The following is a 102088-nucleotide window of genomic DNA, read 5'->3' on the forward strand; positions in this document are numbered from 1 at the left end:
AAGAAATTTGCACATTTACAGCACCACTTGCATGCAAAACCTGAATCTCAAACTCACCGTGTTCACATATTTACTTACAAAGTGACTCACAAACACAATACGTACCAATTTAAGTGATTCAGGAAACCACTCACACAGCGCAGCATACAGGCATTTACTGTGCATTCACTTATGCATGAAATATTGCACATAAAGGCGTACTCATGCATGAACTTTTCACATGTCGGTGACATATTCCTGGTCTAGACAGCTCAGGAACAAACAGCTTTTACCGAAGCAAAAGCGCTCCAGTGTAAGTCAGCTGTTACATCTGGCGGACATGATTTGTTATTCATATAGAAAGTACACTCCATGCATATTAAAGTCTGTGAGCGTTACTGCACAGCGCTGATTTACACTTTGGAAAATAGTGCTGAGAATTGCAGAGTAACAACACAAATGTAATTTAAAGTCTCTGAAGTATTGTTAAAGTTGGATTGATGTTTCAGGTCTTTATTCTGTAAAAACCTACAGTTACCTTCATCACAACCACAAAATGTGGTTTTTATTAGATCCTTCTACCACATTTAGCCCAGTGTCCACCAGTGATGAGCGGAACGGAGAACCGGCCAACCTTCAGTGCAGGTATCAGCCTTTTACGTCTAGCCATTATTTTTCCATCACAACACGAGTTTCTTATTTCCTGTCAAGTCTGCCTTCTAATAGAAGCACACTGTGAGACGCCATTACACCTGGTGATGGCCTCACATCATCTATCCTCCATTCAGCCTCCGGGTCGGAGAGTGCTCGTACATTCTGACAGAACACAACCAAAACATCTCAGAGAGTCAATACTTTTCATTTGCATGGAGAGAGCAGAGGCTTTTTCATCATTTTCTTTAGAGCTGTCTCCCTTGAATAACAAACAAGACGTGTTCTCACAGACAGAAGTGTTTCTCAGGCACAAAAATGTCTGCCAGCGTGCGAAGCAGTGGCAAGTCGAGCAAAGTCAAAACGACTTCACTCGAAATTTCAAAATTTAGGATTAATCTATGCCAGTCAACCTGGCTCTGTCTTTGTCCTGACAGGAGACAGAAGACAAAGACAGATGTCTGCACAACAACAACAACAACGACAATTCAGTTTTAAGCCACAAATAATGAAACTCTGCCAAATCATCTGCCAAAGTTAACTCTTGCGATTGAAAAAAAATCTTCTCTTTTGTCCATCACTTCTGAAAGAACTAAACCTGAGTGTGTGGCTAGACAGATAACAAAAATCTAGTCCAAGAATAAACTTGGACTTTATTACACATTGTTTTTAAGTGTGTAAAAAGGGACAATCAATGTCAGTGCTTGAAATGCCAGTAAGAGACAGAGCAGGAGGTCTAACGTCAAAAAAAAAAAAGGTCAGTTGAGTTATAATCGCCACTTTGTTTCTCTGAGTTTCTATTTTGAAAATTTTCATTTTTTGCAGTCTATGTTACGGTGCCACCAGTGAAACTTTTTTCACATGAAATACCAGTAAAGGTTGAGATTACCCAATCTTGCCCTCACTTTTTACATTGGAAATTTACCCGCTTGTAATAGTATTACGTTCACATCCACAGTTTCCTGGAATAACAGTAGGGCCGACAGAGTGTCCATGTATGCTGACAATGTATTATTAGTCATGTCAGATTTAAACAAAGCAATTCCAGCCTTGTTACAGTTAATTAAATAATGTGGTCATATTTCAGGATATAAGCTGAATAACACTAAATCCTTAATTAATGCAAATAAAAGAAGGAATTGGTAAATAATTATGTATTTTATGTATTTCTTTTAAAGAGAAACTGAGAGCAGCAAAACCAAAAGTATGAAGCTAAACACATTCCTATGCACACGCATAGTGTCATAGTGCCTAAAAATGATGTTATTACGTATTTTGTGTAATGTACAAAGGCTCCCCAAGTTGTCAGTTATTGTCAAAAAATGCGCCATATCAGATCAACAGTTGTGACGGCCGGACCCGTGCCAGGCCGGCCCAGAATCTGTCTAAATGGGAGGGAGACCAGATGTATCTGCTAGAGCAAATAAAACATGAGTCGCTCCTAGGCAGCGTTTTCTTCTCTTCACTTAAAGGCAAATAGCAGTTTTTCTTGTTGCTGATCATCGATATCCCTAAGTGTTCCCGTCCTCTGTCTCAAGTCCTTCTCCTCACCTCTCTCTCCGTGCAGCGCAGCAGCTTTGCTAATTGACTGCCATTTTAGAAAGTCAATCTAATTGCCTTTTAGTTATTGTGTTAATAGTGTCTGTGCCATTAAAGGGCACCTGCGCTGTGAACATCCAACTCAATGACACAGACCATTTGTTCTCTGCAGCTCGGAGCCGCCCACTGCCCAACCGCTGTTTAGCAATGATGACTAATGAGGAAGGTTAAAGGGGTCAAATTATTAACAACCTACATTAGGTAACTCCTCTGTAGCAAAACCTCTAAAGCACAATTAGATGGTGAGTACAGGAAGCATGTGAGAACATTTGACTTGGGGAAATTTTGGACAAAATAGGAAAATCTGGGTGGGAAAAGTTAATGGGGGGCAATCGGCCCTCTCAAAAAGTCCTGTCAAGGTGCCCTCAGTGCTGGGAAAATGAAAGCATTGTGTACTAAAAGCTTATGAAAAAAAGAGCCGTCTGTGCTCAGCCAGCCTTCCCTGGTGAAATAAAGGTTAAAATACTTGTAGAATGGAAACGGAGTGAAGAGTATGATTCTCCTTATCTCCGCAGTGAGAGCAAACACTGTGCGGATATAAAACGCAATGTGAAAAAGCACGCCATACATCACCACGGCAGAATAAAATGTAACTCTGCAGCCAGAAAACATCCAGCCGTGACATTTACAGGTGTATAACGGCTGAATTTCTCGCCCACTTAAAAGGCAACACGAAGCCATAGTAACAAATGAGCAAGTCTCGCCATCCTGTCTGCCACGGATCGCTGCCCAAGCATACATCGAGGTAACAGCGTCGGCTGTGATTCAACCACCGCCAGTTTAACACACTGACTCGGCTGCCAGTTTGACAGAAAATACAATGAAATTGCACTCGTGAGTCCAAAAATGTTGGTGGGAAAAATGAATAATGTAGTAGAGACTGACATGACTGGCACACTGTGTTTTATCGGCACAACTGTGATAAACAAATGACACTGCAGCGCTGAAATCTCTTCATTATCTGATTAGCAGATCAACAGAAAATAAATCAATGAACATATTCATTTTCAGTGTAGATACTTTTGGTGTGAGTTTTAGAGCACTGGAGATACCAGCCATAAAGATGTCTGTCTTCTCTCCAATATAATGGAATATAATGGCACTCCCAAAAAAATACATTTGAAAAACTCAACAGCAGAAATCACTTACTTAAGATAATCCACACATCTTGTTGTGAGCAGTTTCATGAAAGGAACTGTTTTCTTTTACCAAACTACACCCTCAAATTGTAAAACTGTGCAGAGGGAATTGTGTGGATTAAGTTGACCTTTGACCTCTTGGATATAAAATGTCATAACTTTGGAATTTTATACTATTAGACATTTGTGTGAAATTTGTGCATATGAACTTTTAAGTCAAAACCATGTTTTATTAGGTCACCATGACCTTGACCTCGACCTTAAATGTTTGACTACTAGATTCTGATTGGTTCATTCTTGATTCCAAGTGGAGGTTTGTCGATCTTCACATATTTCATTTACGACAATGAGGCAGATGCAATGCCACAGTAACCTTGACCTTTAATCACCAAAATCAAATCAGCTAAGCTGAAATTAATGAGGTCAAATCTATAGAAATTCACTCCATCACTTTCACAGTTACCACTTTCTGGGAACTGGGAATTTCTGCACTAAATTTAATCACAACTTAGTTGCTGAGATATTTCAGTTTTTACCAAAGTGGCAGAGCTAACAACCAACCCACCATCATTCACACATCCATGCAAAAAGAGCCATTTAAGCCATTTCCTGTTTACCACTTCTTAAAACTGTGATTAAAGTTAAAGTTTGTTTTCTGTCATGAAACTGAGTCAACTGAATATTTAATTTTGTATTTTTTTTTCCCCAAGACTTTCTGACATGCTTCAGAAAAAGAACTAATTTCTCTGTCACTTCTTTGACTTTCTGCCATTTTAAGCAACTCAGACTTTTAAATCTAGTTGCACTTGACAAATTCATTTTCACTTTTGTGTCAAAAAGATGTTTTCTCTCAACCCAATACAATGAAGCTCCAACCAAATCCAACCCAGCAGCACGAAATGAAAGGATCTACTGTAGAGGCCAAAGGATGCTGCCAATCTCCTCCGTGATTGTCTCGTTCGTTGAGAGCAGCTATTGTTATGCCGTAACATTAATATGTTAATGATCTGTTGATGTGTGTGCACCGCATGACGCACTTTTAATGAAGATTTGGTTCAGGTGTCTCGGGAGTGCTTCATAAAAAGAGAGGACTACATGTTGTAGGTGTTTCAGAGAAGCAAAGCGAGACACGGAGTGTTCAAGATGGTGTCCTGTACTCCGGGTCTGTACGCCCGGGGGGGGGACGGTACCAGCATGGCAGAACGAGCATTAAGAATTGATGTTCCCATCTGGAGGGGAGGAGAGAGGGGAGAGGAGAGGAGAGGAGAGGAGAAATGTCTACCCTCTTTTTCTAGAGTTGATAATAACAATTGCTTTTATTTAGTATGAAATGAAATGTGTTCTGTCCCCAACACTAAATTAAAAAAGAAGACAGAGAGAGGGAGAGAGGGCAAACAGTGCTGCAGCAACCTATTAGCAAGTGTAATTTAGACATTTCCCATTTTAGAGCTGAGGGACAGCCAGAGGGACGGGGACACAGGGAGGCTATAGACTGACAGAGAGGGAGATATGAAAGACAGAGAATCAGACCAAAAGAGAGAGATGATGCAAAGGGAGAGCGACAGGACGGGGCTCGCTACCAAAATCATCCAGGAGGTCTTTGATTCTGATGCTATAAGTGGGCTATCATGAGTGTTCAGTGTAAAAGAAGTGTGTCATGAAACTGTCACACAGACACACACACTAATGAGGAAAAGTCAGCGCGACTAAAGAGGGGCAGAAAAAACACTGAATTCAGACTTAGAAGGAAACTTTGCCATTTTTCACCCAGCTCTGTGTCACTGCAGTATTTGCAGTCAGATGTTATTTGGCTGTCAGCTGTTCTTACCCCGCATGCAAAATCTGTCCGGGAACACGTCATCAATGCGCGCCATCAATTTGGGTCACTTGGCTGACTTCCACTGGCAAACAAACAGAAAACTGATGTTTTGGTTAATCCCGCCCCTCGAATGCAGACTGGCCAATCATAGCGCAGCATCAGCCAGCTCCAACAAAGGTCCGACAACTACAAAGGTGTGCTCCATGGACTCTCATGCACTCAGATTTTCTTCATTTTCAGGCTGGTTTTGTGGATTTAGCACCAAATGCAGTGCTAGGGGCATGTGTAATAATGACACTCGTTACCCAGAGAAATGACTGAAATCACTTTTTTGTTTTCCAAAAAAATTGATATTTCTTCATTTCTACTGTCAGTGTGGGCTCCTTGCTTGCTCTGACAAGCTTGACGGTCCTTATCAAAGGTGTGGGGCTTAGCAAAGGGTCAATTGCAAGCATTTACGACTCTGGAAGGAATGCCAAGCCAGTTCTTCTGCACATGCTGCCATGACAAAGAGCTGGTTGAAAATCTGCAAAGTTTCCCTTTAAAATTAAAGAGCCACTTACAAAAAGATGCACGCACATCTCTGACTTGTTTTGTAAAATTATCATATAGAAAGGTTGCCAAACAAAAGACTTGTGTGCTTTAACAGGATAAATAGACATACAGTCGCATATACCAGCGCTTTTCACAGTAAGTGACACAAGATTTATTTTGTTTTTCTTTGCAAAACAGTCCGTCCATGTATTTCTTTTGTGCTTACTTTCTAATATCAACTTAACTTTATTTAAATGTTAAAATGCTAATATACGCTGACAGGCGTTTTATCTTCTAGATACTCAATGTCATTGTTATCATTACAGTCATCCAGTCACAGAAAAGAAATCAAGTCTATCAAAGCTTCTACAGGATACGAGTCATCTCAGTATTCAAACAGCCCAATCGCTGCTCTTCTTCCTCGTCTCGGTGCTGATCCATAATGGATGAGCAGAATGACACAGACCACTGGCTCCATGCGAGCCCCCGGAACAAAAGGCAGCCTTAATTGAGGGATCCAAGTAAAAGGACAAAAGAGGAGGTAGCGGAGGAAAAAGGTGGCAAATTCACAGCAGACGGGGTGAGAGCATGTGTCGATGGCGCTCGTTAATGTACCACCCCTCTGCCGCCGTGACCTTATCAACAGGTCCGGATCACTTCATCCCACGTCTCGACAGAAGCGCGGGGATAAAAAAAGAAAAGACACACTGCTTGTTTTTGTCTTTCGTCCTCTCTTCCCACTTCTTCTCCAGCATCATTACTCAAAGCTTTTGTCAGATCGATGATCTGGTCTGGTGTTTCGGCTGCTCGGAGAGCGAGGTCAGCCCACGGCAGAACGCAGCAAGATGTCTTTCCAAACTATTTAACAGTGTACATCTCATTTCCTTGCAGGCCATTACTGTAAATCTGCATTACGGAGGCCTGTCAGTGGCCGTCTGCCTCTCTTCACACCATTACAGAGGAGCAGACACACAGACGCCATGCTGGAGACTCATGGACACACTGCCATCTACGGGTAAGAGACGTAAGCCTGCAGAGAGCTGCTGCGTCCACTCTCCTGCATTTTCACTACACTGCAGGTCACACTGGAATTAAGCGTGTGTGTGTACATGCAGACATACAGCAGATCTTATCAGAAAAGAGTTTGCTTTGTCATTAGCGTTAGTGAAAACACAGTGGATTAGAGATTCTGTGCTTTTCTTTTCTGTTGGGGATTTTTCTCTTCGTGCAGTATCTTATCTGCTGTTGCAACGAAACAACTAAATCTGCTGTGACAGCTTGCCATTAAAGTCAAAATCTCCAGCCAAATCACAACTCCAGGAATAATCCATCCAATAATCCCAAACAATGTTAAATAGAGGCTTTTTAAAATAACTAGCTGACAAGACATCGAGAGAGATATTTCCTGTCACGACGGCGGTTTGTGGTGCTGATTCTGGAGCTGAGCAAGGACTAATCTTCCTCTGCATCTGCCTCCCCCGATAAGGTCATTATAGAGCATACACTTTGTGGTTTAATGCAGCAAAAAAACGCAGTATGTTTTGTTCCATGTATTCTCCTTCCTTGTCAAAACCTACTTTATCCACAATGCAATTCAACCACCATCAGTTCGGCTGAGGAGTTTGGATGTGTCTGGTCGTTACTAATGTAGCGTTGAGCGTTAGACTGAAGTAGGGGTGAGAAGTAAGGTTGTCAAAAGTATTGAGATTTTGTGCAGGTGGTCAGTAAAATACATTTTTGAAAGTCTGTTTCTGTGTCTTCTGTGACATATTTTTGCTTCTTTTTTGCATGTATTCAACAGACATATTCAGCAGAGGTGGAACCAACTCAGAGTTATCCCTCAAATTCATTTTTTTTTTTTGGTGTCCTGCCATGACTAAAAAATCTGCCGTCGCATGTTGATTTCATTTTTTGGAGTGGACCGTTCATTAGGAGTGCTGTTAAAATAGATTTACCTTTAAATTATTCATTGCAACACATTCTCTGAGTGCAGAGCATACTGTTGTCACAGATGGAGCAGTGGAACATCAAGCGTGGTAAAAATAAAACTTGATTTTTCATTCTGTTTGGTCTAAAAGTTTGCTTTCACACATCCCTGCAGCAGCTGTTTCTCTCATCCACTGATCTGATCTGATCAATTCTGATTGGATCAACAGATCAATTATCAATAATCCTTACTTTACATTTACTTATGTTCAACAATACTGTGTTTAACAAATGGTTATATTTAGGCAAAAAAACTGCTTGGATCTCGTTTTGGCTTAAAATATCCACTTTTGGTGACAAAGTTACAACAAAAAATGCATCCGATGTCTCGCTAAAAAACATCCGTTTTGTCATTTGTTTGTCTTGAAAGTTAGTCTGCAGCTGGTAGCCGTCTTGCCTAAGTGCATGCACATACATAGTCCTGTGTGCAAATTTTTCGCAGCACCCGGAAGTGAAAATAGGTTCCTGCGTGCATGATCATAATAGGAGTTACAGGTCTTTGGTGGTGCAACATTTAATTTACTCTGAAGAGTCTCAGCCTCCTGCTAATCCCTTCAAGTTCCTCACTGCCACTCACAGTGAACCTCGGCGTCAAGAGGATGTTCAACACTTTAACCACAAAAGTTCAACAACTTTCTGAGCTCATAAATAAACACCCCTGACTGCATATGTTATTTAATCAATACGAAAGCCAATTACTCAGGAGATGAGGGTGCTATTACAAAGTGAAGTTGAGACGCGGCTAATCACTGGAGCTGACAGCAAGTTTCAATCAGCACCACCTGCTCGTCACTCATTGTCACTCATCTTGGAAACAAACTGTGCTACATTTTGTTTTTGTAAACTCATAAGCCTGGCTCGTTCATTAGCAGCAACAGACTCTGTACCTAATAAGTTCTGACACCAAAACTTGTCAAAGTTTATCAGGTGGCCTTTAATCACACCAACTGCAGCTTTCTTCTGGTCGAGCCTAATCAGCAGAACAGTCCTGCACACAGCAGGAGGAAGCAGTGAAACTGTGAAATGACCCCCGCTGCTGTTGTCGGAGAGATCTGCATTAAGCTCCTGATTTCACCAAATGGAAAACAGATCACCTGTCTTGTCCCTGGCATATGCAAAATACACACAATCATTAAGCAGTGATCTTCCAGGAAGTAGTCTGAAACTCCTCTGATGTCAACAGCTTCTCCTCGAAAACATCCCGACACTTCTCTCCATATTCATATTTACACGGAAGAAAAAAACAAACCAGCACTTCAGAAGCTTTTCACACATGCTGGAGGATGAAAGGAAAGATGCAGCAAAGATGCTCTAAAGTGTACTTTTGTGGGGGGTTTTCCCCATGAACACCTCTATTATTTTTCCAGCAGCAGCTCCAAACACAGGCCAATATTAGCTGCTTTCTGTGTGCGGTCAAAGGTCCAGAAGATAATCAAATATACATACAGCTTCTTATGTATATCTGCACATCCACTCTGCATTAGTTTGAATTATTAATACAACACGGTAGGCAGTGAGGGAGAGAATAAACCTGAGAGTGAAGATGAGAGACAACAGAGGAGGAACGAAACGTAAAGGAAATCTGTGTGAAGAGAGAGGCAGCGTGAGAGAGAGCGATTGCACGAGGCTCGGTGCCAGTGTTAAATATTTCAATCACAGATTGAGTTGCTATGAAAAACGCTTTTGATGCACACTCCAAAGGACTTTTACAAAACAAGCATTTCTTTGAGTTGGCTGCAGCACAGTGGGATTCACCGAGGGAAAAACTCCAAGAGAAAAAAAAAAACTTTCCTCACTAAGTGGATTCTCCAAAGTGAGTTATCTTCATTATGTTGTAGAAAGTTTTTTTTTTTCTTCATCTTTCAGCAGTTCTGTTCTCGTTCCAGGATAAAAAAGTTGCCATGGGTTTTGCATGTATATGAAGTGCTGGAACATGCTAATTTTTGAGGACTCAATTTAATCAGAGATAGAGTTTTCCAATTTAAGAGGAGACGGGCAGAAGCAGGGGAGGTACGGGGAGGATAGCACCATAATGAAGCTTTTGGTTTTGAATTCAGCCGACGTTTCACATTAATGAATCCAAAGTGTCTACAGCTGATGTATTATTAAATTGTTAAAGCTTGTAAAACTTACATTGAGGAACTAAAACAAGTGAAAGAAAAGAGTCGGAGGATTTCTTTACTTATGTTGTACAACAGAGCACTTGATGGAGTTTGTTTGAACAGAAGACCTCCTGTATGGGGGACTTTGGAGTCCTCGTAGGATTCAATATGAGCCAATACCTGCTAATGAGAGGCAGTAAGCACCTTAATGATACGCAAGTTTATTTTCTTGTTGAGAGTCAGATGAGGAGTTTGATACCAATCTAATTATTGTAAATTAAATATGAAGCTATGAGATGCCTTTTTGCTTGCCTGGTACATAGAGCGGGCGCCCCATGTATAAAGGCTACAGGTTCAATTCCAACCTCAGCTATTTGCTGCATATCATCCCTTCTCTGTTCCCCTTTCACGCTAAAACTGTCCTGTCCATTAAAGGCAAACGCCCCAAAAGAATAATTTTTTAAAAAAAGATGCTACAGCCATCAATGTTGCTAACTAAATGCTAACCAGCACCTCACTTCTTTCAAAGACTTCATTAAGTCACTGTCCCAGCCAAGAAAGAGTTACAGCCTGTAACTGCGGTCAAAAAAGTTTTTGTTTACGTTTGTTGACATTTAACACAACAGCGTATGCTGTATGTCACGTAGGAGGCTATCCTGTGTGACACACAGCATAAGCACTGGCCGCATTTTCTAAACAATAAAAGTGACATAACATGTCAATACCAATCATTTCGCATCCCTGTTATACGGCAGCTGATCTCATCCTCTGCTCAGAGGCTAAGGAGCCCCTGGAGCTCATTATTTCCATAATTTGTCACCGCTGTTCTTCTTCCTCCAGTTAGCTGCTAGCTGCTTTAAGAATCTCCCTCAATGGCTTGCACGCATCGAAATATTACACATGTCCTACTCATGATCCCTTCCTGCCAGATGTCCATTTCACATAGACCTTAATTTGGCACGGTTTCTAACTTTGTCCCACAATTCTGTGATCGTACCTTTTATACAGAATGGTGAGGCAGCATAACAGCGGCATTTCTGCCCTGAAAAGGCGGAGTGAAAGGGGCTAATGACTGATTAAACAATACCCTAACCAGCACCTGTAAAGCTTCCTAACTTCCTACAAACACTATTAGGTCACTGACCCAGCCAAGAAGTAGTTACAGCATGTAACTCCTATTAAATAAAACAAACACTTTTTTTAAGGGTTACATAAAATAAGATATACTGTGGCACGTAACATCTGGTATTAACATTTGGGTGATCTAATCACAACTGGATAGAGCTAACTTCAAGTGAAAATAATGCAAAAGATGCATTGTGATCTGATAACTCAAACCCCTCGCCAAGATGGTCCCGGCAAGCTAAGCTAAGCTGCTGCTGGCTGTAGTTTGATAATAAATGGACAGATATGAGCGTGGTATCAATTTTTGGCAGGACAGCTAATAAGGGTATTTCCCAAAACATCAAAATCTTTCCTCCTTTGAAACTGGCAGCTTTTGAGACCAATGGCAATTGTCATCAGTGGTCATGAAGCTTTACAGGAAAGAGATAATCCACTGTGACCTTATGTGGTTACACTGTGAGGAGCCCCAGAGGTTTCCCATACTTTTACGCTTTAGAGAGTACACAATTTGAATATCTCTGCTTATTTTGAGGTTGTTGTTTTTCCATCAATCTCAGAACCATATCTGTAATGCAATTATGAAGCTTAAAAAGGGATTGTTTGCATTTGTATGCATGTCGATGTGAACACAGATGATGTAAGATGAGAGCAAGATGTGAAAGCAAAAGATTGGAATTTGGAATACTAGAACGGGAGAATATACGGACTTAATTGTCATGCTAAAAACAAACCGCGGATAAAGTTAAACCCCCCTCCATCTCTAAACCCATTGGTTTAAACTAATAATGGAATCAAAACGGAGCCAAAATGAATATTACATTTATCTCAATCACAGTCACAGTATGCTCAATGCAGAATCTATTCAGATTCACGATTTGAGCAGCTCAGATGAATCATGTATCAGTGTCCAAAACAAAAATGTTGCTCGTTTCAGGATCCTTTTTATCAGACATTTTAACATTTTCTGCTGCAGGTGAGCAGATACACTGATCTTTAACACATCCTGGCTGCATTTACACCCTGGATTTTATTCATTCTTGAGCTCGCAAATTAAAATCTGATTACCCTTGACGCATGTTAGAGTCAAAGGAGGACATAAATTACTTTTAAATGACTCATCCCTCCCGTGTGCTGCTGCAGAATATCTTGAACCATTTCACCTCTTCATCAGTATTCTAGGTCTGTGGTGGTACAGCTGGTTGGAAAGGAAGGTAAAGCCTGCGTCCCATCCCAGAGGAGGAAAAAGAAATGAGAAGAAGCGAAGCAAAGGCCTTAAGAGCTCTCCTGATCCCTCTTCATGCCTCCTTTGCATTTTTACACAGAACCAAACAACAGGGACAACTTGTCGTTCTAGTGTATGATTTTAGACAGCATGCCGGCACAGCAACAGTGTCCACATGTCATGCAACGGTGGGCTGCGGGTCCATTCTGAATGGACTGCATGTGACTCGTGAACGTTTGTTGAAAACACACTTTGTTTTAAAGTACAGTGAATTTCCAGCAAAGAGCTTTTATTTTGAAGTGCCGTTCCTGTTTAATCTTGCAATATGTTTTATTTAATGTTTTTCTAAATCAATGTGTTGTTTACATTATGTCAAATAAAATTTAATATGTGGTGATTTATGGTATGTGTGGACCTTGAACTAATGACTAAGGAGAAAGATCCCACGGCTGGACCAGTTGGGAACTACTGCTCTCGTGTGACATATATGCGACAATCTCATCCTCTGCCCGAAGGGTAAGGAGCTCCTGGACCTCATTATTTTCACTATATGTGGACATTTACGGCTGCTGTTCTTCTTCGAGTTAGCTGCTAACTACTACTAGCTGCTTTTTAAATTTCCCACAGTGGGTCAGAGGTCAATTCAGTGCTGTTACTACCTACGCTGCTGGATTAAAGGCAAGATAACTCTGTCCCCCATTCCACCATCGTACCTCTTGTATAGAACATCGAGACAACATAACAGTGTGATATTTTGGACTTGAACAGGCAGTGTAAAAGAGACATCAGGGTCATTTTTAGCCTCCTGATTTCTTGGTGAAAAATGTTTTTCAATTTCAGTTGAACATATGATTTTCAAGGTGCTACGAGGACTTGCATCTCCATCTGTGCAAACCCCACCTACTTACTTTTTACCTTCATTTTTCCCTTTACTTTAGCCTCCTTTACAACCTTTAACACACACACACACACACACACACACACACACACACACACACACACACGCACCTACCTCCCCTACTCACCTACACCTCTTAAGCTTGCAGGTCTTTGAAGGAGCAGAGAGCGGTGCTCCCGTCTCATAAGATGCGGGATTAAGTTGTTTATAGAGCTGGGCTGTTATCACATAGCACATTAACAAGCTAAACACTCAGACATTAGTCCAACACACACACACACACACACACACACACACACACACACAAACAAACACACACAAAAACACACAAAAATAAATAAAAGGGCAGGGGGTGGGGTGATTCAGTGTGAGGGCAGGGGGTGAAACGCGCTCTGAGGCAGCGATAAAGAGATCGAGATTTGCTGGTTTGCTGGTGGCACTTATTCAGGGGAGAGTTGCGGCGGCGGTGTCTCAAAAGCTCCATGGGGTTTGAAATGAAAAGGCTCCAAACGAGCGTGGATAGTTATCTGTGTAAGACTCTAAATATTCATATCCAAATCCCAGCAGTGCTCCAAAAAAGAAGAAGAAAACTCATAATCAAGCCGAGACATATCACTCAAAACAGATTACTCCCACATGTTTGGAGAGCCAATCTGAGACGAGACGAGAAGAATGAGTCCTTTGTGTTGTGCAGCATCCTTGGGTTCCTTGAAAGGCACTCCAAACCAAATTTATTATTATTATTATCATTACAGGAATGCTGCTGAGCAGAATAAATTGGAATGTCTTATTTTATGCCATTTTCTCAGCACTTAGTGTGCTCTTAGTGCTGCTGCATGAACCCACTCCGTTCTGTGGTGGCGTTTTGAGTTTGACCTTTGCAGTCCTCTTACAGTCTGCTGGTAATCTCACTGATCAAAGAGTCTGCACTCACTGAAAATGACTCGGGATAAGACCAGCAGGATAATTAAGGTATTACTTTTCAGATTTGTGTTCCTCCTTCCTGCCATGACGTGGATCTATCCCACCATGATTTACGTCACTATATATTATTTCTCTTTGAATTAACACAGACTGCCGCTCTCTAAAGACGTCTAACAGAGCAATCAGGAAATCAAACACACTCAAAACCTTCAATTTTTAGCCACAGTAGCAGCTCTAAGCATGATAACACTCTGCATGTAGTAGTAGTGGTTAATGGTTAACCCTTTGAAACCTGGGCGAATTGGCTTGATTTCATTCAAAAACATGTGAAGAAGGTGAAGAAAAACGCAGAAGTGACCTACAAATTAGTAAAAACTACAAGAAAATGAACTGAAAATTAACACAAAAAAAAAAGACCTGGAAAAAAAACAATTGAAAGTTATAACAATTTTACAAACCTTCCACACAGGTGCGTGTATGAAGAAAGAATCTATCATGTTCTCGCCCTTGCCATACACATCTGTTATTTTTTGCTTAGACATGCTACTCCTGCTTAATGTTTAATTTTTGCAATTTGTTTTATGCGCATACTAAGATGTACTTCAGTAGTTGAGTTAAGCTAAGTAAGTTTTACCATCAAGTGACAGCAAGGTGCAGGTGTTCTTTGTTGTAGGCTGGGAATGTTGTTAATTTTGTAACTGTGAAAATCAATGATAAGAACTCTGAAAGAAAGAAAACAAAAGAAAAAAAAAACCCAATTCTAGAAAAAATACTTTTTAAAAAATTTCTTGCAATTGGTAAAACATTTCTTGCTAAGTTGCTCATTGCCTTTTCTGCGCATGTTTTTGAAATAAATCGGTGTCTAGTGTTCAAAGGTTTCAATACTGGTTTCATAGGGTTAACCACTGGTATCCCTAGATCTTGGGGGAGTTTTTAAATTGAGACTGAGCATTTGTCTCATTTACTAAATAAGCTTAATTGCGATTTGCGTTTGTTTGTGCTTTATTGTTTATTTCCTCCTAACTGTTTTCCTGAAGTGGGTTTAAGTTTATTGTCTGATGTAAAAACAGCTTCTACTGCCATCCGAAGACATTATTGCAATTTTATGAATTATAACATTAAAAGGAGATGATCAACTGCATCACAACAACAAAGGCTGTATATCCAAGAAGCGAGGCTGCTGTTTTGACAGTCGTCTTGTGATTAAACTGATCACGAGACAAGCTGCGTCACGATCTGGCAGACTGACAATGAACAATTGATCACGCTGTGGTAATTAATAAGAGTGGCACATCACGATGTCAGGAGGAATAAAAAGTGGAGGCAGCAGCACGTTTGAAGATATTTTCCACCTGGCATCGCAAAATGCGGTAATGAAACAGAGAGAAACATTTAACATAACAGGGATTCCACTGATGTCAGCTGTCTGAAGTCATAAACATCAACATTACCATCCATGTTCAAACTCATTTATGCAAACTCTACTTTTGATAAGTGGGCAACATCTGCTGCAGTTCATTTACGGTGCATTTTAGATTCCCCAGCGCTTTTTTTCTGATGTTAAACACATGAACACTTTAAAGTTTAAGCAACAAAGTGCTGCTTGTTCTGAATAAAAAGGTGAGAAATAAGCAGAAGTTTCTCGTGTAAGTGTCCAACCATAGTGTTTACAAGAAGAAAACACCAACAGGGTCGAGGGCAACAGAGACAGACGCTCTTACAATTTCATTATCAGCTCCGTGTGTGGGACGCCGCGTAGGTCGGCTGTCACAGAGCGCCGATCAGCTCTGATTAATATCCCCCTCGGTCCAACCAGGCCAATGGCATCACAGCTACACAAGTACCCTTGTAAGCCTCGTACCCAGAGTGCATTGCAACTGTGAGAGGAGGTGTGAAAATCGGTGGGACTGCCGCAGGTACCCGACACACAGCTGCTGTTGTAATTAAAAACCGCCCACTTTAAACCTTTGGACCCTGAGCAAAATTGGTTTGTTTTCTTATGAAAACATGGAAAAGGTAATGAGCAACTTAGAAGAAAATGTCGACAATTATATTATCAAAAATTAAAATTCTACAAAAAAATATATGTAAATAAATACCATATGTTAATATGTAATTATGAGGGTTTCAAANTTAAAAACCGCCCACTTTAAACCTTTGGACCCTGAGCAAAATTGGTTTGTTTTCTTATGAAAACATGGAAAAGGTAATGAGCAACTTAGAAGAAAATGTCGACAATTATATTATCAAAAATTAAAATTCTACAAAAAAATATATGTAAATAAATACCATATGTTAATATGTAATTATGAGGGTTTCAAACAAGTAATTTTTTAAATTGCGATTGATTTCTAGAAATAATCATGATTAATGACATTTTTTAATCACCTTTTCAATTCCACTATTTTGCATTTAAAGAAAATATATATATATATATATATATATATATATATATATATATATATATATATATATATATATATATATATATAATTTTTTTTTCATTTTTGTCTTTACTTTTTTGGCTTTTTTTCAGATAGTTTCCTCCTATTTTTTTCATTTGAATTTTCTTCTTTTTTTCTGTTACTTTTTCAGGTAAGTGTCTTGTACTTTTTCCTCATTTATTGCTTTTTTGAGCAATTTCTTGGCTTGTTTGCTCATTGCCTTCTACCAATTTCTGAAAGAAATCCAGCCAATTTTTCGGGTTTTAAAGTGTTCAACACGTGACTTTTCTGTTATCAATCTCAAACACTCCTTTAGTAAAACACACACCCGGCTGTCGCACCACCTTGCAGCTTCGCTAGTACCGCTGCTGCTGCAGCAAAAACATTTGTCAAAGTAAAACAACAGCCGGCCACCACGTCTCCGACATCTGGTCCGTCCAACCCGAACCGTTTAGCCCTCGTTCTGCCCAAATCCTGAAGTAAGTGTGAGTTATCATCATCAGTGCGGGCAGTCATGCAGCAAATGACTGGCTAACCGGCTCTCTACTAATACAGCACCACTTCCTGCTCTGGCTGGGAGGCAGGCGGCGAGCTGGGACCAGATGTAATCACTCCCCAGATAGAGGTGTGGGGCAGACAGTAAAAGGAGGAGGAGGACATGTTAAAAAGCGAGTGTACTCGTTTTGAAGTGGGTCTCGCACACATGTTGACCTGCAGGACGGTGGAGATGCAACTTTGTGTACCATCTCCAGTAACAGCCTGGAGGCATGTGTGTGTCTGAGTGTGTGGATTCAAAACACCCCGAGGCAACAGAGGAGGTGAATCTCCAGATGTATCACCTCAGGGCTCCTCGTCCCCCTCCTCCCCGCGTCTCTCCTCAGACTCATAGCCGCTCTCTCTTTACTTAATCCAGTCTCACAGACAGACGCCTCACTCCATTACAAAGCTTCGAGAGGATTGAGCGAGCACAAATATTAGAAACCTCCTTCTCAAATTGAGTTGCTCTCAAATTTTTGCACACAATGCCTCGGCTCGGCTGAAAGCTTGAAAATCCCCTCAGTACCTCGATAAGCTCTCCGCTGATCCCTTTCTGAAGATGATTTCATAGTTGAAACAAGTGAGAGATCTCAGCTTTCACTCAGATTTACCTGGTTGGGCTTTTGTGGGGAGCGTGGTTTATATTCAGGGGGGCTTTCAGGAAATGTATTCATAAAATGACTCAGCAGACTCCCTGACAACTCCCAGAGGAAATGACACTCATGGGTGAAGGTGCAGATCACAGGGTTGGGGAAGGAAGTCAGTCAATGTGTGATTTATGCTTGACACATCCTCCAAAAGTCCAACGTCACACATGGGTCCCATGCAGCGGGCCACGCCTGTCCATGCACATCCTACAGTTGTTCTATCACAAACTCATCAGTAGTGGTGGACAGTAAGAGTGCATTTTCTTCACTTAAGTACTGTACTTAAGTACAATACAATACAAAATTGCACTTTTTGACTTAATTTCTGTGAAAGCTCTCGTTACATTTGCTTTGAAATCAGCAAAAAAAAAAAATCTTTTTTAAAAGTCCATAAACTGTGATCATGCATTTCTGCGTGTGGTTTGTTTGTCGAGGTGGTGTTCCCATACCTCTACCTCGTGCACGCGCAACTTAAGATTGTGCAGCTCATCAGAAGAGACAGAAGCAGTAATGGCTACAGCAGCAGGTGAAGATGGAAGCTTCCCCACGAGATCACCCATGGCCATACCTCAACTCCACGTTTGAAGGTTTTGAGACGCAAATTAAGAAAGAAGGTCAGTTTGTGTTTCTATGGGCATTTCTACATACTTTGTAGCATATTCAACAAGCTTTTCACTCCGCAGTTTTTACAAGTTTTTGCAAGTCAGTGCATTCAATGGGTATTTCGGAGTTATTAGGTTCTGTAAATGTATTGTGCAAATACACAACAACGCGATGAGATGAAAAAAAGTACTCTGAGATACAGTTCTTTACGGAGATCACCGGCTTGTTTCTATAGTAACCCAGAGCAGACAAACCAAATACTGGCTCTAGTAAGCAGCCCCTCTGCAACAAGCAGTGTTAAAGATACATTGATTTGCAACATAAAACATCTTTATTCAGTATTTCTAGTGGTTTAAGACACCAAATTAGTTTGCATTAGAGTGTAAAAGACCTCTGTGGATAGTTCAGCTCCCATTAAAAACAGTGAACAATGAAGGAATTCTAATCGGAATAAGTTTCAGCTGGTTGCAATCTGCAATCTTTGCCACTAGATGCCACTAAATCTCCTACATCTGACACACTGGTCCTTTAAAATACGCAGCAGCTGATGGCAAGATATCTCACGATAGCCTGGTGTCACATTAAGGCTACATGTTCACTGGTTGTTACTTTTTTAAGGTACAAAAATTTCTGTCATTGTAAACTGAACTCAAATAAATGCTGATACATCTCTGATACAATCCAAGTCTGAAAAAAACTAAGACGCTGTTCCGCAGCTTTAAAAAAAATACCGATTTCATCACTGAGAGAATAAATAAGACGTTTCATGAAAAGCATGTTTATTAATATTTAAATTTGGAGATATGCAATGTTTGTGTTATCTAATGTTGTGACAAAAAAAGGCAGTGAAGTCAAACAAATATTAGGAACTTGTTGCCTGAGAGCCAAAAGATGCATCACATGGGAATCCGCACCCTGCTGGAGAGCTTTCCCTCCTCAGCCGCGCTTTTCCATATTTATCTGCTGGAAAAAGGCGGACGAGATGACACCCAGCAGGCTCTGGCGTTGGGCGAGATGATTAAAATGTTCATTAACACCGATCGGTCCAGGTGATGAAATGTGTCACACACCCCTGCTGTGCCCACGTGGGAACCTGCGAGATGTGACGTTGCAGAAGCCAACGCGCGGTGACCACCTGGCCCCACCTGAGACAAACAATATGCATGTCATATACAGACAGACCGCCCTGTGCTTAACAAATGAAAGTCCCTCACACCTCTGAGCTGGTAAACAGGCCCAATCTGTTGGATTAAGACCTGAGAGGCTAAACAATGTGAGCTGTTATGATCTGAAAACGTGTGGGCACAATTAAGCTCAATTCACACAGAGAGTGACTCATCGTTTGCTCTTTTACAGTCGGCCTACTGGGACGTAAATAACTTCATAACATAAACCACTTACACACCACTTACAACACTTTCATACCCACCTACAGCCGCTAATGCACACTTTAATTTAGGCCTCACACACGTTTGTACAACTCACTGTGTCTCACCAACTGGACAGGGGACTCGTCCACAAAATGACAATTAACACTAATACTGGGCATTACGCACATTTGTCCTGAAAAAACACAAAACATGTTTGTCTGATACAGGGTTCATACACGTTTTTACCAAATCGCTGCCATGACTTTTCCATGACTTTAAGACAAATTTTAAAGACCACACATTCTGTGAAACGACCACCACCACTCTTTATCAGTTCTTTTACTTTACTGTATGTGCTTTTTTAAATATATATTATTTCCAAAAAATTAATAAATTCAGAGAAGGATCAGAATCAAATATTTAAAAACAACTAAGGGACTGTTGGTTATTTATGAGATTTATTATTATTTATTATCTATTTTTATCTTTTAAAGAAAACACTTTGGTGGGGTTTTTTGTGGATTTTACAAGAAACCATTTTGGAGATATATTTTTTTCTGAAAAAAAAAATGGCAGTTTTTAAAGAAAATATTTTGCTGTTATTATTCTTTGCTTACTTAGTTTTTTTTTTGTTGTTGTTTTTGGTTTGTTTATATTTTATTAAAAAATGTTGGGGGCTTTTAAAGAAAACATGCAGGAAGGCATTTTTTTTTTTTTTCATAAAAATCACCACAGACACCATTTCTTACAGCCAGAAACTGTAAAAACTGTTTGAACATGCCTGTACGAACCCTGTTTATAACCTATTGCCACCGTGACCTGCTTTTCTAAAATAGCACACTCTGATACTCATCAGCTAACAGTTAATGAAAATCCACCTCCTCACATTCACACACACACACACACACACACACACACACACACACACACACACACACACACACACACACACACACACACACACCATATTGTCAGAACTTTTTTATTAGCATGTTAGCACAACTTTTCTGCATACGAAAGGATGGCGTGTGCATCCTCACCACAGCACACCTGACCTCCCTGAAGCCCCACAAGGACAAAGCGGCATGCACGGTGGGACAATAAATGCAGATCTATGTGTGTAATGAATAAGTTACACACTCCTATTAGAGCAGGCAGCGGTGACAAATGCCTCTCATTCACTCATTAGGCCACTGGCTGTCGGGAAGAAGCAGGAGAGACCATGGCGCAGCACAGGGAAGCTTATTGAGTTTTAAACGGCCATGTAATCTATTTCCTTATTGGAGATGAATAAGCTGGTGGTTTATTTATGGACGAATTAGACGCACTGACAGGCAAAAAGCAGAATCAAAGTGCAGGTTTGAGTCTAATCCTGGTGGGAAAACACAGCTGAATAAACAGTTAGGGTTGTGCTTGACATTAGACATATTTTAAAAGTTATTTTTTAAAAGTCTGGGTAAAGAAAAATCAGTGGTTTCTCTCTAAACACATTATAAATGATAGAAAATACTTGTTGAAAACATGTAAAAAGACTGGGAACTATGTGGCACTGCACTGCAGAGTTAGACCAAACTGTTTATTGCCTTTTCACTGACCAGGAATTTTTTGGGTGCACCTAAAAGCCTGCTCACGCACCATCCCTGACTCGATAAACACATACATAAACATTATATATAAACACAAAGTGCACTAGTCCACCGAGCTGAAGGGGCAACCTTTATTTTTTGGCATCTCTTAAATGCCAGTGTGCCCCTTTGTATCATATCTCTAAATTCTGATGTTTTTGCAGGTCCGTGAACACAGCGCAGCAGGCAGAGCTCCTCATCAGTTATTTTTTCCCCAGCAGCAGTTTGTCACTCTCGGGGTGGATAATTGATCTGTCGATCTGTTCACTGCTGATCAAATCACGTAGATGAATGAGAGGAGCAGTTTGTAAAGTGAAAGTAAACTGTCAAATCCGGTAAAATGAAGGGATTGTGGCAGTGGATGATTTATTTATGGCAGCCAGCCACAAATGCATGAATGTGTGGGAAACTGCAGTATTATGATTCCATCTGTTTGTTGATTGTTTAAATATGGGTTGCTATAACTCAACAGGTTATGCTGTAAATTAAGTTGGTGTATGGGGTTTTGAAGTTTTCTTTCATATGGCTCTTTTTAATTTTGAGCACCTGCCCCTTAGTAGTAAACGTAACGTAATTTTAGCTCTTTCAGTGAATACGTCTAAAGCGTTTCATAACCTAATATTAGAAACTTGGGGATTTATTTAATAATTTTGTTGGTTGATTACTAACAAGGGTTCCAGCAGCTTAAAGCAAGATACTTTTAAAGACTTTTTTAATGTCACTTGGTATTGTGTTTAAGACCAATTTTCTAAGAACCAAAATTTTAATTTGCCCAATTATTTATTGTAGCATAAAACATGACTTTTGAAAATAAATATTTGATGATTTATGTCAAATCTTTAAAAAACAATAACCCTAGACGTTTTAGAGTGGAACACATGGAAGCCAATGATTATATAATATTAAAATCAAAATATATATGTAGTTTACCAGCACACGTGGGAAACATCTGACATTTCTGGCCAGTTTTCTGAGCAATTTTGCGTCTCTCAATCTGCACGTGAGATTCCACTGTTTGAATTCCCATCATGACAAGTTCAAGAAAAGGAAGTCATTAAATTATTTAACAAAACAAAGGTGTTACCAATTATTTTGAGACTTTACAATATAACATCGGGAAAAAAAAAAAAACAAATCTTACTTTCCATATCTGAGCATTTTTAAGACTTCTGAAATATTAATGTAACACAATTTAATACTAATCAAGGCCTTATTTTAGATTAATGAATTCAATGCCTTTAAAGACTTTTTAAGGAATCACGGGAACCCTGATAACACGTTTTTCAGTGGCGTGACAGACTGATTACAAATGTATTATTGCTTGATGTACAAAAAACATGAATGCAATAGCTGAAACAAATAAGGCTTATCCCCTTCAGATCTTAAGGTCACTCTGTCCTGTTTTTCCTGCTTCTACAAGAAAGCGCATTGATGTAAAGGAATAATGGACTGTCTGGATCAAAATGAGAGGAAATAGAGGTATCACAGAGCTCTTGACAGGAAAATGGAAGAGAAGGAATTCCATCTCACCAGACTAAGTGCCCTCTGACCCATTATCGATCTCCTGAAGTGTCCTCAGCGTGCCCACAGCCAGCACTTAACAGGTTAATAAGTCTTGATCTTTATCCAGCCACTGGCAAGCCAATCTTTTTTATATACAGCACGGCAGGCCAATTTCAGCTGACCACGTGCAGCGATCAGCCGTCTCAGAGGGAGGCGGTGAAACCCCCCAGGTTAGATGATTATCCTCCAGGAATCAGTCCCCCGGGTGAAGCAGTCAGTCAAACCAGCCAGCCATTAAACCTCCCCTCGAGAGAACCAAACGTCTTCAAACATTACGTCCCGAGAGACAAAGAGCTTCCACTGAGGACTGAGACAGCGCAGCTTCTCAGAGAAAATGAATGTTTTCTTATCCAGGCAGTGCTCTTGTTTCCAACCCTGACCTTCCATCATTGCACCAATTGGCTTCAGACAAAAGTGCTCCATCTCAAATCCTGAACCCTGACTGCTTCTTATACGCTTAAGTCAATGGACTGCCACCACCAGAACACCTTGTTTTCAAAGTGACCTGTACATCCAAAGCCTGAGAGAAGAGCAGCAACACTCAGCTCCAGTCTCCGTTTTAGATCTTTGTAAAGTTAATTATCTTTGGATTTGGGATTGACTGACAAAACAAGACATTCAAAGACTTGTTATCTCTTCTTTAACACCTTTTCTCCCTCTGCTACTTCTCTGTTTTTGGTTCTGCTGCATTGGACGATGGCTAACGGCTTTCAGCAGAAAATGAAACTGCACTAACTGCACTGTCAAATCTTTTAATAATGCTTGTAGCCTCCGTCAATGTGTAACCTCCATCGCCGAGGCAAACAAAGCTAAAGTGTAAGTAAATATAAGCTAATGTTTATTTGAAAAAAACCTAAATTTATATTTTGTAGCAAAAATATATATATTTAAATATATATATAAAAAAATAAATAAAAAGCCAAAACATACATAGACAACATTGAAATAACTCCTTACATTCCATCCCTAACAGTGAAAGCAAATTAAAAATAAAATGGAGAGATAATACTGAAATCAATTCAATATCGTAAGTAAAATGCCTTCATTGGTAAATCCTTCCTGTGTATTCAAATGGAAAGACTGCATGTATGCTACACCTAACTCATAGCTCACTGTGTGAGTGTTTTCCATAACTTTTTTAAGTCTTCCCAAAACATTCACACATACTCCACAAGACACTCAACTCACAAACCACGGGCCAAATCTGGCTCTGGATAGGGTGCCAGTGATTCACACTTGGAATTGGTCATGTACTTTTACTATACATAAGGTGCCAGACTGCATACAACAGCATTAAAACTGAGCTTGTTTATCAAAAAAGTGCCAGTGGAAGATCCCCTGCACTCCCCAACAGAAGTCCTAGCTAAGCTCCCAATGTCCTAAAATCCAAGAAACGTCCTAAAATCCTAGAAATGTCCCGAAATCCTAGAATCATCCTAAAGTCCAAGAAATGTCCACAAGAACTAGAAGCCCTCTGAAATTCTAGAAATGTCCTATAATCCTTGAAATGCCCTGAAATGCATTTACTTATTTTTATTGTTAAACATCATGTATATTCAATATATCACCCAACCCCCTGTGGTTTATCAGTTTGTTTTTGTGGAAATAGCTGCCTGTTGTGTCTGAGAATGAGATTGATATGAGCAGAATGGTTGCAAAAATGTGCCTAAATGGTCACGATCTGCAGCCCTACAGAAGCTCTGCTGTTTGTGTGTGTTTGTGTGTGTGTGTGTGTGTGTGTGTCTATGAGAGTCAGAGACCTGTAGAAGAGAGTGAGAGAACCGAAACACAGGAGAGTCTTGTGCTGTGACAATTTCTACTTGACATTCACCATAGTCATTTATACAGTATATCACACAGGGAACAAGGCATGATACATCGAGTATATTCCATATATTACCCACCCCTAATTGCACAATGTCATGGCTATAGTACAATGACACCCTCTGCATTTAGACTGATTCCTTATGAGCCACAAACAACCTCCCGGGAAAATAAAGGCTTGAATAACAGCACAAAGTGCGTCAAACACTGCGCCCCAAAAATGGAAAAAAACAGCACTTTTGTTTTCCCCGGTAGCTATCGTAGCTAGCCCAAAGTATCAGTGTAAGTAGTTTATCGTTATTATCCCCACTGGTGGAAATGTTGGACAATGAAACAACCAAACTAACTAAGGAAACTTGAAAAAGAAAAGAAAAACTCTGAGAAAAACAGAACACCATCCCGTTGTCTCTGCAGCAGTACAAATAAGACCACTTGGGAATCCTAAGGGGGACAAAGTTGAAAAGTTGTTTCTTCAACTTTAACAGGGTCGAGTAGGATTCCACTGTGGATTGAAGCATACTCGCTCTTAGCTCTGATCCTCTACATGCCTCATCATAATCATTTTACTCCACTTTATTTGGGTTGATTGCGCTCATGTGCTTCTTATTCTAGGGTCTATTAAGATCCAGTGTGTCTGCATTCACATTGGCACTATGTTTTTGAAATGAATGCATGAGTGACTAGGGTAGATTTTCCACACGTCCATTTTGGACTGGGTCACAGACAGAGAGATTCATGAGACATGGGCAACATGATGAAACTGGGTGCAAAACCACAGCATGCGGCTGAAAGAATGATTTTTGTTTTTGTTGAGTATGACTTGCACTATTAATGTCAGATTGCACTGCCGAGAGTTTATTCAAAATTTATTGCAAGTTGTTCGGTTTGGGGGCCTCAGAATTGCATCTCTGCTCTTTGCAGATGATGTGGTTCTGCTGGCTTCCTCAATTTGTAACTTCCAGTATGCACTGGGGCGGTTTGTAGCCGAATGTGAAGTGGCTGGGATGAGAGTCGGCGCCTCCGATGAGGAGCTCAAGAGGGAGCTCGGAGTAGAACCGCTGACAGCTATTTTTGATTTAGTCTTAGCATAGACAAAAATGCTCACTAATTGTATAGTTTCTCATTTTATTTATTTTCATCCTTCATAGTTGAGGTCTAGATTTTAGTAGAGGCCAACTCAAAATGTTTCGGTTCACAAAAAATCATGACATTTTAGTCAACTTTTAGTTGAGAGTGCTTTTTGTCAATACATATATATATATTTCTATTTTAACATCAAAATTAGAGAAATATAGGTTGTAGAAAATAGAATCAAGGTGACAATTGGTATAAAAATTTCATTTAGACACTTTTTTTCTACAACTACAAATAATTTCCACACACGTTTTGACACGTTTAAGGGATAATTTACAAGCACACGCTCACAGATCATCGTTTGATAGGGTCATAATCTATTTATGGTCTAAAAACTTGACAAACACAAAACATAGCTAACCACTAACAGCCACCGCTGCAACTAAGTCACTCCCCAAATCCATTCAACAGCTCCATCATCCACAGTCAGAAAAACTCAGCTGCTTAGTTACTGCTGAGCTACAGCTTATAACTCGTACCAACAGCTGACACTGCTCTGGTGTGAGTGTTTGCAGGCTAAAAAACATTTGGTGCTGACTATTTACTGGAGATAACAGCCAGTCGGTGCTCCCATCTTACACGGCACTAGAAAATAAAACAAATGGCCGTTGTTGACCGTTCTGTTGTCCTCTTCTCACATTTTGAATGTTCAGGTTCACCACTGACATTTTCGTCTTGTCTCGTTTCATCAGTGAAAATGAAACAAAGATTTTGTCACAGTTTTTATAATTATGATTTAATTTTTTCGCTGGTAAACGTCTCGTTTTTGGGGGAAAAAAAGGTTGTTGACGATGATCAGGATCCTCCTGGGCGTCTCCTGTTAGAGGTTTTATGGGCTACTTCCAACTGGTAGGAGGCCCCGGGACAGACCCAGAACACATTGAAGAGATTATTTATCTCATCGGGCCTGGGAACGCCTCAGGATCCCCCAGGAGGAGCTGTAAAGTGTTGCTAAGGAGAGGGACATCTGGAGTACTTTGCTCAGCCTGCTGTACCTGCGACCCAGCCCCGGATAAGCAGACAAAATTGGATGGATGGTATCGCTAGGCACTGACCTCTTACTAGCAACTTGTTCAGATTTATTATACAAACCTTCGAGGATCTTCAGGAGCCATGAGAACTCATTCAAACTGGGTTAGCGTGGGTGTGATAATTCTACACAGGCTGCTCAGTGTCTCTCCCTGAGGACTTCTCTTCATCTAACTCTGCTGTACAGTAAACATGACTGTCACTGGTGCACTACAAGTCCTCTGGGGTTCAGCTAATGGCTTCTTTTAATGACACATGTATGTACATACACCTATCTGGAGCACTTAAGCATTCAACGTTACACAAATTGGAGCTCGGCTAATGTGGCATGTAAAGCAGTGATCCTCAATTTACAGCCCACAAGCCAAAGCTGGGTGCTACATGTGCTACAAATTTCAAGAAATGTCCTAAAATCGTAGAAATGTCCTAAAAACCTAGAAATGTCCTCCCAAACAAAGCAGAGTATCCCTGCTATAAGGTAAATGTAAGTCCTGTTGTCTCCTATAGGGACCTATGAATTTGAACAGTCATGCATGTTCATCTAAAAAACACACATGTGTAAGTACAGAGGGGAAATCCCCCAAACGAACAGAGAACAATAATTATCACTCTTCTAAAACAGTGGAAAGTAGAAGTGTCTTTTGTAGTATGTCAGTGGGACTGACGGCGCCGGAGGAGCGTTCGAGAGATCACGTCTGCGGCGCTATCATTAGACAGGAGGGGTTTCAAAAAGGCAGCTCACTGATCCTGGGGAGCGCTCACTGACAGCACATGAAAAAGGGGCGCTTGCGTATAAATTCATCTGTCTTTTTTACCCCGATTTCTGCTCCCCCTAAACTGCTCAAACATTATTCCTCCTCCTCTACTCCTGACACACACACACACTCACACACACACACCAACAGAGTGTGGTAGTCATCATCAAAGCGTGATGGAACGAGGCACATCATTAGCAGGAGAAGACAGAGGCGAGGGAGGATGAAATCATTTAGACGCCGCTGTGGAGAGGGAATTACTACGCCTGTCGGGATGGAAGGAAAGAGAAAGACAAGAGTGATGAGGGAGGGGTGAGAAAGGGAGAGGGTACCAATGATGGGAGAGTGAAGAGTCAACACGAGTGAGAGAGATAATGAGCGGCGGTGAAACAAGAAGGGCAAAAAACAAACAAGAGGAGAGCCACAAACACATGATGGACATCCTGATGACAAACCAAACAACTACAGGTTGCTAATGGCGATTCCCTGATAATACATGTGAGGGAATCGCTTTTTCTCCCCCCAGTCACCTCTGATCGTCAGCAATCCTCCCCGCCGTGCTCACCAGTGTCAGCGGGCCAGGCGGCCATGTTTGACACTGAACACAGTAATTGCGGGGAACCAGAGGGGTGAAATTCAAGGCTGTTGTGATGTTTTAAACATAAACTGCGCTCCGCTAGCAAGAGGGGGCTGACGACGCACCTGAAAACTTTATTTGAACTCTGAAAGAAGAAAAAAAATACTGAACAACTTCATCTTTCCTCATATCACAAATGTTTTTTAGTCAGCAGCAGATGCAGCTTTCAAATTTGTCTTAACGAAAACCAGTTTGATTTATCCAAACTGGCTGAGGCGGCATTTGTCATTATGTCACATTCTGGCAGTTTTAAAAGTGGCCTACTACAGCGCTAAATCCAACTCAAATTGCATTAGTAATATGTTATATGACAGTGTGATTAATATAATATCATCGTAAACTGATTAATGGAGCAATTAGTGTCATACAGGTTGTGTGTGTAATTTACTGCTGAGCCGAGGCGGCCAGTTTTGGCAACATGAGCAAGGTCAAATTTCTGCAGAGAGGGAAAGCAGCGCACGCCCGTGCCATGCCTGTTTTGTTTACTTTCTGGGGTGGCTAGAGGACACATGATGGCAGACTTAGTCTATTAAAAAGATTGAAACTGCACCAATATGACAACATTTGGGATTTGAAACTAACGAAAGTGTTGTACTTACTGGCTGCAAGCGCTATTAAGAGCCTAACTTTCGTCGTCTGTGTTTCTATATATATCTGCTGCTCGCTTTGAAAGCTCGCACTGGAAGGACACAGGTTGACTCATGAAGTAGAAATGAGGAATTATTCATACAAAACCTACTTTTTTCACCACAAAAACCTAAACATAGTGCCAGCTGGCCAGAGGAAGATCACCAGGAAGATGAAAGTTTCTGCTGAGGTAAATGACCATTGCTAAAAAACAAGCTTAGCCAACATTACTTGCTGTTGGCCATATTGTATAGAATTTCCAGTAAATATCACAATATAAAACGCGTGTTTTTAGATTTAAAAAATAACGTTACAAACGTAGGTAGATAGTGATTAGTTAACACACCAGTCTTTAAATGGATATGTCTCCAGTCTGATCTCCAGCACACAGCTGATAGCTACATGATTTGTTTACAAAAAGTAACAGCAGCACTTCAATGGAGTCAGTTTGGACAGAGAGCTGGATTTTTCCATCTTATAACTAAATAAATAAAAAAGTACCTGCTGGATTTATATTGCATTATTAAAAAGACTTAAATTACCAAATTGTAGTTCTTATGACTCTTTCATACAATAAAACATTATTAAAGTGATATTACAAAGCTCTACATATGCCTTTACCTCCCAAAACACATACAATGAAACTCAGATCAGCCCTCTGGGGCGTCACAGATAACTGCTCTGCCTTCTATCCCCAAAAATGCAATTAGCCATTATGTGGCCCTCCATAATCTGCCATGTTCATTTTATTTGCCTTTGATACAGCAGGAGCTTATCTCGCCAGTCTTTACACAGAGCGCCTGCTCACATCCCCCGGCAACACACAAACAAAGTCAAAGTTATAAAATCTACCCAAAAACTAAAAAGAAGGAGAAGTAAGGGAAGGGGCTGACACCAAGAAGCAAGAGGTTAGTCATGTGACCCCTGAGAAATGCATCACAACTGATCTGGGATGTGGAGGAAGTTGATGACCTTATTTTTCATCTATAAGCGTTTCTGTTTGAGAGCAAAATAGATGGACTGGGACACAGATATGAAATCTAATTTCAGGTCATAATGATGCAGAGTGTGAGTGTGTGTGTGTGTGTGTGTGTGTGTGTGTGTGTGTGTGTGTGTGTGTGTGTGTTACCGTCATTGCCCTGGCTCCCCTCTCTCTTCAGCATCTGTACCGCCCCCACATACTTCTTCAACTGGACCTTCAGGACCTCGTTCTCCCTGCACGAACAGACACACACACACGGAACATTCACATTAAAGAAACAACAACACACTGTATGCAAACATTTCAAACCTTTTCTGTCAAATATCCTCACAGTAATTCACATTTAAACTTGTGCATTTAGACACAGTAATCGTCTGCTCGCTGAGTTTGTCACAGTAAAGATGTGACCGTGCACACCGAGTGACAAAAGATACATTATCTGTCCAACAGCTCTGGGAGCCGCATCAAGCCAATAACAGGAAGTTGTTTACTGTGTTTCCTGACAGCGTGTGGTCAGAGGCGACAGTGTGAAACTTGTTGTGACATCTTGTCACCTGAGGAACAGTGAAAATAAAAACAACTGAAATCTAATCCAGGTGGTCAGACTGAGGTTTATTTACGGAGATGTGGCTGGACTCTGTTCTCAACCCGGCCACAGCACAACGCCAGTCTAGCCAAGAACACATGGACCGCATTTACACTTAATATTAAAGGGAAAGTTCACCCCAAAATCACAAATACATATTTTTCCTCATACCTGTGGCACTATTTATCAATCTTGATAGTTTGGGTGTAGGAGATAAATGGCTGTGGACAGGATTGGGGAGTCACAGAACACAAGTAACTAAGTTACATATTTAAAATACAAAATATTAAGTAATTGTATTGAGTTACAGTTTAAATTGGTGGTATTCTGAATACAGTTACTGTCTTCAAAAATGGAGTACCTGAAGCAGTTACTCTAATCCTCTGACCCTCCGCCTGTCAAGCAAGTTGACTGGTTGATTCTGAGGCCGAATAAAAGGATAAGTGGGGGCAGTTCTTCTCTTAGTTCATAGGCTTCTGAGGGATATTTTGTCCGAAAACATACAATGTTATTAGTCAGAACCACCACCTAACACTTGTGTGCCTCTGCAAACCAGCCAAGCTGCAGTTATAGTTAACCTCCATGTCTGTAAAAACATCAATGCTTGGCAGATGTCTTCCTCCCAGCAGCACAGAAGATCAATACGGTTTCAAAATTAGTGTCACAATCATAATCTGACCAGGTGTCTCCCCTTCTGTTCTTGAGATATGACACTGAGTAACTGACAGAAAAGCATTTTTGTAGAACATTATGTCAAAGTTAAGCTGACCTTTTTTAGAACATTTCACTTCATCATGCTATCGTGTTAAACATTTGGGTGAAATATTGTCATAACTGGCGCAGGACTTTATGAGTTCTGGTCAAACATATGTTTTATGAGATCACAGTAACCTTGACCTTTGACCACCAGATTCTAATCAATTCATCCTTGACTCAAAGTGAACGTTTGTGCCAAATTTGAAGACAATACCTCAAAGCGTTCTTAAGATATCATCATTATGAGACTGGGACAAATTAGGCCACAGTTACCTTGAACTTTGATTGATGACCACCTAAATCTAATCAGTTCTTTGTTAAGACAAAATGGACGTTTGTGCCAAATGGAAAGAGATTTCCTCAAGGTATTCTTGAGTCACAAGAATAGGATGGACAAACTGAAAACATGTAGAGGCATAAGGAAAGAGAAAGACAAGAGTGATGTCAATACAGAAAACAGTCAGTATATCTCATTAACAATATACATTCAGAACAGAATAAATAAAAGTGAGGAAAACACCGCACAAACATCTGGGAAGCTGTAATAGAGTGCATGAATAAAAAAATTGTTGCATTAAGCTCATATCAAAATCTGTAGGCTGTATGGAGGTTAATGTATGGATAGAATCCGAGAAAGCTTTCTATGATAAAGTCTTCTTCTATGTCTAAATATTAAAAGAGGCAGGAATGTGTGTTCTGACCTCCGTTTAGCAAGCAAGAGCAAACTGAATTTCAGTGTTCAGTATTTTAGAGCTGCATGTTTAAGAGCACTAAATGTAATCCAGCGAAAACGCAGGTTAATGGTCAGAGTTACGGCCCAGTGAGGCTTTAGTTGTACATCGCTCAGAGCAGCGTCGGTGTGTGTTGGACTGCAGATGAGGACGCAAACACAAAGACAGAGTGATAAAGAAACACAGTGAAAGACAGAGGCAGTCTCTTTACAAGCCGTAACCGTTTGAACATCATCGACTTTGGGGAGGAAATCAATCAGAGTTGGAGTGTGGCTTTACGCCCCCGGCAGTTAAATTTAACAGCCTTTGTCTTGCTCCGCCGCCGTCCCCACACCCCTCATTCTCCACGGGTGATTTTTGGTGCCCTGCTTATCAGCCCTCATTCCCCACCAACAAAAGAGGCGCCTGCCGGGAGAACTCCTGAATCCACACGCCGAGCTCTCCGAGGAGCCGTCCACGTCGTCGTTATCAGAACCACCCGCAGCCCAGACGCTGTTCCGGCCTGATTAAATTATAGCTAATACACGCCGCTCGCTCTAAGTGTGTGTTTGTGTCAGGGCTCTGGGAGATATGCAGACGTTCTGATGCGTCTCATTTTACTGAGAATGAGTTTTGTGTCTGTTGTTCCACTGGCAGGCAGATTACAGCGTTTGACAAAATGTGAGTGAAGAGGTGTTGATACGCAGCGCTCAGGTGAACAATGTACTTTTAGAGTATTTCATGTAGAGCTGTTACCTTTTTAATACTTGATTACTTTAGCTCTTTGTCTCATCAAGATTAAAAATCAGTCTTTAAGTTGACACAGCTACATTTGCCCACTTTGTATTTACACTGTCCTTGTCGGCGTTTTAATAACAATATTAAAGCTGCAATAATCAATATTTTTATATTAGGCAGCAATCAAATGAACACTTGTAACAAGAAAGGCAATTATAACCCAACTCTACTTTTGCATTCTGCTCTATGGAGCTTTATAGCCCTTTTATCTTTATTATGACAAAAGCTACTTTATTTAACTTTATTATAACAGTATTTTAACTTTACTTTAAAAAGCTTTGTTCAACTTTATCAGAACAATAACTACTTTAACATTATTATGACAACAGCTACAATACCTAGTTTTCTTACCTTTTTTATAACAGTACTTTATATAACTTTATTAAAACAGAGCTGTATTTAACTTTTTTTTTATTTTAGTAGCTACTTTATTGAACTTTATTGCAACACTAGGTTGTTTGACTTTATAACAACAGTACTTTAACTTTTACTATATGACAATAGCTGATTAATTTAAATTTTATGTAACAGTACTTTATTTACCTTTAAATTAACTTTATAATAAAGTATTTTATTTGTTAGATTTATTATAACTACTTCATTTAACTTTATTTCACAGTACTTTATTTAACTTTATTTCAACTTTTTTAAAGTATTTTAACTCTTTAATAACAGTACGTTATTTAAATTCATTCCAACAGTATTTTTGTTTAACTTTATTATGGCAGTGCTTTGTTTAACTTGACAAAATGACAGTCAATATATTTAATTTCTCTTCACTGTAACTGTAGCTCAAATTGTGTATCACAATATAGCCTAAAAATAATTATTTTTAAGCCATATCGCCCTGCCCTAATTGTATGTCATCATTTATACACTGAATCTGTTATTATTTTTGCCTTTTTTTCCACCTCCCACAATGAATGAAACGTTTTTGCAATATTTCAAGATTTTAGCATTTCTACTCAATTTTTTAATGTTAAAAACACTGAAAATGCACATAAAATGAAGTAGATGGATATGCACCTTATATGAATTCTTATAATAATATATGTTATTTTACAATTCAATCCTTTTAACAATGTTTTCCTTACTTCTAATGTGTAAAAAAAACAATGAGTGCATATAACTACAACATTAAGGTGTTGTTTAAGTACTTTTCCTTCAGTCCAAATAAAGGAATGTTTCCAGTAACAAATAGAAAAACCAGGGTTGACAGAATTATTGATCAACTTGTTAACTCTCTGTTAAAATGTATTGTGAGCCCTTTCTGACCTGTTCAGACAGCTGTTTTTTTTAAACACTCATAATCCATTAAATGCCTTCAAAAGTTCTAATGCCTCAGTGCAATCTGAGACTCTGTCGATAGAAATCGATTCCCAAAAGCTCCTCAGTTAATCAGCAACACGACTGTTTGTTCAGAGACTCATTTATTCACAGCAAACTTCTACTGCTGCGAACAAACAATACTTTAATTTCTTTTCCAGGTTACAACAGCCTGATAATGAACACAGTTTGCTGAATTATTGATCAGTCTGCTGATGTAATGCGTGCTTGCTTTTTGCATTATTTAAGATAGAAAACACTGGTCGATGTGGAAAAACAAGAGTGATGTTTAAACTGGAGAAAATGTCACCTCGTTAGCCACTAAAGGGGAAAAAAATCAGCAATCAGGCTTGATGTTAATACATCAGGCTTCTAACTACTGATTACAATTGAAGATTTGAAAAAAAAAAAAAAAAAAATCACACTGGAGTAGCCTTCGATTTAACCACATCAGGGGCACCTAGCGCAGAAACGTGCATGCTCCCACTGTGCCATCTCTGGAAAGTTGCAGTGATTCAATAACAAGACGACAAAACTCTCTGCATCATTATGCCAGATGATGGATACAAACACACTGGCACAAAACAAAATCTTGACACAGGTGTAGATCACACCCACATTACGACGTGCATCTCCCAAATAAGCGGTCTTGAGGGAAATTCGGGGAAGTGTACACAGGCTGCTGTCGGCTGATATTACCGGAGCTGTCGGGGTGTAAATAAGCAAGTGTCCTGCAGGTTATGAGGGAACATCACACTAACAACAGCCTCACCTGCTCGCTACATTTTCAAATCCAATTTTAGAGCAGAATGATAAAACACAAAAATACACCCTCTGTGTCCCGTCTTCCCTCAGGTCGCACACGTGCTAAATCAAACACAGACTTTCTTGTCCCCCCCCCCATGAGCAATTAACCAGCTCATTACAGACAGAAACTCATGCATCAACATCCCCACATTTTCATTGTTTTTCTACTCATTTCTTTTCATGTATCTTGTGTGCTTTCATTAATTGTTTTGAGAAAATGCCTTTCGCCACATCAAATATCCCATCGAGGCTCAAAGGCTGTTTCTCTATTCATCCTTTTATTGGTAATTTGACTTTCCTAAAAGGCTGCAAATAGCGATTACATTCATTATTGAGAATTCTATAGTATAATGAATATAGTATAAAAGTATAGGCCTTTTTTTATTGTTATTTTTCACTGTCACTTATTGTTTTATTATTCATTTAATAATATTGTATCTGGGTCTTCTACAGTAGTTTCGAGGAGATTTGAAAATATAGAGAAATATATTGTGTATGGCGATAAAGCCTAAAAATATTCTGACATATTTTAAAGTCACATCGCCCAGCCATAACTGTATTAAATTTTAAGAAAATCCAATAGTTAATATATTAGTCTGTAAAAAAGAGGTGGATCGACCTCTGTCTACTAGCATGGCTAAAACATAATTTTGAGGAGATGTTTTTCTTAATCTTTTACATCTTGTGATCACTTTGATTGATCCTGTGAGCTCTCTGTTGGCCCTGATCTCCAGGAAAACCACAAACAGAGCAAATCTTTCAGCACCACGCAGGTAACTGAATTTCTCTATGAAGGATGATATATACGTTGGGTAAACTACCTCTCATACACACTGCTGTGCATATGTCCATACATTTTGAATATCCGTATGCTTTTACACACCCACTAAAGTCTACATTTCTGTTTCTCTGTGCCTTCGGCAAGTCCATCCGTACAAAGACAGAGCTTGAATGATAGATACCAAACAAATCTAAACCACAAAGCCCCCTGGGCTTGACAACTCTGTACCAATTTTGCTCTCCTAAAACTGTGGCGAGAAACTGCAGCTTCGGCTCTCTATTAATGCTCTCCAATTGAGAGTGATCCATTAAGTTGCTGGATCGCCAGAAATGTGGAACGTTTGAAAGTCATCTGAAACTCCAAGTGTCTTCTCTGCCTTGAGGGGCAGTAAAGTTTTAAATGTCCAAAGTGAAGTCCTTGCTCGGCATCTCTGTTACGAAAACTGCATCCTTCGTCCGGCTGATATGAGACCGGCCACTTTCTCATTAAGGGCAATAGTCTGACCCAGAAATATTGTTAGCGCAAACGCCTGCTCTGAGGATAAGCCTATTAACTACGTTGGTTAATAAAACTGTTGAAGTCATCTTCTTCCATGTGAGAAGCGAGCAGGAAGTGTTTGTGTACAAGGAGATTTACAAAGGGGGTGTGTGCAAAAAGAAACACGGAGAGAAAGACAGTCTGCTCGCCTTAGAGATAGATTTGAAGAAATTCTGTGTGCAAAAAAAAGAGATGGTGAAAGAGCGGGAAAGAGTGTGCATTTGGGAGATAAAGACACATTTTGTGAGAAAGAGAGAAAGCTGGTGACGACTGCTCGGTTTGTGTGTTTTAAATAAAGCAAGTACAGGGAGAGACTATTGCAGGGTGCATACGCATTTTTACCAATATATTTTCATGACTTTTTTATGACTTTGAGACTGACTTTAAAGATGATTCAGTCTCTGAAACAATCATAGATATGTCTCAGTGGTTCTAGCTTTTTAAATATCTATTTAAAAAAATTATGAAATCAGAACAAGAACAGAACTGAATTTCTAAGTATAATTAAGGGACTGTTCATCATTTATGAGGGGGGAGTTGGTGGTGCAAAAAGGGGGAGGTACATCAAATGAGGGGAGGGACTTATTTTGGCCTAGAGGAGGATTATACAAATTTGAAGGGCTATATTTTGTTGTTATTTACCACCGATTTTTAAAAATGCAGGATTTCTTTTTTAAAAGATTTGACCTTTTTGATATTGGTGACTTGTGATTTTTGAAGAAAAAAACATCAATTTGTGTTTTCTTAAAAAAAAAAAAAAAAAAATAGATTTTTTTTAAAGGTGACATTTTGGCCAATTTTTAAAGAAAAGAATTTGGTGATTTTGTTTTTCTTTAAAAAGTTTTGAAATGTTTTATTTCTTTACAAGTTTTGGGGGGGGGGTTATTTATTCATAATTTTTTATTTTATTTTTTTATATTTTATCGTTGGACAATCAAATTTCTGATAGTTCTTGGACACATCATGTGTTGTTATACAGGTTTGTTAAACAAAATGCCATGATGTTCCCAAAGCTTTCAGGGTATATTTAGTGTAGTCTTTAAAAATTGCTATTTGCAAATTCCATTACTTTTTCAGCTTTCTCATGACCGAATGAACTCTGTTATTAAAAAAACAGGACAGGATCTCCTCTCGAAGCAAAACAAGCATGTCACCTTAAAGTACACCCAGTAATTACTCAAGCTAAGAGAAGCCCTATAGGGTGACTTTTTTTCTCTGGTATTCCCCTTCCTTTAACATCTCTGTGCTCTGTAGTCGTCTTAATGTGCAATAAACACGGCTAAATTGGCTGTTCTTCAGGTATGATCCGGTTTTGTTTGGAAGTAGTAGATGAGGAGTACAAAGACGCCTTCAGAGACAGACAGCTCAGTCACTGGGTAATGCTCCTGGGTGCAATTTGCTGCTCAGCCTCTCTGCAGAAGAAAAAACTTCAAGCATACACTCTTGTGTCACACTTCCAAAGGCTCAATGCTCAGAGCTGCAGAAACACACACACAAATTTATATTTATATATATCAAGGCTAAGGGGTGCAGGGCCGGGTTGTCATAACTTCAGCACTTAAGGAAGAAGCCCCCCCTGGGCCGAGTGACATAATTGACTTCCCAAAGAAAGAAAAGAGCCTAAACACTCCCAACAAGTAAACTCGCCAAACTTCACAGCCGCTCTCTCCGCTGCGTCTTAGATCAGCTGCACCAGACCGCCTGGAGAAAAGACGGACGCTCTGCCAGCTAAGAAAAAGGCATCTGCTCCCGTTTCTTTTGTGCATGTGTGTGTGCGCGTGTGTCCGCCTGTCCAACCGCCCCCTCTCCCAGTGACGAGGTACCACTTCCTGGCCTGATCCCACTCGACTGGCCGCCTTCCCGTCTTCCTGCTGCGAGAGGCCTGCTTTCGGCTATGCCAACTGACTTCTGAAAAGGGGGACAAGATGTAGTCGTGGGGGAAAGAGAGCGCTCGTGTGTGTGTGTGTGTGTCTTGACTGCTATGCTTGAGGGAATGAGTTTAAGGGTTAGACATTCAGAGCAAGGCCATTTTGGATTTGGACATCTATTTTTAAAGCAACAGCTTTTTAACAGCTCCGTGTCTGTTATCATTAGTGGTGACAGTGACTAAAGAAGAGGCGCCGCGTGATGAAGAAAGTGAGACGTGAAGAGAGATATCGGGGGCTTTTGGTTATCACGCAATGTTTAAATCTTAATCTAAACAAGTCAAAATAGAGTCAAAAGTATTGTAGCTGTTTTTGTGAAAATATTCTGTAGAAATGCATTCAGATGTGTCAATGTGTGACATTAGGAACATTGAGGATTTTTTTTTTTTTTTTTGAGACTTCAAGAAAGTCGTAATATTGTAAAAAAAATCATAATATTAAGCCATGGACGCTGCCTGTGCTCGCGCCTGTTTTATAGTTTGCTGGCAATATGGTAATTTCCATAATGTAATATGCCCTTTTCACGTAAAATTACGACTTTATTCTTGTAAAATTTTGACCTTTTTTTGTAAAATTACAACTATTTTCTTGTAATATCACAACTTTTTCCTCTTAAAAGCAATTAGATCCAATGAATTTAAGTGTTTCAATGTGTAAAAAATTCCATTCGCTATTGTATTTGTACTTGAAGGTATGATTTGTACCCCTGGATTTGGTTTGTAGATGTAAATCTGGGATTCACACTTGAAATTGAGTTCTGTGTGAACTTCTTTTAACCACAAACAGACCAATATGTAACTGTAAACCTTTGTGCAACTCTTTTTTATTCATTCAAAAATGTCATGCTCAGCTACAGAAATCCTTATGGATTCAAAATTAAATCTATTTGCTCAGATATTTTTTACATATCAAAATATTCTAATTATTTGATCAAAATGTTTTTACACATTAACACATTAGAATGTGTAACATTTTGTGTCCTGACAAGGTTTTCCACAGTTCATAGCTGCGTCTACAAATGCAAGTTCAGACTCTGCCATGGAAACACCGCTGACCTGAAATTATCTTAGATGGACTGACACAAAGTGTAAAATTGTGCTGTGGTCTGACGAGTCCACATTTCAAATTGCTGTTGGAGATCATGGACATTGTGTCCTCCATGGCTAAAGAGAATAACGACCATCCAGACTGTTACCAGCTCAAAGTTCAAAGCCAGCATCTGTGATGGTATGGGGGGAGGTTTAGTGCCCATGGCATCATGGTTAACCTCACACATCTGTGAAGGCATCATAAATGCTGAAAGGTACATAGAGGTTGTGGAGCAACATATGCTGCCATCAAGGCAGGTTCTTATCTTCCCAGCAATATATCCCCCAAGCGTAGAGTAGATCAGAAGAAAGGTTCCCGAGATACGCGAAAGACACACATACACATATACAAACATACAGAGATTTCTTGCTTTATGGTTAGATACTCAGCTTGCTTTGCTTGGGGGAGACTTTTGCAAACTGGAAGGAGGCCAGGAGCCAGTCGCAGCAGCCCTATATATGTTTCTAGGTTCCTCATATATAACTAAATTTCTAGGATTTTCGGATGTTTCTAGAATTTTAGGATATTTCTAGGATTTCAGGATGTTTCTAGGATTTCAGAACAGTTCTCGGATTCTGGGACGTTTCTAAGATTTCAGGAGGGATTTTAAGACATCAGGAGCTTAGCTTGGACCTCTTTTGGGGATGCAGAGGACTCCCCACTTACACTTTTTTAATAAATTAGCTCTATTTTGATTATGTTTTATGCACTCTAGGACTTAAACTACCAAAACAATTTCTGATTGAATCGCTTCATTTTTTATTGTGAATTAGAAAATGGCTGGGGGCCCAACACACTAACAGGGCCAAGATTTTGTGTATCAGTGCTCTACGATAAACTTGTATGTAATGAAAGCACTGGCAGAAAATTCAATAATTTGAATAGTTGGCTTTAAATACTTTGAGGAATTACATATTAGATTTGACACCATTGGTGAGTTTGGTTTAAGGCAGCGTGTGCATACAAACATACATGACTACTGTATGTTCGTTGGATTTCTACCACCTGCAATAAGTTGAGAGTGAGGATGTGGGCTGCAATGTGTCAACATGTGAGTGAAAGACTTGTTATGCATGTTATTTTTGGATGCGTGTGTGAGTAAGGGTCCTGCTGCATATCTGAGTTTTATGTATGAGTAACACACTAAGTGAGCAGCAGGCTAGTTTTAGCCCGCTCCCCTCTGTCGGAGTCGACGTCAGCCGAAATCTATCTATGGCGGCTCGCTCATCCTCTGCCACCCCCATGTACAGCCGGGCTCGAGACACACACACTCACACACATGGCACTTCCTTCAGGTTTGGGCGCTGTACTACTACGAGGAGGAGCAGAAAAATAAGCTGGCGGCAAACAGCGGGACCATCTGGTGCTGAAGATAAACATTTAACCTGAGAATTTTCTGCACTCAGCAAAGTGATTCCTGTCAAAGTTAGTGCAGATTACACAATCCGTCTCAATAACGCTGCAATTAACTGGAAGGCTTTAAAGCACTTCAGCGAGTCGTCGGTCAATGGGCGAGCCAACTGTCTTTTCAAATGTTAAGATGTTATTGTTCGCCGTCACGTTTTATGTCAGGTTTACTGACTCCCGGTTCACCCTTTGCGCGAGTGAAAAGAATTGTGGGATTCATAGCAACCGTTGCCAGTAGCCTCTTTCATTGAATGATGCTGACAGCTTCCAGCCCTCATTCAGTGGCTAGCTGCTCCTTCAGTGGTATTTATAGCCGCTATTGATCGAGACAGATTTGGCTGAGAAGGAAAAGCAGCACTTGAGATTTAGCAGCAGACTATAGAATAAGCTTTGTGTGGAAAAGCACACTGTGAGGCAGTCATGAGGCTGCTGCTTCTACACTCTTTCTCTCAGCTCTATTACCTCTTCGAAACCTGAGCAAATTGGCATGTTTTTTTTTTTTTTTCAAAAACATGCAAAGAAGGCAATGAGCAACTTGGGAGGAAACGGCCCAAAAATTAGGAGCTACAAGAAAATGACCTGAAACAAAAAAGAAAATGCAAAAAAAATATAAATGTGACACACACACATTCGTATATATTATTTGCAACATAATTATAAGTACAGTTTTCTAAATAATAAGCTAGCTTTCTAATAACAAGAAACAAAAAAGAAAAGTAAAAAACAAAAACAAATGAGAAAAATAAACTTCAGAAAATGCTAAATTAATTAATTAATTTTGTAACATAATTTTAAATTTATAAATAAAAGAGTTATAACACAGTTTTCTGGACATTTCCCATTTTTTTGATATTATTTAATAAACCCCCAATGGGCATTGGCCTAAAATTAGCAAGAAATCACTAAAAAGTTAAAACAAAATAACCTGAAAATAAGCACAAAAAAAGAAACTAAAAAACAAAATCAAACAAGAAAATAACCTTAAGAAAGTGATAAAATAACAGGGCTACAAAAATAAAAATATCTAATAATAAAATAAAATAATATAATGTAATATTCTTATAATTCTACTCTGTTAAACAATACATATGTATTCATTACAACAAAACATTAAATATATGATTATAAGAATTAAAAGCTAAAAGCTTAAAAGCTAGGACTTTTATGGCTGTACTTACTTAACTTAAGTGTATTTAAACTGTAGTTAGTTTAATAATTTCTTAAGCAGTTTACAATAGTTTTTAGATGAGATTTCTAAATACTGATATATATATATCATACATATTTCAATATAGACTAAAAATATAACAATATTATTTTAAAGCCATACTGCCAAGCCCTACCCCTAGCTAATTTTCAGGTCATAGTCTTGTCACTTTTTACTTTTTTTTGCAATTTGCAGGTGATTTCTTGTCGCTCATTACCTTTTCACCCATGTTTTAAAAAAATGAAATCAATTTTCTCAGGATTCAGCGATTTAAATACTTACAAAAAGTGTCTGAACACTGATCAAGGAAACCAGTGTTGATCCAGCTGTTAAACGGTGAAAATTTTCTGCGTGAACATCAAAAATGCAAAACATTTCAATTGCCCTGCTGTCCTCACCACCCTGCAAACCCATCAGCTCCAGCCATCCCTACACGCTTAACTTGAGTCACCGCATCGATCATCGCTGGTAGCCTGACGTACTGTAGGAGGCGACTATCTGCACACAGTCCTGCTGCGGCTTTCTGTTTAGACTGCTGGAGGATGACTAATCCTCGATTTAAGGGCTCAGGGCTCGACTGAAGACTTCTGGCACACAGGCAATCAATTGTCAATGCTGAGGTGATGCAATTCACTTTCAGGGGAGACTGTCGGTGGTCACTTGTGGGGACAGAAGTGTGTGTGAGTGTGATTTAGAGAAGCAAATGTAGCACATTACAAAGAGGACAAAACTGTTGTGACATTTGTCCTCTGCATACTCGCTAACCTTCAGCCCTCAGTAACAGGAGGTTTTTGAAATCTATATGAAGTCAGAAAAAATCTGCATTCCAAAAACTTGTGGTGACTTTTGAAGAACGCTAATAACACTGCATCGGAATTTTTATGTTAAATGGAGCAATGCCTGCAGGCAAGTTCAGGCAGTCAACTCCTGCTGCTCTGATTCCTACACACACACGTCATCTCACACTCCACATGTCACTGACAAAACAGCCTCCCAATTTGGCGGTCTATTTAAAATTTCCCAGCTCTTCTTCTGCTTGTCAATGCCACTGCTGCCTGCTGTTTCCGCCCCACCGCCACCCCAGCATCCACCTAAAGATATTCAATCATCACTCTGCAATATCTCAAGTATCTGCAGGGAGTGACAACCTAGAGTCCAGACACAACAAACTCTAAACTCTGAATGAACATTTCAAACATGGGTTGTCTGACTGAAATATGACTAATTTGGTTCGATATTTTTTTTTTAAATGTATGACATTTTTAGGATTTTGGACATTTTCTAAGATTGTAGGACATATCTTGGATTTTATGACATTTCTAAGATTTTTGGGAATTTATCAGGTTTTAGGACATTTCTCATGACGTTTCTAAGATTTCCTGAAATTTCGACGATTTGAGGACATTTCTCTGATTTTAGAATGTATCTTGGATTTTAGGTTGTTTCTTTTTTTTTTTTATTTACTGGATTTTTGTATATTTCTGTAATTTAGGACGTTTCTAGGATTTTAGGATATTTCTTAGATTTTATTACTTTTCTAGGCTTTTAGGTCATATCTTTGATTTTATGAGAAAAGAAAATGGCTGGGGGGGCACCTTGCACTCTATCAGTGGCCAGATTTGGCCCGTACGTCACTGCAGTAGACTTTCAGAGTCGTAGGGGTCACATAAAGTACCGTAAACAGGTTGTAATAATCAAAAAAGAAAAGAATGTGTGAAAAGTTATCAGAAATCTAAAGAAACATGGGAGAATTGTCAACCAGGAGCTAACTGGGAGAGACAGCGATGAAAAACCAGAGTCTCTCTCTGAAAGTAAATCCCTCTGAAACTTTTCATCGTGAGTGGACTGCGCTGGAGGTGGAGGCTTAACAGTGAGAGATGCACAAATATAGTTCCTTCCTGTGTCTGAGTAAGGCTGTTGCCATTAGGTGATGTCGTGGTAATTACTGTGATTATGTGTAAAACACTGATGCAGCGACCGCAGGTACAGAGGCACAGCTCGGCACAATCAGCAGCCACAGAGCAGCTTTAATGACAAGACACAGAGGTCCTCTGAGTTATTACAGCTTTAACACAATGTTTACTAACTAAAAACTTTGGGGAGACATACGAGATAAAAGTTCCCAAACTGGCTCGTCATCTTTAACTCAGGTGTGCCTGCTGGAATAATAACGGTAATCAGATAGCCATTGATGATGTTATTTGGGCCACCTGCGTGTGCATTTCCTGCTATAACAAGTCAAACTGCCTGATGTGAGAAAGCTCTTTTCTAAATGCTTGGATGGCCGTGCTTATAAAAAGTCCCACCGTCATGTATCTGCAGGGGGTTGATGAGTTAATGGTCAGAAGCAATGAAACAATCATTACAATGTCAAATAATTAGAGTTCTGGCTTTTCTCAAATGTTTTGCAGCACTCTGCTTTGGAAAAAAAAATCCTCCCACCAGCGACACACTCATTTTCAGCTTATAGAAACAACATACAGCTAACTTTCTCACTCAGACTAAAACTAAAAGCTGTGTTGCTGAACACCAGATATACTGCCTCTTCACTGGATTTTCTCCGACTCTTCTCTCATGGAAACTTTTAAAATGACCGTACATCGGGGCACCCAGTAGCTCGTCTGGTAGAGCAGGCACCCAATGTATAAAGGCCGCAGTGGCCGCACATTTGACTCCAGCCCATGACCCTTTGCTGCATGTCATCCCAAACTGTGATAATCCAACCAAAAAAAAATCTACTTTGCATGTAGTAGACTGGAAATAATTTAATATTTGTATTTTGTTTTTATTCTAAAAACATAGTGGCATCATGATGAAACCTAGCTAAAATACTAAAAAATTCTAAAAAACAGATTAATAATTAATTAATTAATATTTGATAGGATTGATGATGGTAAAAAAACTGATGAACTAAATGAAAGTAGGAAATCAAAACCTCAAAGTGTTAGTGTGGGTATTTGACACTGCAAAAAAATAAAAATGCATAAAAATCAATGTTGCTGATAACCACTGACATATTTAGGTTGTGATCATCAAAAAACATCTACTTAGCATGTAGCATATTAAAAAACCACAGTGGCATTATGACAAAAACCTAGCATTTAGAGGGTTTAAATTCTAAAAAAATAATATTAGATATTTATGATTAGGACTGATGGTGAAAAAAAATAAACTAAATGAAAGTAGACAATCATATACTATATACGTAGAATATTTTTATAGCCTGATTATAAAAAGCGCAATTTGTATGCAGAGCGGTGTGAGCATTTGCCATTGCACTAAACATTATAATGTATTAAAATCAATATTTCTGCCAATCACAGTTGTGATGATAAAAAAATTCAACGTATATTGAAAATTATTCATTTTTGTGTTTTTTCTTTCATCTAAAAACACAGTGACACATGACAAAAACCTGTCCTGTTTAAAGGGTTAAAATTCTGACTGAATGAATGACTGAATGACTGAATGAATACTTGATATTAATAATTAGAACTGATGTTGGTTAAAATAGTAACTCAATGAAAGTAGAACATAATATTAATGTTTTATATTTGTTAAAGCTGGATTTTGAAAAGTGCATTTTGTGCGCAGAGCGATACAAGTGTGTGTAATATCAAAGTGGGCCCTAAGGGTTAAAGCGAAAACAAAAAAAACATGTTTATTTCTACTTTAACTGTTAATAAAATGAGTAGATCTTTCTTTGCATCTTTAATCTCCCATATTCCGAGCAGAAATGATCATATTAACGTCCAAACGTCCCAGCTGCTTCTTACCTGGCTAGAGCCTGGACCTTGGCTGTGTGTCTCTCCTCCAGCTCTGCCAGCTTCCTCTTCAGCAGATCAGTTTCCTGCCTCAGGCCTGCCGAGTGCTCCATCTCCCCATCCAGCAGACTGCGGAGAGACCTGTCAAACACATCAAGCAGATCATTGGAGACCAAATGCTGTCCCATTAACATTCTTGTCTCCTCCAGATTTAGACCTATTAAATGTTAACATTCTGGTGATGTCATTTTCATAAACAGTGGACTAGATAAACAATATGAAGCTCCTTTAATTGCAGGCACACTCAGCTCTGATACAAAAAAAAAAAAAAATCATCAGCACATCTGTGATGCATCGCTCCGAGAACAAATCGCAGTTTATCTTTAAAATCTAAATACCGCCCGGCAGAGGCTTCACATTTATTTATGATTAATGGCAAATAAGCATAAACAGATTTTTATTGAACTGTGCTTTGCAGTTTGCACAGCGATCCGTTTAAGCAGCTGTTAAATGAGCGTAAATCACAAATCTCTGGTGGATTAACGTTTAAAACACAACATAACAAAACACTTTCCTGCCCCCAAGTCAGCACAAAAAAACAAAACCAATGCTCGTCTCAGGATGAAAAGAAAACAAGCTGACACAATTTATACACAGAGGTCATCTGATATCTTCCTTCAGTCTGAGCGTGAATGTGTGCGTGTAAGTGTGTTTGGGGGTTTGCGAGCAGCAGATAAGGAGAATATATCACGTAACGTACGTGTTTTGTTCCTCCAGCTCGTCCTTCCTGTTCATCATGGCCACAATGGCCTGACGCAGCTCCACTGCAGAGGAGAGACACCAGAGTGAGACTTCAAATGCACAAAACACACACAGACACTACACACGGCAATATGCCAAAACTAATAACGTACAGTGTTCAAATGTAGAAATAACAGAATCCAACTTTTAACACAGCACTTCCATTGTTAAGATGAACTGCTTTGATAAAATCTACTTTTTCCTTTTTTAAGATGACAAAAGTTATGCTGAATATCTGTCTGGCTCACTTTTATTGCTACAGTAAAAAAGAAAAGTAAAAAGCGACTAAAAAAAAAAAACCCTGGAGAAAGAAACTCATCCAAGATAAAGGGAGGAAATTACTTATAACATCCTTAAAAGTATATATCAAGAAAATATGAAACCCCAACTCACAACAACAATTACAAGTGAATTATAGTCGGCTGAAAAAGTTTCATTTGCAGCAAGCGGAGAGTATTATTCCACTGAGCTGATCATACGGTTGAGTGCAGCTAACAGAAGGACAAGAAAACCATCACCTTTTTACATCTCATTACCAATACCAGGCATATTTATTGTGCTTCCCCTCAAAAAAGTTTTAGGAGAATATATTTATTAGTTTTCACTATTACAACAAGTAGAAGATGGATGAGGAGTACAAACTTTTGCTTAAAGCATTCATTTGACAGTGCGGTCAAATTGCACAAATCATTAGCAAATAAACACAAATATAGAAATTGTTGGTATATACACACATGAAGTATAAAGATAATTAGTAATAGTATAAGTAATTAGTACTAATACAGAAACTGTTCTCCTTTAGGATTCCTTGAGTTATTGAGGATTTTCTTGAGCTTTTGAGTCATGGCCAAAAGCATGTTTTACAATGTTACCATGACTTGACCTTTGACCTTCAACCACCAGATTCTAATAGTTCATTTCTGAGTCCAAGTGGATGTATGTGCCAAATTTGAAAGAATTTCACTGGAAATGAAATGAAATAGATGCCAGGTAACACTGACCTTGCCCTTTGAACACCAAATTCTAAACAACTCATCATTGAGTCCAAGTGAATGTTTGTGTCAAATATGGAGAAATTCCCCCTTGGTTTTCTTGAGATATCACTTTCACAAGAATGAGACAAATGCAAGGTCACGGTGACCTTTGACCACCAAAATCTAATCAGCTCATCCTTGTCTACTCAAAGGTTTGTGTCAAATAAAAAAAAATCTCTCAAGTTTTTCTTAAGATCACAGTGAACTTGACCTTTGACCTATGACCCAAAAAAGTGAATGTTTGTACAAAATTTGAATTCCCTCAAGCTGTTGTTAAGATATCGCATTCAGAAGAATGTGTCAGATGGACAGACAGACAACTCGAATACATAATGCCTCCGGCCTATGCCGGCACAGAGGCATAAAAAGAAACAAAGTACCCAACCCACCCCTGCAAATACATCATGAAATCCAAAGGAGAAGGAGAGAAAAAGACTAAATCACACAAAAAAATCTGATTCATACAGTAAGCTATACCAGTGTTTTTTATGTTACATATCCACTGAGGACATGGGACAACAGGTCCATCATTTTCAGTTCCAAACACAATATTTTCTCTACTTCAGAGAGCATAACAGACCTTTGCAGCTTCACAGCATGACCAAAAACAACACGTTAGGAGTATCAATTTCCACCACTCAGAGCAGTTACCAGCTGTAGCAGCTGAAGCCCTCTTATAAATTCACTGATATATTCAGCTGATGTTTGCCCTTAATAACACATTATGGGCTGTCATCCTCACCCACCTCTGATGTAATGGAAGTTCCCTTCTGACTACAGCAAAATAAAATATTAAGCAATACCTCTAAATCGTTCATGTAACAAAGCTGTCACCCAAAACAGTTTCCATAATGGAGTAATGGATACTCATTTTTCTGCAAAGCTGTTATGATTACTGCGTTCATGTGAAGTACTTTAAGCTGATGAAGTGAGCTGACAGCGTCGATATTTTGAAAATACTAAAATGTCTGCATGTAATAAATCAAAATTGTGTCTAAAACGATGGTTTGTACAGTATGTTTTCTTGAAAATGCACATAATGAGCAGCATTTTTGCATCATGTGATGATAGTAAATGCTGTCTGCTTTCCACCCCAAGAAGAATGACGTGCTGTGTACTTAAAATCTGTGATAATTTTGTCTTTACAAGAAGTCATCAGCAGTTGCAAATATAAATTGTGACCTTCGGGAAAGCTTACAGGAAAGTTATTGCAATTGATCCTGAGGGGCACATGAATGTCGTCAGGGAAATCCCTCTAATAGTTGTCGAGATATTTTACTGAAAGACCTCATAGTAGTGCTAGATGTCAGTGCTCTAAAGTAAAATTGTTGCACTATGTCAAGTTGTCCCATGTGATCTACAAAGATATCTGCAACAGCCACAGGTGGATGTGGCGTCGGCTGCGTGCCAAATGTAAGGCAGCAGATATAACTGAAGTTGTAATAAATGTCACAATTTCTTGCGATAAAGTTGTAGCGTTCTGCCAATAGCAGCCTAATAATAGCAGTTATTTCAGTTGAATCAGTATGAGAACTGCAAGAAGAGGAAGATGGAGTTAGACTGGATGTAGTGAGAAATGTGGCCAGATAATCAGAGTTTATAAAAATGCAGCACAGTAACAATAAAGACATTTCATACACTAGACATATATAACAAGGACCTGCCGCTACGCATTTAACTGGGTTAGACCCATCTGACTCGCTTTGTCAATGTCAGAGAGCAAACTGTCATTTTTTTTTAATGCCTGTGTGTTCTTTTATATCATTACGTATCCCCTTTCTAAATTCAGATTTTTTGCTGGTCTGTGAATGCAGCGCAGGCGGAGCTCTCCATGAGCCGTTTTTTTTCCTCAGCAGCAGTTTGAGGAGTTTGACTCGTGTGGTGGATAAGTGATCTGTTGATCCCATTACCGCTGATCTGATTAGATCCGATCGATGGATGAGAGGAGCAGCTGTCTGTTAGTGAAAGCAACTTTTAAACCCAGCAGAAAGAACGGTTCAGTTTCACTTTCAATGCGCCCAACGTTTTGCTGCTCTGTCTGTGCCCAGAGTACGCTCTGACAGTGTGATGGTATAGATCACCGCATGGTATGGTATATTCCAGTAGCGCTCCTAATCAAAGGTAAAGCTCCAAAAATAAAAAAAAAATCTATGTGTGGCAGCCTCTGGCCTTGTCAATCTTTAGAGAGGGGACACAGAATGACACAAGAGGACACATCTTCATCAGCCACGCATACTGGACTCCTGATAAGAGTAAGCACAATATGTTAATTCCACGACAGGAAAGACTTGGTGTTCTCTGCAACTAGATGGAAAACACGTGCATATATCGTTATCAGCAATCAGCCAAAATGAGTTATTAAAAAATGGCATATCGTATATCGGTAAAAATGCATTTTGCATCCCTAACTTGAGTCATATATTAAATGCTGATAATGCTGTACCAACGTATGATAATAATAATAATAGTACATATACAGATAATGCTATTAAAATCCCCAAAATATCAATGTATAATATAATAATAATAATAATAATAATAATGTATTTTTTTAATCTATATTTTTACATATATGGCACTTTTCAAGCCATAGAAGATTTACAGAATAAAAATACACACGCCTTAATCAGAAAATGCTAAATCTGGAAGAAAAAAAGGCCTAATTTGGTATATCTACACTGAATATGCTGTTTACATGACCCACATCAAATTCAGAATATTGTCATATTTGGAAAAAAAGCGGGATATTAGTGTGCATGCTAACATGGCCAGTGTGTTGCTGTGGAACCTGCTCAGATTTAATATCAGATAGCAGCAGCTTCAGTCTGAAATCCTCACTATCCTCTCCAGCCTTAAAGCAACAGTCAGCTGAAGTGTATCAGCTACAGTCTGCTCGCAGTCAGCTGCTGGCTGATGTTAATCTCCGTCCTGATGTGAAGAACAGATTCGGGCCGGGCTGCGTGGCGGTGCACTGACTCATCTCTTACGCTCTGAGGTACACATGAAGGTTTCCAAGCCCCTAACTAGGCTGCTACCAGAACTTCCAAAAATAACTAGCAAGAGAGTTAATCTTCCCTGCACTCTGCATCCCACCATTACACACAACATGCAGAGACCACAACTCTCATCACTAATGTAGGGTGTCGACGTAGCCCCAGACACAAGTAGGTCTCCTCCAGCCCCAAGCTAAGTGCCAGGCGGAGGGAGGAGGAGGAGGAGGAGGAAGAGGAGGAGGAGGAGGAGGAGTGTGATGAAGAGCACAACAGAGAGCAGAGGAGAAAAGAAGAGGTCTATTATCTCCACGGCTCCATTCTCCACATCAGCAGTCCAGAAATAAATGTGACCTTAAGTCCGACCACGCGCGTTCACAGCGGGTGCCACAGACAAGCCATTAGGGACTTGAGTCCACCCAAACGCCCCTCCGTCCTCACAGGGGGACAAATTATAGCACAAGTGTGTGTGTGGAAACACATGCAACTTTGTCCTCATATGTTTAAGAGCTGGAGGAGGAACTTGGAGGAGTGTGTGTGTCCACCGGAACCTGCACGCCGCTGCTCAATAGTTCCAATAATAGATGCATTAGCAGAGAGCCAGGCCGTGTATTCGAGGGGCCTTGTGAATTATAGACTCCATACTTTACAATCAATGGACTGCTTGGCCTCACACGCTGTTAGGCCAGCAGGGTGGGAATCGCTGAGGGACAGCTTGCACCTCTCAGTTTCTCCCACACACCTTAAAAATCCAGCTTTGCTTTTGTCTGTGCACGTGTGTGTTCCACAAAGCCTTAATCAGGAAAAGGGCAAATACTGTCATTAGCTGTTTTTACTATTCTTTAGCACTAAACATAAACACACTGTAATGATACGTTTGCAAATTTTCCTATTCATAGAAGCTCTTATTACTCTCCTGCGTCAGCGTGCGAGACAATCAACTGCTCATTCCAACTCCTGAATTAATCGATATGCTCGAGCAGTACGGCAAATGCAGACATTTTGGCCTCTCACAAGAGACAGATTTTTAAACAAATCCACAAAAGCTGCAACCCATAGACCAGTGATGCTCAAGTTACGGCCCGCAGGCTAAATCTGGCTCCCCAAAAGGGTGCCAGGTTGCACTCCAAACACACTTTACACATGCACACTGAATATTTTTTTTGTACTTTTAGTACACACGAGGTGACAGACAGCATAAAACAGCTTAAAAACAGAGTTTATTTATCAAAAAAGTTTCAGTGGAGGATCCCCCCGTCCCCCTGACAGAGGTCCTAACTAAGCTCCTAGAATCAAAAAAACATCCAAAAATTCTAAAAATGTTCTAAAATCCTAGAAATGTCCTAAAATCAGAGAAATGTCCTAAAATCCATGATATGTTCTAAAATCCTAGAAACATTATATAATCCAAGGTATGTTCTGAATACCTAAAAACACCCTAAAATCATAAAAAACATCCCTATCCTAAAAACATCATGATCCTAAAAACTAGAAACATCCTAAAATCCTAAAAAAAAAAAAAAAAAAAAAAAAAAAAAAAAAAACATCCTAAAATCCAAGTTACATCCAAAAATCCTAACAACATCCAGTTTGTCTTTTACTTTACATTACTTTTGATTTAAATGGAGTCTGGTGGGTTTGGCAATAGCAATTTCTGGGCTGTTCTTGGTTAAACAAAAAGATTCTTACTGTTTAAGAAAAGGTCCATCCCTGAAGGGATCTTCTCCATTATGTTGTCAGACACTTACAAAAATAAACTGAGCCTGTCGGTGACAAAACAAACACTTTTACTGACGAAAACTAAACTGACGATGCAGTTTTTCCCATGGTGGTTACATTGGAGCCTGTTTTGCCACTAAATACTGGACCAGTTTCAAAAACTGTTGGTCCTATTGGTCACTTTTTAGACAAAAACATAGAAAACAAGATCTTGGTTGAAAAACACTAAATTTACCCTTTAAGCTGCAGGTTAGACCAATGAAAACTGTGTTGAACAAGGTGATAATCAAAATCTACAATGAGATATTCAAATGAAGTTATTAAGAATTGTTCTCTGAGTCATTATGCTTCCACCTAACTCTTCTTCCTCAGTGGTTTCCTACGTTTCCCAGAACAACTCTGCACAAACCCCCTCCAGAAAGGCGCCTGTACTTGTTGCTTTGGGTTACGCGAGTAGGCGGGGAGAGCACACAGCACCAGCGACAGCGAGAAAGAGAGAGGTTTTTCCAGTCCAGAAAAAGTCACGGTCTTTTAGTCAAAATGCAAAATCTGTTTTGGCTGCACTGCATTCTGGTCTATTGAGCCGACAGTAGGCGTAGAGAATTGGTATCTGTGCCTCTGTGGCGATGGATTTCTTCCTCTGAGAATGCTGGATGTCAGCGAGTCTGGAGAGGAGCTCATTGCTCTTTGATTCGGAGGGACTGAAACTAAAATGACTAAAATTACAGTAACATTACAGTGTTTCAGGGTGACTTTCAACTTCAATGACTGTGGTCTGCTGTTTCACATGGAACTCTCACACACATTTTACCAATAAATTCCTATGACTAGGAGTCAAATTTTAAGACCATACATTCTCTGAAATGACTAAGAGACTCCTTATCGTTTTGCTTTTTCATTACTATGTTAGAGTTTTTTAAAACATATATCAATTTTTAAAAATAACTGTAATTTTTATTATATATAATTATTAAAATATATTTAATTATTAAATATATTTTAATATTTTTTAAGCACTGGAGAGGGACTTGTGTTTTTCATTTGGCTTAGAAAAGGGCTTTGGGAGCTTTTCTTTTAAGAATGTTTGGCTTTTTTTGGGAATTTTTTTCTTTAAAAATGTTTTTTTTTCATGCAATTTTTTGGAAATTTTTCTTTTCAATTTTTTTGGAGCTTTAACAAAAAAAAAACAAAAAGAAACCAAAACATTTTAGCGATTATTTTTTGCAGATTTTTTTCGGATTTTTTCAACATTCAAAAACCAAATGCATGGTTTTTTTGGAAAAAGTTCAGCCATTTTGTTATTTCTTTAATCTTTTTGGTGATTTTTAAGGAAAAAAACACCTTCCAAACCTAAGACTACACCATGCATGACAACCAGAAACTGTAAAAACAGTATTTTTCTTTGCACTTTAACATTTTCAATGGCCCTTGAACACATATGCGTGTTATTATGCAGGTTTGTGGATTTGTGAAGCAAAATTCCATGACTTTTCCAAAACTTTCCAGATAAATTTAATTTTTCCAAAACTGCTGCAGGCCTGAAAATTGCTATCTGCAAATTCTGTGACTTTTTCAAATTTTTTCATGATCATAAAAACTCGGACTACAGTTTTTTTTAACCTTATTTTTATCTTTTTTTGCCACCAGCTCTCTCTGCGACCCTGTGACCTCCTCTTACTGAGGGCTAATAGACTGAATGCAAAGGCTCAATCCCAGCACTTACAGGCAGTTCCGCTCACCTCTACGGTTCTCCATCTCTTTCTCTCTCTCTCACACACACACACACACACACACACACACACACACACACAAACACACTCACACACACACACACACACACACACACACACACAGAACCCAAGGAATCATACAGCACCAGTGTGAGCATCTTGTGGGCTGATTAGCTCCGGGGCACCGAGCAGAACACAAACCGCACTCCAGGCCAAAGCGAAACCTGCGAGTCACACACACCTCAAAGTGCTCATCAGCTGTGTTTTATCCACAGCTGATGTAAACGGCGGCATTCACACAATCTGACTTTTTGTCCCATTTTTTCTCACTAGCAAAATCCTCTGAGGGGAGCAGAGTGTGAATGAAGTGAGATGTGGACCCACAGTGCCACCTGCTGGATCATCAGCAATCATGGAACAATCTCTTGGCACTCGCAGCAATTAGATCAGTTTAACCGCACAGAAAAACAACAAGGTTTGAAAATACTTATCAGCGAGTCTGATTTAATTTGCAGCAGACGACAGCTGGCAGGGAGATTTCCAGACAAAGACATGTCAGGACTTGCAGAGGCTTCATTACCTTCACAAACTTCTATGGGATATGCTCTGAGATTAGATTATCCTCTGACAAAACACAGAGAGAAACTGGGGATTTGACGACTGCCTTGATGGAAATAATTCATTCTCAGCAATGTTAAAAAATAAACTTGTGCTGTATCAGGCCCTGTGCATAAGTGTTCAGTTTCTGTGCACTGTGCGCTGCTTGCTGAGCAGAAATGTGCAAAAAAAAGAAAAACTTGTTTGGATGTGGCATTTAAGTTGAGAAATTGCAAATGACAGTGTGTGACAGTTGGTTAAGCTGGATCAGGAAGCGTTCAGCTCTTAACATTAGTATAATAATTAACATTATGAACCCGATTGAAAAAAATAGCATGTAGCTAGCATTTTTTCTAACTTTATATGTTTATATGTTTATATGTTGGCAGCCCTACATCATGTTAAAATGAACTACTAATGCAAAAGAAGAACATTAAAATAAATCAAAATCTATCTAAAATGTCCTAAAATCTGCAGAATGTCTTAAACTCCTAGAGACGTCCTAAAATCCAAAAACTGTCCTAAAATAGTAAATATGTCCTCAAACCCCAGAAAAGTCCTAAAATCTTAGAAATGTCCTAAAATCAGAGAAACATCCTAAAATCTGAGAAACATACTAAAATCAGAGAAACATCCTAAAACCGAGAAATGTCAAATAATCCTAGGAGTCCCAAAATCGGAGATGTCCTTAAATCCTTAAAATGTCCTAAAATCTAAGAAATTTCCATAAACCCTAGAAACGGCCTAAAATCAGAGAAATGCCTAAAAGCCAAGAAACATCCTAAAAGCTGAGAAATGTCCTAAAATCCGCGACACATCCTAAAATCTGAGAAATGCCGAAAAGCCAAGAAACATCCTAAAAGCCCAGAAATGTCATAAAATCAGAGAATTTAGGAGAAAATCCTAAAAACAACCTTAAAATCTGAGAAATATCCTAAAATGCAAGAAATGGCCTGAAATCCTACAAACATTTATGGGCTCCTGCAGCTGGCCCCTGGCTTCCTGTCATTTTGCAAAAGTGGCCCCCGAGCAAAGCAAGTCGAGTTTCCCTGACATACTGTTTGTCATATACTGTCTAAGGATAAGTGCCTCATTCAAATACTGTTCACAAAACCTGAACTATCCCTTTACAGTGATGTCATTGCTCTCAGTGACGTCCTGCAGGGTTGTCTTCGTGCTCGCTCATAAAATGCTGATTCATTGCACAGGACCGGTTTGACAACAAACCTGACTAGAAGAGCAGGAGAGACAGAGTGGAGCAGAAACACTCACCGACGGTCATGGACTCTGGCAGAGCAGATGTTGGCAGCACACTGCAGAGAGGAGCAGGCTGCGTCGGTGGACTGGACTCCATACTGAAAAAAAACACAGTTCACCATTTATTTTTGTGAAGAAAGCTGAGGCTGCAGCACAAAATGCACACTCACTACACCTGCCTGGTAAATAAAAAGTGATGAACATTTATGCCCTAAACTGATTTCACATAGCAGCACACGAGTCCCGCCTGAATTGAAAGCTTACTTAAAGGTTAACAGCGATCTGCTGCTCTCACAGTTTTCCGCCGGGCCGGTTGACTCACACTGAGCAGGAAATGCAGCCGTGTCCTCCACAGAGCTCACTGAAACCAAACAGAAGTGAAAGTTAAACTGCAGACTGACAAAGAAAGTCCCAAGAATTCAACTGAAAAACATCTGATCCCTACACTGAAGACACCAGCAGAAACACTTCAAAAAGAAGAAAAGAAAATGCAATCTCATAGCACTGAGCTGCCACAGAACAACTTGTGAAAATTCATTATTTATGCATATCTATATTAAAAAATGTAATATAAAATAGTTACTGCACAGTGCAAGTAGGAAATGTTAACTGGGAACAGCAGAAAGAGTTTTAATTTCTTCTAACTTCATAGAAGCTCTGAACAAAGTGCAACTTTGGTTTTGGTGTTTTCGGGTACCTGGCTGAGAGTCCGCAGGGTTCAGAGGGATGAGGATGTCCGAGCTGGTGTGATCAGTCATCACCTGCAGAGGGCTCCACGTGGACACGCTGGACAGGCTGCCGACCACCACCCTGAAACCACATCAGTTTAACGTCAGTCAGCTTGGCTGCGGCTGTCACAGAGACGTTCTGCCTCACGGGTCAGGCCGAGGACTAAACCTTTAAAACAAACGGCCAGTCTCATGTCCCCATTGTGTCCTTTATGTCTCAGTCTCTGTACAAGATTACACTTTAAAATTCCTCTTAAATAAAGTGGAAAATTTAGCTGAATCAAATTTTTTTTTTTTTACGGCTGATTAACTTAAAAATGTGTGTTCATAATTATGGTAAGAATCCATAACACTTTAAACTTCCTTTCAAAATAATCTGATAAAAAACAAAAACTGATTTTTTTATGGATGTTTTTAAGGTTTTTAAGTTAATAGTCCATACAAGTTCACTTGTTCCAACTAAGTTTTCCACATTATCTAAAAGAAATTTTAAAGTGTTATTTTTTATCATATTTATGAACACACATTTTAAATGAATTACTCGTGAAAATAAAGTTATTCAGACAAATTTTTTCATATTATTTCAAAGGAATTTTAAAGTGTTAAACATCTACTAATCATGCTAATGGGTAATGGTTGCATGATTTAGTGATGGGAAAAATAAAATCATAAGTTTAAACTCCAAAATCGCCTATTCAAGTTGAATAAAAAAAAAATCAACCATTTCTTCATTTTGACCTTTTTTTTTTTTACAATAATTTCTGCAAATTATGCAAAACAGGAAAGGTTGCATGACTGCACCACGGTCACAGGTGGATTCTGGGCATCACAAACATGGACTCAGACCCTTTAGATCAACTTTCTAAGTTACTGAGAAGCAAAATTATACTACATTTCAATCAGAAAAGTTCAAAGGAAATTTCCAGTAAACCACTGAGGATGTACAGCACATTTGTCACAGGAATAAATAGGTTTTGTAGAAATGGGGCAACCAAGAGCTTTTATTGTTTGTTTTTTTAATGTATATGTGATCTTTCTGTCAGAGAAAAGCAATAAAAATAAAGTATAAGTCGCAATATAAAAAACATTGTAAAATGAAAATATAAGCACTTTTTAGTTTTTACCTTTTTTATGATTGCCTATTTAATTTCACATGCACTTAGTGAACAACCTCAGGCTGTTTTGCCCAAAGCCCACATTCATTTCTGTCAAAATAAACTAGATACAACGCCAGGTAACTGTATGCCTCCACACATGAGCCAAGTTACAGTTTAAATCCACATCTGTGAAAAAACATGGAGCTTCACACACATCTTCTCCCAGACACAACAGACGAGCTATACAATCAACACAGTTTCGAGGTTGGCACCAATTGAGCCAATAACAGATTTTATGAGTTCACCATGACCTTGACCTTTAACCTTCAACAACCAGATTCTAACAATTTCATTCTTGAGTGCAACTGGACATTTGTGGCAAATTCGAGGAGACTCCCTCAAGGCCATCCTCAAGTATTGTGTTCACAAAAATGAGACAAATGCAAGGTTACATGGACCTTGACCTTTGACTGACAAAATCTATTCACTTCATCCTTCATCCCTCAGTCCACCTGAATGTTTGTGCCAAATTTGGAAGAATTCCCTCAAGGTGTTCTTGATATATCGCATTCACAAGAATGATCACTCTGACACTGACCTTTGACCACCAAAATCTAATCAGCACATCCTTGAGTCTACTTGAACGTTTGTGCCAAATTTGAAAGAATTCCCTCAAAGTGTAAAGAATTAGGCTGACGAGGTCACAGTGACCTTCACCATTGACCTTTAACCACCAAAACTGAAGCAGTTCATCCTTGAGTTCAAGTGAATGTTTGTGTCACATTTGAAGAAATTCCCTCGAGGCATTCTTGAGATATCACATCCACAAGATTTCTGAAGAATGCCTCATTCATCGTGGAGGCATAAAAATGCTGAATATTTCTCTTTCTACTTTACGTGACATTCAACTGAAATTATGTGACTCACTGGTCAGAGCTGCTCCTCTCCTCCTCCTGGGTTTGTGCTCTGGGTTTGTACATCTCCTCTTCTTCCTCCTCCTCCTCGTTGTCTAAACTCTTACTGTCAGGCAGAGGAGGTGCAGCAGTGGGTGGAGGAGTGCGTGAGGGATGAGGGGACCCCACCCAGCTGACTATGCCCGGCTCAGTGAGGCCATTCTGGGCCGGCGATTCAGAGAAGGCTGGCTCCAGAGGATCAATGCCCTCCTCCACACTGCTCTGAGCGGGAGCAGTGTGGCTTTTCCTCATCACACCCATCTTTTGGGAGTCCTCCTCTCCCTCCTCCTCATCCTCCGCTCCTCCGTCCAGGTCGTCATCAAACGAAATGATGTTGGTGATTTTCTTTTTCCTGCGGCGCTCCTTCCTCAGCCCTGAGTCTGGGAAGGAAAAGATGAAAAAGAAGTGAACAAAAAAACTCAATTTCAACCTTGAATAAAGTGAGTGAATTCAAATGTCTAGACTCGCTGTCTCCAAAGCTCAAGACTGGTGACATCAGCATCTAAAGTTTATTTCAATTAAGCCATTAAAAAGTGCATTTCTAATCAGACTATCTGTGGTTCAACTCTCTTCCTCTTCAAAAAGCCTGGCTGTGCATTAGCGAGTCTTCACCCAGCGAATCATCTGAATAGCTTGCCGCACCAGCTTTCTTTTACGCTCATTCCAGAGAAAAGTTTTAGCACCGCAAACTTAAATTTAAAAAGCTTGTTCATCCCACTGAGCAGAAGGAGAAAAAGCAGTGTAAGTTCTCCCTGATGGGATGGACTGGGGCAGACAGCTAAATGAGGTCAAACAAGGAGCCGACATTCTGGAGGTTTATTCATTTCATGGGGGATTTCATTGCCGCCGCAGCACTCTGCTGCAGACGCCTTGTGTTGCATTCGCTAGATTTGTTCAACCAGTGCATTCATTATATATGCTCCAACTGAACCATATGTTGTTTGACTGTCTGTGCTGGTTCTGTCATGCTGTTGTCACAATTTTTTTTCTAGGAGTAAATATATAGCATGCTGTTGGAAAAAAAGGTGGAAAAAATAATAGAAACACCTTAAAAATACAGAGTAATGGTATAAAAGTAGTTGCTCTGTCTGCCAGCTTTTGAGGAAATGTTTGATGTTAACATGTTGAAAAAAACATGGATGCTTCACACACATCTTTCCTCTCGGCAGCACAGAAGATATACAATCAAACACAATCAGCACACATTCAAGATTGATGTCACCAATTCAGTATCTGACCAAATGTCTCCCCTTCTGTTTCTGAAGTGTTTTTGGAGAACATTACAATGTCACTTTGAAGTTGACCTTTATGTTTGTGCCAAATTTAAAAAGATTCCCTAAAGGTGTTCTTTAGATATCGCATTCACGAGAATGGGACAGATGCAAGGTCACGGTAACCATGACCTTTGACCCCCAAAATTGAATCAACTCATCCTTGAGTCCAAGTGGACATTTGTGTCAAATTTGAAGAAATTCCCCCAAGGCCTTATTGACATATTACATTAAAAGTTATGAGACAGATGCAGGGTCACAGTGATCTTAACTCTTGACCTATGACCACCAAAGTCTAATCCGTTCCACTCTTGAGCCAAAGTAGACATTTGTGCCAAATTTGAAAAAAAATCTCACAAGGTATTGCTAAAATATCATGTTTGCGAAAATGAGATCGATGAAGTGACCTTTCACCTATGACCACCAAAATCTAATCGGATCATCATTGAGCCCAAGTGGATGTTCGTGCCAAATATGAATAAATTAAAAATCGAATAAAACGTCGCTATTTCCTACCAGCAGAGCTGCTGCGTGGCAGGACAGGCAGCGGGTCTGAGGCTCCGTCCACTCTGGGAGTGAAGCCGGGCACCACAGCTGTGGCAGTGCTGATCTCTCGTAGCAGGCTGCTGACCCCCTGAGTCGACTCTTTCCACAGGCTGCCGATGCCCTGCGTGGACTCCTTGAGGAGGTGGGACACGGAGGAGCCTCCTCCTCGCGTCACCCCCCCGTTCAGATCAGTGTTGTCGATGTTGATGGCAAACAGGATGGAGTTCAGACCTGTACAACAGCAGAAACACAGAGGCAGAATGTTATGTATTGAAGATCAGTCTAGTTAAATCATATAAAGCTTCTGAACTTCTGCAAAATGCTTTGTAAGCTTTTCTGGGCACACATAGCAAGAGTGGGCAGCCTAAGATGAACTCAGGCTGTGTATGAACAGAGGAGAAGCTCTGGCATGAGATGAGTGGTCTACATTTTTAATATTTTAGAGTTTGTGCTCATCAATAGTTGAACAGTGAGAGCACAGCCATTAACACTAATAGGGTTACGACTTTATTTCCCACCAAATCCAATCGTGCTTAACAAGCAAAGTGCAAAGTCAGTTAATTTACTGCTTTAACAGCAGCTCTGTTTGTGTAACGAATATTTAAATTTCTATGAGACTGAAAGTGAGTCTGTAATGCTCATTACACATCAGAAGATTACATTTTTTTTAATCGATAAAACACGGGGACACAACTTTGCCTTTTTTAGATCCTCACCACTAGTGGTGCAAAAAATACAGTCTGGCCTGAAGGTGGCACCAGAGAAAAGGCCGGAAATCAAATGGGTGAATCCTTTAAAAGGTCCAGTGTGGAGGATTTAGTGGAATCTAGGGTTAAGATTGCAAACCAAAAAGCAGTCACAGCAGCCCCATTCATGTTTCTAGGATGTTAGGACATTTCTCAGATTTTAGGACATTTCTCAGATTTTAGGACGTTTCTCATATTTTAGGACATTTCTCAGATTTTAGGACGTTTATGGGATTTTTTGACATTTCTTGGATCTTAGGACATTTCTATGAATTGTTACCCCTAACCCTGATCAAATGTATGCCAAAATTCTGTTAACAAGTTGTCTATTTTTCACCTCAAATGTTTTCAGTGACATGTTTTAGTTTAGTTTGATTGGAATATTGTTATTGTTTGTTACCAGCCGACCACCATCGCGTCAAATGGAGGAGTTTGCATTATGTCATCCACCAGAAGGAGTGTTTATTGGGTCGGTGGTGCAATGCATTCTGGTAGTTAAAGGTTTTCTTCCTCTTGTGCAAATGTGAATGCCGGAGTCCTTTTTCTAAGTTTTCTTTGGTAATGTACCACCAATTAAAAAAATATTTGTGTCGTTGTACTGCAAAGACAGACCAGATTGCAGTCTGTTATATCCTGCAATTACCTGCAAGACTAAAACAAGACCTCACCTGCAGCCATGGTGGGGAGCATACTTGCTCTCTCTTCATCGAGAATAAAAGCCCAGTCTTCATAGTAAGTTCTGGAAAAACAGAAAAGGGGTGACGTAACTCTCTCTAATCAAGACAAAGAGAGGAAAGCCCTGCATATCTGAGGAAAAACCAGCTGTGCAGAGCACAACCGTGGAGGTGAATTGACTCTGAAGTGCCAGAATGAAAAAAAAAGATTTATGAAATATCACACTGATATGCAAAAATGTAAGACATAGTGCTACACGACATTGCAAATATCTTTATAATTGACACACACACACAGTGTACTAACCCTAGGCGTGGGCGGTCAGCCAGCAGTGTGTGCAGGTAGCGCTCCAGCGAGTGCTCGTTGAGGGCGCAGCGAAGCCAGGCGCGACCCCGGCCTAGCTCTGAGGAGATGTGACGGAGGGAGTAGAACCGCTGAAGCTCGTGGCGGTTCAGATGCTCCTTCACGTAGAACCAGAAAGTCAACTCTGGCGGGGGGAGGACAAGGACGAGAGACAAAGAAGAAGAGAATCAGTTCTTATTCTTTTGTAAAACAAAAACAACTGTTTTTGAGTTACACAAAAGGGGAGTGAAGCAGTGTCGACCAGTATTACCACCCATTCATGTTTGTGAAAACATGGATGCTTCACACTCAGTTTCCCCTGGCAGCACAGAAGATCTATACAATCAACACAGTTTCAAGATTTGTGTCACCAATACAGTATCTGACCAAAAGTCTCTCCCTCTGTTCCTGAGATATGATGCTGAGTAATTACCAGAAAAGTGTTTTAGCAGAACACTGTGTCAAAGTAGACCTTTGACCTCTTGGATATAAAATGTCAGAAGAGACATTTGTGTGAAATTTGAATGTATGAATTCAAGTTATGGCAAAAATATGTTTTATGAGGTCACCGTGACCTTGACCTTTGACATTCAACCACCAGATTCGAATACGTTCATTTTTGAGTCTGACTGGACATTTGTGCCAAATTTGAGAATATTCCCTCAATATTCCCTCTATCTTCAGATATTGTCTTCACGAAAATGAGATGGATGCAAGGTCAAAGTGACCTTGACCTTTTACCACTAAATTCTAATAAGCTCATTCTTTAGTCCACTCTAACATTTGTGTCAAATTTGAAAAAAATCCCTTAAGGTGTTCTTGAGATATCTCATACACAAGAATGAGACAGACAAGGTCAAAGTGACCTTGACCTTTGACCACCAAAGTCTAATCAGTTAATCCTTGAGTCAAAGTTAACATTTGCACTAAATTTGAAGAAAGTCCCCAAAGTCGTTCTTAAGATATTACAATCACGAGAATGGGTGGGACGAATGGACGGACAAGTTGAAAACACAATGCTTCCAGGCATATTAACACTTCTGGAGTCTTAAGCATCAACACATTCTCTCATTAACAAATATCCATTCTAACCTCTCCAGAACACACAATAATATTATTTTCTTAGGGAGAGAAGATAAAAGACAAAAGACGTATGAGGGTCTGTTTCAATGCAAAGTTTTCTGAGGTGTGGTAATTAATAGGAATGGATGTTATGCATACGATTAGCATATGACCTCAGAACAATGTGTTAAAATTACAGCTGCTATTTCTGGCTTTGTCAGAGGGCTCGGCTTCATTAGGGAGCTCCGAATCCACGAGTTCAGCCACAATCCTTTCTTCTAATTGACTGTGAAATACAGGAAAACGTCAGACATGCTAATGGTCATGACGCAGTCGCCATTACAGAAGTCATGCATTTCTCCTCCATCTGGAATTAATAGCCATGAGGTTATTAAATGTGACACAGTGGAAACTATTTAGTATAATGTGAAACTAATGTCTCTAATATCTTTGTAGGCCCTGATGGCTGCAAATAAAACTGGATCTACAGCATTGACTCCCAGTCAGGGGCACTTTACCCCAAGGGGGACTTTACTTCTGCTCTGTTTACATGGAGAGACAAAAAAAAATATATGTGATATGATTTATACTGCAAAACAAAAATATTAAAAATGAAAATGGCTTAAGTGTTTCCAATCTATTCAAATAGTGACAAGCATATGGTATCTCATTATAGACCTTTATCATTTCTACCTCTTTTTTCTAAAATACTTGAAATCTATTTGTGAACTGACTTTTGTTGAAATATGAGTACAGAGTGACCATCAATATGGTTTTAGGAGCAATGGACCAACATCTTTAGCAGTGATGGACTTTGCAGAAAATATATAGCAACAGCAGCAGATAAGAAACCGCACACTGTAAGTGTATTAATTGATTTACATTATTTATTTGGCACAATTGATCATTTCTGACTTCGTTGGTAAAAGACGTGTCCCTCAACATTGTTTAAGAAAGTATTTAAATAATAGGTTTTAACATGCAAGAATGAATAATACTGAATCATATCTTAGAAGATTGAACTGTGGTGTGCCACAAAGTTCAGTACTGGAATGCAAGTTATTCATACTATATTTAAATAATATTTGTACGGTATCCAATATATGGAAATTTGTAACATTTTAAGATGATACAAATGTATTTTATTCAGGTGAAGACATGAAAGAATCATTAAAATAGTAGAAAGGGAATCGATCATGTTGAACATGGTTTGCTGTTAATAAGTTATCACTAAATGAAATTAAAATAAAATGTATGGTGTTCAGTGGTATTAACCCATTTGTGTCTCAATGCTTTCATGCATATAATCATATCAATTGAGTCACCTACCAACATGTTCTGCATTTTATTTCTCCATTTTGTTATCTTTTTTGGGTACATGCCTTTTAACTACCTCTATAATAGTGAAACGTGGAGCGTAAGAGCACCTCCTACTGGACATTATTCTGGTCTACCACAGTGCAACACGGTCAATACAGCTAGCTACCACAACACTAATATTAGTTGGCAAGTATTAGCTACTACACAAATGTTGGTTATCAAATGTTAAAGTTTTTTTTTCTTTAAGAACACTCTCTAAGTTGTCTACTCACATGTCCTTGATTATAAACACATGAATAACATTTACAATTTTTTTTGTGAGCGGCAAAATGACAGTCATACACTTTGGCAACTATAATTGCCGGTTGTCTTAAATGGGATAAAGCTAACTGTGAAATAAAACAGCATCCTACACCTTAAAATTTCTAGACACTGTGTATTTAAAAATGATGGAAATACTTTTACAAGTTGTAAAGAAAAGCCTACCCATCTGTATTCTTTTTTTTAATTAAGAGAAGGAAATTATGATTTAAGAGGATTATTTATTTATGCAACATGTAAAGTGACAACCACTGTAAGATACAGATGTGTTTCAGTTTTAGGAGTCAAACTGCAGGATGGACTCAGTGCTGAGTTGAAATTGCTTTGTTCTCCGTTGAGTTTAAAAAAAGCCTTAAAATGTAAAAATGATTCAGGACTATAATGCCAATTATTAAAATGTCAAATAAATTATTTCATTTGTTTCTTTGGCATTGCTGATATTCTGATTATTCTTGGTTGATAGAGGATATGCAAAAATAAGCCTTAGCATTCTCCTATTTTTTTCAGTTACTGAGTGTGAGAAAAATTGTTTGAAATAATCTTTCTTTCTCAAGATTGATGTAACCGAAATAAAAATTATTCACTTATAGATTCATTCATTCATTAAAACAAGTTGTTTTTATGGCCGCTAGTTCACATCAGCTGGAAATATCCCTGATATCATTTCATCTCCCTGTAGTTCAGCACGCCACAGGCCGTTTGGCGTCTTCAGCATATCGACCGAATTCAAAGCAAAAGCTTGTGGGTTTGAACAATGCTTGAGCACACAAAATGCATTGATAATGACAGCATGTGCTTTTCAGGAGTGACGTGCTGCCGCAGGTGTTCTGCCCACAACAGACTGAGCCAGAGAGACAGACAGGTGAGCACTGCAGAGAGAGTGAAACGAGGAAGCAGAAGTCTTCCTGTGCACGTCATTTTCAACAGCAGCCTACCTGTCTGCTCTCTCAGGCACATTGTGTGTTTGTGTATGTGGTTATCCCGCAGCTCAGAGCTTCCCTCTGACACATCTGCGGCCTCTAACCCTTCATGATTTTTAAAAAAACAAGCCAAGTGTTCTCATCTCTGCTATTTTTTAGTGTAAAGGCTGAAGGTTAAAGTTAAGCTGCTGCCTTGATGTTCAACTTTAGACCCGAGTTTAACAGACCATGCAGCCACTTACAGGGGCAGTTTGGATTTTTTGAAGTGCGGTTGTATGAGCCACTTAAATATTGACAGTATATTACATATTGTGGATGTCAGTTGGCATGCCCCCAGTTTGGAGAAGCAGGCTGGAGTCAGACACAGAAGGTAAGCAATGTATTGCTGTGGAGGGGTCAGCTACAAAATGTATTTTAGCCGACAAAAAAAGGTCCCAACTTAAAAAATCAATATAAGTTTAAGTGTACGTCTTATTGAGAGTATTTTCACTGCTTTACCTTTCCATCAGAGGGCCTGTTTCGACAGGGAAGCTGTTCCCCATCTATGTTCTCGTCAAAACCACCAGACTCCATTAAGAAAATCAGTAATTTTATCTCACTGAACACAGGAGCTGCTGGTCTACAGCTAGTAAGTCTGTGTTATTCAAAAAATAATAATACAACTTTTTAAAAAAAATTTTCTTTTTTAAAAATGCTAATTTTTTAAAGAAAACGTGGGTTTGAAAGGTATTTTGTTTTGTTTTGTTTTTTTATTTTATTTTAAATAAATAACAATTTTATTAAAAAAAAACAAAAAAAAAACGAAACATCCCTTAAAGCACATACCTGCTTCAGTTTTGGTGCTGAAGCCTGCAGCCTGCTTGAGAGCGGCGGCGGTGAGAGCCAGACCTCGGCTCTTCCTCAGGCCGTGCTGCAGCACCGCTTCAAACTGTGCACACAGACAGATCACCCTGCAGAGACAAAGACAAGTTACTGGACTATGTGAAAGCCTTGACTGTTCTTATGTCATTTGAATTTTTAAGCTTTAAGCTCCACTAGAAGTACAGTTGTTCATAGTTTCAGATGAACGCAGCCAAACAAAAAAGGATCCGTCATCATCAAAAACTGGTAACTTATGGTCAAAATCTCAGACCTTAAAATAAGATCTGAGCAGCACAAGATATGATATTTAATCTAATATTTACCTCCAACAGCATTAATGAAACCTGGGCAAATCGGCTTTGATTGATTAAAAACATGGGAAGATGGCACTGAGCAACTACAGAAGGATTACCCCAGAAATTAGCCAGAAAATAGGAAAAATATACAAATAAATTACCTAAAAAATTAAACTAAAAAAAATGCAAAAAAGCAAGGAAACTACTACAAAAGTGCTTAAAAATATAATGATTCAATAAAATAATTTCAAATATTCAACTATGATCATTTGAAATATATTTCTCAAGAAAAATTTCCCTAGCTTTTAAATGATTTTTCTAAATCTGCTTCTTGCAATTTGCGGGACATTTCTTGACAAGTTGCTTATTGCCTTTTCCCCCCATGTTTTTTGCTTGAGTTTCAAAAGATTAAACACTTGTGAAAGGCGTCTTGAATGCAGCACTAGAAAAGTGATATTCATCCAGGTTTCAAAGGGTTAAGAGCTGATCAAACAAGGTTGGTGCATTTTTTTCATACATACCCCATTTTTCCATGATAAAAACTTTCTTATTGCTTAAATATGATGAGATTTTGTGGAAAAACTCTTGTAACTCATTGCAGTGAAGAAATCGATCCTTATGCTGGGCATACTGCCAGATTACTGTGCAGACGATTCTTAAAGCACCACAGCATCACGTCATCTGGAACTCCTCACGTTAACCAAACAGCCTCTTGGGCGATAAATAAACAAAGATACATCACTAAAAAATGTGTTGGTTACAGGCAGCTTCTCTTACCTGCTGTCTGAGTCTGTGGCGATCTCCTTTCTTCCTCCAAAGCGGATTTGGCACTGCAAAGATATGAAGGGAATGATAATAGCTGCCTGTGAAATACTTCTCTCTTCAGTGTTTGCCTACTTTACTTCTGCACACAAGGAACACATTTCTAAAATTTCAAGTCGCTGAAGTAGTCACAAAATAGACACAATCATTTTAGATGAACAGTGCTGATATATGGGACCCAGCAGCCAATTATTTGGTTAGTAGTTGCGAAGTATGAAGTAAAGTCTGCATCACAGGAAGATTATTTTTGGAAACTTCTGGCTCTACTCCTTGAAACATTTTTTACTCCAGGGTTTCCCACACGTTCATTTATTCATGGTGGGCCGCTAAGATCAAAACATCTGCTGCCAAGTATTGATTTTATATTTTTGGAGCTGGACAGTCCATAAGGAGTGCTGTTGGAATTTATCATCATCATCATCATCATCAAACCATTGTTTATGAAGGGGCATTAAGTTCTATTGCAGCAATGCCCTGAACTCACATTAGCAGGTTAAAAGGACATATAAAATATGATAGCAATTACAATAATACCATAATTTCCATAAAAGCAGATAAAAAAAACTGTAAAAAGATGAAAAAGTTAAATAGCAAACAAACATGCAATTAGTGAAAGATGCATACCAACAACAACAGAAAAAAACATAGATAAAATTTTAGTTAAAACAAAAAAAATGTCTGTGAATTAACCTGTACAATAACCATATTATCTTGTGTACACTTAAAATGATCTACCAGTACATACCCGTGTAATTTCAGGACCTTTTGTTCCTTTTTGTTTTTATTTGGTGCCAAAAAGAAAGACTAAAAGCTTATTAACCAAGCTCAGTACTGAACGGATGAGTTTCCAGGGACATCAATTGCTGTGAGCGTGTGTGATGAGAAACGGATTTGATTTTTAATAGAGAAATCAGGCAGAGGTGTATAATGTTTGGAAATTCATTGCACCACACTATCGGAGTGCAGAGTGAACTCGGTGCAGATGGAGCAGCAGAACAGCAGGCACACGAAAAGTGAAACTTTACTCTTCATTCTGCTGGGTCTAAAACTTTGCTTTTGCTTTCTCCTCTCACCCACTGATCTGATCAGCTACATCCTGATTGTAAGATCTGATATCCAGCCCATGGCTAAAATTCCATAAACTGCTGCTGAGGAAGAAGAAAGCACTCATGAGGAGTTTCACCCGCACTGCATTCTCGAACCCCTGAAAATGTCTGAATTAAAAGAGGGGACACGGAATGATACATGCAGTTAAGTCTCGAAACACACCCTTGTTTGAAGGGAAGAAGGGTGGGTCGCGGGGTGTTGGCTGTTGTCAGCGAGACATCACCACTACCTGCAAGTGCCAGTGGAAACTGATGAAACTGATTCTTATTCTATGGGAAAATTTGCAAAATAGTCCAGAGATACTATAAATCAAATCCACTCTATTATTTTCCTTCTGTGTAAGGATGAGGACATCACATCAAACCACATTTGCAAATGCTTTGTTTCCTTGCAAAAGAGCAAAAAAAAAAAAAAAGCTTGCAGATAGGAATAGGAATGGATAACTGATCAAAGATTGTCCGATTCATCTGAATCATATGCCTCCAAGCTTATCAATTCCTTTTATCAATGCCTGCATGAATTCCTCATAAAGTCATGCATCTACACTGATGGAAATTTGCAACAAAAAGTCATGGAGTAGAGCAAGAAATGGTCCTAAAGAGTGACTTAATTTCACAAAGAAAGTTGACCACAGTGCTGCTTATGTGTCTGTAATAGAATCATTTCACGTAGAAGGAGGGTTCCTGGTTTGAGCCTGCCAGCCGACTGGGGCCCTTCTGTGTGAAGTTTGCTTTTTTTCTCTCCACATCTGTGATTTTCTCCCAGTTCTCTGGCTTCCTCTCACAGTCCAAAGGTTAAGTGGTGACTCTAAATTGGCCGTAGGTGAGCGTGAATGGTTGTCTGTCTCTGCATGTCAGCCCTGTGATAGTCTGCCGACCTGTCCAGAGCGTACCCTACATCTCACCCAATATCAGCTCAGATAGGCTCCAGACCCCACAAGACCCTCATCGGGTTTCAGATAATGAATGAAGTAAGGGTGGAAACACCAGCAATATGCTGAAACATCTTTCTTCGGCATGAGCTTAAATTCCAGGAATGACGTATTTGACACCCTGAGAGCCACCGCTTCCCACCCAAGCTGTGCGTCCGTTGCAGAGAGTAGATATCCTGTTTTAATACTGTCAAGCAGCTCCACTATGTTCAGACTAAGATAGTAAAAAAGTTGCATTGATGCTGAAAACATGTTGACAAAGGATCAATTCGGGAATTGATAAAGAATCACACTGATACGCTTTGCAACCACCCAAATTCTACAATGTATTCCCATATATCTGCACCGTATTTGCACTTAACACAACACAAGATCAACTTGTAAAACTTTCAAATAAAGCTCAGTTTTACTTCCTCTAGCGGCACACGGTGGATAAAGGAACCAAAGGGTTGTTAATACATTTCCTTGTTCCAGTGAAAGGTATAATTCCCAAATAACAAACTTTAAAGGTAAACTGGTTTCTCAAGCGTGCACGTGCCCTGCCAGATTTTGTTGTCTCTAAGGTAAAGGATAACATGTGACTCACCTGTTTGACAGCATCCAGCAGCCTCTCCAGGAGGTTCTGTCTCTTTGTGTCACTCTGCTGCTGAGTGCCTGCAGAGGTGAACAGACCCAAATTTAGTTTGATGGTGGATTAAGAAAATCAATCACCCAGCCGTGGCTTGTTCCTGAATTAATTATGCATGCCGAAGAGGAGAGGAAGGAAATGAACCGCTGAGGAGAGCCATGGCCTCTACAGTCAGTGTGTGCATAACCGAGAAATCCTCTTATGAATGACTACAGATTGAGAGACCCTCACCTGGACTATAACCCAGCAAACAAACACAGAGTGAGGTCAGTCATTTCTGTTTCTTTAAGGTCACCTTGTGTCTTTTTTTGGTCGTTTGATGTCTCTCTGTAGTCATTTTGAGTCTCTTTGAAGTCACTTTGTGTCTTTCTTTGGTCGTTTGATGTCCTTCTGTAGTTTTTTTGAGTCTTGTTAAAGTCTTGTTAAAGTTTTTTTTTTGGTTTTCTATGTCTCTTTGTAGTCATTCTGTATCCCTTTAAAATCATTTGTGTATTTTTTTAAATGATTTTATGTCTCTTTGCAATCTTTGTGGGTCTCGCAGGTAATTTTGTGTCTTTTTTGGTCATTTTATTAGTCTGAGGTATTTTTGAGTCTCTGTAGCCATTTTGGGTCTATATGTAATCGTTTTGCATCTCTTTGCAATCGTTTTGCATCTCTTCCTCTCTCCTTATAATTATTTTGTGTCTGCCTTGGTCATTTTGTGTCTCTTCGTTGTCATTTTGTGTCTTTTTGAGGTATTTTTGTGACTTTTTTGGCCATTTTGTGTCCCTTTGTCATTGTTTTGTGTCATTTCTGTTTGTTTTGTGTCTCTTGGTGGTCTTTTATTCATTTTGTGCATCTTTATAGGAATGCTGTGCCTATGTGGTCATTTTGTGTCTCTGAGGCAATTTTGTGTTTATTTTTGGTCACTTTGTGTCTCTTTGGGTTTTTTTTGTCTCTTTCGCGTCCATTTTTGTTTTTTAAGGTAATTTGTGCCTTTTTTTGGTTAGTCTTGTGTCTCTTTGTTGTCGTTTCGTGTCTGTGAGAAAATTTTGTGCCTCTGTGGTCATTTTGTGTCTTTTTTGGTTGTTTTGTGTCTCTTTGAAGTCATTTTGTCTCTTTGAGGTCTTTTGTGTCTTTTTTTGGTCATGTTGTGTTACTTTGTTGTCATTTGTGTGTGTTTTTGTTCTCTTGTTACGTTTATTTAATGTCAATTTGTTGTTATTTTTCCGATATTTGGTGTCATTTGGTCATTTTGTGTCTTCTTGTGGTTGTTTTGCAACTTTATGTTCTTTTTTTTGGTCATTTTGTGTCTGTTTGTAGTCATTGTATAACGTTTTGTTTTCACATCTCTTTGTGTTTGTTTTGTGTCACTTTGGGGTCATTTTGGGTTGAGTTTTTTTCCTGGTTATCTTGTTCCTGTCTCGTAGCTATGTTTTTATCCCATTTCTTTGCATCTTTTTATGGTCATATTGCATCTCTTCCTCGTCGGCACACGTCTCTTTAACTGACATTTGGCAGCTGAAATCCAAGGAGTCCCCTAAAGCTTTGGGCCCCTGGGCCTGTGTCGGGTACCTGGTAATCCATACATTCAGCGTCACAACCTGGTATTTTAATGTTTACTGTTCAAGCCATTCTCTGATTTACATTGTTGTATTTTATCGTAAATATAAACCAGGATTTTCCCATGATCTTCTACAAGCTGCTGACCCAATGAAGCAACTCGGGGGCCACTTGCTCGGCTAAAGAGCACCTCAACAGTTGCAGTGGAGTGGAAGCTGACAAGTCTGTGGGATTCAACATGCCATATCTTCTTCTATAACCTCACGGCTACTTACAGTTATTTCATGTTCATTTCCAAACAAAACTAACAGGAGTTTTCCAGAATGTAGTTGAACATTGTTGAACTGCTTTCATTTTCTCTTTCATCTGTTAGTGCAACACAACTTGACAGACAGACATGAACATTGAAGGAAGTGGCTACAGAGTAGTTAACAAGTCAGCAGAAATCCCAAACTTACTGTCTGATCACAGAGGGTGCTAACAAGTTGCTGAGCCTCCTCCTGCACGCATGATTAGACATATATGCAAAGGAAATGACCCAACAGAACTCACCGTTCATCCTGACAGCAGAACTCCGGTACCCGGGGCATCCAAGCTAAAACAGATGAGCACCGGTATGACGCTAACGGTGCACCGGGCCCATTCTGCCTCTGTAGCCGAGCTGCACCCACCTAACCGCGGCGTGAGGACTGATGCTCACTCGGTGAACGGAGAGGCCTGCCGGGGGGCCGCCGGGGCTGAGCGTCTACCTCAGGAGGACATGGAGGAGGTGTCCGGAGCCTGAGGAGCAGATCAACTGAAGCTTTAACTGGACCTGCTGTTTCACAGCCATGAAACCAGATATGAAGTGTTTTCAGTTTGACGCCTTTGGCACAGCGAGGAAAAGGAAACGGAGTTGTGACTGAGCACAGTCAAGGTCACATGACAAAACACACAGCTGTCATATGACAGGAAAGCTCTTGTGGGAGTTGTAGTTTTTCTGCAAAAAGGTTGTTGAACTACAAAAGTGCCCCTTTAAATGCAGAGATATGATTATTATAATAACAATAACAACAGCAACGATGATAATAATAATAACAATAATAATAATAAGAAGAAGAATCAGAATAATAATAAATGATCCCTCAATGTTTCCTGTAATTGGAGCAGCATTAACACATCTTAGCTTTTTTTTATTTGAAAAGGGTAAAATAGATCACTTTTATTTTCAGTATTCTCAGTTGTCATGTATGGATTACTGAACAGACATAGTAGGTATAGAACCGTGGGCCAAAACTGTCAAGTGATTTCACCTGCAAAATGCCATTCAAATTAACATGTACTGACTAGGAAGAGATACAAATGAGACCATAATGACATGCAAAGGAACTGCAAAGAGGTACAAAATAACTACAAAAAGGGGCAAAACAACCACAAGAAACCACAAAGAGACGCATAACGCCCACAAGAGGATGCAAAACAACTACAAAAAAGAGGAAAAACAAGCATAAAGTGTCACAAAACTGCCACAAATGACAAAATGACATCAAAGAGACAAAATTACCTCAAAAACCAGAGACAAAAACCACAACGTGACACAAAACCCCAAAAATTGCATAATGACCACAAGAGACACACAACAACAAAAAAGGGGGCAAAATAACCAAAAGGTGTCACAAAACCACCAAGGAAGACAGAATTGACCACAAAAAGTCACAAAACCTCAAAAAGATGCATGACATCTTTAAAAAATGAAAGAAAAAAAAAAGAGCCAAGAATATTGACTTGAATATGTAATAAAATTTTATAATGTTCAATCAAAGCCTGCTTTGGTTTGAGGGTTTAGTAGGCAAGTGAAACATCCTGGTGCTACAAGGATGAGGTTTTTTTGGGGGGGGTGGTGAATAGTCCCTTTAACAATAATAACTGAGTATCTTACCAAAAGTGTGTTTCTGGTTACTTCCCTTTGATACAGGTTGGTGCGTGTATAGGTCATAACTAAAAGACTGTTTTCACTTTGATTTGCAAAAAGAGGGAGATTTACTTCTCAGAACTGTTAGTTTGAGACGAACACCGGTCCAGCATTTAAACATCCCAAATACACAAGCATGAAGTGAGAATGGAAACCTCCAGGGAGTGAAGCTGGAGACAGACGGCATCTAGTGGTTGAATTTTGAAAGTGTGCTGTACTTTATCTGTTAGACGAGTGATACAATAGAGATCATGAAGTTTTAATTTACTATTAAACAAAAAACATAATTACCGTCATGCAGTTGTACGTCTCTGCACATCAGTAGAGTTCCAGTCACAGTTTACAAGCATGTCTGTGAAAATATGGATGCTGTACACATGTCTCCCCAGCAGCACAGAAGATCATGATACCAGTTCAGTATCTGACCAAATGTCTTCCCTTCTGTTCCTGAGATATGACACTGAGTAATGGACACAAAGGTGTTTTTTCAAAGAACATTATGATGTCACAGTGATGTTGACCTTCGACTTTTTGGATATAAAATGTCATCATTTCATCAGTTCATCCTATCTGGCTTTTATATGAATTTTTTTCAGAATTAGCGTATGAATTCTTGACTTATGGCCAAAAACATGGTTTATTAAGTCAGAGTGACCTTTGAACACCAAAATCTTATCAGTTCATTGTTGAGTACAAGTGGGTGTTTGTGCTAAATTTTAAGAAATTCCCTCAAGGCATTTTTGAGATATTGTGTTCAAGAGAATGAGGCAGACAAGGTCAAATGACCTTGACCTTTGACTTATGACTACCAAAATGTCAGTTTATTCTTAAGTCTAAGTGAATGCTTGTGCCAAATTTGAAAGAATTCCCTCAAGGTGTTTCGAAAATATGTTTAGAAGTATGAGACAGGCAGGTTCACAATAGCCTTTGACCACCAAAATTGAATCAGTCCGTCGTTGATTCTAAGTGGATGTTTGTGCCAAATTTCAAAGAAATCCCTCAAGGCATTCTTGAGATTTTGTCTTCACAAGGATGAAAAAGATGCAAGGTCACAGTGACTTTGACCCATGACCACCCAAATTTACTCATTTCATCAAGTGGATGTTTGTGCCAAATTTAAAAAAAAAAATCCCTCAAGGTGTTCTTGAAATATTGCATTCACAAGAATGAGACTGACAAGATCATAGTGACCTATGACCACTAAAATCTAATCTGTTCATCTCTGAGTCCAAGTTGATGTCTGTGCTAAATCTCTGAGATATCGCATTCACGAGAATGAAAAGGATGGATGGATGCATGGATGGATGGATGGACAACCCAAAAAACAAAATGGCTAATGAGCCATGATGAATGAGTTAAAACTGTATGTCTTATTCTTCTGGCTGCATTTTTTGAATTTCCACCACTGATAATATGTGACTGTAATATTACGGTCATATATCCATTATCCAAATAAGAGTCATCATAGCAAATCTATTCTTATTCTGGCCTTTATTTTTCTATTTACAGTCACCACATTTCTACTCTGCAAAGTCTGTGAATCAACAAAATAATGACTGATGATAAATCAGAGCCATTTGCAGCACTGTTGTGGTGTGCAAAGTTAACATCTTATCTGTGAGATAAGAACACGTGGACGTTATCTCGGCAAGACTTCAGTGCTGTCTAATGATTACAGGTGCATGTGAGCAGAGCAAACACAAAATCCCTTTCAAACTAATGATGAAAGGAAATATCCAGGTTCAGTGTGTCATTTACAGTCTGCAATGTTCATATTGACAAAGTCTCTCTCACAAGCTCTCTAGACGACGAGGCGATAGTGGTGTCATAAATAGTGGAGAGCGGTACCTCTGTACCAGTGTTTGAAGGTCTATTTTTGGGGTCTGCCTTGACAAATGCAGCGCTCTTCCTGAAAGAGTTCCTGATCCTGCTGGAAAAGCGGTCAGACACTCGCCTCACCACGCGGCTCAGTCTGCGGTTCTTCAGCTTGATCAGGCCCACGTCGTCCTCCAGCTCCTCAGGCGGCACGTCGATGTTCCCGGAGTACCAGAACACCCACCAGATCAGGCTGAGGAAGATGATGATCGCCCCTGCGTAGATGAACAGATCATGTATGACCAGCCCTCCGAACACCCCAACCATCATGATGAAGACACCCAGTATGTCGTGGGCCACTGCAAACCAGAACGAGCACTTGCAGCGGCCAACTCCTCCGTAGCGTATCTCCATGATTGGCTCTACTTGGATAGATGTTGACATGGTGGCAGCGGAGATTCTCCGAACAAGAAAACAGTTGCTGGACAGTGAATCCTCACTGAAACCACCAGCAGTGGTCAAAGTACGACATGTTATCAGCAGGAGCCACACCAACTTTGTGAAAAGAAGTTGCATCATCACCGACAAACAGCACTTTCACATTACAATGTCACTTCTATCCGAGCCCCCTGGCCGCCCTGCTTCCGCCTCTGCTTCTCCTTTAGTATGGGGATCCACACGAGCCCCAAGACGACAAACATCAGCCCGATGGAGAGGCAGGCCGAGGCCACGGAGCTGGACGCTTCAGTCACCCCTAATGACTGCAGCAGGAAGAGGAGTCCGCCTGCAGCACACATCAGAGACCCCATCACCATCACGATGATGGGTTTGTGGAGGTGGCTCCAGCCCGGGGCCACTCCGGCGCCTGTGTGAGGCTCTGGACACAGGCTTTGGCTCCCAGAGTCATCTGGAAATGAAGTTTCTCCAATTGCTTCCATGGTTGCTACACAGAACAATGCCTATTACCGCTCTGCCCTCGGAGAACCTCTAACACATGAATAATGGAAACACAAGCCACTGAACATCCATAGGTCGACTTCAGCTTGTCCCGTCTGCTCAGCCAGTCCTTGTTCAAATCAACGGTCAGATAAAGGAGCTATATCGTCTGTATGATCAACGAAAGTGTCCGCATGATGCATCTCTCCCTCTCCTGCCCAGTAACCCGCGAACACTGTAATTCCAGATGGCCAACCACACCCACACAGCAGAGGGAGGGCTTGGATGCAAACACAGACTCAGCCCACCTGTTGACAACAAAATCATCACCACCGATTGGCTGATCATCTTGTTGCATTATACCTCCAAAACAAATATACCGTCTGCAGAAAAAAACACTCCTATCGGAACGTCTCCATCAGCTTGTGTGTAGGATGTATGTTTGGCGTCTTCAGGACACGATGGAGTCGTGAGGATGCAAAGCTTCGTACTGTCGGAGATGTGCCCACATGCAGGCAGCAGCTGAACAAGCGGCGGTATAATGTCGTTAACAATGGGCATGTCATTTGATACGTGCACGGCTCTAATGGCTCAGTGCAAACAGGCCTTGAGGCTAATTCTCTTCAGATGTTTAAGTACACAAAAGGTGGATAAACAGTTCATATTCACGAAGTGCATGAAATCATAAAATGTTCTGTAGAGCCTGATGGTGATGATCTGATCTTAAAACCTAAATTGCCTCCACGCACCCGTCAAGTTGCAGTTACAGTTTCCATCCAGACAATCTATACAATCATCACAGTTTCAAGATTAGTGTCACCAATTCAGTATCTGACCAAATACTGTTCCTGAGATATGATGGAGAGCAATGCACGGAAAAATACATAAGTATACTTAATACCACATAAAGATGCCACAGTGCAGTTGACCTATGACCTTTTGGATTTAAAATGTCAGCACTTCATTATTTTATCCTATAAGACATTTGCATCAAATTTTGTCATAATTAGTTGATGAATTCTTTAGTTATGGCAAAAACATTTTTGTGAGGTTACGGTGACCTTGACCTTTGAACACTGAAATCTAATTAGTTAATTGTTGAGTCCAAGGGGACGCTTGTGCCAAATTTGAAATAATTCCCTCAAGGACTTCCTGAGATACTAATATAATATAATAATGTTATTATTATTTAATATTCCATCTGCGGCTTTCCATTCAGAGAATAACGAACGTTTGACATTTAAAGACAGAAGCATCTAAAGAACACAACATAGCCAAGGATAATTTCAGATAAGGTTTATAATCTGCTTTATATAATCAAACAAAGAAAAAAACAGACTGAACATTTTGTGAACGGGTCCTGTGTTCTGTGTTGAATGTCCATGTTGCGAGGGTAAAGATGTGCAAAGATCCTTTACAGATGATCATTTTACTTTAGGAACTTTTCTTTTGACTTTGGAGTCGGTCTTGCCTGCCTTCTTTACCAGTTTGTTTGGCGTTTTACTTCCCTTCTTTGCTGCAGCAGGTTTGGGTGCCTTCTCTAACCGCTTCTTTTTTGATGGTTTCTACAGAGAGAGAGAGAGAAAGGCCATGAGTGTGTATAGTCCACTGTGTTAAGACAGAACTGCCAGAGTGAGGGGCTGTGACGGTTTGAGTTTTTGTGCAAAAACCTCACAGTGTGACACATGCACAGAATACACAGTATGTAGATTGATGCACTTGCTAATGTTAGCACAACTCAGTCCCTCCCGGATTTTGCGGGCTGTTTTGGGGCCTTTTTTGGCCTGAAATCTGATTTCACAACAGCTTTTGTAAATAATTATAGGGCAATTTTTGATGTTTGCAGGTGGGTTTTTTTTGCAATGAAATTCAGGAGGCTGAATTTGTGTGAATTGTGATAGCAGTGTGCAAGTCAGTCACATTATGGCGAGTGCAAGTGAAACGCATTTACAACCGCAACGGAGGGAGCTGCATATATTGTAAGACGAGGACAGTTTGTCCGAACAGAACACACAAATGTTTCAGCACTTTGAATGTTTAAAAATGAAGCCTCACTGGGACTGACTGAAACACCCCTAATACACAAGATTCATTTTCTATTATTCTGTTTATTTTGTATTTTCAATTTCAAAGCATAAAAGATGCTTTAAAATGTATCATCTGTTGCTTTTTGGTTAGGTTTGTACAGTGTTTAGTAAAGTGCCTGAAATGTTCCTTATTTTTACATTGAAAAGGGTTTACTAAAGATGTCAAAATGCTAATAATAATGATCATAATAATAACACTATTAATAGATCTTATTTTTAATGCACTTTACATTTGGAACAAATCTCAAAGTGCTGGAAGGTAACAACATTAGCAGAAAAAAAAAAAAATAGTAAAAAAAACCCCAACATAAAATCACATTTACAAGTCATAAAAAATATCAGCATAAAAGCGAGTGGAGCAACCAGCAAAAAGCTACTTTAAAGTCATATATTCTGCTAAAAAGGAATGTTTTTAGTTCCCAGCAGGACTCAGACTCTCACTACCGTCTGTTCAGAATAAATGAACGAATCGGGATGGATTTGTTTATTTTTCTCTGCAGTACTGACCTCGCTCTGAACTTTGACTTGTGTACTGTAACACCCCCAGAGGCGCCTGAAATAGCGAAATAAGTTTTTTAATCCAGCAGCTGTGAGCAGCACTGACCTCCAGTTTGGGCTTTTTGCTGGGTGTTGTTATGGGAACCAGCTGCGGGATTTCTTCCTCGTCCGCTTCGTCCTCTCCCTCCGCGGTGGAATGTTTGTTTGCTTTGCTTTGCTTTTTGTTCTCTGTCTGGTTCTTCTTCGTTATCTTTTTGGCTTTACCTCTCTGTGATTCACAAAAAGCAACGCACGAGCGACTTATTTTTACACACCATTGCCACTGATGCCACAAACACAACACCAACGTTTGATTTTGATCTCGCTCTGACCTTTTTCTTGGGTTCCTGTTCCTGCTCCTCATCCAGCACGCTGAGCTGCTGCAGGTCTGAGGTGTAGATAGGCAGAGCCACTGATGTCTGACTCTTCATGTGGATCAGCTTCAGCACCGGTCCTTTCTGCACAGTACAGGAAAAAGAAATCATCATTATTACATACTGCCATGTTGCAAAACACTAACTGTCGCCACAGAGATGCACAATAAAAATCCAAGTTGAAGCCCATTAATGTAGATATATATTAAAATAATTAGGCTGTGTCACAGACACACAGAATTTTGAAAACAGAGATTATCCTGTACATTTTGTGCTCTTATCCATGCGCAAAAAGAGTATTAGATCACTAAAAGAGATTTTTGCAAGCCCACTGTTGCCTGAAACTTCCGGTTTGTTTAAGTTTTTTTTTAGAATTGCTTGGTAGAGTTCTCAACCCGAGACCGACAGGCCCCTGAGAGGCTCGACAGGTTGGGCCGAAAATGTGTGCTGAGGGGAGCTGACAAAGCGCCCGGGTTTCGGCTGCAGCTCATGCGAGTCGGTTCGGGGTTCTAATTTTTCGGCTTCAGAAATCCACTTCTTGATGTTATGACTACTTTACTTGTCTTTTTTTTATAGCCCGCCTCTCGCCTAATGAGGTACCGCTGTTTTGAAATGTACTGGAATTTTAAACATGAGATCGAAAATGCAATTAATCATGACTAAAAAGTTATTCATTTGAAAGCCCTAAAATCCTCACATAGATATATTAAGTTAAATTATAACTTAAAAGTTATCCAGGAAGCTCAGACAATTAATAAGCTTTGGCTGATTTAAAGTCTGTGGACAGCTGGACTCACCGTGCGCAGTTTGGACACCACTGTTTGGACGGCAGCCTCGATGTTTTCCGTCACTTCGTCTGCAGTCATGCCGGCGTGGGCGATGCGTGCCATGCTACAACACAGGCCAACGAGTGACATAATACAGGTTTCAAACTCTTAACTGTAAACGGCATCAAAACAAGTGGTATAAATGCACATATTTCATGCGGATATCGCAGACTGTGTATCAAAGTTGTAGAGACAGGCTCCACAGGAAGAGGAGGTCCATCTGGATTTACATTGAGTCTCTCTGGCACCAGCAGACGCCCGTATCAAACACTTCACAGAATCGACAGGGTTGCTATGAGGTGCTACAGGTTTTGTTGCTTGAGCAAAACCAAATGTGTTTTCCTAAAGCTGAAGAGAAAAGAGGCTGGTGTCACACACAGATTTAGGAAGACAGAGAGCGGCCGAGCAGATCTCACCAGCAGCAGCCCTTGTTGGTGACCTTCAGGAAGGTGCCCTGGATAACTCTCTCTATGTCTCTGGCCAGATGTTTGCTCTGCAGGTTCACGGACAGCGGCTCTCTGTTCAAAGACAGAAACAATGTCAGAATGCATCGACTGCAGATGGAGAAAATTCACTGGCTACGTTCACACCAATATTTCCATTTTATATATATATATATATTTATACTACCTCATGCACAGTGGTTTTTGCACTAAACTGTTCATACTGTATATTTTTGAATTACATATGTACATTTTGTATATATTCTCTCTATCTCTTCCTTTGTAAATACAATTACACGTCTATGTCTGTCTTTTTTTCTATTTTTCTTATCCCTAACTTATTTCCCTCCCCTGTACTGTGAGCATTGCCAACCTGGAAAAAATTCCTTGTTCCTTATTTGTTGAACTTGGCCAATAAACGTGATTCTGATTCTGATTCTGATTTTACGCCAAATACGATAACGTTCTGGATTTGATGCGGGTCATGTAAAACAGCATAGTCTGTTTAAATATTCAGAATCAGGCCCTTTTCCCATATTTTGCATTTTCAGATTAAGACATGTCTGTTTACGTTCAGCTCTTTGGAGAGTTTTGTTTGTGAAAACGTACAGTTCCCACGTCTGGGGTTGAAATTCAAAGCCCACATTTCTGGTCAAAAAACAAAGAAAAGAAAGACTTTTAAACATCAGGAAGAGACTTTGATATTAAGAGGTTACTGGATGTGCACAAATATTACAACGCCAACTTTTTCAAGAAAGTGGTTGAAGGAATTTTAGAGGGAAGCTGAGTTCACATGGATATGGGGACGAGTCAACCACCAGGAAGAAACTGAAAAAATTCTGTTTTGATGCAAAGAAGCAAAATGACAAGCGGCTCCATATTTTAATGTGACAAACTTTATATTAGTGCACGTTTATCAGAGTATGCAGAGCTGCATGTGAACGAAAATATTCATTTTTATTAAATGTGTGAACAGTTTAGTTGAAATATCGTCTTTTTTGAAATGCGGGCAAAAGCCTGACTTCTTTGTGCATGTAAATGTTTTCACTGTTAAATAATCGATCACCTGACGGACACGTCTGTGATGGTGCTGAAAACATTAAGAAACTGAAAGGTAAAACTGACACCACTAACAAAAGCTCTTACTCTTGTCTACAGAACATTATTTTTTGTTTGCCTTTCAACTTAGTTTTTACCCCTATTTTATTTTACAAATCTTTATTTATTCAACACCCCCTTTTTAGCATTTTTCATTTATTTATTTATTTAACTTTTTATTTCATTTCTTAATATATTTTTTAAATTTATTTTTCATTTTTACATGACTGAAAGGTCTTCATGTTCATCTGGTTCTGTATTTTGTTTTTGTGTATTCACATAAACCAATAAAAAAGAGAATTACCAAAAAAAAGAAGAAAAAAAGCTCTTACTTTTTCCTCTCGTAAAAATGTTTTCCGAGGTGGGACGGCAGCCGCCGGCGGATGCGGTCATCAGAAAGGAACATGTCGAAGTTCCCCAGCAGGCGGCGCTTGGCTTCGTAGGGTTTGTACTCGGTCCTCAGGATCTTGTACGGGATGATCTGCTCAGGAGAGACGGGGACACATCAGGACTGTGGTTACCATCGACAGGAGGTCTCAATGTGGACGTTACTGGTTGATAAAACGCTGACTGGTTGTTACCTCAGTGATGTTCTTCACACCTCTCTCCTCCAGCAGCTTCTTATAAAACCTCTGTGTCTGCTGTGCTGTCATGTTGGGCTCATCTCTGGTGAAGAGGCACACCTCGTCTGTGTCAGGCCGCTGGCCGTGGGGCAGGGGGCTGAGGGCCGAATGATACGTCATCAATTTATTTGATTTTATTGGGTGGTTTTCCATTGCATACAGCTCAAATACACACAAGAAAAACAATAACAACAATAACGAGTCATCGCTTTTGTGCAGGCTGAAGCTGAAACTCTTTTTAAATTAACTGCTTTGTGCTCAAGTTCCCACACATTATCACAGACAAATTCCTAAACTTTTCCATGACGTTTCAAGGACCAAAGAAATGTAATTTCCATGACAACTCACAGTGTCTAGCACGAACATTACTCTATTCAAAAAAACGTAGTACAATTTTAAAAAAGCAGCTTTTTGCTTAAAAACAAACAATTCAATAACTAAAGTGAGAAACAGAAGTAATGGTGATGGCAAATAAGATGTTCTCCCACATCAATACATATTAGCACATTAACATTTTTCAAAGGTAAAAAAAATACAAGAAAGACAAAACTGAAGAAAGAAAAACATGCCTATCACACACATATTTTCTTTAAAAAATTAAAACAGGGTTTTTAAAGTTTTCAAAATTATTTGACATGGCGCCCCCTTTTTGCACGACCCCCTCCCCTCCCCTCCCCTCTCCTCGTAAATAACGAACAGTCCCTAATATCCCTCTGCTGTAGCATGGAAAATGCATTTGAGATCGTTTTCTATACCGGTAGAATTCATTTCAGGCCAGAGAGCTGCTTACAGAGGGAGGTGAGGAGTAAAGGCAGGTTCATGTCCCTATTTGTGGACTCACATGCGGATGGTCTGAGCCTGCCGGGGGATCTTCCAGAGGGTGAACAGGAGGCTGATCTGCTGAGAGTCGTCCAAGAACAGAGAGTCCTGGGTCGACTTGGTTTTCAGAAAAGCCTGCAGAGCCTGGACGGCCTTTTTCACCTGTTTCATAGAAACATTAATTCCACTGTTATAAAAGTCTCCCTAAACCCACCGACAAAAGTTTAGTTACTGTGCCCCTGAATTAGCTTCGTTGCTAAAACCTAGCAAACAAGCTGGCTAATGCTAACTTGCTGCTGTCGCCTCAGAACGATAATAATTTATCCCAGTCACGAGAACATCTACTAACGGACAACACATGTATGGAGAGTTTGAATTTACTCTTGGAAAAAATAAGTTTTTACCTGAGCACGGTCCAACGGAACCGCTACAGCTTCTGCCATGCTGCCTGCTTCACGTGTAAACCACACCGACGCATGCGCAACGGGGACACTTTACGTCACAATACAAAGAAACTTTATTTGTAGAGACCTCTGAACATTGGTGAAGGCAAACGTCCAAAGACAATTATATATATATACAGTATATATATATATAATATATATTTTACAAAAAATCAATTAAGTTGAACATTAAATTTATACATATACACACCGACACATTTAGACATATACATGTATTTCTATATATAGATACATATTTATTCATAAAATATATATACATATATATAAAAAAATTAAAACAATTAAGTATATATTTAAAAAATGTATAGATAGATAATATATAGATTTGCAGATCATTGCACCTTTTTTTTTTAATGTTTTACACAGCATCCCAACTTTTTTGAAATTGGGGTTAAGGTATGGATATAGGGTTGCAACGGTATGAAATTTTTGTGGTATACTTAACATCACAGAGAATACATATATATTTTTGGTTTTAAAAATGTTTTATAATTGAAACCAGTTTTCAATAAGAAATAAAGGGGAGATACTTTTTCAGGGATTTTTTTCCAGTACAGTTGATAAACAGATGTACGACGTATTATAAGCGTTAATGTTCATTCCACAGAAAACCTTCAAACTGTATTACTGCTGCAATCCTAGTTGATACATTGTATATTGATTTGTTGATCCCATATGATGAATACTATTTAAAATGAAAACAAACACACATTTGAGTTGCAGCTTGATCATTTATTTTCAGTTTAGATTATGTAACAGCTGTGTGTGTCTGTTTGTGTGTGTGTTTAAATCCATGGTTCATCAGAGTCGTATGTGAGCTCAATCCAATTAAACCATCTCATGGAGAGAGACCAAACTAAAAATTTTGGTACAGCAATCCTCAAAACCAAATAAAAGGTCCACTGGATTCTGAATCCCACTCTTAGAAAGGGAGATGCAAATTAAAATTACAGGCTAACTCTGGTCTTTTACAGGATGTAAAATCATCATTCTGTCATTCTGTTTTTTTTGTTTGTTTTTCTTCCCCAAACTCAGTTACATCCATCTCCATTCTAAAAACAAATGGCGTGGCGGGCCGACTGCGCGGTCAGCTGTGGGAGTATAGAACGGGGGCATGTAGCTACATTAGTGGCATAGCTGAGCTCTCAATATGAGAAAGCTGACACACTGGACTTGGTCTCTCATTTCATATTGTTCATAAAAACTGATTCAGTCTCAAATTTTATTCTCCTTCTCCTTCGCTCCTTTTGTCGTTGTTCTCCTCTTCAGCATAGTTGTGTGTAAAGAGAGAGTAGCTGTTTGGGTCGGCTCTAGCAGCGTTTCTCTTCTGATAACGGGTGGAAGAACTCCATGCATGCTGCCAACGTTGCATTTAGTCCTTTTCTGGCACCAGCTTCAGCACTTTGCCGATGGCGATGGTTTTGCCTGGTGGAGGAGTGTACGGAGAGAAGTGAGGGACAAATTGGATGATTACAGATTCACTGGAAAAATGATTCAAATTAGCTTTAAGTGTAAGTATAGTATTTTTTAACCTGGACCCTATTTTTCCATGTTTTTGTGTATATGTGAGTAATAGGAAAAGTTTTGCTGCAGCCTTCTCCAGCATGTTCTCTCTCAATACTGTTCTCAAAAATTGTTCGAATAAGTCATTTAGACAAGAGGGTCCAGGTTGAAAAATACTAGCTCTTTAAGATACTCGAACTGCTTTAGTAATGTTAAGCCATGGTGTCCTTACCCTCGTCTCGCAGTGTGAATCGTCCCATCTGAGGGAAGTCTTTGAAGGTCTCTAAGCAGATGACTCCAGCTGCCCGGAGCCTGGCGATACACACCTGGTCCTGCTTCACAAAGCGTGGTCGTGTTTTGCTTTTCTCCCCCGTCTTCTTGTCCACCAGACAGATTAAGGCCTGCAGGCAGGATTTAAAGAGTTGAGCCACAGTCCAGTGAGGCCAGGAAGTGATCAGAACCATTGGCTGAGCAAATCAAATAGATAACAAAAACCACACTCTAAAGCCTGGGCCACACTGCCCGCGCCAGCAGTCACGGTCCAAAAGTGGGTCCCGAGTCCATTATGAACGGACCGCAAGTGACTTGTGAATGTGTCAGGTTTGTAAAACTCCCACTTTATGTTGAAGTGAAGAGTGAATTTTCAGCACAGAGCTTTTATTTTGAAGTGCTGTTTTTGTTTATTCTTGCAACATGTTTTATTCCTTTGTGTTCTAAGACAGTGACTAGACAGACTAGACAGTGAAAATGGTGTTTTAATAATAGTAATGACTTTGCATCAATTTTTTAATAGTCTCAAGGTCTGTATCTGTCACAGACATAAAAACGTAAAAATATTACTATGTATTTATCCTTAAACTCATGTTTCCCGTTTTCCTTTCAAAGTAAAAGTCATCTGACAATGTTTCTATTGATAGAATCACTTCAAATGTTAACACAAGGCTTTTATTGTGAAATATTTGCAGGACCGTCATGTTTATACTACAGTGGCTGCATGACTCCATAATTTAGTGAAGTATCGGCTTTTAATTGTGGAAATACAGTAGCTATAGCAGCAGGCAGCTCTGCAGCAACAACGCTGTCAGTGTGAACAACACAAGGATACGAGCTGCAGCACTTCAGCGGAGTAGCCGTCACATCCTACATGTGCATGCAGTGTGGACCGGGCGTAACACGGTAACATGTTTCAGTAACAGGCTGGAAAGAAGGACAGTGAACTTACTGAGATCTGCACTTCTTCGATGCAGGTGTGGATGTGAAGGACTGCATTGTAACCAGGACAAATGATTGATTTGTGCTCAATGATGACGATCTGGAATAAAAAGGAGAAAATCAGCAAAGTTCAGAGATCCTTAAAATCACAATCAGTTGATTTGACATATTAATAACGACAGGTGCCTGAGCAACAGTGAGTGCATCTCCATTCTTTTTGTGTTTTAGTTGAATCAATAACACGCTCAATCCAACTAATCTTGACTAGTGCAAGTAGTGTAGAACTGCAGGAAATTGGTCTTAAATCAAAATTCTTTTTTAGAATTTAGATTATGTATCTTTGTGCTAAGTGCTCCCCCACTTAGAAATATAAATTCCCATGTTCATGACATATGTACTTAGTATTGAAACAGAGCTTAATATATGAGTTTCTTATTTGCATTCTCAAAATCTTCATATGTTTAAAAACAAGCTGTCATCAGGCTTAAATTATGTCTTTAATAGATAAAATCAGTGAGCATCAGCTGGCACATTTAAATGCCTCATTCTCAACCACTGGGCCCTCTGGCTTCTGTTCACTTAACACCAAACAGTAAATCAAACAAGCAGCTAAGTGCTTGCTGCTAACTGGGCTTTTAACAGCGGCTCTGCACAAATGTGTGGCCTGAAAAAAATTTGATTTGCAGCACAGCCGTCCCACCTACACCTGTGTTTTAGAGTGTGCGGTGGAGAGTGGATCTGTTAGCATCAAATGGAATAAATGAGAGCTAACTGAGCCTCAACCTGAAGAGTCTGATTCAAATTCTCCCCACAACGAATGACTCTGTAACACTGAGGACACAGATGCCAGCACGCAGGGACTTCTGGTGTCCTCTGACGTACCTGTGCGTCAAAGGTGCGGCCCGAGTGGCACAGGTTGTCAGGGCTACAGAGGATAAAACCAGGCAGGATTTCTTCCTCCTCGATGCCCTTCAACCTCAACTTCAGATTCTCCCCAGGACTTGCATCGTCTGTCTCCACATCGTCGCTCAGCAGGCTCAACACCTCCACCGTGTGCTGTAACACACACATACACAACTGTGTGTAAATATTTTCAAATAAGCACGATTGCTGTGCTGAAACTGGGGTTTCTTTCCAACGAGGCTGCAGAGAGTTTAATACAAGAATGTGGCGTTGAAGTTATTTCTAGTCGAAGGTTTATTGGTCCCTTCTGAGAAAGAGCAAAGTCCAGAGAGGAGATCTCACCCTGTTTGGCATCATGACCAGCTGCTGGGCTTTACTGATGGATCCAGACTCCAGCTTCCCGAGGATAACCGTGCCCATGTCCTACAAGGACACGCAGACAGAGACACAGACACACACATGTTGAGAAGCTGCTCATGTTTGTGACAATTGTTTTTGTTATTATGGAAAAATTACTATAGAGCTACAAACTATTCATAATAACCTGACAAAGCCATGTGAGGCAGGAGCAGAGCGTACTAACTCCACCAAATCGAAGATTTAAGATGCTTTTTTCCCTCACAAACATTAAAATGACATTTATCCTCGGGAAGTAGAGAAAAGTTTGATTCATTTATCTCTTTTTCCCCCTTACTTTACTTTGCTTAATCTTTCCCTTTTGCCCACTCCACTTGCTGTAATCCATCACAACTTCCTAAATGCTTTACCAGCACACAAGCACGTGCACATGCGCGCACGCGCACACACTCTTAACACCGAGTATACAGTTTGTTGTGTCCATTGTTTTTTTCCACATGTATAACATATAATATACATAATACGTATATAATAGTAGTCGTCTTTGTGTATCCTTCACTTGTTCACACATGCAAGAAAAAAAAAAGAAAAATTTAAATGAGGAAAAAAAGAATATCCAACCAAATACCTACAAAAATAACAAACATTTGGGTCCAGCCCTACAAAATACATAATTAATTTCTGCTGGCATGTATAAATGAATTAATGATCAGTCATGATTTTCACCATTCATCACAAAATAACGAGGGTTTATCCACAGCTGTGAGGATCTGCAGAGCTTGCTGTATGGAAGTCTTGGCAGGGACATTAGTATGCAGCAGCCAGCTAACGGAGCCATAATCCTCATACATCAGGGGAACTCCTAATTTATCATATAGCCACTGTAACAGGCTCATTTACAATCACAGAGAGAGAGGAGCATTTACAAGAGTCAAAGACAAGAGGATAAAGAGGAAAGATGATTCATAATAAAGGGAAAGATGATTAATGTATGGATGACAGAGAGAGCTCCAAAATAACTCAATTCCACCAACACTTACAGTATGTGATGAACTGCTTCCAACATCCAAACTGAGACGTGCGCCAAGAAGCTGAATTATCTTAAAGAGCAATGACTGCGCAGAGGCTGCAGTGTGTGTGTGTGTGTGTGTGTAAGCATGTTGGTGTGCTCTTGGAAAATCACCACAGAGGAAGGAGAATGACAAATTGGAGAGGGAACATAAAATCGTTTTGGCCAAGGGAACGAAAAAAACGAAAAGACGCCCACTCATCTGCCGAGGACAGGGAGAAGACGAGCTGCCGTCGATTTCTGTTTTTCTCTCCTAAGAAAGAGACATTTTTTCCACTGCTCACCTTATACTTGTCTACGATAGGTAGTCTGACTGGTCCGTCGCTGGATCTGGTGAAGTTTGGCAAACTGTCCAGATGGGCAATAAATGGCAAACCCCTGGTAAAGAACGCAAATCACCACAGTCAGAAAAAAACACCGACTTGTTCACATTTTATTTCTGTTGTCAGAAACGTCCTCGCCAGCGTGTCTTCTGTGTCCTACCATGTGATGTGTGACAGCCTATGACTCTCGTTTTATGTGCATAGTGGCAGATTTTTAATTAAAATTTTGATCAAACTGCAGCTGTGAAACAAGGGAAAATATTGCAGCTAGAAATGATCAATTCCACACACCACAACCAAAACAAAACATCGCATTAGGCTCGGACAATATCACCGTGTAACAGCATACCACGAAATGAGGAATCCTGACAGCAAGATTTCTAATAGCGCCTTAAATTAATGAGGGAATTAAGCTAGTCTTAGTTGGGTTAAAGAGATAAACTTGAATTAGTGAGGTGTGCATTTGTATTTCTCTGTTCAATAAGAAAAGCAGGTGTTAAAAATATACTGTTCTTGACATATTGTGAGTTTCTCTTGTGTATTTATTAAAGTGAGAGCTAAAAGATCTTAGGAGATAAACTCGTCTATAAACGTGATTTCTGTCTCAGTCAAATCAGATAGTCTTCTCATCAAAGTGCGTCTTTGACATAGCTTTGATAAAGAAACGGCAGCAACTTCAAACTGTGGTATGAAACGTGTACAGAAAGTCACAACTATATTCGAGATCCTTGTTTTGTCTAATAAAATACCATCGCTTTGGGTTGGTCGTTGATCCGAACCACCACCCCAAAGCATCAGCATTTGAAGACCTGGGACGGAGACACAACGGTCTCTCTCCAGAGTTACATTCAGCGCCTTTAACATGAACATAAAGTCAGCCGTCTTCTTCCACAGTCTACAGAACAGAGCTGCAACCATCAGGGAAAAAAAATATGTTCCGTTATAAACAAGACTGTGAATCAACACTGTGTCAGCGCTGCGTACCAGAGCTCTCTGATCACCTCTGAGAAACATAAGGAAAAAAACTGCCAGAAAATAAGGTCACACTGATGTCTGCTGCTGGCAGGTGATCCACATATCCTGAATGTACCTTTCATTTTTGGAAAGAGCAGCCACACCACGCAGTCAACATTTCATACTCATTTTTTTGTTGAATTTATCTCATCATGCGCAGTTACAACATGAACACGCGAGGATTTTTAATGACTATGTTAACACCTGTAGATATATGTGTCTGAACATTAACATTTCCTCCGTAAACCAGATAATGTGACAACACGTCACACGCTTGTACTTACGTGTACCAGGGGCATTCGGGCACGGGGTCCTTGAGGTTGGCACCTGTGAGTCCAGAACAAGGCATAAAGTGGATGTCCTTCTTAGGGTTGAAGCCCACCTTCTTTAGAAATGGAACCAGCTTCTCCTTACACTCTTCATACCTGCAGGAAAGTAATCAACAGATGCGATTATTTACTGAAATATGAGAACGATAACATCGCTGATTTTTTTTTTTTTTTCCCCAAAGGAAGAAGTCAGATGTGGGAGCTTTACAAAAACATCAAGTACAACAGACACCAACACCAATTATAATAATTTACTGGGAGACAATGTTTTGGTGCACTTTAGAGCTACAACAATTATCAATCAATAAGCCAACTTTTAAGTAAATTCCTAAGGGTTTTGATAACAGATTCACCGTTTTTGGGTAATTTTTAAAGAAAAATGAACTGCTTAAATTGGAATAGTTTCTGTTTTTTTCTTCTCTTTGACAGAAAACTTAATATCTTTGGGGATTCGACAAATAAGGTTGCTATATATACTGGTCTAAAGATATACTGTGATATGAAAGCTGAGGAGTATCGTACCGTGTACATTTGCATTACATTACATCTACCATACTGAAAAAAAAGCAACTGGCTGGAAAATCTCACCGTTATTTTCATTATTTTCTAATGGGAAACATTCTTCCATTTAAAGAATGGTTTAGTCTTAGTTATAGTGATAAATCATGTATTCAACCACAATTAATCCTTCTGTTTTCATTCCTTTATCGATCATTCTGACTGATAATAACAATAATTCTGTAACACTTTGAAACCGGGATATTTTTCATCGAACCGTGAAAATCTCATACAATTGAAACCCCGCTGACAAAACAAGACATTTCAGGACGTTGTCTTGGGCTTTAGGCAACACTGATCAACATTTATCACCATTTTCTGACATTTTATAGACCAAACAACAAAGAGTTATGTGGCTAAAATATAATATTGTGATATTTTAAGGCTATATCGTAATAAATGGTTTATGTATATGTATAGCATATATTACATCCAAAATTCAAAATTACTAAATTTCAATATTGCCATATAAGAAAAGTCAAATAAAATATTGTCACAATATCATTTAAGTAAATAATGACCTAACAATGAAGTCAAATTAAATGCTGTTATAATTAAATAAGACACAGTGGAACCCCTGGTGCTTTTATTTTGAAGCAACCGTGCTCACTTTGAGCTGGAAACAAACTAAAACTCCAGTTCATATGTTATTAGCAATTGCAAGTTGCAGTAGTGCTTCATGATCGCAAAATGCGTCTTAATATTCATGGTCTGGAGCCCTGCGCGTACACTGACACCTGCTCACACACGATCGCTCAGGATCAGGTGATCTGGATGGGCGGAGGAGTGTGTGTGAATGTTTGTGAGTTTTTTTGTGTTAGTGTGTCTGGGAGAGGGAGCGAACTGAAACCCCGAAGCGAAGTGGAGGTATCGTGCCAGTGGCTTAAAAAAAAATGACGTGACAAATTTATACTCAATTGTTGGCGATTTAGTCATTTAATTCCCACGTGGTCCCTGTTCACCTTTCTAGGCTCCAGTTGACAGTGGGGTCGTCCATCTTGTTGACGAGCACAATGAGATGTTTGACTCCTGCTGTTTTAGCCAGCATGGCGTGTTCCCGCGTCTGTCCGCCCTTCTCAAAGCCGGTCTCAAACTCCCCCTTTCTCGCTGAAATCACCTGATACAAACCAGCGAGAAAGAGACCAGTTATCCCTGCGCTCAGACAAAAAAAGTTGTCTCCTTTAAATCAATTCCGTGAACCTATTCATGCGATATGTAAAGATGGACGGTGGTGGAAAATGAATTGTGCTGCTGAGGAGGTTTGAGAATTTTATACTTTATTCCTGCAGTGAAACATTTCGCCGGAGGAATAATTCATCAAACGGATTCACGGGATTTAATCTCTGAGTGTTTGAGGTCAGGGCTAGTTGGGTTTGTTTGTTCATCTCACCAGGACTGCCAGGTCGGCCTGTGAAGCTCCACCGATCATGTTGGGGACGAAGCTCTTGTGTCCGGGTGCATCCAGGATAGTGAAGTGTTTCTTCTCGGTCTCAAAGTAAGCTCTGCCGACCTCCACCGTCTTCCCCTTGTCTCTCTCCTCCTGGTTTGTGTCCAGAGCCCACGACAGGTACCTGAAAGCACCACGTTCATTTATCAAGTCATGTTTCACAAAACTGTTAAGAGCATTTAAGAATCGATGCACTAAATAAGGCTGCTGTTACCAAAACTATTATATTGCTATTATATTGGCAATATTTGCTTGAATGATGCTGAGTGAAAAAAGCATGCTTATTACTAAAATACTATAGCTCATATTTAGTGCGTCTGAGGACTTTCAATAAAATGTTTTAAGCATCTTACTGCAATTTATTCACATTTTATGTGAATAAAGGAGGAAGGAGGTAAAAGGAGGAAAAAGTACTTACTGACATACTTTGATATTTAAAACTATTTTATCGAGTCACAGGATAGGATCAGCTAACAAAGACCTGTACAAGGATCTGTACTATTGTCCCGGAGAGACCTGGGGAGAGGGACGTCTGCTCAGCCTACTGCCCCCACGACCCTGCTCCGGATGAGCAGTATGAAAATTGGCGCATGAATGTTTTTAGACACGAGAAAACACTGATTGTTGCAGAGCCCTTTCTCACCATGTCTCCCTGTTCTTTTCTTTCGCCTCTCTTTCATATTTTTCCAGGGTTCGCTTGTCCACCATTCCAGTTAAGTACCTAGAAAGGAGAAAATCAAGAAAGGGAAAAGAGAAATGTTTTCAAACACATGGCCATAGAAGTGATTTATTGTATCTGTGGCATTAAAGAGGCCAAAGAAAAACTGAGGCTTAAACTTAAAAAAACAACTGTTGTGTAAGAGGCAGCCTGTTGCACAATAGCTGACAGCAGGAGAGGCAGGACAGACGTTTCTATACAGCCGACAAATTAAAGGCAAAAATACTACATTTTTAAAAAAAATTTATTCGGAAATCAAAACTACCGTATTGACCCCTGGGGGGAAATTGGGACACTTTAGAGGTGCTGTTACAAGAAAACAGAGATAGAAATAAGAGGAATGAAAGAAAAAATATCCTCTGGGTGGCCTCTAGCTCACTGGGTTGAGTGTGTACCTTTTTTAAATTTTTTGTTTTAAATTTATTAGTATATCAGGTTCAAACTTAACTCAAATATAAAGATGGAGCGAGAAAAGAACATGAAGAAACGACACAAAACGTCACACGTGCTTGCTTCATACTTGTTTTGATCAAATCTAGTGTGCTAATAAATTAAATCAAGAAGTAATTAAGTAAATGCACATAAATCTAAGAAATATAATAGCACTAATATGCCAACACAGAAGACAAAAAATGGATTACTCACATGATCTGTCCTCCAATAGTTGATTTACCAGCATCTGACGAACAGAAACAGGTTAGAAGATGAATAAAACGTTCTCTAATCTCAATGACTTAACACACATACGAATGAGACGCACCCACGTGACCGATGAAGACCACGTTCACGTGTTCTTTTTTGGGGGCATCTGGTGGTGCCGGAGCCACTTTAGGCATGGGCATCTCCTCCTCTTCCTCCTCCATCATCTCCTCATCCTCGTTCCTGGCGGCTCCCTCCTCGCAGGCTCCTCCCGAGCCCAGGTCCTCCTGTCCTCCGCCTCCTCCGCCTCCCCCCGGCTCCTCCTTCTGCTCCCACGTCTCGTCCTCCGTGGTCATGTCGGCCTCTGTGCCTCCATTCTCCACCGGAGCTGAAACCAACAAACACACCCCTGTTATTCCTCTGTGCTGTTTAAACGCTACTCACAGCTCACTATTTAATGATGAAACTTTTCTTTTTGGCTGGAATGAAAACCTGCAGAGCGATCGCGGGGAAATCCTGATTGATTCTGAATCCTGGAATTCACTCAAGCGGCGTCATTTCTGCCAGTGTCATGTTTATACAAAACTTAAATCCTTTTACATTTGCACAATCATTTTGGAGAGAGATCCCCTTTTGCACACATCAAACACGCACAGAAATAAAATCCAGCTTCAAAGACCAAACTGCACTGAAGTCATCATTATTCACGAGCGTCTCCTGCATCATTATCGTTCTCATGCTCATTATGTTTTTTTGTGTGTAATTATTGGTCATTATTGTCAATTATGCATTCAGGGTGTCTACAGGTATCATACACTTAGATTTAAAGATTTTCAAGACCTTTTGAAGATCATTTTTAACTAAATTTAAGACTGATTTTTGGACAATTTCTTTTCTCAATTCAAGAAAAAACAAACAAACAAACACACACAAAAAACAGGACAACAGGACAGGTGGGTATTAGGGCCAGTGACAAATTGAAAGATTTATTATTTGACATTTTGATGATTATCTATTTTGGTATTTTATTTTAATGATCACTGATAAAATTAATTAATTAAAAAGTGCGCCGAAAGTGTCAGCATGACAGGAACTCTTACTTTGTAAAACCTCAGGGGGCTGTTTTTATTTATTAATTTTTATATATAAAATTTCACTTAACTTTATTTTTAAAAAAATGCTGCTGGGAACTTGCCGTGTTTAATTTTTGATTAAACATTTGCTAAAGGCCTTTATACAGTTTTGTGTTGGAGTTTGTTATATTTCAAATTATAAATATTGAAAAAAAGATTTGCATTTTTTATTGTAAAAGCATCTTGGTTCCAAATATCGGTCTCATGAACTACTAATAATAGGTATCGGCCATGAAAATCCAATATCAGTCGGCCCCTAATCAGAAATATGGACTTTCACGCACAAGAGCTTGACTCATTTTGACAAAAATAAATGAAAATATATAAAATATTTATGGCAATTCAGACATAAAAATATTCAAATTTAAGACTTTTAAGGCCTATTATTTATTGAATTGAATGTAAGACACTATAGACTTTTTTTTTTTTTTTTTTAAATTAAGGTTGGGGGGGGGGGGGGGTATGTGTTCATTTCGAGGGGGAGAGAGAGGATGACATGCAGCAAAGGGCCACAGGTTGGAGTTGAACCCTGGCGCCCTGACATTTAGACTTTTTAAGGACCTGCAGACACCCTGTGCATCAAGCTATGTCATTTTAAATTACTGTATTTTTGCCCCAAATGGCTGGTTTTGGGTGCTTTTGTGTGGAGTTTGCATGTTCTCCTAAGTGTGTTTTCTCCAGGTTCTGCAGCATCCCACAGCCCAAAGACACGCAGGTGACTTTTAAGTGTGAATATAAGTGTGAACGGTTGTCTGTCTCTATGGGCCTGTTTATACTTAGTGTTAACATGCGACTTGAGTGATCTGATCACAAGTGGACAGTGCTAAATGCGAATCTTACTTTTAAACTCTAAATAAAACTTCTCAGAGGCATAGTTGTAAGAAATATAAAGATCTTTAATCAAAGACCTGAGTTGTTTTACAAATTAACTGCAGCATGCCACATATGACCGATAGTGATATAACCTCTCATAGGAGCACGTCCCTCTTTTTTTTATTTACACACCAGTCACAACAAACACTTCATTCATTCTTCCTGATTTTTAACCATTCCCTAAAATCATCTGATCAAGGTATTATAAAAACAAGTTTGTTCCATGAACACGATTTTAGATGTTCCAGGATGAAGCTGGGGTAACACAACCTTTTACAGTGACCTAAAATGTGTCATTAAGTAAGCAGAGTCATACACAATATAAAGCAAATAAAATGTACAGTAGTGTGCGGTGTATGTGAAAATATGCAATTAATGATGACATAACCATAAATTGCCACCACTGCACTGTGATCTGATTGCTCACAACACTTGCCACTTTTGCTGTGTAAACGCTAAAACGCTGGACATGGTGGTTATTTTAGTGACAGCGCACTGAGGCTCTTGAACTCACCCACTTTATGATGAGTTAGACAAAGTGTTGGGTTAATCATTTTGTCTTATGGAAGGAGCAATTATCATTTTTGCTCAAATCACTATCTCCAGTCAGGGTTCCCACACATTTTCATAGCTAAAATTTTTAAAAAACTTTTCCATGAAATTTCAAGGACCCTTTATTTTTTCTTTTCCCACTTGCCTGCTCTTACTCAAACATATCCGATTCCAACTCTCGACATTATTTCAGGTTGCGGGCACTCATGAAGGGAGAGAAAATGAAGAAACGTATATGATGATGAAACGTCACACGATGACATGTTACATCCACAGCTACAGAAATTAAATTTGGGTTTTAGGTTACATTTTGTGAAAGGTTATCCACCAAAGATTACAATTTCATTTTACACAACACATTACATAACTTGACTTTCAGTAATTCTCACTAATTCCAGGGCTTTTTCAGGCTGACTGTGAAATTCCATGACTTTTCCAGGTTTTCCATGACAGTGGGAACCCTGTCCAGTGGTACCAACATAACTGCTGATATAACTAGTAGGCGTGTAAATGAGAGTGTGGACATTATAATGGTGCGCTGGGCCCTCTGGGCCTTCAAAGATAAGTGATGAAGAGACAGTTATGAAATCTGAACACAAGTGGTCAGCTGGAGACGCATGATAGACACAGGCATCACGCCTGTGTCTATCATGCGTCTCCAGCTGACCAGCTGTGATGGACGATGTGTCTCAGCTGTCCACTCCATATCACCAAAAGACATCTTAATACCAGGTATCTGAACTACATGTCAACTCTGTGATAGTACGGCCATCTGTCTATGGGCGTCCTCCGCCTCTCGCCAAATGTAAGCTGGGCAGTAAAAGAAAACGGATGGATGGATGGATGGATGGAGAGGTGGTTAAAAGGAAATGAGTGATGAGATGTTGCCGCTGGCAACTCAGAATGTCATTCGGGCCTTGACGTTGTTGACAGTCTCATCTTACTGTTATTAGAAGTTTTCCTTCATACATGCTTGAAGTAATTTCACAAGGCAATATCAAATCTGTCAAAAGGAAACACATGCATTTACTGTCACAAACAGCTGCTCAGTCCCCGTTTGCTTTTAAACCACGAGGTCGACTGATGGTTGTGTTCTAGTGTGAATATTTGTAAAGCTGGACAGATCATTTTTGGTCATTTCTTATCTTTAATTGTTTTTCCGTGAACGCTTCAGTAGCTCACCAGCCTTTCCTGTCTCTCACTATCAAAAATAAAGCAGAAATGCCAAAAAATTAGGGATGTCCTAATCAGATCACTACGATCACTATCAGCCCGGATAAACACATTTTTTTTTATAATTGATCGGGATTGGTTATTTTTAACATGCACCATGTCCAATCCTTTGTTAACATCCGCCGTCACGCAGGTGTGGTAAACGGTGAGCACGGTTTCTGGCAGATATTCAGGGTTTATTGTGATGCTGCTTCTCCAATAAGAAGAAACTGATTTTTTTGTCATGTTTAACATAAGCTGCTACACAACGTAAGGCGGAATTTAAATAAATCATTTTTTGTTGTTCATTTTTCGTGAACTAGTTTTACTATAATGCTGTAATAAGCGGAACTGTGACCGATTTTTACTTGTTGTGACTGGAAATGTTAAAGTTAAGCTGTAACACTACTCTGAAGTGAAACTGTGATTATATTACTCCTTTGTGGTGTTCTGTACTTTTATTACAATGAGTTATTCCTGATACATTTTAGTTTGTTTACTTTATTTTGTTGAGAAAAACATAAAACAAAAACAAATCCTGCACAGCGTGGATTTGTTATAAGAGCCATATAAAAATATTTTTAGTACGTTTAATATGTTATTTTGTAAAAATGAAATAAAATAAAAACCATTAAGGAACTGTTTGGATGCAGATATTTTTTATTGTATTGCATTGCAGAGCAGTTAAACTGTCAAGCATTTACACTGGACCGTTTTTAATAACTTTAAAGTACCTCAGGTGTGCACTGTGCAGCTGTATTATCCAGGTAAATAAAAGTATCGGATCGAGATTCGGTATCTGCAGATACTCAATATCAAATGCCTCGAACTGAGATTGGGGGCAAAAAAACTTGATCAGGGCGACTCTACAAAGAAGTATCACAGAGGTATTTGTAGGATCAGCATATAAAGCTGTGAAACAGATGCTTCCTCTCTATATTTCATCCCTTTTAACTCGAATCTCACATAATCTTGGAAGTCGGTCACAGAATAGCTTTTTGCTCCACATTCCTCAAATCAGAACTGAACTAGGAAAAATGTCATTCTCTTACTGTGCACCTTAAACGTGGAATAATCTGCAAAGGAACTTCACTTTGGACCCTCTTCCACCACTACGGCTGTACAAATGCCTTATTTAAGATCTTGTTTTAAATGAGCGTAAATGTTTTAACTACACTTCTACACCAAAACATGTTTGCTATCCTTTATTTTTACTTTTAGCTATTTGCGTCGCTTTTATTATCTATTGTTTTGTATGATTTTATTGCTATTTTTACTGTTATTTGTTTGCTTGTTGATTGTTTTTAATGTCTTTGTTAATGATCGGCATCATTGAAAATAAGAGTTTCCCTCCAGAGCCTTAAATAAAGGTTGGAATTAATTTGATTTCCTTGTGCACCAACTAAAATTAGAAAAGTTAGAGCTGTGACCTTAACATATCTGTGTTATCTGAAGACTTTGAGGATAGCACATGTGAATAAAATCCATTTGCCTTCACAGATAATCTAAAAAGAGTCTTGACTGTCTTTGTTCTGCAGTCAGTCATTCATTAGTCCTGTCCAACTCATTAGAAACATAATCAACGCAATGTTCTGCCAAGCAAATAACTAAAAGAAAGAAAAACTGTAACAAGAGTCCGCTGAAATCTGCTGAGCCCTGCAGAAGAAGCATCTTCCCATGGCAACACACAAATAAGCCTCCCGTTTCCGTAACTATGAAATTATGCAGCCCAGCAGTCATGCACAAAGCCTATTTTCTTCTCTCAACCCTCCTCGTTTATAATCAGCCTGCGAGATATTGCTGCTGGCAACTCACAACGCCATTCGGGCCTTGACTCTGTCGACATCCTGCTGTAATTAGAGTTTTTTTTCACTCAGACATGCTCAGAGATATTTGACAAGGCAAGTATTGGATTAAGCATCTCCAGTGCAGGAAATGTGAAAAGGGTTTCTGTGGATCACGCTCACTGTCGCCTGTGTCACTCACTCACTCTCCTACAGCTGCAGTGCTCTATTTAAAAACATAAACACCACCAGCTTTCTGTAACTTGAGCAGAGGCACACAGCATCACAGGCCAGGCCAAAAAAAAACATGTGAATGAACCTGACTCAAATTAAAACTAGTCAGCACAAAGTGACAGGAGTGAACACATATTTTCAAACTGCTGTGGCACACAGCAGACCTTGGACATGCTATGCTTGACACATCAGTGTGTGCCAATGGGATGTCTATTTTAGGCATGGACAAGCGAGGTTGCATCATATCATACGTAGGCTCGTGCACATAAGTTTACCAATGCCAGCAATCCAAATAAGGCTCAGAAAGTGAACCTGCAGACTCAAAAGTGAGCATCCGGGCTTCCCTACTCAGAAATCAGGCTGCAGGTGAATGCGAACACCTGAGCCTGTTACCACAGCTGTCCTGAGGGGACAACCGGCCTGACAGGTAGATCTGTAACAACCTGATTATGCAGTGTTTGGTGTAGACATACCAGCTGTTTCTGCCACCTCCATGCTGGCCACTGGATCGGGGGCACCTTTGAGGAGAGAAAGCAAAGCATGTCAAACTTTTATAAATATTTATTAACTACAGATTGTCACGCTCTTATTGTGGCAGTCGCTGCGTTATAAATCAGCTACTACTCCATTACAACACATGACTAACACTGGAACCGACTTGTTGATTAGTTAGAGGAAATGCGATAACTGTGGCAGTGGCTGCACTGAGCACAGCGAGTTGCACAGAGGAAGGCTAACTTAGCTGGATTAGCGAGCAAGCTAGCAAGTTAAGCTAACTTCCAGGGAGCTGTCTGGCGTTCACGTACCGTCTGCAGCCGGCATTTCCACGGCGCTGGCTTGAAGGAAGCTCGGGACAAACACCGGGGCGTTAACGTTGGGGACAAACGGCTTGGCGTTGACGTTGAGGGCGGCGAAGGCGGCGGGGAGCTCCGCCGCTGCAGCCGGGGCCTCGGCATCCTCCTCCAGCTCCCACGAATCCGGGGCTGTGTCTCTCGGGTCCATCGCACCTTTTTCCAGAGTTGACAAGCTTTCCGCTGCCGGGGGAGGTGGATGGCTTTTAAGGTGCCGTTAAAACGCGTTTAGTTACCGGTGTGTTTTAGACTCTTAGCAGCACGTCTGGTGGAGTTGCCATTGCTTTGTTGAGCCTTGCTTTCGCAAGCATACGGATCCCGTAGCCGATCAGAAGTGCCGGATTGCCACTGCAAGTCCTGCAAACACCGCTAGAGGCCAGCATCGGACCTCTGCACACTGTGCCACGGTGATAGTCAACCTACGGCCCGCGGGCCAAATCTGGACCCCGATTGGGTGCTGGGTGCTGAGTGACTGGTTGTTTTTTTTAATGTTTAGTATACATAAGGTGCCAGAGTGCATGACAGAGCAGCAAAATAGTGTTAATCAAAAAGTGCCAGTTGAGGACCCCCCTTACCCGGCCGACAGAGGTCCTCGCTGAGCCCCTGATGTCCAAAATCCATGTCTCAAAATCTTAGAAACATCCTAAAATCCTAGATACATCCCTAAAATCTGTAAAACATCCTAAAATCCTTGATATGTCCTAAATTCTGGGGCAGCCAGTGGCTGAGTTGGTGGAGCGGGCAACCCATGTACATGGGCTGTGTCCTCGCCACAGCGGCCGCGGGTTCCAGTCCAGCCTCGGCCCTTTGCTGTATGTCATCCCCTCTTTCTCCCCCTTTCAAGCTATGTCTGTCCTGCTCAATAAAGGCAAAAAAGCCCCTAAAAATGTCTTTAAAAGAAAAAAGTAATGTCTGAAAATCCTGGAAACGACCTAAAATCCTACCAATGTCCTGAAAACCTAGAAATGTCCTAAAATCCAATTCTAAAAAGATCCTAAAATCCAAGAAATTCCCTGAAATCCTAAAACGTCCTACGATCCTAGAAACATCCTAAAATCTTTGAAATGTCATAAAATCCTGCAAACGTCCTAAATTCGAAAAATGTCCTGAAATCCAGCAAATGCCCTGAAATCCTAGAAATGTCCAAAAATTCTTTAAACATCTTAAAATATTACAAATGCCCTGAAATCGTAGAACATCCTAGAATCGAAGAAATATCGTAAAATCCTAAAATTGTCCTGAAATCCTAGAAACATCCTAAAATCCTAGAAACGGCCCAAAATACTCAAAATGTCCTAGAATCCTGCAAACATCCTAAAACCCTTGTAACATCCTAAAATCCTAGAAATGTCCTAAAATCATAGATACATGTATTGGGGTTCTGCGACTGGCCCCCTGGCCTCCTCTCATTTTGTGAAAGTGGCCCTCAAGCAAACAAAGTTGAGGTTCCCTGCTGTACCACCATGTTACCACAGTCTTCACATTTCTCTTTATCCCTTTGGGTTTGAGATATCTCAAGAACTATAAAAAAGTACGTAACTGTCTCTCTGTGTTTATTTTACATTTATGAAACACTGGGAAATTACAACAAAGCGTATAAATAGAATAAATATATCAAAGATTGTCAGTGTAACTTTAAAAAATGTAAGTTGTCAAACT

General features: G+C 39.6%; 4 protein-coding genes and 1 non-coding gene across 5 annotated transcripts; all 5 read right to left on the reverse strand.

The window, feature by feature from the left end:
- Positions 1–19015: 19015 nt before the first annotated feature.
- snx29 (sorting nexin 29) lies at positions 19016–72644 on the reverse strand. Its single transcript, XM_042507630.1, has 15 exons — positions 72297–72644; positions 70161–70228; positions 67492–67544; positions 66383–66507; positions 61899–62079; positions 61586–61656; positions 60142–60402; positions 58329–58734; positions 56274–56386; positions 55841–55937; positions 55592–55674; positions 46209–46272; positions 45461–45589; positions 29903–29988; positions 19016–19354 (listed from the first exon to the last, which is right to left on the reverse strand). Exons 1-15 carry the CDS (start codon positions 72301–72303, stop codon positions 19272–19274), a joined length of 1827 nt encoding a protein of 608 aa, XP_042363564.1. The 5' UTR covers positions 72304–72644; the 3' UTR covers positions 19016–19271.
- Positions 72645–75185: 2541 nt separating this feature from the next.
- LOC121958394 (transmembrane protein 238-like) lies at positions 75186–75954 on the reverse strand. The gene has a single exon (XM_042507289.1). The coding sequence runs from the start codon at positions 75952–75954 to the stop codon at positions 75466–75468; it is 489 nt and encodes a 162-aa protein (XP_042363223.1). The 3' UTR covers positions 75186–75465.
- Positions 75955–77727: 1773 nt separating this feature from the next.
- Positions 77728–83729, reverse strand: rsl1d1 (ribosomal L1 domain containing 1). Its single transcript, XM_042508055.1, has 9 exons — positions 83659–83729; positions 83277–83416; positions 82394–82532; positions 82145–82293; positions 80688–80789; positions 80242–80335; positions 79403–79528; positions 79138–79299; positions 77728–78011 (listed from the first exon to the last, which is right to left on the reverse strand). Exons 1-9 carry the CDS (start codon positions 83695–83697, stop codon positions 77871–77873), a joined length of 1092 nt encoding a protein of 363 aa, XP_042363989.1. The 5' UTR covers positions 83698–83729; the 3' UTR covers positions 77728–77870.
- LOC121959391 lies at positions 80443–80574 on the reverse strand. The gene has a single exon (XR_006106902.1). It is a non-coding gene; the product is annotated as a small nucleolar RNA SNORA55 (small nucleolar RNA).
- A 683-nt stretch (positions 83730–84412) lies between the features above and the next one.
- gspt1 (G1 to S phase transition 1) lies at positions 84413–100778 on the reverse strand. Its single transcript, XM_042508105.1, has 14 exons — positions 100385–100778; positions 100052–100096; positions 93912–94178; positions 93797–93830; positions 93077–93154; positions 92377–92557; positions 91949–92103; positions 90384–90524; positions 89047–89140; positions 87679–87759; positions 87316–87489; positions 86444–86533; positions 85454–85622; positions 84413–85143 (listed from the first exon to the last, which is right to left on the reverse strand). Exons 1-14 carry the CDS (start codon positions 100578–100580, stop codon positions 85091–85093), a joined length of 1758 nt encoding a protein of 585 aa, XP_042364039.1. The 5' UTR covers positions 100581–100778; the 3' UTR covers positions 84413–85090.
- Between the last annotated feature and the right edge of the window lie 1310 nt (positions 100779–102088).

Source organism: Plectropomus leopardus, chromosome 19 (assembly GCF_008729295.1).
Source record: "Plectropomus leopardus isolate mb chromosome 19, YSFRI_Pleo_2.0, whole genome shotgun sequence".
NCBI classification, from domain to species: domain Eukaryota; kingdom Metazoa; phylum Chordata; class Actinopteri; order Perciformes; family Serranidae; genus Plectropomus; species Plectropomus leopardus.

Bases quoted from the DNA above. Each gene is read 5' to 3' on its own strand.
- snx29 (XM_042507630.1), bottom strand. The intron at 56,387-58,328 runs GTGAGTCACATA...ATGTGGTTTCAG, and splicing joins GAGAGGAGCAGCTCTGACCA to GGTGGTGGTCGGCAGCCTGT. The intron at 29,989-45,460 runs GTAAGAAGCAGC...CTGTTCGTGCAG, and splicing joins AAGGTCCAGGCTCTAGCCAG to GGAGAACGAGGTCCTGAAGG.
- gspt1 (XM_042508105.1), bottom strand. From the start codon at position 100,580: ATGGACCCGAGAGACACAGCCCCGGATTCGTGGGAGCTGGAGGAGGAT. The intron at 92,104-92,376 runs GTGAGATGAACA...GGTTTGTATCAG, and splicing joins AGGCCGACCTGGCAGTCCTG to GTGATTTCAGCGAGAAAGGG. The intron at 85,623-86,443 runs GTAAGTTCACTG...TCCTGCCTGCAG, and splicing joins TCGAAGAAGTGCAGATCTCA to GCCTTAATCTGTCTGGTGGA.
- LOC121958394 (XM_042507289.1), bottom strand. From the start codon at position 75,954: ATGTCAACATCTATCCAAGTAGAGCCAATCATGGAGATACGCTACGGA.
- rsl1d1 (XM_042508055.1), bottom strand. From the start codon at position 83,697: ATGGCAGAAGCTGTAGCGGTTCCGTTGGACCGTGCTCAG. The intron at 82,533-83,276 runs GTGAGTCCACAA...TTCGGCCCTCAG, and splicing joins CAGGCTCAGACCATCCGCAT to CCCCCTGCCCCACGGCCAGC. The intron at 78,012-79,137 runs GTCAGTGCTGCT...CTCTCTCTGTAG, and splicing joins GCAAAAAGCCCAAACTGGAG to AAACCATCAAAAAAGAAGCG.